Source organism: Cetorhinus maximus, chromosome 18 (assembly GCF_964194155.1).
Source record: "Cetorhinus maximus chromosome 18, sCetMax3.hap1.1, whole genome shotgun sequence".
NCBI lineage: Eukaryota > Metazoa > Chordata > Chondrichthyes > Lamniformes > Cetorhinidae > Cetorhinus > Cetorhinus maximus.
Window position 1 is genome coordinate 28,138,982 of NC_135896.1, and position 126,140 is coordinate 28,265,121.

A 126,140-nucleotide genomic window follows, 5' to 3' on the forward strand; every position below is an offset into this window, starting at 1 on the left:
GTGGATCCGGAAGACGTGGGTGTAGTCCTCAATAAATACTTTTCATTGGTCTTCACAATGCAAAAGGACAATGCAGATATAGACAACAGGGTGGACGACTGTGAAATATTATAGGAAATTAACATAGAGAGAGAGGAGGTACTAGCAGGTTTAGCAGCCTTAAAAGTGGATAAATCCACAGGCCCTGATGAGATGTACCCCAGGCTGTTGAGGGAGGCAAGGGAAGAGATAACAGGGGCCCTGGAAGTAATTTTCTAATCCTATCTGGCTACAGGTGAGGTGCCAGAGGACTGGAGGACTGCTAACATTGTCCCATTATTAAAAAAGGGAGGAAGGGATAGACAAGGAAATTACAGATCAGTCAGTCTAACCTCAGTGGTGGGAAAGTTACTAGAAAGAATTCTGAGGGACAGAATATATCTGCACTTGGAGAGACACAGATTAATCAGGCATAGTCAGCATGGATTTGTTAAGGGAAGGTCGTGTTTGACAAATTCAAATTTTTTGAGGAGGTAACCAGGAGTGTTGATGAGGGTAATGCACTTGATGTGGTCCACATGGATTTTAGCAAGGCTTTTGATAAGGTATCTCATGGCAGACTGGTCAAGAAAGTAAGAGTCCATGGGATCCAAGGCAAAGTGGCACGTTGGATCCAAAATTGGCTGGGAGGCAGGAAGCAGACAGTGATGGTAGATGGATGTTTTTGTGACTGGAAGTCTGTTTCCAGTGGGGTTTTGCTGGGCTCAGTGCTGGGGCCCTTGCTGTTTGTGATGTACATAAATGATTTGGACTTAAATATAGGAGGTATGATCAAGAAGTTAGTGGATGATATGAAAATTGGTAGGGTGGTAAATAGTGAGGAAGATAGCCGTAAACTGCAGAAGGATATCAATGGACTGGTCAGGTGGGCAGAGCAGTGGCAAATGGAATTCAACCAGGAAAAGTGTGAGGTAATGCACTTGAGGAGGGCTAACAAGGCAAGGGATTACACTATGAATGGTCGGAACCTGGAAAGTACTAAAGATCAGAGGGAGCTTGGTGTGCATATCCATAGGTCCCTGAAGGTAGCAGGGCAGGTAGATAAGGTGGTTAAGAAGGCATATGGGATACTTGCCTTTATTAGCCAAGGCATAGAATACAAGAGCAGGGAGGTTATGCTGGAACTGTATAGAACGCTGGTTAGGCCACAACTGGAGTACTGCGTGCAGTTCTGGTCACCACATTATAGGAAGGATGTGATTACACTGGAGAGGGTGCAGAGGAGATTTACCAGGATGCTGCCTGGACTGGAGGGTCTGAGCTATGAGGAAAGATTGGATAGGCTGGGGTTGTTTTCCTCGGAGCAATAAAGTTTGAGAGACGACCTGATAGAGGTGTATAAGATTATGAGGGGCATATACAGGGTGAATAGGAAGGCATTTTTGCCATTAGTAGAGGGATCAATGACCGGGGGCATAGATTTAAGGTAAGAGAAAGAAGGCTAAGAGAGGAGTTGAGGAGAAATATTTTCACCTAGAGGGTAGTGGGAGTCTGGAACTCACTGCCTGAAAGGGTGGTTGAGTCAGAAACTCTTGTGACATTTAAGAAGTATTTAGATATTCACTTGCATTTCCATAGCCTCCAGGGCTATGAGCCAAGCGCTGGAAAATGGGATTAGTGTAGTCAGACATTTGTTGACTGGCATGGACACAATGGGCCGAATGGCCTCCTTCTGTGCTGTTGAAACCTATGAGTCTATATTACATTTTATTGACCCGAAAATAGAGACAAAATAGCAACATTAACGATTTTATATTTGGAAAGATTTGAGTTTCAAATAGGTGTGAGAACAATGAAACCCGAGATAGAAGGGGAAAATTATATTTTAGAGTTATTTGGAGATCTTGGGGGTTGGCTGTTGGCTGTGTGAGGAAGATCTCCTGGAAACAGCTCTAGGCAGGGAGAAGATGCAGTTTGAATCAGCCATCCAGTCAAGCCAGAAAAGTCTTGGGCTGAAAAAAGCAGTCTTGTTCTGAAGTCTTGGATTTCCACAGCAGAGTGGGAGATAGTTTAAGAAGTCATGTGGTATGCTTTTAGTAAAGCTATAGCAGTTTGCCTTGGATAATATTACTGGATTTTTATAGTTAAATATCTATAAGGAAGTGTTGCCTGGAAGGTGTTTACTTATGGATCTGACCAAGTAGGGAGTCTTTTGGGGAAATATTTTGTGAGACTAATTTTAAGTGTAAACTTGTGTGCTTAAGTTTTCTCTTCTCCTTGTTAATAAAACCTTTACTTCTAATTTTTAAAATCCCAAAAGTGTCTCTGGACGACTTGCTGCTGAGATCAGTACATTTTCTCCTCGTTTTCAGAATACAGACAAAAAAGGTACGGCCCAGAAGCCAAGTTACCTTCTGGGGTTTGTTTTACTCAGCAATTAACATCTGCTGTGGTCATACTAAGGGAGTATGTAAAAGCAAAAAACTGCGGATGCTGGAAATCCAAAACAAAAATAAAAATACCTGGAAAAACTCAGCAGGTCTGGCAGCATCTGCGGAGAGGAACACAGTTAACGTTTCGAGTCCGTATGACTCTTCAACAGAACTAAGTAAAAATAGAAGAGAGGTTAAATATAAGCTGGTTTAAGCGGGGGCGGGACAAGTAGAGCTCGCTCTATCCAGCTCTACTTGTCCCACCCCCCCCCCTTAAACCAGCTTATATTTCACCTCTCTTCTATTTTTACTTAGTTCTGTTGAAGAGTCATACGGACTCGAAACGTTAACTGTGTTCCTCTCCGCAGGTGCTGCCAGACCTGCTGAGTTTTTCCAGGTATTTTTTAGTTTTGTTAAGGGAGTATGTATTTCCTTACAGGTGTGCAACAAAGGTTCACTAGAGTGATTCCTGGGATGATATGGTTGTCCTATGAGGAGAGTTTGTGTAGAATAGCCTCATATTCTTTTGAGATTAGAAGAATAAGAGGTAATCTCATTGAAACATGTATACATTTTTTAGAGGCCATGAAAGGATAGGTGCTGAGGGGTTGTTTCTCTGGTTGGAAAGTCTAGAACTGGGGATCATAGTCTCAGTATAAGGGATCAATAATTTAGGAGTAAAATGAGGAGAAATCTCTCCAATCAGAGGGGTTTTCTTTTAATTCTTACATGGGATATGAGCATCGCTGGCAAAGCCAGCATTGTTGCTCAGTGCTAACTGCCTTTGCAAAGGTTTCTTTGAGAATCCTTGAAATTTTCCACTCTAGAAACCTGTGGATGCTCAATCAATGAGTATATTCAAGACCGAGATTGATAGATATTTGGGCACTAAAGGAATCAAGAGTTATGGGGAAAAGGTCTGAAAATGGAGTGGAGATAGAAGATCAACCATGGTCTTTTTGAATGGAAGAGCAGGCTCAAGGGGCCATATGGCCTCCTCCTGCTCCAGTTTCTTATGTGAAAGAGAGGGATAACAATGTTGCTTTCTCTTCAGCTGTAGAAAAGCTTTGAGAGGTTTTGGGTTGAAGTAATTGGAAAAGTTTACATCAGTTAGATTTACTAACATATTCAGTGAAGTAGATCCGTTTAATAGTGACAGAAAAGCATCATAGAAATAACAAAAGGAGAAACTTTTTTCTCAAAGATATTAATCTCTTTAATTCTGTCACAAAAATTATTGAGAAAGAAAACAAATTTCACTCACTAAAATCATATCCCAGCTAAACTAAATTCAATGTTACATTTATTGCTCAGTTGGTTACCATATACTTGGAGAGGAGATGGTGCTCTCAATTCAAATACAAACATGCTGTGTAATTTGTTCCAATATGTCTGACTGTGCTGTAACCAGTTTCTTTAATTTAACAGAGAATTAATTATACAGCTCATTATCTCTGGTTACTGTTGTTGGGAATATTTATTATCCTGAGTTTCCAAATCATTAATTTTCCTCCAGAGTCTTTTGAAGAAAGGCTATGTAACTAATACTTTTGAAGAAAAAATGATAACACAAGCAATTTTCATAATTGATGAAGAAAGGGTTTTAAAAGCAACTGCGTAAAAACAGAACCTAATTATAGCCATAGGTTTGGCTCAAGTTATGAACCATTTATTTTCTACTTTACATGGAACTGGTCTAATGCTGATCTAAAATTACTGCAAATGTTATTTTCTGTTATTCATTTGTTTATTTACTTTTTAATAAACTTGCTTGGCATATTATTTTGAATGTAAAATAAATTTGAGTGTGTTAGTTTCTATACAGTCTTTCAAAAGTAGGCAGAATTTTCTGAATGCACCCAATAGAATCAGTAGTTGAAGTAATTTACAAAAATGGCCTTCTGTTCAACATCTTTGCTTCACTATGTTCTTCTAGGTATCAGGACAAGTGAAACCATTTAACTATTCAAAGAAGAAGAGAGCTTTGCTGGTGCCCCGGTAAACATTTCTCCCATAACCAACGCTACCAAATCATCACAGTCGCCTCTGTGGCGCAATCGATTGGCATGTTCGGCTGTTAACTGAAAGTTTGGTGGTTCGATCCCACCCAGGGACGTAGCTGACCAACATTTCACACCTTTGAATTCATCATGCTTTATAGTTTTGGGGAGGCAATGGCGTAGTGGTATTGTCGCTGGACTAGTAAACCAGAAACCCAGGGTAATGCTCTGGGGACCTGGGTTCAAATCCTGCTACGATAAAAATCTGGAATTAAAAGACTAATGATGACCATGAAGCCATTGTTGATTGTTGTAAAAACCCATCTGGTTCACTAATGTCCCTTAGGGAAGGAAATCTGCTGTCCTTACCTGGTCTGGCTTACATGTGAGTCCAGACCCACAACAATGTGGTTGACTCTTAAATGCCCTCTGAACAAGGGCAATTCGGAATGGTCAATAAATGCTTGCCTAGCCAGCGACGCCCATGTCCCATGAATGAATTTTAAAAAAAATTTAACGGGTCATTTATCTCATTACCGTTTGACACCGAAACTTATGTTATTTTTTTGAATGTCAAGCAAATTTATTAAAAGGTAAATGAATATAAATGTAAAAAGTAAATGAATAATAGCAGAAAATAATATATTCACAGTAGCTTCACACCAAACTAGCTCCATGTTTAGTAGAAAATAATTTGTTCGTAACTCTAGAGCTCAAACAATTTACTTGGCCTTTATCCCTTTGCTGTTTGTGTGACCTTGCTGCGCACAAATTGGCTGTTGCATTTAACTGTATTCCAACAGGGACAACACTTCAGAAGTACTATAATGGTTGTGAAAGGCACTATATAAGTGCAATATTTTTTCTTTCTTAATTTTCTTACATCTTATCATGACCTCTTTCCACCTTTGCAACATTACTCATCTTTACTCCGAGATCAGCCTTCCCATCACTGAAACCCTCAATCAAGCCTGTCATTTTTAAATTATTCCAATGATTTTCTTTCTGTATCCTCCTTTCCATAAATTCTAACCTGTCCACAGCTCCACTACCCATATCTTGTCCTACATTTGGTATCATTTATCATTTACATTTGTTCCCGCTGACTTACATTAGCTCCCTCTCACCCAATGCAGCAAGTTCTCATCTTACAATTTTTCCACAACATTCAAAGCTATTTGTATTTAAGTCACATTAAACTACAATAATTTATTTCTGTTGCAGATTTATTAGGCTGCAATACAAAGTTTCTTTCAAATTGCATATAAAAATTTACAAAGAGATTTTAATCCCGTCTCTGAGATTGCTGCCTTATGATTGCTCTAATGAATGAGAGTTATTTTCTTTTCATGGTCTTAAAGGCACCTTGACTGAACAAAATAAAAATAACCATTTCTTGTTCTGGGTAAAGAAAAAAGCCTGAAGAATTGTCTGTCACTTTAATAGTACCAATGTCAAACAATACCTTTCAATATGAAATTTTTAAGAGTAGATACAGAGAAACTATCCCCTCCCATGGAGGAATCCAGGACAAGGCATAATGTTAAGTTGAGAATTAAAGCAGAAAAGGCAATTTAAAGGCTGTGGATGCTGAGTTAATTGAAATTTTCGTAACTGAAATCAATAGGTTGGGGATATCAATATCTGAGGGATTTCACTCAAAGGTGGGGAAATGCAGTTGAGGTACACATCATCCATGATCTAATTGAATGGTGACCAGAGGCTCAAGAGGCTGCAGAGTCTTCTCCTGTACCAATGAGGCAAAGAGACCTGTGTGTTATAGAGTCTTTGGGCAGAATTGTCCATGCCTGCTGATGTTGGGCATGTTTGGTGGCGTGAGCGGACAATATGGTGAGAAGGCCAAAAATCGGTTTCATAATGTCATGAAACCAGTTTGCAATCGTCCACTCAGCTCGTCGATGGCGGGCCATCTTTCCGCCATTGGTCATCGGGAACCTTATTGTAATACAACAGCATTATGTTGTAAGGCTAGCCCATCAGACTCATTCTCCCCCCGCCCCCCAACCTGCTGGATCGTCCACCCATGCCGACGTGTTTCACAAAGGCCTGCACTTGGTGGACTGCACTTTGAGGGGAACTTGGTGGTGAGCGCTCAGTAACATTGGAGAGCGCTCACAGGGGACGCCTGTTGGACTTCAAAGTTGAGGTGCATTGTAGGGGGGGTTGCATAGGCTGCCCTGCGGTTGAGGCAACTTTGGGTGGAGTGGCAAAGGCTGCCCTGGGGTTGAAGGTAGCGCACAAGCATATGCAGGGTGGGGGTGTGGTGGGCGAGGGAAGCGGTCACGCATTAGGGACACCTTGTAAAAGTTGACCATTCCTCTGCAGTTGGGACAGTTCAGGCACAGCCACATTGATTGGAGTTGGGCTTCTAGCTTATTTGCCCACTCAAGCAATGCAGAGGCATTGAAGTGCCACCAAGTGCTACAGGGCTTTTCACCCCTTGGGCACAGACTGCAAACTAATGAGCGTTTTAGTGGACTGCAGAACCGTTGGCCAATTGGACACGTTGTACAATCAACTTGCTAAAGCTGGCCATGGAGCAGTCACTGGTGGAGGCGCTCACTACCCTTTACAATGTCATCATCCCATTTTGGACCAGTCTCCCCCATGGTTCAAGCTAACAGTGCAGCTTTGTAGCATGGGTTAGAAGAATGCCTGAGCTGAGAGCACAGCATGCAGTCCAATGGGCAAAGCTGCCGTCAATCGGTCAGGTGGAGTGGGGCGGTGGAAGGTGGGGTTTCTGGCAGCCATGTAACGATGGCCAGCACTTTCTGGAAGGTGTTAAGGGGGGCCTTCAGACTTAACCAAGACAGGTTCTTAGTACACTCATGCTAACCCACACGTCTCTCTCTCTTTCATCCTGCAGGAGGAGTACATCAGGATCATGGAGCCTGGTGAACTAGCTGTATGCCTCTTGGGGTACAGAGAGTGAAAACGATGGAGAAGAGAGTGACTGAGGCGCCTGGCTGCACAGAGGAGGAGCAGCACGCTCAGGAAGAAGGGGGCGGCTGGAGCTCCCACACATGTTGCTGAAGAGCCATAGTGAGCCGTTGCTGGTCAGCGCCTAGCTAGACCCAGAGTCTATAGACGCCACCTTTCATTCCTGCAAAAGACCGAGAACCAGTGTCGCCGAAGCATGTTTAGGGAACTGGTCGATCACATGTGCCAGCTACTGCAGGATTTGGCGCACCATGGATAAGGAGGGCATCCAGTGACAGTGGCCATGAAAGTGACAGCGGCACTCAATTTCTACACCAGTGGCTCCTTTCAGGGCTCCACACATGACCTCTGTGGGATATCACAAGCCTCCACACACAAATGCATCCATGAGGTCACAGATACCATCTTTGCAAGAGCACACAACTTTGTGCATTTCACCCGGGACCAGGAGAGCCAAGATGCAATTGCAATTGGATTCACCCAGATCTCAGGCTTCCCACAGGTACAGGATACCATTGACTGCACTCACGTGGTGCTCAGATCTCCGTTGCAACACGTGGTCAACTATGTCATCCGCAAGGGCTTCCACTGAATATGCAACTGGTGTGCAACACCACAAAAGCATCCATCTGGTCTGCACAGTTTACAGGGAGTGTGCACAACTCCTACATTCTCAGTTGGTTACAGATCCCCGACGTCTTCCAGGGTCCGCAGAGGCTGCAGGGATGGCTTCTCGGAGACAAGGGCTACCCACAGAGGACGTGGCTGATCACATCCGTGCGACGGCCTCAGGCTGCAGCAGAGCAAAGGTAAAATAAGGCTCATGTTGCAACTTGCAACTTGGCGGAGCAAACCATCAGGATGCTGAAAATGAGGTTCCGGTTCCTGGACTGCTCTGGTGGAGCCCTGCAATATAGTGCACAGAGGGTGTCGTGCATCGTCGTTGTCTGCTGCACCCTTTACAACCTGGTGCTGCAACGGGGAGAGGAGTTGGCTGAGGAGGAGATGCAGGAGCTGGAGGTCTCCTCCGATGAGGAGGTCGTTGACGGTGATGAAGGTGAGGAGGTCCTCGAAGGCAACGATGATGGTGATGAGGCCCTTGCACTGGCCAGATGAGGCAGACATACTTGGGAGGCCCTCATAGCAGCTAGATTTGTGGAGGATGATGACCACATGCAATGAAGACACTCCATTGATCTTCACATAGCCTCTGAGAATGTCTGACTCCTGTCTGGCTGAGGGCAGCTCGCTTGCGCTCTGTGATCAGGGTCATATCATACAGAAGCAGCCGTGAAACTTTAATAGCATCTGATCCTTTGTCCGTCTTCACCTGAGCCCTTCAGGAGCACAGCGTCACTGGTCACAGATGCTTAAAATATGGGGGCCAGCCCCACCTTAAAGGTGCTGAAAGCACACAGAGAAAATGACGAAACTCTGTGATGCATGCCCACAACATTCTGGCAGCAATGACAAGCACTGTCGAGGTGCAGGCATCAGTAATGTGTCCAGGGAGTTTGAGGCCGGACTGTCACTTTGGTCTGAAGACTGCACAAAACACAGGGAAGAGGCCCTGGACTGAGACACCTGCCTTTATTTTGTGCAGAAAGGTTTTACATCTGAGTGACATGAACACAGCTCATCAGAACAAGGAGTCATAGGCAGGAAGACATTCTTGGAAGTTTGTTGACAATAATGAACATTATGTACAAGTGATTAACACCCATGCCCAGGCTGTGAACTACATCTTCTTAACAACTGCCTTTTTCTTTGTCCCTAATTTTGTTAATTTAGTTTATTTGGTTGACTCAAAAGAGTTACCCTTTCTTAACTTTCCTAACCCTACCACCACGTCTTGGCGCTCCCCAGACATGCATAGCGGAGGTGAAGGCAGCCTGCTGACTGCTACACCCTGTCTGTGATGACCTTGACAGGCGTCCTCTGGAGGGCCGAGACCTGGAGGGCCCCGGCCTGCTTTCAGGGACCTGCTGTGTGGCATTGGCATCCTCCTCAAGCTGTGGATTGGAGCTGCTATGGAAATAGGAAGAAGGGATTCAAATAGGCTGGACACTCCCAGAGTCACGTGGGTGGATGACCCCAGGGCGTGTACCTGCTGATCATCCTCCCTATGGGTGCCCAAGGGCCTCTGGCTGACTCCTTGAGGAGAAGGGGCAGCCAGAGTGAGATAGAGCTGCCCTGCACCCCTCTCGCGTACACACTGTTGGAGGCCAACAATGGCGTCTGCGATGGAGTTCAGCCCGTGCAGGAGCGATGTCCTGGACCAAGGTCTACCAGTGTTGATCTCAGTGTGTTGGCATGCCGATGCTACCACCTCAGCTTGAAGACGGACAGACTCCTCCATCATGCCTTGCAATCTGAGGAGTGCAGTGGACATCCTTTCCTGATGTTCCCGAGCTTTCCTTTGCAGCTCCAGCAACTGTAACATGACCAAGTCCAGAGGCTCGTCATCTGACTCGGACTCAGCAAATTTCTGGCCTCCAGCAGTCCTCTGAGTGCCGGACACCTGGGAAGTCCCTGCCACCACCTGCTGTGGATCAGAGTGTGTGATGTGCTCACCAGATTGTGATCCCATGACAACACTAAAGCTAGGTCCCACTGAGATGTGTGTCTCTGCGCTGGTGGAAGGTGTGGGTGGGCACTGTAACAGGACTTCAAGGAGGCTGCCTTCAGATTCCCCTTCAGAGGCTTCTTCAGGGCTTGGTTGGAAGGCCTGGGTCATGGACTCCGTTGGCTGTTTGGCAGATGTGCCTGTGAAAGCAAGGAGAGATAATTAGTGCATGGCAGTGGCCTATGAAACAGGACACATCACTCACAGCATGGCTGTGGTATTTTGTGGCTGTCCTCTTTTGTAGGCCGTTGGTGTTGACCACTGCTGCCATCGCTTCCCAAGTGGGGTTAGTGAGGTTGCTGCCCATCTTGCGGTCAGAGAGGGGAAAGAAGACATCATGGCGAGCTGCCACTGCGTCCAAAAGGCGCTTGAGGGACGCATCATTGAACCTGGGTGCTGCAGTCTTTTTGCCTATCATGGCCATGTCTTCTTTGCAGCAGTTGTAGGCCGGAAGCGCTGGGAGGTGTGAGCACAGCTGCACTTTCACAAAGCGGCGAGATGATGGCATGGCCGGTGAATGAGAGCCCACCTGCCATGGAAGCAGCGTGTTCCCCAGGAACGCATAATTAATGCGGTGGGTTTGGGACAATACGGCGTGAAAAGCCACCATTGCGGCCAGTGGATAAAACATCGTTTTACCTGCCCGCTACTGCACTTAGTGCAAATCTGGGACAATTCCGCCCTGTAGTTCTTTGAGGATATAACAAGCAGAGTTGATAAAGGGGAACCGATAGAAGTATTGTATTTGGATTTCCAGAAGGCATTCGATAAGATGCCACAAAAAAGATTATTGCACAAGATATAGCTCACGGTATTGGGGGTAATGTATCAGCATGGATTGAGTATTGGTTAACATACAGAAGACAGAGAGTCGGGATTAATGGGTCTTTTTCAGGTTGGAAAGATGTAACTAGTGGAGTGCCACAAGGATCAGTCCTAGGACCTCAATTATTTACTATCTATATTAATGACTTGGAAGAGGGACAGAGTGTAATGTATCCAAATTTGCTGACGATGCAAAATTAGGTGGGAAGGCACGTTGTGATGATGAATCTGCAAGGGGATATAGATAGGTTGAGTGAATGGGCAAAAACTTGGCAGATGGAGTTTAATGTAGGAAAGTGTGAGGTCATGCACTTTGGTCGGAAGAATCAAATGGCAGACTAATATTTAAATGGAAAGAGACTCCAAAAAAGTGCAGCACAGAGGGATCTGGGTGTTTTTGTGCATGAAACACAAAAAGTTAGCATGCAGGTGCAGCAAGTAATTAAGAAGGCAAATGTAATTTTGGCATGTATTGCTAGGGGGTTGGAGTTTAAAAATAGGGAAGTTTTGTTACAACTGTATTGGTGAGGCCACACCTAGAATACTGTGTACTGTTTTGGTCCCCATATTTAAGAAAGGATATACTGGCATTGGAGGTTGTTTAAAAGAGATTCACTAGGCTGATTCCTGGGGTAAAGGGGTTGACTTATCAACAACAGCTGAACAGGTTAGACCTTTATTCATTAGAGTTTAGAAGAATGAGGGGTGATCTTATTGAAACATACAAGATTCTGAGGAGGCTTGACAGGGTAGATGTTGAGAAGATGTTTCCACTAGTGGGGGAATCTCGAACGAGGGGACATAATTACAGAATAAGGGGAAACTCATTTAAAACTAAGATGCAAAGAAATTTCTTCTGTCAGAGGGGCGTGAATGTCTGGAACTTTCTACCCCAGAGAGTTGTGGAGGCTAGATCACTGAAAGTGTTTAAAGGAGAGGTAGATAGACTTTTGAAATATCGGGGATTTGAGGGCTTTGAGGAGCTGACACGAAAGAGGAGTCGAGGCTTGGGGCACATCAGCCATGATCTTATTGAACGGTGGGGCAGGCTTGAGGGGCCGAATGGCCTACTCCTGCTCCTATTTCTTATATTCTTAAGCAAGCTTTCTGACCCTAAGAAACTATTTTTTTTAATTTGTGGAATGTCAAATTGCTCCACGATGATAAAAAAAGGATCTATATATTTTTTGAAAATAGTACTATTAATAGGTTGATACGATTCATTGGTTATGACACTTCAGCTTCTACCATAATCCCATATGTTCCAATTGTTGTGTTATTATTTGTTAAATTTAATTAAAATGAAAGAATAATCAGTACACTTTACTACAATAAAAACAGAAGATGCTGAAGAAACCCAGCAGATCTGGCAGGAATAAAAACAGAATGTACTGGAAAAACTCAGCAAGTATGGCAGCATCTGTGGAGAGAGAAAGAGTTAATTTCAGGCCAAAGACCTTTCCTAGTTTGCTGTCTGTGGGAACACTTCAATGTGATTAACTGCGTACCAGATTCGTGAATTGGTGCCAGATTCAAATTAAGGTCGAGAAAGGGAACATCCACTACACAGGGGTGGCCAGATCTTTTTGGACACCTTCTTGACTGTCACTTTGTCACTGACTGCAAAATTCAGGCTGAGATAATTAAATCCAAATGGGGGCTGCCAAATTGGTCATTGACTAAACAGTGCACGATTGACAGCTATCACAGAATACAAGTTGACCTGAGTGCTCTCTGGACCTTGTTAAAAGTGTATGTAGAATGGTGCCACTACACCGCTGTATTTGTGATGTCATTGGCAAAATTACCAAAGGTGATATGAGATGAATTTTTTGGCTGCAGTGACTGTTTAGGATTTGGAATGCTTATGCACTGCCTGAGAATGTGATGGAGACAGATTCAATTGGGCTTTCAAAAAGGGCACCTGAAGTGCAAAGAAAAATGCAGGGCTACGGTGGGGTGACCAGGTGAGTTGCTTTTGGGGAGAGTGGGTGCTGACAGGATCGAGGGGCACTGTCTGCTCCTGTGCTGTAACCATTCGGTGATCTGTGTGGCCAGGCACGAGCTGCTGGGAGGTTTGAACTTCCGGAACAAAAATAAAAATACCTGGAAAAACACAGTAGGTCTGGCAGCATCTGCGGAGAGGAGCACAGTTAACGTTTCGAGTCCGTATGACCCATCAACAGAACTAAGTAAAAATAGAAAAGAGGTGAAATATAAGCTGGTTTAAGGGGGTGGGGGGGTTGGGGGTTGGGGGGTGGGGGGGGGGGGGGGGGGTGCAGGTAGAGCTGGATAGAGGGCCAGTGATAGGTGGAGATAACCAAAAGATGTCATAGACAAAAGGACAAAGAGGTGTTGAAGGTGGTGATATTATCTAAGGAATGTGCTAATTAAGGGTAGAAAGCAGGATAAGCAAGGTACAGATAGCCCTAGTGGGGATGAGGTGAAGGGAAGGGATCGAAATAGGCTAAAAGGTAGAGATAAAACAATGGATGGAAATACATTTTTAAAAAATGGAAATAGGTGGGAAAAGAAAAATCTATATAAATTATTGGAAAAAAAAAAGGGGGGATTGGAAAGGGGGTGGAGTTGGAGGAGAGAGTTCATAATCTAAAATTGTTGAACTCAATATTCAGTCCGGAAGGCTGTAAAGTGCCTAGTCGGAAGATAAGGTGCTGTTCCTCCAGTTTGCGTTGAGCTTCACTGGAACAATGCAGCAGGCCAAGGACGGACATGTGGGCATGAGAGCAGGGTGGAGTGTTGAAATGGCAAGCGACAGGGAGGTCTGGGTCATGCTTGCGGACAGACCGAAGGTGTTCTGCAAAGCGGTCACCCAGTCTGCGTTTGGTCTCTCCAATGTAGAGGAAACTGCATTGGGAGCAACAAATGCAGTAGACTAAATGGAGGTAAGTGCAAGTGAAATGCTGCTTCACTTGAAAGGAGTGTTTGGGCCCTTGGACGGTGAGGAGAAGGGAAATAAAGGGGCAGGTTTGCACCTTCTGTGGTTGCATGGGAAGGTGCCGTGGGAGGGGGTTGAGTGTAGGGGGTGATGGAAGAGTGGACCAGGGTGTCCTGGAGGGAACGATCCATGCGGAATGCCGCCAGGGGGTTGAAGGGAAGATGTGTTTGGTGGTGGCATCATGCTGGAGTTGGCAGAAATGGCGGAGGATGATCCTTTGAATGCGGAGGCTGGTGGGGTGATAAGTGAGGACAAGGGGGACCCTATCATGGGTCTGGGAGGGAGAGGAAGGTGTGAGGGCCGGACACGGTTGAGGGCCCTGTCAACCACCGTGGGTGGAAAACCTCGGTTAAGGAAGAAGGAAGACATGTCAGAGGAACTGTTTTGGAAAGTGGCATCATCAGAACAGATGCGACGGAGGCGAAGGAACTGAGAGAATGGGATGGAGTCCTTACAGGATGCGGGGTGTGAGGAGCTGTAGTCAAGGTAGCTGTGGGAGTCGGTAGGCTTGTAATGAATATTGGTGGACAGTCTATCACCAGAAATTGAGACAGAGAGGTCAAGGAAGGGAAGTGTCATAGATGGACCATGTGAAAATGATGGAGGGGTGCAGATTGGAAGCAAAATTAATACATTTTTCCAGGTCCAGACGAGAGCATGAAGCAGCACCGAAGCAGTCATGGATGTACCAAAGAAAGACCCCCTTGTCCTCACTTATCACCCCACCAGCCTCCGCATTCAAAGGATCATCCTCCGCCATTTCCGCCAACTCCAGCATGATGCCACCATCAAACACATCTTCCCTTCACCCTCCCTGGCGGCATTCCGTAGGGATCGTTCCCTCCGGGACACCCTGGTCCACTCCTCCATCACCCCCTACTCCTCAACCCCCACCTATGGCACCTCCCCATGCCCACGCAGAAGATGCAACACCTGCCCCTTCACTTCCTCTCTCCTCACCGTCCAAGGGCCCAAACACTCCTTTCAAGTGAAGCAGCATTTCACTTGCATTTCCCCTAACTTAGTCAACTGCATTCGTTGCTCCCAATGCGGTCTCCTCTACATTGGAGAGACCAAACGCAAACTGGGCGACCGCTTTGCAGAACACCTGCGGTCTGTCCGCAAGAAAGACCCAAACCTCCCTGTCACTTGCCATTTTAACACTCCACCCTGTTCTCTTGCCCACATGTCTGTCCTTGGCTTGCTGCATTGTTCCAGTGAAGCCCAACGCAAACTAGAGGAACAGCACCTCATCTTCCGACTAGGCACTTTACAGCCTTCCGGGCTGAATATTGAATTCAACAACTTTAGATCTTAAACTCCCCCTCCCCCCATCCTTCCCCCTCCCCCCTTTTTTTTAAAAAAAAATTTATATAGATTCTTCTTTTCCCACCTATTTCCATTATTTTTAAATCTACAACTAATACCTTGTTAGTCTCTCCACCCCACCCCCACTAGAGCTGTACCTTGAGTGTCCTGCCATCCATTCTTAATTAGCACTTTTCTCAGATAATATCACCACCTTCAACACCTCTTTGATCCTTTTGTCTGTGACATCTTTTGATTATCTGCTCCTATCACTGCTTGCTTATCTCCACAATCACCACACCCTCAACTTCTCTCCCCCTCCCCCCCGCCCCCCACCTTAGACCAGCTTATATTTCACCTCTCTCCTAACTATACTCAGTTCTGCTGAAGGGTCATGAGGACTCGAAACGTCGACTCTTTTCTTCTCCGCCGATGCTGCCAGACCTGCTGAGTTTTTCCCAGGTAATTCTGTTTTTGTTTTGGATTTCCAGCATCCGCAGTAGCTTTTTGTTTTTATCATTAGTTTGAACTTCCGGGCTGGGATGATGTCATCTGCGGCCCCCGCATGCGCGGACCGTGCCGCGCGAGGCGGAGCTTTGGTTGAATTTGCTGAGAACTGGGTTCGCGCGACAAAAGACTTGGTCTCTGGGCGGGGATTGCCCGGTCCGGGGGGCGGGGGGCGGGGTGCCGAACGGCCACCGGAAAGCCCTCCGAGCTAATATTGCAGGGAGTCACTGAACCTGCCTCCTCTCCGGCCTCGTTAGCGAGGGACGCTGGCGGGGCTCGGTCACCCACACAGGACACGCTAAGCGCAAGACTGTCACCGCCATGGATGTGGCCAAGGGCGAACTCTTGTATGGGCTCAGAACTGTTAACAAAAACATCCCCGAGCTCAGAGATGCAAGTGGCCCCTTCCCATCCCGGCCAGCTCCTGGGAGACGGGACCGGCGTTTGACTCACCCGGCATTTTACACCCACTGTCAACCCTGAAGGACTAGTTTAATTTGGCCGGCTCGGTAACCTGTGTCCTGATAGTCTAACACCACGGCGCCTCCGCTTCCCTGCGATGTTTTTCCCTGAATGTAGTCGCTCACTGGCGGCGTGGAACAATTATAAAAAAAAAACCTCAATAGGTAGAGAAAGCCGACAGTTTTGTGTTTCGGATGCTATCTTTCAAAACTGGGAAAAAAAATATACAGACGGCAGTTTTTTTTTAATTAAAAAAAAGATAACTTCCTAAAAGTTAGAGTCGGACTCAGTAGAAGGTTACAAAGACAAAAATACCTGGAAAAACTCAGCAGGTCTGACAGCCTCTGCGGAGACTCTCCGCAGAGGCTGTCAGACCTGCTGAGTTTTTCCCAGGTATTTTTGTTTTTGTTTCGGATTTCCAGCATCCGCAGTTTTTTGGTATTGGTGGCCGTGCGTGCTTCAACTTATTGAGCCGTAAACCCTAGAAGTGTTCTCCCTAAACCCCACCTTCCTTTAAGACCCTCCTTAAACCTACCCCTTTGAACAAGCTTTAGGTCAGCTTTTCTGATGTCTCGTTCTCTGCCTTGGTGTCCGATTTTGCCCGATTACACTCTTGTGAGATTTTGGGAATTTTTTTGATAAACGAAGGTTATATATCGGTGCAAGTCGTTCTCTCCGTTTCCAATTTCTAGCATTGTAGTATTTTGCTTTTTATTTGAATTTCTCTATGCAACATTCATACGGGTGCGGGTAGTGAAAACATGCAAATTCAGTACAAAGTTTTACTACATTAAAAAAAATGCTTCTTGTAAAGTATTGGTTAAAGTTGGTCAAAATATAACATTTCACTTTCTCTGATTGGGTTGGACAAAATTATTAAAAAATCACGTGGGAAAGCTTAACGTCACGATGTCCAATGTAAGAAAAAAATCGTAGCAATAGTCATAATTCCTGAGTAGCAATGTGAACAGAACAAAATATGAATAATGCATAATCTAATTATATTTAGATATCTGGCATAACTGGACCATATAGTTTTAGTAATTCTACATCATTATAATTTTGAATTTACTGAGGCATGTTTTAGATATTGTGTTTTATGGACCTCACGAATGGAGAGACTGGAATTAAATTTAAATATTATCTTTTGATGATTAGTTCAATTCACCCCATTTTCTTTATTTTGTTAATATCAGGACAATGGATCTCTTGTCAGTGTTGTGTTACTGTTTGTTGATTTATGTGATTGTGCAGATGGTTCGATTTTTGAGGGCTGATGCAGATTTTACTTTATGGGCTGAATACTTGGGAAACAAGCCAGGTACAGAGACTCCAATTTATTTCTACATTCAATAAGTTAATATAATTTATAATATTGTAAAATGTAACCATTCTGCCAGTACAAAACTTATTTCAGATTTGAACGAACTGCACTTTTACTGATTAATTTCCATTTGTGCTTATCTTCATTAGCAAATTTTCACAATCTTGCAGCATTTAAATGAATGAAATTGACTCAGTTGGTAAATGTATTTTAGACTGTGATCTTGAGCTGTTAAAGTCATGAAAGTCCAAGTTTGATAGCTAGTTTGTATTGGTTAGCTGATTTCAGCTCGAATGGCATTAGGAATACCACAGTGAACCTCAGTTACCCTGGATCAAGAAGTGTGAAAAACAGGCAACCATTGCCATCCTGGAAGTAAATCTAGTAACTGCAGTAAATCTCTACGGACAGTTTCCAGTCATACTAGGCACAATATAGGCAGAAATGTCAATTTCATCTGGCAGTTCAGCAACATTAACTTCAAATTAATTTTTCACATCATTCAGAATCTTAGCATCTGTCTCGTCATTCTGATTAGCTGAGATCGACTCCCTTCCCCCAATCAAATAGCCTCCCAACAATTACTGTCAACTCATGGGTAAGTTTATTGGACGAATGTTACCTGTGGAACGATATGCTAACATGTGTTAGGATCATTTAGAGCAGGGAGAAAATAATAATTATGTAGAGAAAAAAATAATTATGTAATTGAATACAACACTGGCAGAAAATTTGGATTGCTAGATATTTTTGAATACCCAAGCACCTGATCTAAGATACAGATTCAAGAAGTCCCAAACTTCCTTTAGAAAAAACTAAAATGTGGTAATGTTGAATTGATAGACATTTAGCTACCGCAAAATGGGTTTATATATCTAGGGTACCAGAGATCATAAGAGAAGTTTTCTCCTATTTCCACTTTTGGAAGCAGTGTCATTTTTGTTCATCTCAAGACTAAACTGTCATGAGAGAATGGCCACTTTGATGCCAAAGGAGCCTACTGGTGCACTGAGAAAATATCCAGATGAAGCACCAGTTCACAAATTGACTTTCAAAGGATGTAATGTGAAGAAAACAATATATGTACACATACCCAAGATTATGAAAGTGATGCACTGCATTTGTTGTTTGTGTAGAGTGATCTTGGCAAGATTTGCAAATTTCATGACTTGGCAGATTTGAGAGTTTTGTTGGCAGATGTGGACAGGGCTGTTAATAAAATGTCAGATTTTCAGATTAAATGTGGCTTGCTAGGCCACCTTAGATGTTAAAACTTCTGACAGCTAATTGAAGAAGGAGACCAGTAGTCAATGTTCACTCAGTTTTAGATTTATTCACAAAGTGTCAATAAGTGTCTCTTTATATATGTTCAAGTGATTATCCAATGAATGCCCCCACTTGTATACAATTAACCTTAATTTATACATTTAACGTTAGACGACAGTTAATAGTCACTTGGTATGATACAGTACTCACAAATAGACCAGACTGACAGCTTTCCTTCCCAACAGTTTTTTTCCCCCTGAAAATTCAAAGCTTCATGGTCACATTTAGTAATAAGAACTAGGAGCAGGAGTAGGCAAATTCAGTCCCTCGAGCCTGCCCCACCATTCAATACAATCATGGCTGATCTCATTTTGGCCTCTACTCCAATTTCCCGCCCTCTCCCCATAACCTTTCAACCCGTTACTAATTAAAAATCTGTCTATCTCCTCCTTAAATTTATTCAGCGTCCCGGCGTCCACTGCACTCTGAGGTAGTGAATTCTACAGATTCATGACCCTTTGAGAAAAGTAATTCCTCCTCATTTCTGATTTAAATCTACCACCCCTTAGCCTAAAACTATGGTCTCTCATTCTAGAATGCCCCACAAGGAGAAACATCCACTCCACGGCTACTTTGTCTATCTCCTTTAGCATCTTATTTACCTCAGTTAGACCTCCTCTCATCCTTCTAAACTCTAGTGAGTATAGGCCTAACCTGCTCAATCTCTCCTCATAAGACAAGCCCCGCATCTCTGGAATCAATTTGTAAACCTCCTCTGAACCGCCTCCAATGCAACTACATCCTTCCTTAAGTAAGGGGACCAGAACTGTGCACAGTACTCCAGGTACGGTCTTAGCAATGCCTTGTACAGTTGCAACAACACTTCCCTATATTTATACTCTATTCCTTTAGCAATAAATGCCAAAATTCCATTTGCCTTCCTTATTACCTGCTGTACCTGCATACTAGCTTTTAGGGATTCATGCACGAGGACACCCAGATCCATCTGCACTGAGGCATTCTGAAGTTTCTCTCCATTTAAATAATAAGTCGCCTTTTTATTCTTCCGACCAAAATGGATAACCTCACACTTCTCCACGTTAAACTCCATCTGCCAAATTTTGGCCCATTCACTTAACCTGTCCATATCCATTTGTAAATTTATTATTTCTTCCTTGCAGCTTACTTTCCCACCTATTTTGGTGTCATCTGCAAATTTAGCTATAGTACCTTCCATCCCTGAATCCAAGTCATTAATATAGATTGTAAATAGTTGGGGCCCAAGGACAGAAACCTGTGGCACCCCACTAGTTACAGCTTGCCATTCAGAAAAAGACCCATTTATCCCGACTTTCTGTTGGTTAGTCAATTCTCTATCCAAGCTAATATATTACCCCTAACTCCGTGTGATCTTATCTTGTGTATTAACCTTTTATGTGGCACCTTATCAAAAGCCTTCTGGAAGTCCAGATATACTACATCTACAGGATCCCCATTATCCACTTTGCTTGTCACATCTTCAAAGAACTCAAGCAAATTAGTCAAACACGATTTACTCTTCATAAAACCATGCTGACTCAGATGGATTGCATTTTGACTTTCCAAATGCCCCATTACTATTTCCTTAATAATGGATTCCAACAATTTCCCAATGCCAGATGTTAAACTAACTGGTCTATAGTTTCCTACTTTCTGCCTCCCCCCTTTTTGAATAAGGGCGTTATATTAGCATTTTTCCAATCCACTGGAACCTTTCCAGAATCCAGGGAATTTTGGAATATTATAGCCAATGCATCCACTATCTCTGCTGCCACTTCCTTTAAGACCCTGGGATGTAGGTCATCAGGTCCTGGGGACTTGTCATCCTTTAATTCCAATAGTTTGCTCAGTACTTTTTCTCTAGTGATGGTGATTTTTCTAAGTTCCTCCTTCTCTATACCCTCTGCACTACCTGTTACTATTGGGGTGGTACTAGTGTCCTCCACCGTGAAAACTGAGGCAAAATATTGACTAAGCATCTCTGCCGTTTCTGCGTTCCCTACTATTAACTCCCCAGTCTCATCCTCCAAGGGACCAACATTCACTTCAGCTACTCGCTTTCCTTTTGCTATCAGTTTTTACATTTTGTGCTAGTTTTCTTTCATAATTTACCTTTGCTCTTTTTATTATTTTTTTAGTAACCCTTTGGGAAACTTTTAAAGATCAACAATCTTCCAGCCTGCCACTGACCTTTGCAATTTGGTATGCCATAGTTTCTTCCTTTATGTTATCTTTAACTTCCTTGCTTAGCCATGGATGCTTTTTCACCCTCTTAACATCTTTCTTCTTCTTTAGAATATATTTTACTTGGGAGGAATTGAATATCTCCTTAAACATCTGCCACTGTTCATCAACTGTCCTACCTTGTAGTCTTCCTGCCCAGTCCACTAGGGCCAAATCTGCCCTCATGCTGATGCAGCTACCTTTGTTTAACTCCAGAACACCAGTAGGGGACTCAAGTTTCTCGCTCTCAAATTGAACTTGAAATTCTAGCATGCTTTGATCACTCTTCCTTAGATGATCCTTTACTATGAGATTGTTAATTAATCCCATCTCATTACACAAAACCAAATCCAGAATAGCCTGCTCCCTGGTTGGTTCCACAGCATATTGCTCCAAGAAACAATCTCTAATACACTCTATGAACTCTCCCTCAAGGCTACTCTTGCCAATTTCCAATCTATATGTATATTAAAATCACCCATGATTATTGCCATGTCTTTCTTACATGCTCCCAGTGTTTCCTGGTTTATACTGTGCCCTACTACTGAACTACTGTTTGGGGACCTGTAGATCACTCCCACCAGGGACTTCTTTCCCTTGCTATTTCTTATTTCTCCCCAGACTGACTCTACGTCTTGCTCTCCAGTGCCTATATCATTCCTCACTATAGCACTGATCTCTTCCTTTACTAACAAATCAACACCACCTCCTTTTCCTTCCTTCCTATCCTTCTGAAACACTGAGTACCCTTGGATATTCAACTCCCAAACCTGTTCTCCCTGTAACCACGTCTCAGTAATCGCCACCCAATCATACCTATTTATCTCCATTTGCACTGTTAACTCATTAGTTTTATTCCGAATGCTATGCGCATTCAGATACAAAGCCTTTAAGTTTGCCCTATTGTCAATTTTCCCTACTCTTATATGATTCTTCGGTGCAATATGGCGTTCACACACTCTGCTCCTTCCTTTCGCTTTTTGATAGCGAGCAGCCTCGTCACTAACCTGCACTCTTACCCTCTCCTTAAACTTTGACTTTTTATATGCCCATGCAATTGAACCCTCCCCCGACTATTTAGTTTAAAGCCCTATCTACAACCCTAGTTATGCGATTCGCCAGGACACTGGTCCCAGTATTTTCAAGTGGAGCCCGGCTGAACGGAATAGCTTCCTCTTTCCCCTGGTGCCAATGTCCCATGAATTCGAACACATTTCTCCCACACCAACCCTTGAGCCACGTATTTACTTCTTTAATCTTATTGACCCAGTGCCAATTAGCGTGTGGCTCAGGTAATAATCCGGAGATTATTACCCTTTTGGTTCTGGTTTTCAATTTAGCCCCTAGCTGCTCATATTCCCTCAGCAGAACCTCTTTCCTCGTTCTACCTATATCATTGGTACCTACGTGGACCACGACAACTGGATCTTTCCCCTCCCACTCCCAAGTTCCTCTGCAGCCAGATGAGATATCCTTAACCCTGCCACCAGGTAGGCAACACAGCCTTCGGGACTCTTGATCCTGGCTACAGAGAACAGTATCTATTCCCTTAACTATATTATCCCTGATTACAACTACATTTCTCTTTTCTCCCCCCACTTGAATGGCTCCCTGTACCACGGTGCTATGGTCGGTTTGCTCATCCTCCCTACAGCCCCTGCTCTCGTGCACACAGGGATAAGGGCAAGGGCTGAGGCTCCTGCGGTGCTATTTCCTGGATCCCTCTACATGCCTCACTCATAGTCACACCCTCCTGTCCCTGACCACTGGCCGAATTTAAGGTAGTTAATCTAAGGGGTGTGACTGTCTCCTGAAACACCGCGTCCAGTTAACTCTCCCCCTCCCTGATGTGTCGCAGTGTCCGAAGCTCAGACTCCAGCTCATCAACTCTGAGCCGGAGTTCCTCGAGCAACTAACATTTGCTACTAGGATCCACAATGGGGTCCACCAGCTCCCACATCATGCAGCTACAACACATCACCTGGCCCTGATTCTCTACTTTATTTAATTATTTTAAATTTGTTTTTAAATTTCCTACTGGCCTTTAGTTTATCAATCTGTAAAATATTTCTCCTATTTACCTTTCATCTGAAAGCAAGTTAGAATAGAGATTCAAAATACACTTTTTAAAATCAACCGGAACTTGCTCTCTCTGCTGAATTGAAGCTGAAGTGTTAGGCCTCTGATCCTGGGCCCCACTAGTCACCTTTCATCTGAAATCAACTTAGAATAGGTAGTTCAAACTAGCAGTTACTTACCAACCAATGAACTTATGGTTTTCCTGTGATGTCACTCTTTGTTTTTTTTCACTCTGTGACGGTGACTGCAGAGGACGCACTTCCCAGACTGCTTCACGGTGACAGTGACTGCAGAGGACACTCTTCCCAGTCTGCTTCACGGTGACAGTGACTGCAGAGGACACTCTTCCCAGACTGCTTCACGGTGACAGTGACTGCAGAGGACACTCTTCCCAGTCTGCTTCACGGCGACTGCAGAGGACTCTTCCCAGTCTGCTTCACGGCGACGGCAACTGCAGAGGACCCTTCCCAGTCTGCTTCACAGCGACGGTGACTGCAGAGTACTCTTCCCAGTCTGCTTCACAGCGACAGCGACTGCAGAGGACTCTTCCCAGTCTGCTTCACGGCGACTGCAGAGGACACTCTTCCCAGACTGATGGCAGCTTTTTTTTAAATTTCCAGATTTATGAAACTGAATTCAAATTTTTATTCTCTGAATTATTTATTTCAGCATTGTTGATTAGTAAACAGGAAAAACACCTTTTATGTTGCTCCACTTGTTTTTGGAGGCCTCCCTCCTGCATCCTGGAGCCTTCCTCCTGTAATGCTTCCATGACAATGCCACTTTGAAGGGAAAAATTGTGTAATATTCAGCAACATTTTGGATCATACTGAAGGATACTCCCAGATCAGTCCAGGCAACTGAAATGCTGCTTCAGCATTCCAATAGTGTGCTTGCTAGTGAAGCTATACACTTCATTATATCTGTGTTCAGCTAGTATTTTTGAGAGGTGTCATAAACTACAGCTGTGGAGGTTAAACTTAAATTCCCCAGGAGCCACCCGGAGTTGTTTTACAGGACCATATATTGAAAGTACTCTGGACTGCTTTAAATGAAGGCATTGTGATGTGGGCTGGATAGGAAGGCTTTTATTTGCATTATGATGCTGATGGTTACAGCTGGGATGAATAGAGACATTGAAATCCTTTGTTCCTTCATATTGGTCGTGGTGTTGTCTGATGCAGCATACAGAGCCATATAGGTACAATCAGTAGCCCTCAGCATTTTCTGTCAAATTTAGGATCCCACTCATACCATAGGGAAGATGATGATGCTCAAGCGAATTATGATTTATATCCCAGACTTATGCAGTGCGGATATTCCAGAATGTTTGTCTGCAGTGGTAACTTAATAGGAAGCCAACACAAATTTTTTGAGTGTGATTGCCATTTCAAAGCTTCTAGCAGTGTGGCTATGATGAGGTTTGGCTGCTGCTCCAGTTATAGCATTTGGTATAACTCTATTTCCTTGGTGAATTGAAGCCTCCATATGAAATGCTATTTGGACTAGTGGAAATATATACACCTCTGCAATACAGGCAGGTAGGTGCCAATCTCTTCAATGCAGATTGACCTGCTTTGAATCCCCTGGCTCTTCCCCTTTCTTCAAGAAGAAACATATAAGGGGTCTGTTTGGCCCTGTTTAGCTCTGTTAGGCTCTGAATCACAGAATCACACAGTGCAGAAGAGGCCCTTCGGCCCATCGAGTCTGCATCGACATGTGAGAAACACCTCACCTACCTACCTAATCCCATTTACCAGCACTTGGCCCATAGCCTTGAATGTTATGACATGCCAAGTGCTCATCCAGGTACTTTTTAAAGGGTGTGAGGCAACCCGCCTCCACCACCCTCCCAGGCAGTGCATTCCAGACCGTCACCACCCTCTGGGTAAAAACGTTTTTCCACACATCCCCCTAAGCCTCCTGCTCCTTACCTTGAACTTATGCCCCCTTGTGACTGACCGTTCAACTAAGGGGAACAGCTGCTCCCCATCCACCCTGTCCATGCCCCTCATAATCTTGTACACCTCGATCAGATCGCCCCTCAGTCTTCTCTGCTCCAACGAAAACAACCCAAATCAATCCAACTTGTCTTCATAACTTAAACGTTTCATCCCAGGCAACATCCTGGTGAATCTCCTCTGCACCGCCTCCAGTGCAATCACATCCTTCCTATAATGTGGCGACCAGAACTGCACACAGCACTCTAGCTGTGGCCTCACCAAGATTCTATACAACCCCAACATAACCTCCCTACTTTTGTAATCTATGCCTCGATTGATAAAGGCAAGTGTCCCATATGCCTTTTTCACCACCCCACTAACGTGCCCCTCCACCTTCAGAGATCTATGGACACACACGCCAAGGTCCCTTTGTTCCTCAGAACTTCCTAGTGTCATGCCGTTCATTGAATACTTCCTTTTCAATTTACTCCTTCCAAAGTGTATCACCTCACACTTTTCAGGGTTAAATTCCATCTGCCACTCATCTGCCCATTTGACCATCCCGTCTATATTTTCCTGTAGCCCAAGACACTCAACCTCACTGTTATCCACCCGGCCAATCTTTGTGTCATCCGCAAACTTACTAATCCAACCCCCACATAGTCATCTATGTCGTTTATATAAATGACAACTAATAGGGGACCGAACACAGATCCCTGTGGTACGCCACTGGACACTGGCTTCCAGTCACTAAAGCATCCATCTGTTATCACCCTCTGCCTCCTACAACTAAGCCAGTTTTGAACCCACCTTATCAAATTACCCTGTATCCCATGTGCATTTGCCTTCTTTATAAGTCTCCCATGTGGGACCTTGTCAAAGGCTTTGCTGAAATCCATATAAACTACATCAACTGCACTACCCTCATCTACACACCTGGTCAGCTCCTCAAAAAATTCAATCAAATTTGTTCGGCATGACCTCCCTCTGACAAAGCCATGCTGACTATCCCTGATCAAACCTTGCCTCTCCAAGCGGAGATAGATACTCTCCTTCAGAACTTTCTCCAATAGTTTCCCTACTACTGACGTGAGACTTACTGGCCTGTAGTTCCCTGGCTTATCTCTACACCCTTCTTAAAAAGCAGAACCACATTAGCTGTTCTCCAGTCCTCTGGCACCTCCCCCGTGGCCAGAGAGGAATTAAAAATTTGGGTAAGAGCCCCTGCGATCTCCTCCCTAGCCTCCCTCAGCAGTCTGGGACACAAATCATCCGGACCTGGAGATTTGTCCACTTTTAAGCCTGCCAACACCTCCAATACCTTGTCACTCCCTGCATCAATTTGCTTGAGAACCTCGCAGTCTCTCTCCCCAAGCTCGATACCTTCATCCTCATTTTCTTGGATGGAGACGGATGTGAAGTATTCATTCAACACTCTAGCGATGTCCTCTGGTTCCACCCATAGATTGCCCCCTTGGACCCTTATGGACCCTACTCTTTCCCTGCTTATCCTCTTCCTATTGATATACTTATAGAACACCTTGGGATTTTCCCTACTTTTACCAGCCAGAGCTTTCTCATATCCCCTCTTTGCTCTCCTAATTGCTTTCTTAAGTGCCACCCTACAGTGTCTGTACTCCACTAATGCCTCTGCTCATTTGCTTCTCTTGTACCTGCTAAAAGCCTCTCTTTTCCTTCTCATCGTAACCTGAATGTCTCTGGTCATCCAAGGTTCTCTGGACTTGTTACTCCTTCCTATCACCCTAGAGGGAACATGTTGAGCCTGTACCCTCCCCATTTCCTTTTTGAACTCCCCCCACTGTTCCTCTGTAGATTTCCCCACAAGTAACTGTTCCCAGTCTACCTTGGCCAGATCCTGCCTTATTTTACTAAAATCCACTCTCCCCCAATCCAAAACATTTTTTTACAACTTGTCGATTTCTTTGCCTATAACAAACTTAAACTGTACCATGTTGTGGTCGATATTGCAAAAATGCTCGCCCACCACCACCTCAGCCACCTGTCTGGCTTCATTCCCCAGAATTATGTCCAGCAATGCACCGTCCCTTGTTGGACCCTCTACATATTGACCTAAAAAGTTCTCCTGTACACATTTCAAGAAATCTACTCCATTCAAGCCCTTAACACTATGTCTATCTCAATTAATGTTGGGAAAGTTGAAATCACCTAATATAATTACCCTATTGTTATTGTTTTTACACACCTCCACAAATTGTGCACATATTTTCTCCTCAATTTCCCACTGACTATCTGGGGTCTATAATAAACACCTAATAATGTGGTTGCCCCTTTTTTATTCCTAAGCTCTACCCACAAAGCTTCATTCGATGCCCCCTCCAAGATATCATCTCTCCTTACTGCAGTAATGGACTCCTTAACTAATAATGCAACACCTCTTCTTTTACCCCCCTCCCCTGTCTCGCCTGAAGATTCTATATCCCAGAATGTTGAGCTGCCAATCCTGCCCTTCCCTCAACCACATCTCAGTGATGGCTACTATATCACAATTCCATGTGTCAATCCTCACCCTTAACTCATCCGTTTTAGCTGTAATACTCCAGGCATTAAAGTAGAGGCCATCCAGCCTTGCCTTACTCCCTTGAAGCTTATTGCAGCTGTACTCCCTCTACAGTTTTACATTTAATTTTTCTTTTAATTTACAATCTAAACAGTATAGGAGATTGATAAAGATGTGATTTCATACAGATATTGTCAGATGCTTCATTCAAGACTCATGAATATTTCAAGCCTGCTGACTTGTGGAATTAGCTATCATGTCACACCTCTTGCCCTCAATATGGAGTGTTTTATTTAGTTTGTGTGTCAGCCATCTACAGTATTAATTTTGCACCCTCAAACTTTTAATTACAAATGTTCTAAAATTATACTGATTTGATGGCAACAGTGCCCACAATCCTGTGAATTATAGAATGATGCAGCACAGAAAAAGCCATTCGGCCCATTGCGCCTGTGAAAGTCCCCTTTCACCAGCTTTTTTCCCATAGCCACATAAAACCGTTTTTTTTTTACAAAGGTTTAATATAACTGCCTTGCTTTTGTACTCTTATGCTTCTGTAATAAAGCCAAGAATTCTATATACTTTTTTCATACAGTCTTCTCAACTTGTCCTGCCACTTTCAAAAGATATGTGTACATACATCTTTGGGTCTCTATGTTCTTGTATCCCCTTTAAAATTGTATCAGTTAATTTATATTGCAGCTCATTTGTGGCATGTTAACCCACAGGGAAAGGTATGACAAGAAAAATCATTTTACTCTGCATTTCAAAACATTATATTCTTTATTTAGCAGGTAAAGACTTTAAAGTGGGGTATTTCCGTGGCACAGTATCTTGTTGCTTAAAAAAATAATTTTAAATTTGTATAGATCTGGCAATGAAAACTAATGCCTGTTTTTCACCAGGAATGCTGCAAAATTTTCAAATACACTACTGACATTTTTTGTTACTTATGCCTTTATTCCATATTTCCAAGTTCAAGTTTGCCACACTTTGTTATAATTGTATTTTACCTAAATGTGTTAATGAACATGGTTTAGCTGAATTTTTCTTTAATAAGACATAGCGAAAATTAAAAACCAAAAGAAAGAAATAGATGGGCATGAGAAACAATTTATATTGCTTTAGTATTCCCTCTGTGACTGTGTATGGCTCGTTGTGCAGATCGTAACATGCTACAAGAAAAGGATATTCTTGTTCTGCTCCTTGACCTAAATGAAAACAGTTCCCATGAGGCTGCAACAAAGAGCGCTATCCAGCACTTTGGCAAAGTACGTTTCCTAATGATCATCAATTATTAAATGTAAAAAGCTATAAAGCTGTTGTACCTTATAAATAATTCATGAATAGAATGTAAATAAAACCCTTACATTTCAGTGATGAAACTGGCTTTTTTGTTAATGATAGTTAAAAGAATGGAAGAACAGTAAATTATTTTATTAGCAGTTCAAAAATATTCATGCATGCAAATGCTTCTTGTTTTGTTTGGTTTCACTTTCACTATTTTAAGGCTTCCTTTCAGTAGCATGCCCAATCTATTGATTTCTCACTCCTCCTTAGATGGCTCTGTATTCTGTCATTTCCTTTGAGTGTTGTTTATAGCACAAATGATATATGAGCTAATGGTTTCCAGTTTTTGTGAGATTTGTTGATTTTCTTTCTGGAAGGAAGGAGAAAGTAATACTTCAGTAATAGTAACTCATTTCAGCCTTTATCATGTTGGCATATTTACTTAATGTGTGATTGTTTACATCAGTGGCCTTGTCAAGTAAGCAAACACTTGTTTGGAACATTTTACATTCCATTGTTATTACTGTTTTACGTAGAGAAACCAAAAACTTGTGCTCAAGATTTTGGTTTTTTTTGAAAAAAAATTCTCTTCCCAGGAAGCTGCTCCAAGATCTAAAAGTGAATCCAATAAATCATACTAGGCTCTTTTTTTTAATAATCAGAGGTGAATTGCTGACCTGATTCTGGTGGAATCAAGACCCTTTGCAGGTTTGAATTTTCCCAGGTATTGGAACTCATTTTGTGATTTTTTTTTTCTTTTATCCTGGTTTATCCGGATTAGCTAGGTTAGTTTAAAAAGGTTTCCATATTTTTATGTGTTACATTTATATTCTACTTTGGTCCAGTGCCACCAGCACTTTGCGTCCCCTAAAAATAAGAGCATGCCTTACCTAGCTAATACCTGCAGTAAATAATTATCAAAACATGGGGGCCCATGTCACTGGACTCTGACTACAATGTACCACATGCTACCACATAATTCTCCTTTTCCTCAATAAGGGAATGATATATACTTTATCAACCTTTGCTTAGGCTTTAACCCAACAGGTTATTTAATCCACCCAACATATTTATAGTAGTTCACTAAGTTCAGTGTTCCCTTCAATGTCAAGCAACAGATACTCTTAAACTTTTTCAATATAAAATTGCCCCTTGAAGCCTAAAATATAGTTGCTGATATAGCTCATCTCTCTGCTAGCCAGAGACTGGCTGATATAATGTAAGCCAAATGTATGTCATTCAAAGTCAACATATGAACGTATGAATTTGGAGCAGGAGTAAGCCATTCGGCCTCTCTAGCCCGCCCTGCCATTCAATAAGATCATAGCTGATACGATTGTGGCCTCAATTCCACATTCCACTAACCCCCAATATCGTTTGAACATTATATAGCTGTAAGTATAATTACACTAGACCAACAGCCATTCATGGGTTATAAATTACCTAGAATGCTTCTCAACACAAATTCGTCTACCAAAGTTCAGAGACAACTCTTAGCCTGAATGTTTCTATCTGACAAATTGAATAGAATTACTGACTATTAAAAGGCAAAAAGTGGAAGCGCTGGAAATCTGAAACAAAGATAGATATGCCAAGCATTTTCTATCAGGTCAATCAGCAAGTATGGCGAAAACAGAAAAATTAACATTTCATGTGTTAACACTAACATTAACACTTCATGAAAACTGAAAAAAATGATAAGTGAACAAGTATTTAAACATACTCGTTCGTTTGTCATTTCAAATGAAAATGAAAATCAAATGATGATTTGCCTGTTCTCTCCACAACTAATGACTGAACCGCTGTTTGTTTTTTGACACCTAAGCAACAAGATATCAATAAATGCTTATGAGGAATAGTGCATCTGAAGTGATTCTTTTGTTCACAGATGTATGTAATGTATATATATCTGTAGCTTTCAGAAAACAGTCAACAATAAGTGGCCATAACCCTGAGCATTTACTGTGACTAGAAATAGACAAATAGTTGATCTGACATTTTTTGTCTGCATTAGATCATTGTTGATAATGACATTGTGGATTGAAATTTAAAAATAAGATAAAGATTTAATTCTGAGCCTAATACTAATAGTCAGTGGCTCTATGTATCAAGTGCAGTTACATCAAAATTTATTTTCATAACGTTAATAATTGAATCCACAATGTCTTTTGATATCTGAAAAATTAATTTTTGCATAATTGAAATGGGAATTATGAACAAATGATTTGATTCTTGGGATGTTTGGTTACATTACTTAAACATCGCTAAGTTTTACATTTTAATAAGACTGAAAAATGCTTCCTTAGATATGCAATATAATGTGAATTATTTGTGATGTTGGGTAATTTGCATTGCAAAAAATTGTGGCTTTGTTTTTTAAAATGATGTTCATATCCTTGATTATCTTCCATCATTCTGATTTGGAGACTATACATTGGCAAAAATTAGCCCTTGTAGGTTGACATTGTGCAAGTGTTGTGGCATAGATGAAAACCAAAATTCAGAAATTTTTCAGCTTACCCTCACAGGAAGCTCAACACCTCCTTTCCAAGTCTCCCTGCCATTTTCCATCTTCTTTGACCAGTAGAAATAAACAATGCTTGACATCGAGAAAAAAAAATTTATTTGTTAATCTAAATCAGTTACTGCTATCTGCTTGTATCTCAATGAACTGTTTGAATTAGCATAGTGCAGCAGTAGTGATCACAATTTATGCTTTTGTGCAGAAACAAATTTGAATACCCATGAAAACATAGTCAAAACTTTTCTAGTTTTAACATTTCTCGATTTTGTAGGTTTTCTTTTTGCAGATTGACATTTTGATCAACAATGCTGGGCGTTCCCAACGCTCCTTATTCCTGGACACAAACCTTGATGTTTACAAAGCTATAATGCAACTAAACTTCCTTGGGTCAGTCTCAGTGACCAAGTGTGTGTTCCCTTACATGATCAAGCAGGAGAAGGGACAAATAGTTACTGTCAGCAGCTTGGCAGGCCTTGGCTGCACATTTTTCTACAGGTTATGCAAGTAGTAAACATGCTCTTCAAGTAGGTGATTTAATTGCATTCAGCGATTATCTTAGCTGTCACAAACTTATTTAATTGACCTTTATTCTTCTATTGTGCATTTTCTGATAGCAGATTCTTTTCAAAATCCTGCACTATATTGAGTTGCATTTTTTTGAGTGTAGCCACTGATGTTAAATCCTAGACCTAAGACGAACAAAAGTAATGTGATTGTTATACTTTTGATATAGAAAACTGCAACATTGGGCAACATTTTCCCCCCCATCGGGCGGGGGGAGGGGATGTGCGGGCGTGGGCAAGCGGGTTCCTGATCGGCGCCCCCAATTGGGGGCGCACTGCCATTTTATGTGGGCGGGCCAATTAAGGCCCGCCCAGCATGACGTCTGCTTGGAAGCGCTGTGTGCTCGGGGGGTGTTCCTTGAGCCGGGAGTGTGCTCTTTCACGCATATGCATGAAAGGGCGCACAGATCTCCCTGAGGCAAAGTGCCGCCTCAAGGAAATCGCTGGAAGTTTCAAAAATTTTTAGAAGTGAGAAAAAAAAATTCCTGACATGTCCCCTCATGTGACGCTGTCACATGAACTGGGACATGTCAATTTCTTTTATTTCAACATTTTGTAAACATTTAAAATCCCACAGGAAACCTCATCCCGCCGGTGGATGAGGTTTCATGTTTTCCCAGAAGCCCGCCTGGGCTCACGGCCTGCCTGCCAACCTTAAGGTTGGACGGTCAGGTCCATTGATTACCTCAATTACTTTATTAATGGCCTTACGTGGCTGTTGACAGGTTAGTGGGCGTGTAGCCGACTCGGCCCCGCGCACGCCGACCTGAAAATGTAAATGATGCGGGGTGAGATCGGGATGCCCGCCTGATGTCACCGCATGTCATTTTATACGTTGGCGAGCAGGCCCCGCACCCCGCTCGCCGACCGGAAGATGCAGCCCATTGTGTTTTTAAGGATCCTTAAAACTGTTTAAAAAAAAACTAAGATTAAGTATAAATTCCTGGATTCTTTTCACATTGTGTAGTCTATTTTAAAAAAGAAACCTCTGATTATAACCTGAAAAGTGCTGAATTCTCTGTACTGGTTTCCATATGCTGTGCATAGCATTAATAACATAATCATGCATGTATCATGAACAGCAACAATACCAAAACCTGAGAGATTTTGGGATGTGATTTTTCAGTAGCAAATTCTCAGAATTTAAAGCAGATTTTTTTTTTAATTCATTCATGGGATGTGGGCTTCGCTGGCTGGGCCAGCATTTATTGCCCATCCCTAGTCGCCCTTGAAAAGGTGGTGGCTAGCTGCCTTCTTGAACCATTGCATTCCATGTGGTGTAGATACATCCACAGTGCTGTTAGGAAGGGAGTTCCAGGATTTTGACCCGGCGGCAGTGAAGGAATGGCGATATATTTCCAAATCAGGATGGTGCGTGACTTGGAGGGGAACTTCCAGGTGGTGGTGTTCCCATCTATCTGCTGCCCTCGTCCTTCTAGACAGTAGTCGTCGTGGGTTTGGCAGGTGCTGTCTCAGGAGCCTAAGGAGATTAGGGGTTTACTTAAATCATATTAAATCACAGACAGTTAATCTTGTTTTTTTTTGTTTAGAATTCATAGGAAAATTCTTATTGTTTGACTTAAGCATATCGGTTGTTTTGAATGTACTCCTAAGCATAACATCATGTGGAATAATATAAGTAAAAATAATAGAAATGGTTTCATGATAGTAACGCTACCACTTGTGTCATACACATCACACTTGTTGACTTGATACTTTATTCTATTTTCTAGGGATTTTTTAATTCCCTTCGACCAGAGCTAGCTAGTTGTCCAGGCATCATAGTCAGCACTGTTTGTCCAGGACTGGTGCACTCTGATATTGTGAAAAATGCTTTTACTGAAGAGATAAATAAGGTACAGGGATGTACTGATTAACAAAGTCACTAGTGTAGTTTATCCAAGATTGTTGTTTACACTGTACAATAATTTAATGTGAAAATAAAAATGCAATCAATGTTATCTGTCTTTTTAGTAAGACTCTCACAATGTTTAGAATAGTTACACTGCTGAAAATATTGAGAAAGTTCAACATATTAGGACTGACCAGTAAGTTTTTATCTTAGTGATTCAATGGAACAGTGAATTGAAATATATATTTTTATGGCGATATAAAGGATAACTAATTCAAATCGGAGAAAAACTACCCCAAGTTTTATCATCCTCTTTCCTTTGGGGCAGGATGCAAGCATGATTAATATGTTTAAATAATCTATAGGAGAGTTGGAAATCCCATTATTGCTTTGGTTTTACAGTTAGTATTGCTTTTCTTTAGACTGTGACTGAGACCTCTGTACAAACCTGCAAAATGTCCACAACTGCAAAGTGTCCAACTAATGCTACCAGAATCCCATCTAGGACCTATCTTTGCCCAATTTCTTCCACATCTGCATGCTGCCCTTTGGCAACATCAACATCAAGTGAGAGCTTCACATGCCTTAGTGACATCCTGCTCTACCTATTGTTATGGCACGGCTAATAGTAAATGCTGAGTTGCCCAAATCACAAGTGGAAACTTGAAACAACTGCCAAAACGGTTTTTGCAATTTGTATAGTATGAGGAGAGGTTCTGAAATCAGGAAAGGATGTCTCCGACTACTTGTGACAATTTTATAGTAGAGTAAACATTTATTAAAACAAATTAAAGCAAAAAAAACACAATTACACTTAAACGCAAGAATGGCTTCACACAGTAAACAGTACTTTAAAACAGTTCCACAAGATCTTAATTACCTTCAGATCTAACCTTCCCTTTTTCTGTTCAGCAACTATTCTTGTAGATTTTACAATCTATAGAATTCAATAATTTTTACCACACTGTGCCTTTCCTTTGGAGTGTCCTCTGAGGCTGACAGCAACTGGTTCTCCCAGTTTGGTCTTGTTCACACTTCACACTCTCTTCTCGGAGGTCTGGCCAGCTATCCTGCTGTCTTCTGGGAGATCTAAGCAACTACCCCCACCTAGGCTTCAGTATTTCCTTCCCTTTGATCTCTATTGTCTCAACCAGCCTCTTCAGAAATGCTTTCTTCCCAGAATTGATCAAACTTGTTTCTTTATCCTAGCTCTTAGACTGTTAAAAAACAAACTTAACCCTATCTTTACCTTACACCTTTTATAACCTCCATATATCCCCCTTTGAACTAAAAAAACTCAATTCAAAACTATTCCTCCCCGTCACTTGCCATTTCAGCACACCACCCTGCTCTCATGCCCACATGTCTGTCCTTGGCCTGCTGCAATGTTCCAGTGAAGCTCAATGCAAACTGGAGGAGCAGCACCTCATCTTCCAACTAGGCACTTTACAGTTTTCGGACTGAATATTGAGTTCAACAACTTTAGATCATGAACTCTCTCCTCCATCCCCACCCCCTTTTCGATCCCCCTTTTTCCAATAATTTATATATATTTTTCTTTTCCGACCTATTTCCATTATTTTTAAATAAGACCATAAGACATAGGAGCAGAAATTAGGTCATTCAGCCCATCGAGTCTGCTCCGCCATTCAATCATGGCTGATAAGTTTCTCAACCCCATTATCCCGCCTTCTCCCTGTAACCTTTGATCCCCTTACCAATCAAGAACCTATCTATCTCGGTCTTAAATACACTCAACGACCTGGCCTCCACAGCCTTCTGTGGCAATGAATTCCATAGATTCACCACTACCTGGCTAAAGAAGTTTCTCCTCATCTCTGTTACAAAAGGTCTTCCCTTTACTCTGAGGCTGTGCCCTCAGGTCCTAGTCTCTCCTACTAATGGAAACATCTTCCCCACGTCCACTCCTTCCAGGCCTTTCAGTATTCTGTAAGTTTCAATCAGATCTCCCCTCATCCTTCTAAACTCCATCGAGTATAGACCCAGAGTCCTCAAACGTTCCTCATATGTTAAGCCTTTCATTCCTGGGATCGTTCTCGTGAACCTCCTCTGGATCCTCTCCAGGGCCAGAACATCCTTCCTGAGATCCGAGGCCCAAAATTGTTCACAATATTCTAAATGTGGTCTGACCAGAGCCTTATAAAGCCTCAGCAGCAAATCCCTGCTTTTATATTCTAGTCCTCTCGAAAAAAATGCCAACATTGCATTTGCCTTCCTAACTACTGACTCAACCTGCAAGTTAACCTTAAGAGAATCCTGGACTAGGACTCCCAAGTCCCTTTGCACTCCAGATTTCTGAATTCTCTCCCCATTTAGAAAATAGTCTATGCCTCTATTCTTCCTCCCAAAGTGCATGACCTCACACTTCCCCACGTTGTATTCCATCTGCCACTTCTTTGCCCATTCTCCTAACCTGTCCAAATCCTTCTGCAGCCTCCCCGCCTCCTCAATACTACCTGTTCCTCCACCTATCTTTGTATCATCTGCAAACTTAGCCAGAATTCCCTCAGTTCCTTCATCTAGATCATTAATGTATAAAGTGAAAAGTTGTGGTCCCAACACTGACCCCTGCGGAACTCCACTAGTCACCGGCTGCCATCCTGAGAAGGACCCCACTCTCTGCCTCCTGCCAGACAGCCAATCTTCTATCCATGCTACTACCTTGCCTCTAACACCATGGGCTCTTATCTTACTGAACAGCCTCCTGTGCGGCACCTTGTCAAAGGCCTTCTGGAAGCCCAAGTAGATAACATCCATTGGCTCTCCTTTGTCTAACCTACTCGTTACCTCCTCAAAGAATTCTAACAGATTTGTCAGGCATGACCTCCCCTTGATGAAACCATGCTGACTTTGCCCAATTTACCATGCACTTCCAAGTATTCTGAAATCTCATCCTTAATAATGGACTCTAAAATCTTACCAACGACCAAGGTCAGGCTAATCAGCCTGTAACTTCCCGTCTTTTGCCTCACTCCCTTAAACAGGAGGGTTACATTAGCGATTTTCCAGTCCTCTGGGACCCTTCCTGACTCCAGTGATTCCTGAAAGATCACCACTAACGCCTCCACTATCTCTTCAGCTATCTCCTTCAGAACTCTGGGGTGAAATCCATCTGTCCAGGTGATTTATCCACCTTCAGACCTTTCAGTTCTCCTAGCATCTTCTCCTTGGTAATGGCCACCATACTCACCTCTGCCCCCCGACTCGTGTCTTCCACCGTGAAGACTGACGCAAAGTACCTATTCAGTTCCTCCGCCATTTCTTGGTTCCTCACTACTACTTCTCCAGCGTCATTTTCCAGTGGTCCAATGTCCACTTCTGCCTCTCTCTTACCCTTTATATATCTAAAAAACTCTTGCAATCTTCTTTTATATTACTGGCTAGTTTTCCCTCATATTTAATCTTCTCCCTCCTTATTTCTTTTTTAGTTGTCCTCTGTTGGTCTTTGTAGGCTTCTCAATCCCCTGGTTTCCCACTGCTCTTCGCCGCATTGTATGCTTTCTCTTTAGCTTTTATGCTGTCCCTGACTTCCCTTGTCAGCCATGGTTGCCTCGTCCTCCCTTTAGTATGCTTCTTCTTCCTAGGGGTGAATTTTTGCTGTGTCTCCCAAATTACTCCCAGAAACTCCTGTCACTGCTGTTCCACTGTCTTTCCTGCTAGGCTCATCTCCCAGTCAATTCTGGCCAGCTCCTCCCTCATGCCTCTGTAGTTGCCTTTATTCAACTGTAATACCGTTACATCTGATTCCAGCTTTTTCCTCTCAAATTGCAGGGTAAATTCTTTCATATTATGGTCACTTCCTCCTAAGTGTTCCTTCACCTTAAGCTCCCTTATCAAATCTGCCTCATTGCACATCATTAAATCTAGAATTGCCTGTTCCCTAGTGGGCTGCACCACAAGCTGCTCCAGAAAGCCATCTTGTAGACATTCCACAAATTCCTTTTCTTGGGATCCACTACCAACCTGATTTTCCCAGTCTACCTGCATATTGAAATCCCCCATAATCACTGTAACCTTGCCTTTCTTATACGCCTTTTCTATCTCCTGGTGTATCTTGTGCCCCACATCCTGACTACTGTTCGGAGGCCTGTACATACCTCCCATTATGGTTTTTTACCTTTGCAATTCCTCAACTCTACCCACACAGATTCTACATCACCTGACCCTACGTCGTTTCTTGCTTTCGATTTAATTTCATTTCTTACTAACAAAGCAACCCCACCCCCTCTGCCAACCTGCCTATCTTTTCGATAGGGTGTATATCCTTGGATATTTAGCTCCCAGTCCTGATCCCCTTGCAGCCATGTCTCCATGATGCCCACCACATCTTACCTGCCAATTTCAATCTGCGCCACAAGCTCATTTACCTTATTTCGTATACTGCGTGCATTCAGATACAACACCTTCAGTCCTGCATTTCCTGTCCCCTTTCTCATTGTCGTCCCTTTATCTGATGTGCTTAAAGTTAGATTCCTAGCCCTTTCCAAACACTGTCCTATTTTGTGTTCTGGAGAATTTAATAGCCTCTCCTGGGCTCTCCTTTCTTTTCAGTTTTTTCATAATTTTCCATGAAGTTGAATCCACCCCCCAACACACTAACCTGCTGCTTTGTTTCCCATTAGTCATACTTCTTGGAGTTTTACCCTTCCCTCCCACTTTCTAGTTTAAAGTCCTGTTGACCATCCTATTTACCCTTTTCGCTAGAACATTGGTCCCATATCGGTTCAGGTGGAGACCGTCCCAACGGTACAGATCCCTCCTGTTCCAATACTGATGCCAGTGCCCCACGAAATGGAACCCCTCTTTCCCGCACCACTCCTTTAGCCACGTGTTTACTTCCCTTATTCTCTCGTCCCTATGTCAATTTGCACGTGGCTCGGGTAGTAATCCAGAGAGTATAACCCTTGAGGACCTGTTCTTTAATTTAGTTCCTAGTTCCTGATAATCCCCAAACAGGTCCTCTTTCCTAGTCTTACCTATGTTATTTGTCCCGATGTGGACCACAACAACTGGATCCTTCCCCCTCCCTCTCCAATATCCTTTCAAGCCGGTCAGAGATGTCCCTCACCCTGGCACCGGGCAGGCAACATACCATGTGGGACTCTCGATCCTGCTTTCAAAGGATGCTATCAATTCCCTTAATTATAGAATCCCCTACAACTACCACTTGTCTTTTTGCTCCCCCCCCTTGAATGGCCTCCTGTGCCACGGTGCCGTGGTCTGCTGGCTCAGCCTCCCTACAGCCCTGTTCCTCATCCACCCAGGGAGTAAGTACCTCATACCTGTTGGACAAGGTCAAGAGCTGAGGCTCCTCTGTTCCTGAACACAGGATCCCTCTAACTGCCTCACTTGCAGTCACACCCTGCTGACCCTGACCAAATTTGAGGTACTTAATCTACCGGGTGTGACCGCCTCCTGAAACAAAGCATCCAGATAACTCTCCCCCTCCCGGATGTGCCGCAGCGTCCGGAGCTCAGAATCCAGCTCATCAATTCTGAGCCGGAGTTCCTCCAGCAACCAACACTTGCTGCAGATGTGGTCACTGCGGCTTGCAATGGGATCTGCCAGCTCCCACATCATACAGCTACGGCACATCACGTGCCCAGCCATCTCGACTTAGTTAATTAATTTATTAATTAGCTTGGCAGTGTTTTTTTTTAATTTGATGCAGATTTCCTACCAACCAATCAGGTCACAGCTTTCCTGTGATGTCACTTTTTCAGTTTTGGCTTCAGTTCCTCTGTGCCCCGAGGTCACCGCTCCGGTGCTCCTCTCTCCGAGCCTGCACCCTGGAGACAAGGCCGTGAATCCCCGAGGTAAGCTAGATTTATACTCACCACTCCGGTGCTCCTCCCTCCAAGTCTGCACCCAGGATTTACTCACCAATCAGCTGCTTTTTCTTTAAAATCCACTTTCAGAAGAGTGTCCCTCGCAGGTCTGGTGCACTCCTGAAGGCACTGCCTTTTCCTTTCTTTTTTTTAGGTTTGAGGAGGAGGGTGGGATGAAAACACTAATGTTTGGGGCTGTTCTGTTTGACAGTGGGTCCTCCTCGAATCCCTCCTGAGTCACGGCGTCTGCAGCGACTTCCCCCAGAATGCTTCAGTCACTTCTCACCAGCACCCTCTGTTGAATGCTCTTCCTCCTGTTGAGTGCAAGAGTCCTTCTCCTCGATTCCCTCCTGAGTTGCGGTGTCTGCAGTGACTTCTCCCAGAATGCTTCAGTCACTTCTCACCAGTGTCCTCTGTTGGATGCTCTTCCTCCTGTTGAGTGCAAGAGTCCTTCTCCTCGATTCCCTACTGAATCGTATGTATTTCTATTCATTGTTTTATCTTTACCTTTTAGCCTATTTCGATCCCTTCCCCCCACCCCACCCCCACTAGAGCTATCTGTCCCTTGCTCGTCCTGCTTTCTACCCTTAATGTCACCATTAGCACATTTCTTAGCTAATATCACCACCGTCAACACCTCTTTGTCCTTTTGTCTATGACATCTTTAGGCAATCTCCACCTATCACTGGCCCTCTATCCAGCTCTACCTGTCCCACCCAACCCCCATAAACCAGCTTATATTTCACCTCTTTTCTATTTTTCATAAGAGTCATATGGACTTGAAACATTAACTGTGTTCCTCTCCACAGATGCTGTCAGACCTGCTGAGTTTTTCCAGGTTTTTTTTGTTTTTGTTTCGGATTTCCAGCATCCACAGTTTTTTGCTTTTGTCAAAACTATTCCTGTTATGTAAAACTCTGATGGAAGTCCCCCTTGGTTCATTAACATATCAAAACCACTTCCCTATGTTGGTTTTAGACTCTTGCAATCACTCTGGCTCTTACTGCAATTACCATGTTTACAACCTCAAAAAGCCTGTCTTCCAGTGCATAAGAAATATGACAGTAATATCACAATCTCTTGTTTTCTTGATACTCTTCACAACCATGATCAATCCCACTGTCTCTTGCTGTTACATTACATCTTTAACATCCAATATTTGATGAGTCTTAACTCCCTCTAGCTAAACATTTGGAAGACCATCTTTGACCCCTGCTACAAATTCTTCTCTGGCCAGTGTATGGGGGCAGGTGTTTACTGCAATTCCAAGACCTATGAGTGTAGGTGGTAGATAACTGAAACTATTTTTCTCCAGAGTATTGGGAAAAGGAATTATAGCATGGTCATTGTTCATCAGTTCAGTATTCATCAATGACATGAAAGCAAAAAACTGCGGATGCTGGAAATCTGAAACAAAAACAAAAATACCAAGAAAAACTCAGCAGGTCTGACAGCATCTGCGGAGAGGAATACAGTTAACGTTTCGAGTCCGTATGACTCTTCATCAGAACTAAGGAAATGGAGAAATGAGGTTAAATATAAGCTGGTAGAGGGGGGTGGGACAAGTAGAGGTGGATAGGGGGCCAGTGATAGGTGGAGGCAAAGAAGAGGTGTCATAGACAAAAGGACAAAGGGGTGTTGCCGGTGGTGATATTATCTAAGGAATGTACTAATTAAGGGCAGCAAGCAGGACAAGCTAGTGGCAGATGGCCCTAGTGGGGGTGGGGGGAAGGGATCGAAATGGGCTAAAAGGTGGAGATAAAACAATAGATCGAAATAAATTTAAAAATAGGTGGGAAAAGAAAGATTTTTTTTTAAATTATAAATTATTGGAGAAAGGGTGATCGGAAAGGGGGTGGGTAAGGAGGAAAGAGTTCATGATCTGAAATTGTTGAACTCAATGTTAAGTCTGGAAGGCTGTAAAGTGCCTAGTCGGAAGATGAGGTGGTGTTCCTCCAGTTTGCGTTGAGCTTTACTGGAACATTGCAGCAGGCCAAGGACGGACATGTGGGCATGAGAGCAGGGTGGTGTGTCGAAATGGCAAGCGACAGGGAGGTCTGGGTCATGCTTGCGAACAGACCGAAGGTGTTCCGCAAAGCAGTCACCCAGTCTGCGTTTGGTTTCTCCAATATAGAGGAGACCACATTGGGAGCAGCGAATGCAATAGACTAAATTGAGGGAAGTGCAAGTGAAGCAGCGCTTCACTTGAAAGGAGTGTTTCAGCCCTTGGACGGTGAGGAGGTGGTAAAGTAAAGGGGCAGGTGTTGCACGTTCTGCGGTTGCATGGGAAGGTGCCGTGGGAGGGGGTTAAGGTGTAGGGGGTGATGGAGGAGTGGACCAGGGTGTCCTGGAGGGAATGATCCCTGCGGAAAGCTGCCGGGGGGGGGGTGAAGGGAAGATGTGTTTGGTGGTGCCATCATGCTGGAGTTGGCGGAGGATGATCCTTTGAACGCAGAGGCTGGTGGGGTATAAGTGAGGACAAGGGGGACCCTATCTTGTGACATGTTGGCTAACAGAATTGATAGTTTCTTTCTGAAAAAATCGCAGTATTGCTTTTCACAAACGATGCACTGTTGTTGGACTTGCCTGGGGACCTAGTGGGCTCTATTTTCCAATTGAGAAATGGGCTAGCTGGTGCAAAATATTGAGAGCATAGTGTAGTATTATGACCAATGTTTCAAAGAGAATCTCAAAAGGCATTGATTGGAGGATACAAGGAGCATAAGCTCCAGTGGTTGGGTTAAAATGGGTATCTTTAGGTTCTTGCTGAGAACAGATGTAAGGTTCTTTGGTCGGTCTTGGCTTTCTGTAATGGCCACAAAATCTCAATGCAAACCAATGGATTCAGCAAAATGTATAACTATTGTACTTACCAATAAGGAGCACTGCAACAAATGAATTCAAATGAGCATAGCCAAGCTAAGAAAATCCTAGCTTTTCCCATTTCCCAGTTCATTTAGCTAATTCTGTTAAAGTTGTTTGTATAAAATTGAATTTACTGTTTTATATCTATCCGAGTTGTGATAATATTTTATGTATATAAGTGGTCGAGTCTACCTGTGGCAAATGCAAAACGAGTGTTTGTAAAGATAAAGCTGCTAATTTCCTTCAAGTTTTCTGGGTTTTTTAATCTTGGAAAGAGTTCAGGGATCTACAACATTTGTGTGTCACTACCAACGTGTTAAATGGTATAAATTCAAAACAGACCTAGCAACTCAAAACTGGGCATCCATGAGTCAATATGGCCATCAGTAGCAGCAGAATTCCATCAATTTGTAATCTCAAGGCTCAACATATCCCTAAGTCTACCATTACCATTAAGCCAGCGGGTCAATCCTGGTTCAACAAGAAGTGCAGAAGAGCTTGTGCTTCTGCACAAGGAGCAGCATCAGGCATACTTAAAAATGATCTGCCAATTTGGTCAAGCTCCAACACAGGACTACTTGCACACTAAAGAGCAGAAGTAGCATGCAATAGAATAGACAGAGCAAAATGATACCACATCAACTGACCAAATCAAAGCTCTATAGTACTGCCACATTCAGTTGTGAATGGTGGTGGACAAATAAAAATGTAAAGGAGGAGGAGGGACCATGGACCCCCTCCCCCGCCCCCGGCTTAAATGATGGTGGAGCCCAGCATGAGTGCATAGACCAGGCCGAAGCATTTGCAACCATCTTCAGTCAGAAATGCTGAGTGGATGATCTTGGCCTCTGCTTCCCGAGGTCCCCACCATTACAGAAGGCAGCCTTCAGCCAATTCGATTTACCCCACAGGATATCAAAAATCAGCTGAATAAACTGGGTACAGCAAAGGCTATGGACCCCTACAACATCCCAGCTGAGGTGCTGAAGAATTGTGCTCCAGAAAAAGCTGCACCTCTAGTCAAGCTGTTCCAATACAGCTATAACACTGGCACCTACACACTAAAAGGGAAAATTGCCCAGATATGTTCTGCCCCCAAAGAAAAAAGACAAATCTAATCTGGCCAATTACCACCCTGTCAGTGTGCTCTCAATCATAAGCAAAGTGATGGAAAGTGTCATTGGCAGTGCTATCAAGTGGAACATACTTGTCAATAACCTGCACATCAGTGCTTAGTTTGGGTTTGACTAGAGTCATTTAGCTCCAGACCTCATTACAGCCTTGGTTTAAACATGGACAATAAGAGCTGAAGAGGCGAGGTGAGAGTGACTCCCCTTGACGTTGAGGCAGCATTTGACTGAGTGTGGCATCAAGGAGCCTCAGTAAAATTGAAGTCAGTGGGAATCTGGAGGAAAACTGTCCATTAAATGGAATGATACCTAGCACAAAAGGAAATTGGTTGAGGTTGTTGGAGGCCGATCATCTCAGTCCCAGGACATTACCACAGCAGTTCTGTGGAGTATGTCCTAGGCCCAGTTATCTTCAGTTACTTCATCAATGACCTTTTCTCCATCATAAGGTTAGAAATGGGGATGTTTGCTGATAGTGCAATGTTAAGTTCCATTTGCAATTCCTCAGATACTGAAGCGGTCTATGCCTAAATGCAGCAAGGCATGGACAATGTTTAGGCTTGGGCTGATCTGTGATAAGTAACATTCACCCCGTACAAGTGCCAGGCAATGAGAGAGTAACCACTTCCTCTTGACATTCAATGGCATTACCACTGTCAAACTCTTTCCACCATCAACATCATGAGGGTCACCATTGACAAACCTTGCTGGATCAGTCACACAAATTCTGTGGCTACAAGAACATCAGTGATTGGATATTCAATGGCAAGTGTCTTACCTCCCTACTGCCATTTCTACCATCAACAATGCACAAGTCAGGAATGTAATGGAATACCCACCACTTGCCTGGTTGAGTGCTGGTCCAACAACACTTGAGAAGCTGGACATCATCCAGGACAAAGCAGCTTGCTTGATCAGCATCCCATCCTCAAACTTAAATATTCATCCTCCTTGCTACCAGCGCATCATGACTGCAGTGTGTACCATGTACAAAATGCACTTCAACTCACCAAGGCTTCCTTGACCCACCACCTAAAACCTGCAACTTCTAGCACCTAGCAGGATGAGGGCAGCAAGTGAATGGGAGCATCACCATTACCTGCAGGCTCCCTTCCAAGTCATCACCCTGACTTGGGAACGTATTGCCATTTCCTCATCATTGTGTCATAGTCTTGGAACTCCCTATCTACAAGCACTGTGGGAATACTGACATCACACTGCAGTGGTTTGAGAAGGTAGCTAACAACCACCTTCAGTGAAAATTAATGATGGGCAAGAAATGCTGGCTTTGCCAGTGGCACCTACATCCCATGAATGAATTTTAAAAAAGGGATCTAAAGTAATATAATCACTCCTTAATTTACCTAATGTACTCAAGAACAATTATTCTCTATTTGCCATAATTAAGTAATTTCTTAGATTGTGACTGTAAAAGGATTCTGCTCCACTTCATCAGTATAATAATAGTGTAACATGATAATGCACATGAAATCATGCATCCTCAAATAATTAACCACCTGCCCACAACAATAGTAATTTGCTGTATATAGATAGTTCCATCTCAAACTTTTAGACGCATCACAATTGTATACAGGAGCATCTTTGTTTCCCAGCCTGCTGCTCCCTTTGCTAATCATTTTTTAAAAACATATTTCAGTTCGCTGATGTCTCTTATTTTGGAAAAATAAAGGTTAAAGCAGCTTGAAACTGTGACCATGATCCTGTGGCTAAAGCAGATAAAGTTTTAGCAATGATAGTTTTAATGAAAATATATATTGTTTACTAACCATCACAGTTGTTTTCATTCACAGTTTTGTTTAAATGTGAGCATGGTATGTTTAGGTATCAAAAAGAGAACTTGCATATCTATAGTGCATTTCACGTCTTTTAGCCACTGAGGATGTGAAAGACCCGATATAAATGTTATCTATTACCTCAATGTTCCAAGTCTCTGCTTTGTGCAATCAAGCTACCAACAATTTTTTTCCCCATTTCCCTTTTCGAGGAATGCCACTATAGTTTATGAAGACTTATAAAACAAATTTTAATTGGTTTGGTCAACAAGACCGATCTTGGGTTTCATGCAGCCTGGGTGAGGAGGGAAAAAAACAGCCACGAGTTATCGGATGACCAAACAATGCTGGCGTGACAACACCCTACTGAGATTCAGTCCACGCTCACATGAATGGCCACTGAGTATTAAAACAAAAGATTTGTTGCCATATTTAGAAGGGTAAGACAAGGAAAAAAGGTCATCCAATACTTTGAAAGATATTTTTTCCCTTCTATTCAGAATGCACTGACTAATGTCATATGGCTCATGGACGTTGGCAGTCTCCAGTACCCCTGCTCAGGTACTTATTCCTCAAAGTCCTAAATGTTGGCAAGCTATTTGACGATGGGGTAACATTTAGTCAAGTTTAATCTTCACCTTATGTTCGCACAATTTTCCATTGTTCTTGTAACAAGAAAGTAATTCCAAACAAGCTCACCTCTTCCTTTGCTGTCTTCAGACCAAATACTAACAGCATTCTCTTCCCATATGCTGGCACTTCCATAACCAACAAGATGTCCCATCACTCCTTCATGTTATAGTCCACAGAGCTTTACATTTATTTTCCATCGTCATTGCATCTTGCTGCTTCAGTTTTCAGCAGAAGCACTACATGAACCCCCTCTTCAGCAGCCTTCAGTTTCAACAAGTATTTGAAATTGGCTAAGTTGAAAGTTGTTGCTTTATAAGTCTTTGGGAGCTGCAGTGGCATTCCTTCTTATGGCAAAAAATAATCAATAATTCTATTTAATAGGGAAACAGGAAAAATATGGTAGGTAGGATTTTATTACTGAGTAATTTGATTGAAGTGTTGTTTCTGGTTTGTGGAAATGTTGAATTAACAATATTCAACCTGGTGGTCTTGAGGCACAATAGCATCCTACATTAGTCACTACACTTCAAAAGTACTTCATTGCTTTGGAACATCCTGGTTTCCTGAAAGGTGCTGGAGAAATGCAGTTTTTTTTCCCCCAAGTTCTATCTGTAGGCATTGTGGGACTATGAAGGGTTTTATCATGAGCCACTGGCAAACTGGGGATTTGGAATGACTTGCATGGTTTTCTGTTAAATTGGCAGAGACCCTAATTGTGTTATTGGCCTTGATTTGCATATAGTTATGAAGCCACTGCCTGTGTCTGTTGGGCCTCTCATCTGAGGTAAAGAAACTGCACATTTAAAACGGTAGTTAGCAGTAACCGGTATGGGTACATACTGGTTACGTTACTAGACTTTAAGTTTTCTTTGTATACTTTCAGGCTACAATCCAAGATACAGCTTTTGAAGGAATAATCTTCAGAAGTGAAGATATCCTCCCTCCTTTCCAATAGTGCTGTTAATTAATACAAACTACATGTGGCATTTCATTGCTCACGGATAGTCTAGACTCGAGGTTAATTGGACCAGAGTGCAGACATAATTCTGACTCTATTGTAAGTTAATTCAGTCTTATTTTCATATTTACATTCTAAATTCTTCTGTCCATATTTATAAACACCTAATACTGTGTTAAGTTCTCACTGCAATTATACCTTCCTACCAATAGTGGAACTGCAGCACCTGTACTGGCAAGAGCATGTAATTAGAGTGAATGTGGACATAGAAATTTATAATATAAGAAATTGGTGGGAATTATGCAGACTGAAGTGATTAATTTTATTATTGTAATTGTTTTAAACTAATTTGTCCATTTATTCTTTTGTACATTGTTTTTAAAAACAATTTTAAAAAGCCTCAGGTGGTTTAGTGATGAATATTAAAAGTGGGATGCGGATTCTGATGTTGTTTACAATAGTCATAATTTGTATAACCATTGTGTAAATGATGTGAAATTAATGGTGAATTCAATATGAAAACTTCAACAGTAATAAATTGACAATTTTAAAGGGGTTGATTTAATTCCTTCATCTGCTTTGCATCACTCAAATTTGTAAATATGCCATAATTTGAGCAATTTCATTAAACCTATACTACTATAGAAATAAACTACTATTCCAAATCATCCATACAATGAAGTAATCTCATGGGGGGGTATAGACTCAGTAATATTGATATCTATTTGTGCAAGTACCTGTACGGACGTTAGTGTTTTTGGTGGTCAAGTGTTAAGGCACTTCATTGCAGTACTGTGGAAGAGCTGCACTGTTGAAGTTGCTTTCTTTCAGAGATGATGCAAAAGCAAGGTCCTGTCTGTTTTCTAAGATGAATGTCAAAGGTCACAATATTATTCCAAGAGCAGCAAGAGTTTTCTTGATGTCCTGGCCAATATTTCTTCCCCCAGTCAATACTGCTAAATGATTAGCAATGAAATAAATACCAAGATACCTATTTATAGCATCTTGATGTGCACAAATTGGCTGTAGTATTTCCCTACATTACAACAATGACTACCTGTCAAAAAAGTAGTGTGCCTATAAAGTGCTTTGGGACTTCTTGTGGTTGGTATTACATAAATTCATGTGCTCTTCAACTTTCGGATTTCCTGAAGGTGGGCAATAGTACAGAATTGGTTGTATCTGTCAGCATGGGGTATGATTCCCTAAAAAAACTAAATGGAATGGAAAAAAATACTTAAATCACATTGATAAAATTTAAGTGTGTAGCACTTTTTGGTGAATGAGTTTTTTTCCATTTCAGTTTTTCTAATCATTTTAAATAAAACCATTCTATCAATGAGAGATCTCTTCAATATCATTTTATTTAACATTCTACATTTGTGATCCGTTGTAAGCAGACTTCTACAACCACATTCACCCCATATCATTTTAAACTTGTAAAATTAATAAATTAATCTACATTTTGCAGTGTTCCATTGATTCCCAAGTCACATATCTTGGCAGTTGGTTGTCAGAAAACTGACAAGCACAAATTTGAACTCTTGCTAGCTGAATAGAAGGAACTGAGATTGCCACACAAATGTTGTGGTGAGCAGTGTAACTGACCACAAGATGCGAATATGGTGACATCCACCATTTGGAGGTTATAAAACCCAATGTTACGCATGGAGCCTGGATATACAGAACTGCATATTTTCATACAGTTCTCAGATACTGCCTTCCAGCAGACATGATTCCAAGTTGGAGTTTTCTCAAACAACCAATACTCTGATGTCTGCTTTTAGCAAAATGGAAGGGCAAACAAAAGGCAGCGAATTTAAGTCCAGCACTAGGATTGGGCTTACTCATCAAATACTAATAAGAGACCAAGTGAACCTTCAGGAACTAAGTAACTGCACAGGTTCTTCCTCCTGTCACTTCTTGGACACAAATTGACTTTGGCTATATAATAATATAACCATATGAGAGATTCAGAATTAAGCCACAGTGTTTTAGTATGATTTTATAAATTAAAATGTATTCCAAGTTTACTTTGGACTGAATGTTTTCAAGTTTACAATATGGAACTGGGGTAAACAAACTATGGCCTATGGTCTACAACTAACCACCAAACTAGTAACATGACCACAAAACCCAGACATCTCGGTACTACAGTATTCCTGGTTTGTTTTAATTTTGTAAGTTTGGAGATTGGAAAGAGCTATTCTTTACATTAGTGAACACGTGCTAAATTAGAATACCATCATAACCTGTTACCATTAGCAATTTCATATATGAGTAATGGAAAGATGGATTTAAACTTAACAATAGCTTGTGAGGCTCCATGGCTTGCACCTAAGCGATTCACAAAAGACAAAATCATTCCTGATGTAGAAGTAAACTTTAATTTTATAGAGGTATACAAAACAGTTAAGGTTCTCCAATATATACAGATTTAAACCTGGAAAGTCATAAAAGTTATGAAATACAGCTGTACATGTTTTCATTGTAATTTCATATATGATAACCTATGCTTCTAATAAATTTGATTTGAAAATGTATTGCTCATCTGAAAAACAGGACTTGCCCATATATTTAAAAACTTATAATAAAATTGTGTTAAGGGATAATAAAATAATGAAGATTATACACACTTAAATGGTTCACACTATGCAGCACTAAAAATAAAAGGCACTTTTTTTGAGGTTTAATCACGTTCAATACAATTTATTGCATGGTTGCTTTAAAAATGTTTGCACACAGACATTTCAGAGAAGTATGCTTTCTGGCACCCTGCAAACTTGTAGATTCTTAATGAAAACAATCCTTTTAACAATGGCTAATCAATTACAAAGAAGAACTTGCTTTACTATTATTCCAAGTGTTGTGCAATTTATTTAAACATTATTTCCTTTATGTATGGGTTAATAGGTTGGTCAGTCAGACTACTAACAGTTGGTCACCAATGTTTTTTGTTGGCATATGCTAGTAGCCATTAAGGACTATATATACGCAACTCTGCTGATTTTCCTTTCCACGTGGCAAATTGTTACTACAGCCTATGCTCTGCACAGCTCATTGGTAAGTGGGCAGAAATAGTAACTGAACCTGAACTCTTATTCTGGGGCTCTAATACTCAGTGCTGGTTCATCATTTCAGGGTTTAAAGTTACAATTTATAAAACTAGCAAAAAGAAATACAATACTTCATTCCAAATTAGCTATCATAAACCCATTTGCACGGTTGCATAAGAAAACAGTTCAGAAAAAATATACATACACTATGTTTAAAATGAGCAGTTGCAATAGCAGTGTGCCAAGGACGGATTTTAGCATGAAATTTGAAAATTGATTTGCTAAGACTTTTCCACATCAAGCAAGTTCTGAGTTTAAATCAAAGATCTGTTAAATTGATGTTGAAGTTACTGTAACTTTAAAGCCAAATAAGAGGTATTTTATCAAAAATAATGAATAAGCATTTTCTTAGTACTGGTAATTCATGGCAATAATTTTTAGGATTTGAAGGGAAAAACTAGGTAAACATTTTACAGTAAATTCTTTTATTCCTTACAATTACATTCGTGTAGTGAAATGATATTTTAGAATGAAGGTTTTTAAAAATGCCTCATTCCACTTTTTTTCAATAAGCTGCCATACTTTTACAATTCAACACATATTAAACTTATGATGCAGAAAATAGTGTACAACACATACTCCTCTTCAAAGCTAGTGGCACATGCTTACATACAGGTTCACAGTTCTCAATCATCTTACCCCTAACCCAAGCTTTGGCATACTTTTAAAACATGGAGGATTCACATTTGAGACCGATTCCAGTTGATAGCACCCCACCTGACCTTTTGTTTCCAGGGATACAAAAAGACTGTAAAAATCCACTAATTAAAAATAATCAGGAAGATAAAAAAAATACCAAAAATTATCCTGGCAATAAATTCAATAATTTTTGCATAGTTGATACATGAAGTATCTAGCAAAGCATTGATTTGTACTAGTTCAAAGCAATAATTTCTACAAAGTGCCAAGCCTCAACTTTCAATAATGAGGGAAATATTTTACTTCCATTGTTCCCATAGTAATAATTCAGTGTTGAACACTGATTAGAACTTGTGATGAAATTCTTTAGAACAAAGGCATATGAATTGACGTAGATGAATAAACGGGATAGCCAAGGGGAGGGTCAGCTGCCTGCACTGTTAAGTTTCTCAGTAACACAGGATGTGCTTGTATACTGTATCGTTCTTCATCATCATTTGTGGCATAGAGAAGTTCCCAAGACAAATTGGCCCACTGGCCTCGTATTGCTTCTGCATTCAACCGTCCAACCTGCAATAACATTTCCTGCAGTGACAACACACGTCCTGTATATGTGCTCTGTAAAAACATTAAAAACAATTTTAACTCACCCAAAAAAAATGTTTCAATGTTGCCATAACAAAATTATATAGGCAATAATTAGGGAAAATGGTATGTTACAGGAAGTGATTTCTTATGCAAGTCCAGACATTTTCATTTATTCCAGGATTTTTACTGCAAAATTGTAGTGGTGGAAAATGACAGTGGTAGTTTGATTCAGTAGCACTCTTTCCTCGGAGTCAAATGGTTATGGGTTCAAGCTTCACTCATGGAGTTTTATATTGTTAAAAATGCCAGCATTTGAATGAGAGGAGAGAGCGAGAATAGGACTCTGGGACAGGCAGTCAGCAGCAGCTAGAGGAGATAGCGAGAGGAGTGTCCTCTGCAGTCACTGTCGCTGAGTGAAAAACAAAGAGTGACATCACAGGAAAACCGTAAGTTCATTGGTTGGTAAGTAACTGCTAGTTTGAACTACCTATTCTAAGTTGATTTCAGATTAAGGGTGACTAATGGGGCCTAGGATCGGAGGCCTAACACTTCAACTCAGCAGAGAGAGCGAGTTCCAATTGATTTTAAAAAGTGTATTTTGAATCTCTATTGTAACTTGCTTTCAGATTAAAGGTAAATAGGAGAAATATTTTACAGATTGATAAACTAATTAAATAAAATAGAGATGCAGGGCCAGACGATGTGTTGTAGCTGCATGATGTGGGAGTTGGTGGACCCCATTGTGATTCCTAGTAACCATGTCTGTAGCAAATGTTGGTTGCTCGAGGAACTCCGGCTCAGAGTTGATGAGCTTCGGATACTGCGACACTTCAGGGAGGGGGAGAGTTACCTGGACACTGTTTCAGGAGACAGTCACACCCCTTAAAATTAACTACCTTAAATTCGGCCAGTGGTCAGGGACAGGAGCATGTGACTATGAGTGAGGCAGGTAGAGGGATCCAGGAAGTAGCACCGCAGGAGCCTCAGCCCTTGCCCTTATCCGACAGGTTCAAGATTCTTGCTCCGTGTGTGGACGAGAGTGGGGACTGTAGGGAGGATGAGCAAACTGACCATAGCACCGTGGTACAGGGAGTCATTCTAGTGGGAGGAGAAAAGAGAAATGTAGTTGTAATTGGGGATAGTATAGTTAGGGAAATAGATACTGTTCTCTGTAGCCAGGATCGAGAGTCCCGAAGGCTGTGTTGCCTACCTGGTGCCAGGGTTAAGGATATCTCATCTGGGCTGCAGAGGAACTTGGAGTTGGAGGAGAAAGATCCAGTTGTCCTGGTCCACTTAGGTACCAATGATATAGGTAGGAGGAGGAAAGAGGTTCTGCTGAGGGAATATGAGCAGCTAGGGGCTAAATTAAAAAGCAGAACCGAAAAGGTAATAATCTCTGGATTACTACCTGAGCCACGAGTTAATTGGCACAGGGTCAATAAGGTTAAAGAGGTAAATGCGTGGCTCAAAGATTGGTGTGGGAGAAGTGGGTTTGAATTCATGGGACATTGGCACCAGTACAGGGGAAAGAGGGAGCTATTCCGTTCGGACGCGCTCCAGTTGAATCATACTGGGACCAGTGTCCTGGCGAACTGCATAACTAGGGTCGTAGCTAGGGCTTTAAACTAAATAGTGGGGGGAGGGGTCAGTTGTATGGGCATATAAAATGTCAAAGTTTAAGGAGAGGGTAAGAGTGCAGGTTAGTGACGAGGCTGCTTGCTATCAAAAAGTGAAAGGAAGGGACAGTGTGTGTGAACGCCATATTGCACCAAAGAATCATAAGAATAGGGAAAATTGACAACAGGGCAAACTTAAAAGCTTTGTATCTGAACGCACGTGGCATTCGGAATAAAACTAATGAGTTAACAGCGCAAAGATAGATAAATAGGTATCATTTGGTGGCGATTACTGAGACATGGTTGCAGGGAGGACAGGTGTGGGAGTTGAATATCCAAGGGTACTCAGTGTTTCAGAAGGATAGGCAGAAAAGAAAAGGAGGTGGTGTTGCTTTGTTAGTAAAGGAAGAGATCAGTGCTATAGTGAGGAATGATATAGGCACTGGAGAGCAAGATGTAGAGTCAGTCTGGATAGAAATAAGAAATAGCAAGGGAAAGAGGTCCTTGGTGGGAGTAATCTATAGGTCCCCAAACAGTAGTTCAGCAGTAGGGCACAGGAAATACTGGGAGCATGTAAGAAAGGCACGGCAATAATCATGGATGATTTTAATATGCATATAGACTGGACTAATCAAATTGGCAAGGGTAGCCTTGAGGGAGAGTTCAGAGTGTATTAGAGATTGGTTCCACAACACAATGCTCCAAGAAACAATCAGGGAGCAGGCTATTCTGGATTTGGTTTTGTGGCAATGAGATGGGATTAATTAACAATCTCATAGTAAAGGATCCTCTAGGGAAGAGTGATCATAGCATGCTAGAATTTCAAGTTCAATTTGAGAGCGAGAAACTTGAGTCCCATACTGGTGTTCTGGAGCTAAACAAAGGTAGCTACATAGGCATGAGGGCAGATTTGGCCCTAGTGGACTGGGCAGGAAGACTACAAGGTAGGACAGTTGATGAACAGTGGCAGATGTTTAAGGAGATATTCAATTCCTCCCAAGTAAAATATATCCCAATGAGGAAGAAAGATGGTAAGAGGGGGAAAAAGTATCCATGGCTAAGCAAGGAAGTTAAAGATAACTTAAAGGCAAAAACTAAGGCATACCAAATTGCAAAGGTTAGTGGCAGGCTGGAAGATTGGGAAACTTTTAAAGATCAACAAAGGGTTACTAAAAAAATAATAAAAAGAGCAAAGGTAAATTATGAAAGAAAACTAGCACAAAATGTAAAAACTGATAGCAAAAGGAAAGCGAGTAGCTGAAGTGAATGTTGGTCCCTTGGAGGATGAGACTGGAGAGTTATTAGTGGGGAACGCAGAAACGGCAGAGATGCTTAGTCAATATTTTGCCTCAGTTTTCATGGCGGAGGACACTAGTACCATTCCAATAGTAACAGGTAGTGCAGAGGATATAGAGAAGGAGGAACTTAGAACAAACACCATCACTAGAGAAAAAGTACTGAGCAAACTATTGGGATTAACGGGTGACAAGTCCCCAGGACCTGATGACCTACATCCCAGGGTCTTAAAAGGAGGTGGCAGCAGAGATAGTGGATGCATTAGCTATAATATTCCAAAATTCCCTGGATTCTGGAAAGGTTCCAGTGGATTGGAAAAATGCTAATATAACACCCTTATTCAAAAAGGGGGGAGGCAGAAAGTAGGAAACTATAGACCAGTTAGTTTAACATCTGTCATTGGGAAATTGTTGGAATCCATTATTAAGGAAATAGTAATGGGGCAATTGGAAAGTCAAAATGCAATCCATCAGAGTCAGCATGGTTTTATGAAGAGTAAATCGTGTTTGACTAATTTGCTAGAGTTCTTTGAAGATGTGACAAGCAAAGTGGATAATGGGGATCCTGCAGATGTAGTATATCTGGACTTCCAGAAGGTTTTTGATAAGGTGCCGCACAAAAGATTAATACACAAGATAAGATCACACGGAGTTAGGGGTAATATATTAGCTTGGATAGATGATTGGCTAACCAACAGAAAGCAGAGAGTCGGGATAAATGCGTCTTTTTCTGGATGGCAAGCTGTAACTAGTGGGGTGCCACAGGTTTCTGTCCTTGGGCCCCAACTATTTACAATCTATATTAATGACTTGGATTCAGGGATAGAAGACACTATACCTAAATTTGCAGATGACACCAAAATAGGTGGGAAAGTAAGTTGCAAGGAAGAAATAATAAATTTACAAATGGATATGGACAGGTTAGGTGAATGGGCCGAAATTTGGCAGATAGAGTTTAATGTGGAGAAGTGTGAGGTGATCCATTTTGGTCAGAAGAATAAAAAGGCGACTTATTATTTAAATGGAGAGAAACTCCAGAATGCTTCAGTGCAGAGGGATCTGGGTGTCCTCGTGCATGAATCCCTGAAATCTAGTAAACAGGTACAGCAGGTAATAAGGAAGGCAAATGGAATTTTGGCATTTATTGCTAAAGGAAGAGAGTATAAAAATAGGGAAGTGTTGTTGCAACTGTACAAGGCATTGGTGAGACCGCACCTGGAGTACTGTGCACAGTTTTGGTTTCCTTACTTGAAGAAGGATGTAGTTACACTGGAGGCGGTTCAGAGGAGGTTCACTAGATTGATTCCAGAGATGCGGGGCTTGTCTTATGAGGAGAGATTGAGCAGTTTAGGCCTATACTCGCTAGAGTTTAGAAGGATGAGGGGAGATCTAATTGAGGTATATAAGATGCTAAAGGGGATAGACAAAGTAGACGTGGAGCGGATGTTTCCCCTTCTGGGGCATTCTAGAAGAGGCCATAGTTTTAGACTAAGGGGTGGTAGATTTAAATCAGAGATGAGGAGGAATTACTTCTCTCAAAGGGTTATGAATCTGTGGAATTCACTACCTCAGAGTGCAGTAGATGCCGGGACGCTGAATAAATTTGATGAGATAGACAGATTTTTAATTAGTAACGGGATTGAAAGGTTATGGGGAGAGGCGGGAAATTGGAGTTGAGGCCAAAATGAGATCAGCCATAATCGTAATGAATGGTGGGGCAGGCTCGAGGGGCTGAATTGCCTACTCCTGCTCCTAGTTCTTATGTATCCATCTGCCTGTTCTGATGGACATAAAAAGGTCCCGTGCCACAATTTGAACCACAGTGGAATCTAGTCAATTTTTTCTCAAGGCAACACCACTTAAAAGAAAAATCAACTGGTCTTCATCTGATTTGCCAGATCTTGCTGCGTGCAAATTCTATACCTTTGTTATCTCCATAACAGCAACGGCAGTACTTCAAAAGTAATGGACATGATAAGGAACTACATAAGTGCAATTTGCAGAAATGTAATTGTAGAAACATACAATTGTCAATGGTCTTGTTAAAGTGTAGATCAATGGTCCCAAAGACAGATCAATAAGCCTATGAAAAATTAAACATTGAACTTGAAGGATCAAGTTGGCAAAAATAAACCTACCAGAAATTCGAGTAAGATGTCACCCTAAAAGTAAAGATCTAGACCACAAGAATTCATTGAATAAAGTGAACAAGGTTGAAGATGCAGGTTACTTAGCCTCCAAAAGAACTCAACATATTTCTTAATTTAAAAGGTTTTTTTTTCATTACCAAGAACTTTTGGCAGTAATGTTGACAAGAGTAGCAAACCAGTACTTTTTCAGAAATGCTAATATTTACTACAGTAATTTTCTTTGGATAAAATATAACTCAGCTGTTTTTTATATAAATTCCAGCTTCAAAATATATTCTCAAAATAAATATTTTCATTGATTTCTCAACACAGTTATCAGTGGTTTGGTTAGACAAAGATAATCGAATATAGTCAAATGCTTTTGTAAAAAAACTATTAATAAGATCATCTTGCATTTATACATCTTTCACAAGTGACAAAAGGCACGTTCAGAGAGGTTTTGAATATGATGGTTAATGGGGAGTAGTTGTTTAGGAATATAATCTGGGTATGTTGATTAAATAGTAGAATGTGGAATGGGAGAAAGATCACGCCATAAGTCAGGAGAGCATAGTGTGCATACTAGGGCACAGGCTAGAAAAGATTCTAGAGGTGTAAGAGGGAAGCCATGGAGAGATTTGAAAATGATTTTAAAGTTGATATGTTATGGAACAAGGGGTCAGTCAGTAATGATAAATGACAGCTTTGTGGGATTGAGATATGAGCTGGAGTTCTGGAAGAGTTGTAGATTGTGTCTGCTGGGATACCAGAAAGGAAAGCCTTATAAAAAAAATAATAATAAAGAACACTTTGAAGTGATAAAGGTTTGTTATAGTCATAACGAAGAAGAGGTAGAGGTGTGTATGTTCCTAAAGTAAAATTATGGAGTCTTTGCAATGAATTGCATATGAGGTTTGAAGCCCAAATCAGGATTTAGCAGGAGCTGGGATTTGTCCAGTTGAACATCTGGAAGAATCCTGGGCTTCTTTATTCCCTCCAAATCGCCTGCCATCTTCCATTTCTCTTGATATAGTACCTATCTTCTTTAGCCTCAAGTCAGAGGGCTGGAAACTCCAGTGTAACAAGCAGACATGTCGGTTAGTCTCTTCAGATCTGCCCTGACAATATTACAGATTACTATGTCTTTTCCTTCTTAGCCAAAACCACCAACTATTCCAGGATCATGCTGGAGGTCAAGGATAATCTAATTTATTCTTTCATGGGATGTGGGCATCTCTGGTAAGGCCAACATTTGTTGCCCATCCCCAACTGCCCTTGAACTGAGTGTCTTGTTAGGCCATTGCAGAGGGCAGTTAAGAGTCAATCATACTGCTGTAGGTCAGACCAGATAAGGATGGCAGATTTCCTTCCCTAGAAGGTACCAGTGAACCAGATGGGTTTATATGACAATCGATAATAGTTTCACAGTCCCCATTTCTAAATTTCAATTCCAGTTTTTATTAATTCAATTGAGATTCTACCAGCTGCCCTGCTGGGATTTGAACCCATGTCCCCAGAGGATTAGCCTGGCTCCTGGAATACAAGTCCAATGACATTACCACTACACCATTGTCTCCCCTAAAGTTTAAAGTACTTTTGAAGTGTGGTTACAATAGTAATGTAAGCAAACTGCAGTGTGATAATTTTTTTTAAATCAAATGTTCTTGTAATTTATGTTGGCTGAGGGATAAATATTGGTCAGGGAACCAAGTGAATCCCCCCTGTTCTTCCTTGAATTATGTCACTGGATCTTTTATGACCCAGATGGGCAGACAGTCTCAGATTAATAATTCAACTGACTAAATAATCAAGAGGCAAAAGAGGGGGGAGGAAATAAATACAACTAGCACTAAGGAAAAAGTACTAGGGAAACTAATGGGGCTGAAGGCTAATAAGTCCCCTGCACCTGATGGGTTGCATCCTAGGATATTAAAGGAAGTAGCTGCAGAGATAGTGGATGCACTGGTAGTAATCTTCCAAGAATCCTTAGATTTTGGAGAAGTCCCAGAGGATTGGAAAACTGCCAATGTAAAACCATTATTCAAAAAGGGAGACAAAAAACAGGTAACTATAGGAGAGTTAACTTAACATTTGTCGTTGGGAAAACGGTAGAGTATATTTTAAAGGATGTAATAGCAGAGCATTTAGAATTACATAATCTAATCAAGCAGAGTCAGCTTGGCTTCATGAAGGGGAAATCATGCCTGACAAATGTATTAGTATTCTTTGAGGTGGTAATTAGCAGGATAGATAAAGGGGAACCAGTAGATGTAATATACTTGGATTTCCAAAAGGCGTTCGGTGAGGTACCGCACGCAAGCCTACTTAATAAAAGAGCCCATGGTGTTTGGGGTAGTATATTAGCATGGATAGATTGGCTAACTAATAGAAGACAGAGTTGGGATAAGGGGGACATTTTCAGGATGGCAACCTGTAACTAGTGGAGTGCCACAGGGGTCAGTGCTGGGGTATCAATTATTTACAATATATAATGACTTAGATGAGGGAAATGAATGTATTATTGCCAAATTTGCGGATGATACAAAAATAGTTGGGAAGGCAAGTGGTGAGGATGACACAAGGAGTCTAAGGAGGGATATAGACATGTTAAGTGAGTGGGGAAAAAAGTGGCAGATGGAATATAATGTAGGAAAATGTGAGGTTATGCACTTTGGCAGGAAGAATAGAGGAGCTGAATATTATTTTAGGAGTCCTTGTGCATCAATCCCAAAAAGCTAACATACAATTTCAAGAGGTAATAAGGAAGGCAAATGGATTGTTGACTTTTATTTCAATGGGAATGGAGTATAAAAATAGGGAAGTCTTGCTAAAACTATACAAGGCACTAGTTAGACCATAGCTAGAATACTGTGAACAGTTTTGGTCCTCTTATCTAAGGAAAGATATACTGGCATTGGTGGCAGTCCAGAGAAGGTTCACTAGGTCGATTCCAGGTATGGAGGGATTTTCCTATGAGGAGAGGTTGAGTTAGTTGGGCCTGTACTCATTGGAGTTTAGAAGAATGAGAGGCGACCTTATTGAAACACAAAAGATTCTTAGGAGGCTTTGCAAGGTAGATTTTGAGAGGTTGTTTCCCCTTGTGGGAGAATTTAGGACCAGAGGGCATAATCTCAGAGTAAGGGGTTGCCCATTTAAAACAGATGAGGAGAAATTTCTTCTCTGAGGGTAGTGAATCTGTGGAATTCTTTACCCTGGAGCGCTGTAGAAGGTGGGTCGTTAAGTATATTCAAAGCGGAGATACAGATTTTTAATCAGTAAGGGAATCAAGGGTTATGGGGAAAAGGCAGGAAAGTGGAGTTGAGGATTATCAGGTAAGCCATGATCTCATTGGATGGCAGAGCATACTTGATGGGCTGAATGGCCTACCTCTGTTCCTACGTCTTATGAAAGATGGCACCTCCAGTAGTGCAGCACTCCTTCGGTACTGCACGTAAACATGAGCTTATCAAATCTCTGGACTGGGGTTTGAATCAGTAGAAACAAGTTTCACTTCCGAAAAAAAGGTGAAAACTTATATTTTGGGTTTCGTGACCTCAGGCCATCCCAACGTGTTTCACAGCCAACAAGGTACTTTTGAAATGTACTCACTGTTGTGCTCTGGGAAACACAGCCGTCAATTTACACAAACACCAATGCAACAACCTTCCGAGTCAGAGGCAAGAGTGCTACCCACCGAGCCACACCGGTACAAAAGGAACTACAAATGTTAATATGGTGGCTATTGATGCTTAAGGTTTTGGGAGAAAAAAAATTTAATTTTTTATTTTGTAAATAAATTGTTAGAATAAGAAAACAAAAAAAAAAAATTCTTCCTTCCCTTTATTAGTTAAAAGTACCTACCAGACTGGGGTCATATCCCAAGGAGAAGAGGTAAGGTTTTTCCTGCAGTACAGCCTGTTGCCACTGAGGCTCTGATACCATACCAATGAACCAGTCTCTCTCATATTCTTCCAAATAATTCACCAACTCGACAAAATTTTCAACTGGACCTAGACTGGCTTTGTCAAACATCAGCTTGAAGGTATACCTATGTGAAGAAATGTTTCACCATGATCACATTCTGCATTTCAATTAATTCAACTGCATCTAATTGCAGTTTTACCAATTAACCAAGGATTTTCAACAGCAACAGCTCTTCGAGAAAAGCATCACATTTTAATTACCTGAATGCCTTTAGAGCAAGTGTGAACAGCTCTGGCTTTTGAGTCAGCCAATCTAAACCCAAAGACCAGGGTATATCACCAGAATACACCTTGAAGACTTGATTGGGGCTTGGGACTGTAGAGTCTGTTCCTAACATTACACCATAACAAGTCATCACCACCTGGGCATACATATCTCTCAAAGTCTCATCTCCTTTCACTTCAAAGATAATGGAAGATTTTTCATCAGAGTGAACAACGTCCAAGAGAGTAAGAACAAATGAATACCAATCCTCAGGGAAGGATTTCAACAATTCTTGAAGCAGTAGAGAAGGGAAAGGTCCTGATCGCCAATTTTCTGGCACTTTTAGCTTACTTGAGTAAGGGGAACTGAAAACAACCACTGGGCCCATTTCACAGTTACCAGTTTCCATATGTCTTTCTCTTCCTTTGTCAGTAGCAGGAAGTCCATAGGTAGGAGTTCTTTTTAGTAATTTTTCATCATTCATATCAGGCGATAAGCTTTGTGTTTCAAGACTCCCTGGAATGGATGTTATTATAGGTTTTGTAGTCATTTGTTGCACATCTGTGGTGTTTTTAACTAAACTTATTCTAGTCTTTCTTCCAATGGACTCCAGTTCAAACATATCACCATCTGACCATTCATTAAATGTTTCTGAATTTATGCTGTAGGAATCTTTGGGACTTTTAGAAGATTCTGTTTGCACTGAAGTAATTGTATACTCATCTGACCAGGTTATATTTTGTTGTAATGGCTGGTTGTCCTGAACATTTTCAGAAGATTTTGACTTATTAGTATAATGTAGGAGTACCCAAATTAAAACTTTAGCAAAATCTTCTTTTAACTGTTTTAAATTTTCATGAGAGTCAATGATTCCTGTTAAAACATTCCGTGCATCAGAGTAAACTTCTACTGGTAGTACAGCACATGGAGTCAAGATGTTGTCAAGATGCTGATTTATAGGGCAAGCTTTTGCTTGGTCGTCTTGTTCAAAGGCTATTTCAAACACCTCATCCACTCGTCGAGCTTCAGCAGTGTGGCATGATGTCTCTTGTAGCTCTAAACCCTGACAATAAACAAAAGTCATTTCACATCAAATATAAAAATCAGTCTATCAAAATGGCAAACACTATTTGATTACAAGTATTGCACAATCATGAAATCAGAACTCCAGTGGACTGTTATATTTTTGAGTGGAAAATTATTTTGTTTCTCTCCTACTCGCATTCACATCATTCTTGGCTGACAGAAGAGACTGGATATTACACCCAAGCCTCCACCAACGCCATCCAGTATATAGTGAGAAATGAGATAAGCACAAGGTGACTATCCTTCACATTTTTCTTCCCTATGGACAGGCATATGACTACTGCTGAGAACTTCAATACACCAATGTCATGAACTCCACTTATGTGGACTTTAGGATTCAACTGGGCAGAAGAACTGGTGGCAAAAGTAGGCTACTCCACGCTCATTTTTGGGGCCTGGGTTGAAATTCACTTTGACAGACAAGGTTCTTGGGAATGAGGTGGGCCAAATAGATTAAGTGTCAGTAGGATAACATTTAGGGGACAAGAATCATTGTATCATAAAGTTTAGGATGACTATGGAAAAGGACAATGAACAACCCAGAGTGAGAACGCTTAACTGGGGGAATGCCAACGTCAGTGGGGTAAGAATAGATCTGGGTTGAATAAGTTAGAGCCAAAGGTCGGCAGGAAAAACAATAGCTAAACAATGGGTTACCTTCAAAGAAGAAATGGTATGGGAAAAGTCAAGGTATATTTCCTCAAAAGGGAAAGGTAAGGCAAACAAAGCCAGAGTTCCCTGATGACAAAGAAGGTGGAAATTAAGATAAAGAAGAAAAACTGTGCTTATGACCAATGTCAGGTAGAAAGTACAATTGAGAAGAACCAGGCTGAATACAGAGGTTCAGAGGGGATGCAAAAAAGCAAATAAGAGAAGCAAAGAGGGAGTATGAAAAGAGACTGTCAGCTAATATGAAAGGGAATCCCAAAGTCTTCTACAGGCATATAAATAGTGAAAGGAGGGGTAGGGCCGATTAGGGGATGTGCATGGAGGCGGGGTCATGGCTAAGGTATTAATAAATACTTTGCATCTGTCTTTATCAAGGATGAAGATGCTACCCAGGCCATGGCGAAAGAGGAGGTAATTCAGGCATTTGAAGTGTTTAAAATTGATAAGGAAGTGATATTGGATAGGTTATCTGTATTTAAGTGTTGATAAGGCACTGGGACTGGGTGAGATGCATCTAAGGATACTGAGGGAAGTGAGAACGGAAATTGCAGTGGCACTGCCATGATTCTTCAGTCTTCCTTAGACTCAGGGGATTGGAGAATTGCAAACGTTATGCCCTTGTTCAAAAAAAGGATGCAAGGATAAGCCCAGTAACTAACAGACTAGTTAGTTTAACTTCGGTGGTGGGGAAATAATTTGGGACAGAATAGTCACATGGACAAATGCGGGTTAATTAATGAGAGCCAGCATAGATTTCTTAAGGGAAAAATCATGTTTAACTAATCTACTGGAGTTTTTCAAAGAGACAACAGAGGATTGATGAGAGCAATGCTGTTGATGTGGTGTACAGGAACATCCAAAAAGCATTTGATACAGTGCCACACAACAGACTTATGAGAAAAGTTATAGTTCATGGAATGAAAGGGACAGTAGCAAAATAGATACAAAATTGGTTGAGTGACAGAAAACAGAGAATAATAGTTAATGGATGTCCTCAGGAAGATATAATAGATTCCAATAACATTATGAAAATTATTGTAGAGTAATAGTGAGGTCTGTGTCTATGGGTGTGTGTGGGATTTAATGATATTAAAGACAGCTGGTCTGAAGGCTTTGATGTAAGAAGAGAAGCTAGGTTTGAAATGCTAAATAGGTAAACATGGGCAAAGTTTTAGAGTGTGAGGTGTAAAGGAAACATTTGCATTTTTAAATAAACCAGAGTAGCCTGAATTCAAAAGAGGGGGTGAAATGTTACACCCAGCCAGAAGACGTAAAGAAACAGTCTGTTTATTTTTCCCAAAGATTACTGGTAAAATTGCTATGATAGAATTTTTATTATTAGAGAGGTAAAGTCCAAAGACATTGTGAAACAATGAGAATTTGCATTCAATGGGGAAAATATGTATAAAGGAGAAGGCTGTGTGTAAGGGCAGGCATTTTAAGATCTAACACAAGTGTGAAAAGCCTCCAGCATCTAAGCCTGAAGCTGCTGTCTACAAGGAAACAAAGCTGAGAAAAACTCACTTTGCATTTGACTGTCCAGGGTGTGTGCTTTGCCTGGGTCAGTTTAAATCTGTGTTTTTTAATGTTGCCTTAACTGAGGTGTAACTGGGAGTCAGATTCACTAGGGGATTTAGAAGTTATTATAGTAGTAATTTGTAAACCTATGTATGTGCTTAAAATCATTTTTTTTGGTTTAATAAAGGTTAATTTAGTTTTGTAAGAAACCTATAAGATTCGAATTCAGTAGTAATAAGACCATCAAGGCATGCATCTCGAAATAAATACAAATTTTAAAATAGCTGTGGCAATTGTTTCAAGTTTCCTTCTGCGATTTGAACAGCTCAGCATTTACCATTCGCTGTGCCATAACAAAATTGGGGGCTCTTTGCAGGATATATTTGAAATTCCTTGATTGGTTTGGAGTTGGTGAATCTTAAGGTTATGAGTACGAGAAGCACTTTGAATTCAGGAGTTGGTGTGAGGTATTTTTAAAAGTGGTGAGACTGCAAAAATGGCTGTATCCATGGCTAAAACTTTTCTGGAACATACTTATGAACATACATACAAAATAGGAGCAGAAGCCCCTTGAGCCTGCTCCACCATTCAATAAGATCATGGCTGATCTGTTTGTGTTTCAAGTTCTACATTCCCATCTACCCCCAATAACCTCTGATTCCCTTGCCTGACAAGAACCTATCTACCTCTGCCTTAAAAATATTCAGTGACCCTGCTTCCACTGGCACAGAGTTCCAAAGTTGCACAACTCTCAGAAAAATTTATCCTCATCTCTGTCCCATAAGGGCGACCCCTAATTTTAAAAGTGTCCCCTAGCTCTGGATTCACCCACACAAGAAATATCCTTTCCACATCCACCTTGTCAAGACCATTCAGGGTCTTGTATACTTAAATCAAGTCACCCCTCACTCTTCTAAACTCTTGGATACAAGTCTAGCCTGTCCAGCCTATCCTCATAAGACAACCTGCTCACTCCAGGTATCAACCTAGTAAACCTCCTCTGAACCGCCTCCAATGCATTTACATCCTTCCTTAAATAAGGAGACCAAAACTGCATACAGTATTCGAGATGTGGTTTTACCAATGCCCTGTATGACTGATGCATAACATCCTTACTTTTGTGTTCAATTCCTCTCATAACAAAAAGGATAGCATTCCATTAGCCTTCTTGATTACATTCCATACCTGCATGCTAACGTTTTGTGACTCATGCACGAGAACACCTAGATCCCTCTGTACTTCGGAATTCTGCAGTCACTCTCCACTTAAATAACACTCTGCCTTTTTATTCTTCTTACCAAAGTGAACAACTTCACATTTTCTCATGCTATACTCCATCTGCCAGATTTTTGCCCACTCACTCAACCTATTTATATCTGTCTACAAACTCCTTATGTATTCTTCACAACATACTTTCCTACCTATCTTTGTGTCATCTGCAAATTAGCTACCATGCGTTCACTCCCCTCATCTAAGTCATTGATGTAAATTGTAGAAGATATAACTCTGGGTTACAAAATGTATCTAAGGGTAAATTAACAGAATTGGCGGATAAGTTGCAGTTGGAGGTTACCTGTAGGGGCAAAGAAAGCAGACATAGTTGAAATGATAGCAAGCATTTAAAGTTGGAAGTGATACCTGACACTAGTGAATCACAGCTGGAGGTAGTGAGACTTCAGTTAGAAATGAAGAGGCTTGAATTTGAACAAGCAAAGGAACCGAGTAAACTTGAATTGGAGGCAAATGAAAAAGGAAAAACTAGAACTAGAGGCAGCAGAAAAAGAAAGGGAAAAGAGAGATTATTTCAAAAAGAAATGGAAATGCGAAAACTTGATCTCCAGAGGGAAAAGTTAGCAATGGAAGAGAGAATGAAGGAAAGAGACAGAGTACTGGCTTAAGAAGCTGGATTTTAAAAAGGAGACATCAGATGCTCAGGAAAGTTCTAATGATGAGAAAACCTTTAACCTAAAACCCAGTGGGGAGATGTTTAAATTTGTACAAGCTCTTCTGAAGTTTGAATCATTCTTTATTTCATTTGAGAAGATAGCCAAACGGATAAAATGACCACCGGAAAATTGGACATTGTTGTTACAATCCAGGTTGGTCTGTTGAGCACATGGGGTTTGTGCTTCACTGTCAGAAGAAATGTCGGTGAACTATAATGTGGTAAAAAAGTCTATTTGAATGCATACAAGTTGGTTCCCGAGGCATACAGGCAGAAATTTAGGAATATGAGAAAACAGCCTGTGCAAACTTATATTGAGTTTGAGAGAGTAAAACAAAGTAATTTTGACTGGTGGATACGGGCATTAAAGATAGAGATGACATATGCAGCTCATAGAGATGTAATTCTTTCGGAAAAATTTAAAGATTCAATTCCTTCGGTAGTGAGAACTCGTGGAGGAACAGAGGGTTAAAACGGTAAGACAAGCAGCAGAGATAGCTGGTGATTGAATTAGTTCGTAGAGCTAAACCTTTATTTCATCACCTTTTCAAATCAGAAAGGATAAAAAGTGGGAAGGTGAAAGGAAGGTGGGTAGTCAGGGAAGAGAAGTATGTGGAAACTCGCAGGAAGTTTTTTTTCATTAAAAAGGGAAGGTGTTGAGGGTAGAAGTGACATTCAAAAATTGAGGTGTCTTCATTGTAATAAAGTTGGACACACGAAGTCAATGTGTTGGAAATTGCAGGGAAAATCTGTTGGGATTACTGGGGTGCAGAAAAGTTCTGGAAGTAAAAGTACTGTGGGTTCTGAGGTTCAAGCACAGGAAAAAACAGTGGTTTGTTATGTATCAAACTTCAGAGAAAGATTGGACAGAGCCTGTGAGTTGGCTAGGGAACATTTAAAGATGTCACAGCAAGTGATGAAAGTGAGGGCAGACAGGAAAGCTAAGGCTTGTAGTTTTGTTGCTGGGTAAAAAGTGCTAGTCCTGTTACTAGTACCGGGTGACTTATTAAAGGCAAGGTTTAATGGGCCTTGAAAAGAAACTGAGTGGAGTAATTTATTTAATAAATACTCAAGATAGAAGAAAGAAGCAGAGGGTGTGTCATATAAATATGCTTAAAAAGTACCTTGACAGGGAAGAGGACCAAAAGGAGGTGTTAGTGGTGCTAGATAAAGAGAAACAGGTAGAAATGCAGGATTCTGAAATTGATTTTCCTCTAATCAAATTGGATAATGAGGGGATGCTTGAAAATTTAAATGCAATATTGAGTTACCTTCCAGACAAGTGTCAAAGTGATTTGGGAAGCTATTGCAGTCACACAAGGCTATTTGTAGGAATAAGCTGGGGAGGACAAATTTAGCTATACATGAAATATGTGTAGGAGTTTCATCTTCGATAAGGCAACATCCTTATACGTTAAAACCGGCAAAGTTATCGCGTAAACAGAAAGAAATTGAATTCATGCTTCAAAATGCTATCACTGATCGCTACCACTGAGCCTAGCTGCAGTAACTGGGATTCGCCTATTGTGCTGGTACTGAAACCGGATGGAATACAAAGGCTACGTGTGGACTATTGAAAGATGAATGCAGTGACAAAAGCGGATTCATATCCTATAACATGGTTGGAATATTGCATCGAGGTAATGGGACAATCAAAATTTATCACAAAGATTGACTTGCTAAGAGGATATTGGCAAATACCATTATCGGAGGGGGCAAAGGAGATATTAGCTTTTGTGACACCAGTCGGACTATATCAGTTTAAAGTCATGCCGTTTGGTATGAAAAATGCACCTGCAACATTTCAAAGACTGACAATTAAAGTAATTGCAGGACTGAGCAATTGTGCTGTTTATATTGATGACTTGATAGTTTTCAGTCAAACGTGGGAGGAGCATTTGCATCATTGGAAGAATTGTTTTGTCAATTACAAGAAACTAATTTAGTGATGAACTTGGCTAAAAGTGAATTTGCAAAAACTCAAGTTACGTATCTAAGCCGTACATTGGACATGGTAAGGTGGCTCCGAGAGATGTGAAAGTCAAGGCTATCATGGATTTCCCCATGCCTACAACAAAACGAGAAGTTTTGAGATTTCTGGGCACGAGTAGGTTTTATCGGAAATTTGTACCAAATTTTAGCAGTGTGGTTGCTCCATTGACTGAACTATTAAAAAAGAGCAACAAGTTTCAATGGACACAGAAGTGTCAGGAGGCATTTGACAGTTTGAAAACTGTATTAACACCACCACCAGCTTTGGCAGTACCCAATTATGGCAAGCAATTTAAGTTGGCTGTTGACATAAGCCATATAGGCATTGGGGCTGTATCGTTACAAGATGATGATACTGGAATTAAGAAACCGATAGGATATTTTTCACGGAAGTTGAATGTACAACACAGAATATCTTCAACGATCGAAAAGGAGACTTTTCAGTCTTATTACTACTGAATTCAAGGCACGCACCTCGAAATAAATACAAATTGTAAAATAGTTGTGGCAGTTGTTTCAAGTTTCCCTCTGGGATTTGAACAGCTCAGCATTTACCATCTATTGTGCCATAACAATGTTTTTCGGGCTGGAGGAAGGTTTGCAGTGGAGTTCCCTAGGAGTCAGTATTGGGACCCTTGCTTTTCCTGATGTATATTAATTATCTAAATCTTAGTGTACAGGGAACAATTTCAAAATTTGTGGACAACACAAAACTTGGTACCATTGTAAACTATGAGGAGGACAGTAGAACTTCAAAAGGACATAGACAAGTTGGTAGAATGGACGGATAGGTGACAGATGAAGTTCAATGTGGAGAAATACGAGCTGATACATTTTGGTAGGAAGAACCTGGAGAGACAGTATAAAATGAAGGGCACTACTCTAAAAGGGGTGCAGGAACAGAGGGACCTGGGTGTTTTGTGCATAAGTCATTAAAGATGGCAGGAGAAAGCAGTTAATAAACCATACGGTACCCTAGGCTTTATTAAAAGGGGGGCTTAGAATACAAGAGCAAGGAGGTTATGTTGAACTTGTAGAAGACACTAGTTAGACCTCAGCTGGAGTATTGCTTGTAGTTCTGGACACCACATTTTAGGAAGGATGTGAAGGCCATGGAGAGAGTGCAGTAGAGGTTTACGAGAAGGGGTCTAGGTTTGAGAAATTTCAGTTATGAAGATAGATTGGAGAAGTTGGGACTCTCTTCCTTGGAGAAAAGGCCGAGAGGAGATTTGATAGAAGTATTCAAAATCATGAGGGGCTTGGGTAGGTAGACAGGGGGAAACTTTCCCACTCATGAAAAGATAAGAGAATAAGAGGGTACAGATTTAAAGTAATTGACAAAATAAGCAAAAGCAATATGAGAAAAAACTTTCACACAGCAAGTTGTTAGGGTCTGGAATGCACTGCCTGAAAAAGTGTAGTGGAGGCAAGTTCAATCAAGGCATTCAAGAGGGAATTAGGTGATTATTTGAAAAGAAATAATCTGCAGGATTACAGGGAGAAGGCAGGAGAATGGCACGAGGCAATATGCTCATTCGGACAGCCGGTGCAGATACGATGGGCTGAATGGCCTCCTTCTCCACTGTAACAAATCTGTGATAGTGATTGCTATATACTTTGGACTGAAAGACAAAAAGCTCATCAATTTTCCAATGTTTGGCACCAGCACAATGAGTTGTTATCAGGCATCACAAATTGGATTTCTATGGGGCATCTGAAATGCTAGGTCAGCTGCTCAGTATATAAAGAAATGAGAGGCAACAATCTATACGATCAGTTTCAGGATATTTCAACCATAACAATCACAATTGTGATTTTTGCTTAAAAATGGTTACCAAATTGCCATTCTTTCTCTACCGTCCAAATAGAATAAAATTTGGTGGTAACAGTTTTGTAACTTTGTTGGACACAAAAATTAATTCAAAAGGACAGTTTGTAGTTGGTATGAATAACAAGACTGTTCAGATTATTTCTGCTCAAGACAAACAATTGTGGTTCAGCCCCAGTTTTGAACTGTTGGCATATTTGCTAGAACTTTAATTTGAAATTGCCCAAACTCATTCCACATAAAACCTTTGCACTACAGCCAGAGAAGAGACCTTGAATCCATTAGTTTTAGCTAGATATGAATCAAAATACAAGATTATATTTTAATTATTTAATGCACATCATCACCCAGCCCCACAATGTTTTTCACCGGGAGATGGAGCCATTTTACCTTAACGCTAATACAGCAATAACCAAAACCTCTTTCCAAAATCAAGACCCATATCAGTCTGTCCTGGAAGCGGCACAGGAAATGAGAGCCAGGTGAAGGGTTTCCTTAAAATAAAATGTCATAAAATTAGCATATATACCAGAATTTTATGCCAAGGTAAACATGATAAATATAAACATATACTTTGACAAATTCCATTATACATCGTTTGAAAAGGTAGTGAAGAACCAATTTAGTCTATTATACAATATACATATATGTATGAATATATGTATGTTTACATATGGATTCATTGTATTCTGTAAAAACTTAAAGCAAAAACTGTAGTAGTTAGAATCTGACCATGCAGCTCCAGCATTTGTGGTCTCTGGCATTAAATACTTTTCACAATGACAGCAGTAAAAGAATTAAACTATTTAAAATTCGCATTAAAAATGTTTGAATTTGAACCCCAGACCAACAAATTTGAGTTTACACACAGCACAAACTTCCACTCAGTAACACCGATTTCTTTTAATTTTTAAGCCACAATTAAAGGTTACCAAAGAAAGGTCATAGCCATTTGTAAATAAAAGTCTTGAAAAAATGAGTTAAAAAGATATCATTTTGATAAGCATTTTGATGTTAGAACATTAGATTTCTGGACATCTCAATGTCAAAGATCATCAATGAACTAATCCTCTCCATAGAATTAATTTGATTTACAAGTCTTCCTTCTGGTCATGAAGAGATTAATGTCTATAATGTTATCGGAAATTATTTTTTAAAATAGAGTTTAGTGGTGTCTGTGTGTCTTAACTGGATTAAAGACATCTGGTCTAGAGGCTTTGATGTATAGAAGGAAGAAGGTTTGAAATGGTAATTAGATAAACATGGGGAAGTTTAGAAACATGGGGAAGTTTAGAAACATAGGTGTCAAGGGGGCAATTTGCATTTTTATATAAACAACTCAAAAGAATGGGTGAAATATTGCACCTAGCTAGAAGATGTCAAGCAATGTGTTTTTTTTTAATTACTAATAAAATTGGTGGAATGAAAGGATGTTATTGTTAGAAGAGGTGAAATTAAAAGCCTAGTGATACAATGGAAAATTTATATTCGATGAGAAAGATATGTATAAAGGAGATTGTGTGTAAGGCAGAGGCATTTTTAAGATCCAACAAGTGTGAGAAGCCTCAAGCTGCTATCTGCAAGGACCCAGAGCTGAAACTCATTTTGAATGCAACTGTCCAGGTTGCACTTTTCCAGGTGTCTGTTTAAATCTAGGAGATTTACTGTTGCCTTACCGGGGGTCTAACTGAGTCAGATTAATTAGGAGATTTTTGTAGTTATTATAGTAGTAATTTTGTAGACGTATGTAATTTTACAGACGTATGTATGTGTTTATAATCTTTCTGTTCAATTTTGTTTTATAAAAAACCTCGAGACTCGGTAGTCTTATTACTACTGAATTCAAAGCCTGCATCTCAAAAGATACAAATTGCAAAAATGAGTTATGACAGTATTTTCAAGTTTCCCTCTGGGATTTGAATAACTCAGCCTTTACCATTGGCCATGTCATAATACTTCCAAATGAAGTGAATGGAATCATGAAAGCGCCCTGAGGCTATTGCAATATTGAAATTCTAATGTTTTCATCCCAAGCAGAGAGAACATATTGCAGTAAAGGGTATCCAACTTGGCACCTATTTTCACGTTTATAACTAGGCAATGGGCTAAACCGAACCTTTAATCTTCAGGTTGTCTGGACATTTGAGCACTTTGAAATATCAGTGTGAAACAAAAGTAGATCAACAGACCAACCTCCGTATATTAAAATAGTTCAAGAAATTCTGCTGAGTTTAGAAAAATTGAGCAAATACTCGCAGGTCATCAAGAGCAACAACATTCAAACATGGAATTATTCTTCACCTACCCAAACTGCCAGCAGAAAACGCTGTACAAAATGCAGCAGCCAGGTTGTGCATCATATGTTGGTAATATACAGAATCAGGACATATGCATGCAGCAGCACCCACCGATCCAGGCCAACTCTTATTAGGTCTTGGAAATCCCACTAAAAACACTGGAAGTGTGAACAGTGGAAGTAAAGGTGCCGAAAGTGCTGAAGCAAGAACGATGATCGTCAGCACAACTGGGAACAGAATAATATTTAAAATGATTATGATGCTAGAAGACTTTCGGCGCTGCTTCTTCTCTGTCCAGGAGGAAATGAGTACAGTCAAAGCAAATTTGAGCTTGGAAATTGCTTGAAAGAAACGATCTCGTATAATACCGACCTACAAAAGGAAATATAAAAGTGGGTTATAAAACTCTCCAAATTCTAAATAGAATGTCAATAAAGGGACTGTTTTTTAAAATATACATTTAAGTTGAAATTCATTATGAATATTTAACTTTTATTTTTGTAATTCATTTACTACAACCACTTTCATTCATTTGGAATTAATAACAAAAAATAAATTCCAAGGCACTTCATAGTAACTTCAACAAACAAAAGAACTGAAAGCGCTGAATCAGAGTAATGATTGTTGGCACAACTGGAAACAGTAATATTTAAAGCAATAATGGCACTGGAACATTTCCAGCGCTACTGTTTCTTCTCTGTCCAGGAGCAGATAAGTACAATCAAAGCAAATTTAAGCAACTTAATCTACAGTATGTTTATACCTCCTGAACACAATTAACATCAATACATCAATTTAAACAAAGAAAACTAGTGGCCTAAAATCTAATGTATTGTAAAAAGATAGGCCAAATACTTATAACAGTAAAAATTCCAATCTAATTTCCTCTCTAATAAACCAGAAAGATTCATAAAGCAGTTCTGCTCATATGGCCAATGCAGTAGTGTCAGGAAACCCATGTCCCTCTCTGACACCAATCCAGCACACTGAACCTCAGTCTAGCCCAGGCTTGTCCACCCATGTCGCTTGGAGGAGCCACAATTCCATTTTTCGCCTCACTCAAGGTGCCAATGAGCAAATTTCGGAAAGATAAGATTGGCTCAACACTAAACTGAATTTTTTAAAAAAGTTGAGGTATTAAGACACAATTGCTGAGCAAAAATAAAGCAACGTCATAGCATTAAATTGTTAAGTTAAAAAAAGAATAATTAATAAAAATAACCAAAGTATGAGAGGGTCAGTGCGTGTGTGACAGGCTCACTTCCAGTCTCAGGTTGCTCATTCACACACACCTACTCACAGTGGGTGAGGGTGAGTATGTGTTGGTGTATGGTGGTGAGATGAAGTGAGAAACCTGAGACTGGGAGTAAGGCAAACATTTACTCACTCCCCAACTCAATCTCTCACACGTCAACCAGCATCTTCCCCTCCTCTGCCCCCGGGCTCCAGAGTGTCTCACTCCGAGGCCTTACAGCCAGCCTCTTCGCCGCCAGGCCCTGGCACTCTGGTCCTGGTTCCCCCCTTTGCCCACCCCACCCAGGCTCTGGCACTCTGATCCTGCCCCACAACCCCCTTGCTGGGCCCTGGCACTCTGGTCCTGTTCCATCCTATTCCCAGCTCTCTGGTCCATCCACCCCAACCCCGGGCCCAGGCTCACTAGTGACAAGGGTGCCGATAAGCAGCAAACGTGGGAGAAGAATGGCCTGTGATTGGAGGAGCAGCTCTCTGCAGAATCTCTTCCACTTTTATTCCACTCTGACCGGCTTCAGGGGCCACAATCCGGCCCACGGGCTGCCAGTTGGACAAGACTGGTCTAGCCTACTATATTCTTCAGTTTAAATATTACATACACCCACTCGTGCCACTAGCTGGTCATAGACTGGGGCATGAATGCAAAATCTTTCTGGTCCATACAGTTTACCATCTCAATAAACCCACTAATTCCAAGTCAAAACTATCAATCTGAATTTCTAAAATGAGTCCTGGATCTGAGGCAGTAACTTGTAAAACAAAACTAATAAAAATCTGATATAGCCAGGTGATTGACAAAGGCTATGTGACAAAAATGCCAGAACAAATATTTTCCCTCATGTCTGTAGCAGTACAGAAAGTAGAAATAATAAAAAAAGGGGGGAAAAAAAGAAAATAACCAAATGTATTATACAAGAGCCATCATCTTTGAACTTCAGTTAAGATACTGTTTTAAAAATATATAATTCTTTTGGCAACAGTTCACAGATGGACAGAACCAGAACTTAACTATGCAGTGAAACTATAATCAAATATTTTATAATTAAAACATTATTTTCAGCTGCTGCATTTTATTACACATGCTATAACAATATTTCTAAATGCACACAGAGCATTTCGCTATTGCCTGTAAAATTCCATTAACATTTAAAATTATCTACATTATAGTTTACACAGTGTTCCCACTGGATTCAGAAAACAAACTGTACCCTGCTGGTAAAACATATACTGAGGGGCAAATAACTCAACAGGAGAATAGACAAAATAAAAACTGCAGTTACCATTAGGAGTTGGATTCCTGTACCTATACCGTTCCACCATACCAAACTTGAATGCAATGTGGAAAGACGCACAATTGCTATCACTACCACTTCCAATAGTGCATTCTCTGTATTCTGCCACACCTATTAAGACAACCAGATACTTGTTTTTCAAAATGAAAAATTTATCAAAATTAAAAATAATAAAAACATGTTCAGTTATACAAATATTGATTACAATTTTTCCTTAAATGTAGCCTAAATGTGGCAAATGATTTAAAAATAAATTCAGGATCTACCAAAAATGTTGGCGTCTCTTACCACCAAGACATTGACCCTAGATTTTGCAGTGTACAGCAAATGAACAGCACTCACTCATATTATGCTTATTGCCGCTCCCAGACTTCTCGCGGGCCCTCAAGTGGCAATTTATGGTCATTGGGAATTTGATACAACATAATGTCCTCCATAGGTGACCTGGGATCTGCATGAACAGGACAGGCAATAGCATCTCTCTTCAACCAATCAGATTGAAGAATCCTTACTGACATACACAAAGTCTGAACCAGCAAGTGTAACTGAGAATGTTGAATTCAATGTAAAAATCACATACAGAAAGTAAAATAGAGTGGAAAAGGAAAGAAGATGGAATTGAGAAGGAAATGAAAGAAGATAAAATATTTTTTAGATTGTTGCAGATCTTCAAAAATATTTAAAGTTTGAAGGAATCAGACTCCACTTGTAAAAGTAAATTTCAGTGCCAGATAGGTTGTTTGGTAGTCATTACAACATATCACACTGTTAAAAACGTACTTACACTTGAATGGACATTTCCTAACTTTCATTGGCATTTTTACTATGTATTTCTGCAATTTCTTATTTTAAGTGTTTAGAAGTCAAGTCTCTTGGTTAGGTACCAGTATGGCAAAGCGATACAGCAAAGCAGTGGAACAGCAATGCAAATCGGACAACTTCATGACTTCCACATTTAACTTAATTTGTGCGGTCTCCATTAGTTGCTGTCTGATTTATTCCTTAATAACATTGAGTGCTGATAACCTCAACATTGGCCAGGATCTTGCAGTCCCAATAGCGGCGAATGCTAAAAAGTTTGATACTGTTGAGGGCCACAATGCCACTGCAATTTCAGATGATCTCACTTATACCGAAATCTGGAAGTTGGGGTCCGCCTGAATGTGCTCTGGAGGAGCCCACACTGATGTCATTCGGGAACTTAGCTAATTGTCTAGCAGTTACATGACTTTCTACATTTGCAGAGTCTTCTAGAGCGCATCCCTTTAAACCAACAGGATTGTTAAAACATTGCCACAGCCCCAACTCCACTCCCCTGCTACACTCTCAGCTCCTTAGTCCCACCAGTCAAAAACAACACTTGGAGAGGAAAAACCCCTCCATCAAGGAGGCCAAGAAAATAGAAGGAATCAGAGTTTGGAGGAACAGCAAGGGTCAACGCATAAAAACAGAATTCTTCTAAGAACAAATATAATTTTGGATTTACTAGCAAAAATTGATCTAATCTTAATTCTATGGTCATTTGACCAACAACTTGAATTTATATAGTGCCTTTAATGTAATACAACATCCAAGGCGCTTCACAGAAGCATTATAAAACAAAATTTCACACTGAGCCACATAAAGAGGTATAGGGCAGATGACCAAAGGCTTCACCAAAGATGCAGATTTTAAAGGAGTATCTAAAAAGAGGAAAGAGAGGCAATTCCAGAGTTTATGGCCTTGGCAGTTGAAGGCATAATGTGTTTTAAAAAAATGTATTTTGACTTTTAAGATCAAATAAAAGGTGGAAAGAATTGTATAAATTTAAAGTGTTACAAATGTGAGGTTTTAAGACCGTCTCTTTAATTTAGGGTAAAAGGGAGGAATTGAGAGGGCCATGTGACCTGTTCTGAATTCTGTTGAGTGGCTTGGGTGTTAAGGCGGCGGGGGGGGTGGGGAGAGATGTTTTATTGGGAAGAAGGTGCAAGGTGTTCATTCCTGTAAACAATGACCAAAGCATCTGTGCTGATGGTGGATAGGCTTAAAGCTCCAAAGTCCCAGGAAGGTGTTAAGAGTGTCAGGTTTTGTAAATGGTTATACTTTAAACTGCCATGCTTTTTGTTTTTTTTTAAATGGGCTGTCTTATGAGGAAAGGTTAGACAGATTGGGCTTTTTTCCACTGGAGTTTAGAAGATTGAGTGGTGACTTGATTGAAGTATATAAGATTCTGAACAATCTTATTCTTTCATGGGATGTGAGCTTAACTGGCTGGGCCAGCATTTATTACCCATCCCTAGTTGCCCTTGAGAAGGTGGTGGTGAGCTGCCTTCTTGAACCGCTGTAGTCTATGTGGTGTAGGTACATCCACAGTGCTGTTAGAAAGGGAGTTCCAGGATTTTGACCAGCAACTGTGAAGGAATATTTCCAAGTCAGGATACTGAGCGACTTGGAGGGGAACTTCCAGGTGGTGGTATTCCCATCTATTTGCTGCCCTTGTCCTTCTAGATGGTAGTGGTTGTGGATATGGAAGGTGCTGTCTAAGGAGCCTTGATGAATTCCTGCAGTGCATCTTGTAGATAGTACACGCTGCTGCGACTGTGCATCGATGATGGAGAGAGTGAATGTTTGTGGATGGGGTGCCAATCAAGCAGGCTGCTTTGTCCTGGACAGTGTCAAATTTCTTCAGTGTTGTGGGAGCTGCACTCATCCAGGCAAGTGGAGAGTATTCCATCACAGTCCTGACTTGTGCCTTGTAGATGGTGGACAAGATTTGGTGAGTCAGGAGTTGAGTTACTTGTCGCACGATTCCTAGCCTCTGACCTGCTCTTGTAGCCACAGTATTTATATGTCTAGTTCAGATTAGTTTCTGGTCAATGGCAACCCCGAGGAGATTGATAGTGGGGGATTCAGTGATGGTAATGTCAGTGACGTCAAGGGGCAATGGTTAGGTTCTCTCTTGTTGGAGACAGTCATTGCCTGGCACTTGTGATGCAAATGTTACTTGCCACTTGTCAGCCCAAGCCTGGATGTTGTCCAGGTCTTGCTGCATTTGGACATGGACTGCTTCAGTATCCGAGGATATTGGGCCTGGATAAGGTAGTCTTAGGAAGGGTGTTTTCTCTTGTGGGTGAGTCCAGAACTAGGAGGCGTGGTTTTAAAATTAAGGGTCGCCTTTTTAGGACAGAGATGAGGAGAAATGTTTTCTCTCATGAGGTTATGCAACTTTGGAATACTCTGCTTCAGGTGGTGGAGGCAGGGTCATTGAGTATTTTTAAGACGGAGGTTGATTGATTCCCTTAGCTACAAGAATCTAAGGTTATCAGGAGTAGATGGGACTGTGGAATTTGAAACACATTCTGAGCAGCCATGATGTTATTGAACATATTTTGTATGTTTGTACATTTAGTTTCAAGATAGAATGAAGTTGGCAGTCTAGAGGATAGCTAATTAACATTCTACCGGGTATATAAGGTCCATGTGCTTCACGTTGCCATAGAGATGAGCTTTGTGAGAGGAATGGTCCATGGGAAACTATTGTAGGATCAGGTTACTGGTTTTCCTGAAAAAAAATCACTGAATTTCATTGACAGGTTCAGTCTCCAAAAATCCAAGAGAGCATCAAGAGACAGAAGCAGCAAATCTCTATGGTTCACCATGCAAGAACATGTGTGGGAGCTCGTGCTCAGGTTGAAGAGACCAAGGTCGTGAAGGTTTAAATGAAGCTGGAAGATTCGCTTAGCTGTAGCTAGAGGGAGGAATCTCCAGGGTAGGCCACACCATGAAAATCTGCTCAAGGAGAAATTCTCAAACTGGAAAAGGAAAGGGAGCTAAGAACCACTTTGGACTGGTTCCTGGAGAAAAATGTGTCCTCTTAAGGGACAGAGTAACTGTAGAGAGAGATTTTCAGTCATTTTAAATGTTTAATTGGGGGGGGGGGGGGGGGGGGATCTTTTCTGTAGTTTAGATTTAGTGTTTAATTAATGTTGCTTTTAGTTCGTATGCTACAATAAAAGTCTTAAAACTTGAAATATTGTCATGCAATTCCTTCAAGTTGGTCACTCGGAATTCAAATTCTTTCTTCAAAAATGTTATTGGTCTCTAAGGGAATCATAACAAAAGAGTAAAAAAAAAAATCATTGGACCAATATACAACAAAACTTACTATTCGGAATGCCCGTGTGAATCCAATACAAAGAGATGCAGTGTGGAGGTCCTGCAGTGAAGTATCAACAGAGAGAAAGGCTACCATGGCAAATGGAGAGACTAGAACAAACAGAATAGCTATTAGAACAATTTAACCCACAAAAGTCTCTAAAAATGTAAAGTACTTCACTATGTTTTAGCATTTTGAAAGGATAACATTGATCAAGCAAAAACAAAGATACTGTACCTTGTTGATTCCAATCCTGAAAAATTCTCCTTGAACACCATTGTACATTTATACTGCAGACAACTGGCAAGAACCATGACTTGAAAATGGGAAATGAAAACTAAAAAATCATTCCAACAAGTTTCAAGTGCTATGTTAATTAAAGTTCAAGTCAGTTCTTTTTGGTTAGGAAACAGAGTTGAACTTTGAATGACAAAGGTTTGAGGAAAAGAAAAAACTGTCTCACCACCCTGTAATATTGCATTGCATTCCAATGTGTAGTACCACTGTATCAATCAGGTTTTTAAACATTATGTTTACTTTCTAATATGATTTGTCCATTTTTCTTTTCCCCTCTTTCATTTCAGTACAATTGCACCTTCATCTGGAAGGGTGCAATGGCTCTCTGTACAAATGTACAGTACTGTACTGAATTAATCACTGTTAGCAGATAAAAATACACTCCCAAATACAAAAAGACAATGCCAAAAAGGAGCCCTCTCCATTTCATTGGATCTCTGTCCTGGATACCAAGACCTTTTCCACTCTCTCCCTATGCTAGGCCCAGTCATCCTTTTCCTCAGCATAGGCTCCAACAATTCCAGACACACCAGTCTTTGGTGACTTTCAACAGGAGCACTTTCAAGTCAGGAATGCAAGACAGCAGTCACTGCTTCTTCTTGCCACAGGCCCCAACCTCCAAGTTGTCATACAACCATGCATGTCACAGCACCACCCAGTGGTCTCTTCCCAATTTACCCAGTCACATATTGCTGCGTGTGTTAAAGACTTCTTTTTAAAAAATGAAAGATCAAAATTTAGTAAACACCCATTTAGAGTGAAAATAAAGAAAGATCAAAGAGGTTAAAAAGGGGAGAGAGAGAGAGAGAGAGAGAGATTAAGAAACAGACATCTTGCCAGAAATAAACTACACACAGCAATAACCACCCAGCCTATTATCATTTTAGGCAACTTACTGAGATTGAGAAGAATCCTTTGAATCAAGCCAGCCTTCATCAATATTGCTTGTTTGTGCTTAAAAACTTTCACAGTTCTAATGCCTTTAGGAAATAAAGGATTTCGAAAGAATCCAAACAGGACATATGCACTTTGAATTTCTTGGAAAATCTTCCATACTACCAGAGTTATTATTAAGATATAGCTTATTATAGTCTGAGGACTTATTCTAGATGTAGTTGATCTTCTTGCAAAGGAATGCAATAAACCAGCTTCTGCAAGTGTCATTGTGAGAAGACTAGTATAAATCAAGGTTTCTTTCCAGCCAAGCTGCCATCCAATTCGGTTCCTAAAACGTTTAGGATATTCCAATGAGGCACAAGCTGTCCTGCAGCAGAATCTGAATGAAGCCTCAACTTGGGTGAGATCGAGACTAAGTATAAATCCCATTCCAGTTGTGAACAGCACCACACCAAGTGTGTTGGGGATAAAGAATGTTGCAATCACCACTCCAACAGACACAATAAACATAAGCAACAGCCTGCAGAAATAAAAATCAGATGTAAAATTAAACACATCAGCCTAACACTATACCTGTATAGTAGAAATTTTTAATTAGCCACAAATTCTGTGACTGTGTCAAGTGCATGTTTGTGTTAATGATCATAAGGGTAAAGAAAACATTGTCAAACACCAGCTGATTTTCCAAGTGTTCTGCATAGGGAATCAAAATCAAATTAAAGGTAAAGCAGGGTTAGAGCACAGGGATAATTGAAGTAGGGTCAATGAAAACCACAAGGCGGCCGGGGGCAGTGGAACAACAACGTAGAAGCAGATCCAGAGCTTGGAAGAAGTTGAGTCAGTGTGGCAGAGAGGGGAATTTGGATCAATAAGGAATTTGATAAAATAGATGCAGAGAAACTGTTTCTTTTGGTGGGAGAATCGACAAGGCAGCAGCAGAATCTTAAAATTATAACTAAGCCATTTAGAAGTGAAATCAGGAAGCACGTTTTTTTCTCCCACACAAAGGGCAGTGGAAATTTGCAACTCTATCCCCAAAAGCACTGTTGGGTCAATTAAAATTTAAGACTAAAATCAATAGATTTTTGTTAGGTAAGGCTATGAAGGGAAAAGCTGGATATAATGGACTTTTAGTACAGATCAATCATGACATTATTAAATGGCAGAAAGGGTTCATTGACTGAAAGGCAAACTCCTGTTCCTATGTTCTAATTTAAAATGGTAACTATTTTTAAATAGAAACTTAAACATATTTAACCCTGAACAGGAGCAGGTTGCGTTGAAGATGTTATGGAGAGACCACAAATAAAACTTCAACTGTTGAAGCATTAAATATATTTGATGAATTGCATTATTATAATAGTGTCATAAACACATTTTAAAAACGCAAGTCCTGCTACATTACAATGTAATTTTCAAATGTAGTAATTCCAATGTTATGAAGTTATAGCACAAAAGTTTCACATCTAGAACATTGGTCAATTGCAGGTGTCAGTTAGGTTAAAAAAAACAGCAAGAATAATGACTGGTGGCTGAAATGCAATTAAACACATTGTGAGAAAATGTGCTAATTTGTTTTTAGACACCGGTTTTTGACTTCCTGTATTTAAGGAAAAAAAAATCGGAGCTGAAAACAAGTTGCACAAATCTCCTGCTGTATGAATAAAGTGTTTGTAACTAAGTTTACAGAGTATTACCTAGTAACTGACAATGGAAAGTTTTGTGCTGAGTCCACAGTCTCATTTTCAGGAAATGCACATACATAAAAATTAGACAATCAGACATTCTTCCAAATATTTCCTCCCTTCCCCCACTTATTTTCTTCAATTACTCAGTTCCTTTAATAATTGCTATATTGAATTAGACATACATTTTTCAAGATTGCACACTTGGCAGTGAAAATGCAGGATGTTGAAATACAGGGATCTTTCTTCCTAACGACATAAAATTAAATACAGCAAAGTATTTGTGTCACAGTTTGCAAAAATAATAGGCAGTCTAAGTTTTTGCATAACCTTTACAAAGCATAATTTACACTTTTTTAGAACCTGGTTAAATCAAATCAGTGAATCATAAATTTTAGAAAGATCCCACACTTTTATCACAACAAAAACAAAATTACCTGGAAAAACTCAGCAGGTCTGGCAGCATCGGCGGAGAAGAAAAGAGTTGACGTTTCGAGTCCTCGAAACGTCAACTCTTTTCTTCTCCGCCGATGCTGCCAGACCTGCTGAGTTTTTCCAGGTAATTCTGTTTTCGTTGTGGATTTCCAGCATCCGCAGTTTTTTGTTTTTACCCACATTTTTATGCCTGTTATTTGCCCAGTTAGTTGATGCAGAAGGTTACAACAATTAGCTTCAGTGCCTCTCAGTTTGGAAAGAGATTAGCAATGCTTCCCCCTTCTGACCATTGTCTAGTGACCCTTACTGCAAGCACACATGTACATCAGATGGGGACAAGATCAAAATTAGCTGTGATGTCATCTGAATAAATAGCACACTAACATTCACTGCCATGTCTCACACGAATGAATAAATGTAACTTTGGTAAAGCACTGAAGGGCCTCTGACACTTTCAACAGTACCTCAGAAAATCAATGCCTTCAGAAGAGGAGGGTAGGAAAGAACATTTATCAGAGGGGAAAAAAATTGCCTTTCTCGTGTAGACTTGAAAATGAAAAAACATTAGCGAAGGATTTAGAGCAATGTTGTGAACCAGGATCAATTTTATGCAGCATTTTAACACAATCACAACCCTTGCAGAAAACAAAATGCTCTGAAGAGCTTTCACAGCATCACCAAATGCTGTAATGAGGCCCTCAAAGAGTGGGATTCAGAAAGACCAACCAATATCAAATTGGCCATCATGAAATATACTATAGCTTATGAACTATTGGATGAGAAGTAAACGTATGTAAAATTTTAAGTTTATGGAGGAACGTGTCTTTTCTACTAAACCATCTCGTGCTTTCCACTGGGAAGACTTGAATCTTACCTTAAATTGGTTGCCATGGGTGAACCTCCAAACCCAAATTCTAAGACTTGCTCGAGAAGCCATAAGAAAAGTGCATCCACAGGAGGCAAAATACCAACTGCCCAGAGGACAGGCAGAAATACAAAAATAATGTGCAAAATCTGATTTATTTGAAGCAGGGTTGGGTTTACAGTAAATCTGAGGAAAGGAAAAGTCAAATATTAATTCCAAAAGCACCATTGTACAAAATGCACAACTATCAATCTCTCTATTCCAAATTCAATCTCCAGGTTCAGATAGCCTACTGTTAGTTAAATATTGTGAGCAACTAAAATTTGCTCAAACCAGAAGGCAATATAATATTGATAAATTTCTATCAGCAAGAGCGGAAAAAGAATCTTAAGATTATTAAACAAAATATGTAGCTGAAAAGAAATTCAGCTTTACACATTCTCCTTCTCGGTCCACAATATAAGCTTTCTAAATTAATGCCAATCTCCATGTTTCAGAGCTCTTAAAGGTTAGCTCTTCTTCTGGTACTGACTGGCTAATTTCCACTCCTGCAAAGTGAGTAGCATTGAGACAGGTTCAAATTGGAAACAAAACATTTCTCTAAAACTCAAATGTGTACAAACTTCCCTTGAACATAAAAATTAAGATGCTTTATTGAATTTTTTACATTTTAACCATGGTTCATTAAGGTTATTCCACTTCAAAAGCTCAAACCAATAATGTTCTCAAATACAGCCCTAAAATGTCAGAAGAACTAAAAGGCATTCCAGAATTTAAACTAGAGAAATTCCATAATTTTTAATTTTAAGTGTAATTTTAATTTTTCCAAATATTTCTAAGCTTGGACAATTTCAGATCTAAATGACACATCTAGTCATATGGGCAATAGTATCATTAAAATATCAAAAATCAGAATGGAAATCCACAACTGAAAATCAGGTCAAAATCTGAATCCAAATATAATCTTGACCAATTCATTCAGTTGTAATTCCACAACTAATTTCTCATCACATCAACATAAAGATTTAAAAAGTTGTATACCTGTAGGCAAGATCCACTGCAATGAAAGCAAAAATATATAGTGGTCTGGTAAGCGCATTGATTTCATATGTATCTTGTGGTTGGAATGTAGCAGTCTCCACAGCAGTATTTATTATCAATGAATATTCTCCAATGCACACAGTCACCCAACCAAAAACAAAGAGCACAACTGTTGCCCCTGTGTTGGCATATAGTATCATTAACCTGTTAGGTAGCAAATACCATGTTCCAAGGCCACATAATGCTCCAGCTAGAATGCAGTGAAAGACTGTATTGATTAAGTATTTTTTTCCAGGTATGATGAATTTTATTGTCTCCGGCCCAGCACAGCTGGAAAAATCAAATTCATCCTCATCTGCCAAGGTATTTTCAGATGGGAATGTTTCAACAGTCACATTCTTCTGTCTGACCCACAAGTTCATGCCTTGAATGATGAAGGCTGCGAGCAGCATCAATCCTGCAGCAAGGACTGATGCCCAATAATCTTCTAATGCATTTAGCTGATAAAGAACAGTCCCTACACCACCAAAAACCCATGGTATCAGGAACAAGATGATCTGGTTAACATAGATGTAAGGTGGAGCATAGTATCCAAGTTTGAATCGTGGTCCTCCTAGTGCCGTCTGTGGAAATCGTTTCCAAAAGAATTCCTGTTTGTAGTCATTTAGTAGTGGGACATCTGGACCCATCCTGATTTCGCACACTTTTTTACATCGTTAGTATTTCCACAGTGTGGTTTTGCCTGAGAATGTCAGAATTTAACAGTAAGACATCTAGATATTCAAGTTTAGGATTACAGCCATTATCTCCACTCTTATACCCAGTAGACAAGCACTTAAAATTTGGCATCGCAATTCAGTGCAGTTGAAATAGACCTACATGATGTTGAGGGAGGCAAACACAAGTTTGAAAGCATGTAATATAATTGCAGAACATTACCTACCAAGGGTAGTGACTCACTACTCAACTTACAAACTTTCTAAATAAGTAGTAAGATATCCCATTCCATGGATAGTTCAAGACCTGTATTGCAGATTCTATGTTTACTGTGATCCTGCTGCAACCCAAATGCAAAACTAACTTGCCCATGTAACACAGCAAATTTACCAAATCAATAGATCATACAACTGGCTCAAGGTAATTTACTTTACAGATGCTACCAGTGCTCAAAGATAAGTTTCACAGATAGATCTGTTCTCGTATTTAGGTACCACATTAAAGAACTTGCTTAAGATGCATCTGTTTGTTCTTCACTAAAACCTCTTGCTCCCAGATACCTGCATGAGAAGTTTTTTTAAGTACCTCCCACAGCATCTGCTTAAAATGAAGTATTTTATCAATTTATTAATTTTATTTCCTTGCCCCAAAAGGGATCATTTTTCCACTATTTTATCTCCTCCTTGCCGATGTAGATTTTTGGTTCTTGCTGTAAGGCTTATTGATACTCCTCATTCAGGATGTCTCCAACATTCAGGGATGAAATTATATAAAAACAGGGGATTATTTGCTCACTAAAGAAAGTTGCCGTAGTCCCAGAGGACCATAGGCTGCTCTCTCATTAGAGAGACACAACAGGTGGTGAGTTAACCCAAGGGTCATCACACCTCAGGCGAGGTTAAGAAGGCCTCATAGATGACCTCGCCAGAAAGGGAATTGAACCCATGCTGTTGGTGTCACTCTGCATCACAAACCAGTCATCCAGTTGGGGAAAATGTAAGCATCAACATGGACTGGTTGGGCTGAATGGTCTGTTTCCGTGGTGTACCTTTAGTAAATCCATTTACTAACATTTACTAACAGGCCCCCAGAACTTGTTCTGTCTTTCAGTGAGATCATTGCTGATATAAGCCTCATTTACCCACCTTGATTTTATATACCTTTCCCAACAAAATTCCATCTCAGTCTTGAAAGTTTCAACTAACCTGTAAGAAATTGGGGCCTTTAATAAGTGGATATCTTCTGCATTTTATAGGATTTTCTAAGCAGCACTGATTGCCTCTCTTTCTAAACACTTTTACCTCTGAACAGTTTTCAGAAACAGCAAGATCACTTCATTCAGGCTGCCTTTTTTACATTCCTGAATTGTTAGATGGCATCCTGTGCATCCCCTTATCTCCCAAGTGTTTAGAAAAGACCAAGATATGACCCTCAGCAAGATGTAAAAGAAAAAAACTGACCTCAAGCAGGGTGACACACGAGGTGGTGGGGAGGGCTGGGGTGTTAACCACTTTGACATTTTGAGCATCTGTCCTGTATCTATTGTCAGAATAGATAGATGATTGACACTGGGTAAGCTACCAGCCCCCAAAAACAGGTATATAGATTGGTGTCATACTGGTGGTAGTGGGCTGAGGTACGGGTGAGGTGGCAGTGCTCGTTCGGCAGCTGCCTTCTTCAGATGGAAGATGGATCGGAGGAGGAGGAAGATCGAGAGATCGAGGGAAGAGTTTCCTAACACTTCAACTAGAGTGTTGAATGTTGTTATCACAAGCTGTTATAGGTTGTGTACCTTTCTCTGTCTAATTACTTAATGTATCATACCTAAACTGTTTCTTATTAATAAACTATCTTAAAATTAAATACGAATAGTCAACCGCCTATTTAGGTATCTGTGGGCCTGAATCCAGAAACTTTACAAACCCAGTACTCATGTCATGGAGGGCAGGGCTCCTGATTTCTACTACCCTTTGTGTGAAAAGGTGCTTTATGTTTTCTCTCCTAAATGGTCCAGCTCTAATTTTATTTTGTCCCCTTGTATTATATTCCCTATGAGGGGAAATAGTTCCTCTGTAACTTCCTGATCAACTTATATGTATTTCTATAACATCCAGCACTTTAACAGGTGATCATCTGTCATACTTTGTACCTACTTGGCTGTCCTACTGTAGTCACAATGCCAAAGATAATCAAAATGCTTCAACCCTCTCCCTCTACCCCTGGCACAAACATCAATCCCTTTAAGAACACAAAAAAAATCTCATTTTAAACACAATTCATTCAAAATATTTAATTTTTTTCCTGCTTCCACACCGCCCACCAACTGCCTGTGCCCCACAATTATTACTTGTATGCTTTCTGTTCATTGTCACGAGACAGTCTAGGTACCCATGAGAAAGGTGAAAGCTACAATTTCCACGATGACTCTCTCTTTCAAACACAATGGGTGGAATTTTACGGCTCTGTCGCGGCAGGGGCGGGGCCATAAAATGCGGTGAGCCATTCAAAAGTCCATGGACTTTGGCAGGACCGTAAAATCCTGTCGGTGTAAAATTCCAAATTTTTTTCCTACGGCAGTTGAAAATCTTCAGCATCCAAACTTAAAAATATGTCCAACTAACGTCCCAGACTAAAAGGCAGCCTGTCAGAATAGAAAATTCTTGCATGCACTGCTAATAAACAACCAAATTTATGAAAATTGTATTAAGTATTAAGAAGTTTTGTTGGAAACTTCCCTCTATCTTTATCTGTAAATGTTCTCCCATCCCCTTTGTTTTGGTGATGCATAGTTCCACAGCATCTTCTCCAAGTGGGTATTCTTCACCCATGCATCAACATCTGTACCACACAAGGGGAAGGCGTTGGAAATATCATAGCCAAGAAAGATTTTTATTTTCATCTAATCTCCATCCGCATGCATTTCAGATGACTTCACTGAACTGTAATCAGGAGGCAGAATCTGATTTTGCTTTTCCCTCTCTTACCCAAGGGCACAGAGATCAATTTCAGCATCTCTACTTTTATCTTAGTTGAGATCAAATCACTTTAACATAAACCAAGGATCAAACCCAGAAGATTAATGTTCTGTAAATCTCGGCTACAAGCGTCCTAACCAGCTATTGAGGAGCCAGTTGAATATATTTGCATACCAACTGGAAGGCAGGTGGATTTGCCTTGTGATAAGTAATTTATTTAACTTTGCCAATTTTGCCCGATATATATGAAAATGCATCGTGTTTATACATCTCTAAACAACTGAGTTATCCAACTGAATTTCCATTTGCCTAATATGTAGTCTGATTTTCTCTCTCTGTAAGGAGACAATACTTACCAAAGTCCAAAGGGCTTAGGCACAAGTCAATGCTTTGGGTTACTAGTAAAGCTTAACTATGCTAAAGTTGTACAGCTCATTTTTAAGTATTTCACTGCTCTGGGACTGTTGAGAACAATAGCAATGTAGGCTTGAAAATAAAAATACCCAGCCCGCAGTTCGCATCAAGCTAGCTTGCAAACAATCAGTAATGCTGTTACAAGTTCAGGGTCTGCTGCACATACCTTGTTGGGTTCAATAAACTCTGTCGTTCCTGTAAGTGACACACGCTGCCTGGTTTCAATTCGTACAGCAGGAAACTCGGAGGGTGCATTATGTCTTCCATGTCATATAAAATGGATAACAATCTTCTGGATGTGCCCTCAAGTGTTTCTTCAGTGTTTTCAAAAGCAGGCAGAGAATACACTTGGTTAGACAAGGCCAGATATAAGCCATTAAGCTGCTATATTTCACAAATCACAAGTCAACATGCAGAGAAATGGTTATGCTCAGACTTAATTAAAAATCAGCAATACTTATGTTCATGTAGTTGCACAAAACAGAATGAATGCATTACATTTCACACATCAGTGGGTTAGCTTGTTTGACCACATCTCAAACTACCTTCCTGCAAGTGAGTGTTTCTGCCTCCATTTTTATCTAAATCTTGACAATTCAAAATGATGGTTTATGCCAGTTAATCCCTAGCAAATCCCCAGGGCCAGCAATCTCCAAACACAATGGGTGTAAATTGTCTACTGAGACAGGCTAATGAATTGCTTATTGTTTTCAGTCTTTTGGGAAACAACTTCAACACCTAGCTCATTAGAGGCCATCAAACTTCAAAAGTAAACTACTTTTGGCTTTGGTCTTCTGGGATCCAGGTTACACCAAATCACAATATGTTAAATTGCTAAAACAATGTCCCTAGCCAGAAATTACATTGAAGATAGTTTTCAGGATGCTAAAAGACATTTTGGGGGTTTCCACAGACATAATACAGAATATACATTAACTGTTGGTACATCAGATTTTTAAAAAAATATAGAATTAATACAAATTTCCGACAGTCATCCTAAAATTAAGACTGGTGATAGAGGGGGCTGCCTTTGTTTATGAAATTACAAAAGTCAAAATTGAATACTAAAAGCCACGATGCTAAGAAATGGAACAATTTTATACCGCATTTTATGAACGATAAATAGAAACATCAAACATATCACAAGAGAAAAAATTAAGTTTTCCACTTGGTTATGTGGATTCAGAGACGGTAATTCGGAGCCCAGTTTAAAGCCAAAGTCCGGCTCGGCGTATGATCAATTTGATTATGAAATTGTAAGAAAAATTATGCACCAAGGTTGGCAATTTCATTTTAGTCGGGAGAAAAGTCCGGTAATATGTTAATCGCACGACTCCGCCAGAATTGTATTTCACTAAGATCAAGCACCCCAGCTGCCCGTGATAACTAACAGACACTGGGTTTACGGTTCAATGCCCTCTTTAGATACCGTACCTGCCGTGAACGGACACCGACCCAGCAGCTCCTTCTCCTTGTCGCCGCTACTCGTTTCTATGGCACAACCGTAAACAGTCACCGCCCAACGCACAGGCGGCCCAAATACCTCCTCCTCCTTCTCCTGCTGCTGCTATCAGACCTGCGTCTCCCCCACTTCCTCCCGGGTTGACTCGCCAAGGCTCCCGACATCAAACGCCAGCCTCTGCATCACCCCTCGGCATGCCCGCTGCCGCTTGGCCATTCAGCCAGCAACGTCGCCGCCAACACGCATGCGCCTGACCTCTCAACCGCGGCCACGGTGACGTCGCAGAGAGCGAGGGCGCCTGCGCCAGCATCAGTCTGAGGAGGAATGCAAACAATTCCTGTTAATAACTAAAGGATATCAAAAGCAGCTGCACCTTTTCACCTGCAAGCGCACTTTTAGACTTCTCTTAATTTTATTCTTTCACGGGATGTGGGTGGCGGACATTTGTTGACCATCTCTAATTGCCCTTGATTTCAGTGGTTTGCTGGCCATTGCATTGGGCAGCTAAGAGTCAACCACATTGCTGTGGTTGGAGGCTAGAATCACATGTAGGGTAGACCAGGTAAGGACGGCAGATTTCCCTCTCTAAAGGACATTAGTGAACCGGATGGATTTTTATGACAATGTACAATGGTTTCAGAGTCACTGTCACTGAGACTAGTTTTTTATTCCAGATTTCATTAATTGAATTTAAATTCTACCAGCTGCCCAGAGCATTAGCCCACACCTCTGGATTACACACGGACTCGAAATGTTAACTGTATTCATCTCCACAGATGCTGTCAGACCTGCTGAGTTTTTCCAGGTATTTTTATTTTTGTTTTTGTTCCTCTGGATTACTAGTCCAGTGACATTACCATTATGCTACCGTCTCCCAATAGTAGACTAATCATGTTTTAACCGCTCTTACCACAAAGTAATTTCAGCTGCATGTCTCTTTTTCAAACTTCACCTGCAGGACTTTATGTGCACCCTGCAAAATTCTTCCTATTAATCTGCAGAGCAGTCTTCAGACCTGGTTTTGCTCAACTCTCACACTTCCCCTTTTATTAATACGGTTATTTGGAGTACCAGAAATAGTTACATGGTCACAACATTTAATTGTAGGGATCATCTTTTCAGTTATTTAGTGTATAAGGTGTACTATATTTATGCATAACAATGAAACTAATATTTTAAATCATAGAATGTTGCTGTGCAAAATTTCCACTCGGCTCATCTCATCTGCACATCTTTCAGATGCGGTTACGAATGACTATATCTGACATGATGTAGTATCACAGAATTGTTACAGTGTAGAAGGAGGCCATTCAGCTCAGCATGTCTGTGCCGGCTTTCCGAATGAGCAGTTTACTTAGTGCCATTCTACCGCCTTCTCCCCATAGTGCTACACATTGTTCCTTTTCAAATGACAATCTAGTTCCCTTTTGAATGCCTCAATTGAACCTGCCTTCATCATACTCTCATGAAGTACATTCCAGGCCTTAATGACTTGCTGTGTGAAAAAAGGTTTTCCTTATATAGCTTTTGCTTCTTTTGCAAATTACTTTAAATCTGTACCCTCTTTTTCTCGATCCTTTCACGAGTGGAAACAGTTTCTCCCTATCTACACTGTCCCGACACCTCATGATTTTGAATAACTACAGAATTCAGAACCGGTAGGTCTCTGTGCTGCTATTCCTTTAGGTCAACATAGAAAAAATATTTAGTGTCTATTTATACAAGTTAGTGATGTTCACAGATCCTCCCAGACCTATTTCCCTGACTCAGAACTAGAAATTGGCTAAACCAGTTATGTCGAACGTAAGTCAAATTTCTGCAATCTTTAACACAGGTCGTCGCACTTGAAGACGATACTGCCCACAAACACGCTATGCTGCCAATCAAAATGAGCATGGTGAATTTCTGCCAATTGTGTTGATTACAACAATTCAAAAAGGTTTTCAAAATTAAGCTTTTTAGATGCAAAGGCACTAGTAGGCACGTCTTAGAAGTCCTTGAACATTAAAAATATTTAATTTACTAAGAAACTGTGTACAGCAGTGAATGGTGTGATATACTTACCCGGTGCATTCTCCATAGCAACACCATGACCAATCAGAAGTGACTTGCCAACCAATCAGCACTCTTTTCTCATGCAGTATAAATTGTTGCTACATTTGAAATTTGGTATTCTTGCATCTGTCCTGATGAGTGTAAAATGAAAATCTTCGACAGCATGTCTTTTTTTCCAACAAAGTTAAATAATACTTCTGGGAAAGCATCTATTGCAACTACCTAATTAAAAAATTGTTATTCATAAAAATTGCCTACCTCAAGTTCTGACCGGTATTAGCATCAATAACAACAGCAACAACTTAAATTGTTCCAAGCCACTTCACAGGAGCACTGTCAAACAACATTTAACACCAATCAACAAAAGGAGATATTTGGGCAGATGGCCTGTCCCAAAATCTTGGTCAAAGTGGTAGGTTTTAAGGAGCGTCTTATAGGTGGAAAGCAAAGTAGAGAGGCGGAGAGAAAATTCCAGAGCTTAGTCCCTTGACAGCTGAAGGCATGGCCACATCAGCAGCACAGACAGTACGTTGGGCTGCCTGAGAGGCTAGAAAGTGAGAGACTTTAGGCCTGGAATTCCTTAGTGGTTTACAAGTGGGAGGGAGCAGGTCAGGAAATCAGAACTTTGCATGAGATAGAAATCAGCAGTGGAGCTACAAAAGGAAAAAAACCCACAATATTGAAGACAAGAACTTGTCATGATTGATATGGACTGCAGCCAGATGAGAGAAACCATTGCAATGTGTATGGTGCCAGCATCATTCAAGCTAGTATGGCTGTTTAGTCAAATCTGCATTTTAATTTCCAACTTCACAAAGATATGTGAACTTGCTACAGGAACTGTATTCCTGCAGGTATATATAGTGACATATTAGTATTGAAAATGATGCAAGATCTGATGAGAAGGTCAGGCCTGTGGAAGGAAATATTGCAAAGATATCAAACATAGAAAAAGGATACATAGAATTACATAAAATGTACAACACAGAAATAGGCCATTCAGCCCATAAGATGTAGGAGCAGAAGTAGACCATTTGGCCGATCGAGTCTGCTCCGCCATTCAATGAGATCATGGCTGATCTGATAATCCTCAACTCCACTTCCCTGCCTTTTCACCATAACCCTTGATTCCCTTACTGATTAAAAATCTGCCTATCTCAGCCCTGAATATATGACCCAGCCTCTACAGCCCTCTATGGTAGAGAGTTCCACAGATTCACTACCCTCTGAGAGAAGAAATTCCTCCTCATCTCTATCTTAAATGGGCAACTCCTTACTCTGAGATTATGCCCTCTGGTCCTAAACTCTCCCACAAGGGGAAACAACCTCTCAACGTTTACCTTGTTAAGCCCCCTAAGAATCTTATATGTTTCAATAAGGTCGCCTCATTCTTCTAAACTCCACTGAGTACAGGCCCAACCTACTCAACCTCCCCTCATAAGAACATCCCTCCATACCTGGGATCAACCCAGTGAACCTTCTCTGGACTGCCTCCAATGCCAGTATACCTTTCCTTAGATAAGGGGACCAAAGCTGTTCACAGTATTCTAGATGTGGTCGAACTAGTGCCTTGTATAGTTTTAGCAAGACTTCCCTATTTTTATACTCCATTCCCTTTGCAATAAAGGCCAACATTCCATTTGCCTTCCCTATCATCTGTTGAACTTGTATGTTAGCTTTTTGGGATTCATGCACAAGGACGCCCAAATCCCTCTGTGCTGTAGCCTTCTGCAGTCCTTCTCCATGTAAATAATATTCAGCTCCTCTATTCTTCCTGCCAAAATGCATAACCTCACATTTTCCCACATTATATTCCATCTGCCAAGTTTTTGCCCGCTCACTTAATTTGTCTATATCCCTCTATAGACTTTGCGTCATCCTCACCGCTTGCCTTCCCAACTATTTTTGTGTCATCCGCAAACTTGGCGATAGTACATTCACTTCCCTCATCTAAGTCATTAATATACATTGTAAATAATTGTGGCCTCAGCACTGATCCCTTTGGCACTCCACTAGTTCCAGGTTGCCACCCTAAAAATGCCCCTTTATCCCAACTCTCTGTCTTCTATTAGTTAGCCAATCCTCTATCCACGCTAATATACTACCCCCAACACCATGGACTCTTATCTTATTAAGTAGTCTTATGTGCGGTACCTTATCGAACGCCTTTTGGAAAGCCAAATATATTACATCTACTGGTTCCCCTTTAACCAACTGCTTGTTACTCCTCAAAGAATTCTAATAAATTTGTCAGGCAAAATTTCCCCTTCATGAAGACATGCTGATTCTGCTTGATTATATAATGCATTTCTAAATGCTCTGCTATTTCATCCTTTATAATAGATTCTAACATTTTCCCAATGACGGATGTTAAGCTAACTGGCTATAGTTACCTGTTTTTCGTCTCCCTCCTTTTTTGAATAACATTGGCAGTGTTCCAATCCTCTAGTACTTTTTCCAGAATCTAAGGATTCTTGGAAGATTACTACCAGTGCATCCACTATCTCTGTAACTACTTCCTTTAATAGCCTAGGATGCAACCCATCAGGTCCAGGGGACTTATCAGCCTTTAGCCCCATTAGTTTCCCTAGTAATTTTTCTGTAGTGATAGTTATTGTATTTATTTCCTCCCCCCGTTTTGTCTCTTGATTATTTAGTATGTTTGGAATGCTATTAGTGTCAATCAGAGTTAGGAAAAGGCGTTCAATGAGGTACCGCACATAGGCTGCAGCACAGAGAGATTTGGGGGTCCTTGTGCATGAATCCCAAAACCCTAACATACAAGTTCAGCAGGTAATAGGGAGGCAAATGGGATATTGGCCTTTATTTCAAAAGGAATGGAGTATAAAAATAGGGAAGTCTTGCTAAAACTATACAAGGTACCAGTTAGACCACACCTAGAATACTGTGAACAGTTTTGGTCCCCTTATCTAAGGAAAGATATACTGGTATTGGAGGCAGTCAAGGGAAGGTTCACCAGGTAGTTCCTGGATTCGGAGGAATTGGGAGCAGGTTGGGCCTCTACTCATTGCAGTTTAGAAGGATGAGAGGCAACCTTATTGATACATATAAGATTCTTATGGTCTTGACAGGGTAGGTGCTGAGAGGTTGTTTCCCGTTGTGGGAGAGTCTAGGACCAGAGGGCATAATCTCAGAGTAAGGGGTCACCCATTTAAGACAGAGATGAGGAGGAATTTCTTCTCAGAGGGTACTGAATCTGTGGAATTTTTTACTGCAGAGGGATGTAGAAGCTAGGTTTTTAAGTATATTCAAGGCTGAGATAGACAGATTTTAACTCAGTAAGGGAATCAAGGGTTATGGGGAAAAGGCAGGAAAGTGGAGTTAAGGATTATCAGATCAGCCATGATCTCATTGAATGGTGGAGCAGACTCAATGGGCCAAAAGGCCTACTTCTGTTCCTGTGCCTTATGGTCTTTTATCCCACTACTTCATTTAGATTCTTATTTTCCAAATATTGGGCAGAATTTTCTGCCCTGCAGAAAGTGAAGAAGGAGGCAGGAGGCCTGAAAATTAGGTGGGCTGGAGTCACCGGTAGTAAGTTCAGGGCGGAAAAGTCCATGGTCAACCTTCCCACCTTGCCTTCATTTGAGACCCTTAAGTGGCCATTAACGACCCCTTAAAGGCTTCTTCCTGCCTTTGCTGCAATTTTCTCAGTTCCAGCTGGGCCTACTGACATGCAGCCTGCATGACTGGTTAAACTGTGCGGGCTGCACATCAGCTGGAATGGGGCAAGGGTCCTGTCCTTGAGGCCAACCCCCATGGCTCCCCCTTTCACAATGACCCCCACCCCGCGAGACCTCCCCAGCCGCACGTAGCTTTTTCCTGGGTCGCTCCAGGGTCGGGCGGTGGGGTTGTTGTTCAGGCAACAGCTATGGTCTCACAGAATCACAGTGCAGAAGAGGCACTTCGGCCCATCAAGTCTGCACCGACACGTGAGAAACACCTGATCTACCTACCTAATCCCATTTACCAGCACTTGGCCCTTGAATGTTATGACGTGCCAAGTGCTCATCCAGGTACTTTTTAAAGGATGTGAGGCAATCCGCCTCCACCACCCTCCCAGGCAATGTATTCCAGACCGTCACCACCCTCTGGGTAAAAAAGTTTTTCCTCACATCCCCCTTAAACCTTCTGCCCCTCACCTTGAACTTATGCCCCCTTGTGACTGACCCTTCAACTAAGGGGAACAGCTGTTCCCTATCCACCCTGTCCATGCCCCTCATAATCTTGTACACCTCGATCAGGTCGCCCCTCAGTCTTCTCTGCTCCAACGAAAACAACCCAAGTCTATCCAACCTCTCTTCATAACTTAAATGTTTCATCCCAGGTAACATCCTGGTGAATCTCCTCTGCACCCCATCCAGTGCAATCACATCCTTCCTATAACGTGGCGACCAGAACTGCACACAGTACTACAGCTGTGGCCTCACCAAGGTTCTATACAACCCCAACATGACCTCCCTACTTTTGTAATCTATGCCTCGATTGATAAAGGCAAGTATCCCATATGCCTTTTTCACCACCCCACTAACATGTCCCACCGCCTTCAGAGATCTATGGACACACACGCCAAGGTCCCTTTGTTCCTCAGAACTTCCTAGTGCCATGCCGTTCATTGAATACTTCCTTGTCAAATTACTCCTTCCAAAGTATATCACCTCACACTTTTCAGGGTTAAATTCCATCTGCCACTTATCTGCCAATTTGACCACTCCGTCCATATCTTCCTGTACCCCAAGACATTCAACCTCACTGTTATCCACCCGGCCAATCTTTGTGTTATCCGCAAACTTACTAATCCAACCCCCACATAGTCATCTATGTCGTTTATATAAATGACAAATAATAGGGGACCGAGCACCGATCCCTGTGGTTCGCCACTGGACACTGGCTTCCAGTCATTAAAGCATCCTTCTGTCATCACCCTCTGCCTCCTACAACTAAGCCAATTTTGAATCCACCTTACCAAATTACCCTGTATACCATGTGCCTTTGCCTTCTTTAAAAGTCTCCCATGTGGGACCTTGTCAAAGGCTTTGCTGAAATCCATATAAACTACATCAACTGCACTACCCTCAACTACACACCTGGTCACCTCCTCAAAAAATTCAATCAAATTTGTTCGGCATGACCTCCCTCTGACAAAGCCATGCTGACTATCCCTGATCAAACCTTGCCTCTCCAAGTGGAGATAGATACTCTCCTTCAGAACTTTCTCCAATAGTTTCCCTACCACTGACATGAGATTCACTGGCCTGTAGTTCCCTGACTTATCTCTACAAGCCTTCTTAAATAGCGGAACCACTTTAGCTGCTCTCCAGTCCTCTGGCACCTCCCCCGTGGCCAGAGAGGAATTAAAAATTTGGGTCAGAGCCTCTGCGATCTCCTCCCTTGCCTCCCTCAGCAGTCTGGGACATAAATCATCCGGACCTGGAGATCTGTCCACTTTTAAGCCTGCCAACACCTCCAATACCTTGTCACTCCCTATATCAATTTGCTTAAGAACATCGCAGTCTCTCTCCCCAAGTTCAATACCTTCACCGTCATTCTCTTGGGTGAAGATGGACGTGATGTATTCATTCAACACTCTAGCGATGTCCTCTGGCTCCACCCATAGATTGCCCCCTTGGTCCCTTATGGGCCCTACTCATTCCCTGGTTATCCTCTTCCCATTGATATATTTATAGAATACCTTGGGATTTTCCCTACTTTTACCAGCCAGAGCTTTCTCATATCCCCTCTTTGCCCTCCTAATCGCTTTCTTAAGCTCCACCCTGCAGTGTCTGTACTCCACTAATGCCTCTGCTGATTTGCTTTTCTTGTACCTGCTAAAAGCCTCTCTTTTCCTTCTCATCGTAACCTGAATGTCTCTGGTCACCCAAGGTTCTCTGGACTTGTTACTCCTTCCCCAGAGGGAACATGTTGAGCCTGTACCCTCCCCATTTCCTTTTTGAAAACCCCCCACTGTTCCTCTGTAGATTTCCCCACAAGTAACTGTTCCCGGTCTACTTTGGCCAGATCCTGCCTTATTTTACTAAAATCCACTCTCCCACAATCCAAAACATTATTTTGCAACTTGTCGATTTCTTTGTCCATAACAAACTTAACCTATAAACCACCACCTCAGCCACCTGTCTGGCTTCATTCCCCAGAATTAGGTCCAGCAATGCACCGTCCCTTGTTGGACCCTCTACATATTGACCTAAAAAGTTCTCCTGTACACATTTCAAGAAATCCACTCCATCCAAGCCCTTAACACTATGTCTATCCCAATTAATGTTGGGAAAGTTGAAATCACCTAATATAATTACCCTATTGTTATTGTTTTTACACACCTCCACAAATTGTGCATATATTTACTCCTCAATTTCCCGCTGACTATCTGGGGGTCTATAATAAACACCTAATAATGTGGTTGATCCTTTTTTATTCCTAAACTCTACCCACAAAGCTTCATTCGATGCCCCCTCCTAGATATCATCTCTCCTTACTACAGTAACTGACTCCTTAACTAATAATGCAACACCTCCCCCTCTTTTACCCCCTCCCCTGTCTCACCTGAAGATTCTATATCCCGGAATGTTGAGCTGCCAATCCTGCCCTTCCCTCAACCACGTTTCAGTGATGGCTACTATATCACAATTCCATGTGTCAATCCTCACCCTTAACTCATCCATTTTACCTGTAATACTCCTGGCATTAAAGTAGAGGCCATCCAGCCTTGCCTTACTCCCTTGAATCTTATTGCCGCTGTACTTCCTCTGACTTGATTATTTTACTGTATTATGATGTGTCCCTATTGTGCTAACATTCTATGTCCCCTCCCCCTGCTGAATTAGTTTAAACTCCTCCCAACAGCATTATAAACACACCCGCAAGGATGTTAGTCCCGCTCTGGTTCAGATGTAGACCGTCCCGCTTGTACAGGTCCCACCTTCCCCAGAAACGGTCCCAGTGATCCAGGAATCTAAAACCCTCCCTCCTGCACCAGCTCTTAAGCCACATATTCATCTGTGCTATTCTCCTATTTCCAAGCTCGCTAGCACATGGCACTGGGAGTAATCCAGAGATTACAACCTGAGAAGTCTTGCTTTTTAGTCTACTGCCTAACTCCCTGAATTCTTGATGCAAGACCTCATCCCTCTTTCTACCTATGTCATTGGTACCAACATGTACCATGACCTCTGCCTTATCACCCTCCCCCTTCAGGATGCCCTGCAGCCGTTCAGTGACATCCTGGATCCTGGCACCAGGGAGGCAACATACCATCCTGGAGTCACGTTGATGGCCACAGTAGCGCCTATCTGTTCCCCTGACTATAGAATCCCCTATTACTATTGCACTTCCTCCCCTCCTGTACAGACAGGCTGCTTATGGTGCCAGAAGCTTGGCTCTATCCGCACTCCCTGGAGGAACCAGTGCCCTCATCAGTCTCCTCCATGGTGCTGCCGAGTGCAAGAGCTGCTGGCCAATCAGAGGCAGGCAGGACGTCGTACCCTGGCTCCTCTGTGGGAGCAAAGGCCTGCTGCTGTCCTCTTAAGGCCTGATGGGCAGAAGATATGGTGTGACTTCCTCCTAAGAGTCTGTGCCAGTGTCTCACCTGTTATGATCCTGGACCAGGCCCCCAAATTTTAGATACAATCTGGTTAGGAACCAATAACTTTTTGTTTAAAGTAGACAAAGTTTGAGATCCCAGGTACTTACTAAGAGAATAAAGCCACAAGATTCCACAGTCTTTGAACAAATAAAATAAACTTCACTATACAAAGTCAGAAAAGTAAAATAATTTACAATATCTATCTTATACTCTCACACTCAGAATTAACATAAGGCACATGTGAATTAACAGACAATGTGATCTAACACCCAGACTACACATTAAATAGCAAATGCGATCAAGACAAATCCCACGGAGTTCTCAGCAACTCTCCCAGATGTCAGTGTTCATTGTGAGTTATACAATGTTGTTAAAACTCTGCCTCCCTTATGAGGGATTGCAAGTCTTCACTCTTCCCTTTCAAAGATCTAACTGTAGAATTCCCTCCAGAAGTCACTCTGACTCGGACTGCCTCAAAAACAGCTCACCCCCCCAGTGTTTTAATCTTATCTCCCCGACATTCAGTTCCCCTGGATTTGCGTGCCTGTGCTCCAGTACCAACTCACAAGCCCAACACCAACTCCTCAGCCATTGCTCCAAAGAGTTACCTTTGCCCCAGCACGGAGCCACCAACTTTCTGCTGCTTTTCCAGTTCCCCAGGGCTCCTCCCAAGCCCTCACTACTTGGAGCCTGCCAACTGCAGTACTTTTACTGCTTGCAGTCTTTTTTATTGCTCCTCTCCCCAGCGGTTCCTACCAGAGGTTCCTCCTCCTGGTGGATCCCTCCCCAGTTCTCTGTCTCTGGTACCTCTCCCTGTCCCCTCTCCCAGTGTTCCCTCTATGGGTTGCCTCTTCGGGATCTCTCCCTGCCTCTCTCCCTGTTCCCTGTCCCAGGACACCTCTCTGCATGGTGCCCCACTTCTGGATCCCGTAATCGGGTTTTCACACCATTTTTTCCCCAGCAAGCACCCTGAGAACTTGTCCCTGGCCCAAAGAACTCTAAAACGCTGGTCTGTGCATGTGCAGCCTGCTCCCGATCCGCCCACATGAGGAAACTCCCAGAGCTAATTTACAAAAGATATTATAAATTGTAGTTCCCAGCCTCCGCTCAGGAGTCAAGCAAGTTGGGATTCCTAACGCCGCTTTTTTAGTGTGCGAGCTACTTGCTGAAAATGGAAGATTCCACCCATTATGTGATCTCCTTATATTTCTTACCAAAATTTAATACCTCACGCTTACCTATGTTGAAATTCATTTGCCAATTATATTGTCTTTCTACAAGTTTCTTCTTGTAATGTGTTGCAGTCCTCCTCATTATTGACTGACGCCCCCACACACAAATTTGCTGTCATTGTAAATTGAGAAATTTGATTCCAAAGCCTAAATCATTACTATAAATTGTGAACAACAGTGTTCCCAGCACTGATCCTGTGGAACCCCACTTTCCACCTTATGGTACTCTGAATAGCTACCTTTTACCCCTACTCTCTGTTTTCTGTCTTTTGGGCAGCTAGCTATCTATTCTGTTATTTGTACCATGACTACTCATGCTCTGAACTTATTTGTTAGCCTATTACATAGACCTTAGTGAAAACCTTTTGGAAATCTAGATAAATATATCTACTGCATTATTCTTGTCTACTTTCTCTGTTATCCATTCAAAGAACCCAGTGAGGTTGGTCAAGCAGGACATTCCCTTTTAAAATCCATACAGATTGGTTGTTATTGTATTTATGGTTCCTAACTTCTTTTCCATTTTTTCCTTGAGTGGGAATTCCATTATCTTTCCTACCACCGATGTCAAACTGACTAGTCTTTCGCTCTGCACATATTCTACCTCCCTTCTTAAATATAGGTCTAAAATTAGCTATCTGCCAGTCCTATGGCATCACACTTTTTTCTAACAAATTATTAAGTACGTGTAATAGTGCCACTGCCATCTCTTCTTTAGATTCTTTTAAAATGTGCAGATGCAATCCACCCAGACCTGGAATTTTTATCCCTTTTTGAATTTGATTAGCTTATTTAATATTTCTCCTGTTTTTATTTTAAAAGTGGTTATGTAATTTCTAATCTCATCTTCATCTGATCCATCTCCCTGGTAAATACTGAAACAAAATAATTATTTACTAGTTCTGCTGTTTTAATGTCGCCGCATGTGATTTTTATCCTATCCATCCCTTAGTGACCTTATACCCATCCTGTCTTTTTTTACTTCATTGCATTTTATGAATAATTCAATTTTTTATGTGCTCATAATGTTAGGTATACTTTCAGCACTTTATTCTCAGGCTACTGAGAAACCAAGATGACAGATTAAAACACTTAAAAGAAAATATTCTCAGCCATTTTATTGCCTTTCCGTTTGCCAATTGTTAATTGGTACTTTTTTTGTTACTTGCTAGTAATTACATCAGTGGTACCATGGCAGCCTTCACTAGGAACAGGGTGTAATTACAAAGAGACAAGTTTGCTGAGGCAGTTTTCATTATAAATGTGGACATGTGACTTTACAGGAATGGAAAAGAAGTGCACATGGATGTAACATTTTTAATATTTAATAGATAATGCAGTTCATATTCTGTGCCATTGCTCATGAAAAAAATTAAAACAAAATTATCTTCCTTCCTGTAATTGTCTCCCTTTCCTACTCACAAATGATTTCTGTGTCACTCACTGGGTCTTCCTGTTTGACATTTTTCTCTCTCTGTCTCTGACACTTTTCCTATTTTGTCTCCATGTCTCCAAATGTTGTTTTTATTTTTGACTATCTGTGCAAGGTTGTCCTTTGCTGTATATCCTTTTCCTTTCATATTTCTCAATTGGCATTTTTGGCTCACAAATACTGCTTTTTCTATGTACTCGATTTTTAACTTTTTAAAGCCTAAATGCACAGTAAGATGGTAGTAATTAGGATCAGGCAGAGAAAGGCTATCCAGAAGCATTAGAATACACACAAATTAAAAAAAAAATTGGGAGATGGAACTGAACTCAAGCTATTAGTCATCAGGAGTATGCAGCAATTGGTGGGGCCTAGGGCTGGTGTGTAATAGTCAATAGGCATGGAAGACTAGGGGCGGAATCGTCCATGCCCGCTGACATCAGGTGTGCTCGGTGGTGTGAGCGGACAATATGGCAAGAAAGCCAAAAGTTGTTTTCACGACGTCATGAAACCAGTTTGCGGTCATCTGCTCAGCCTGTCGATGGTGGGCCGTGTTTCCTGCCATCGGACGTCAAGAGCCTCATTGTAATACATCTGCATTTCATTATAAGGCTAGCCTACCGACTCATTCCACCACCCCCCGCTGGATCGTCTGCCCATGTCGGCATGATTGCACGCCAGCATCTTTCACAACAGCATATATAAGGTGTGCACTTGGCGGGTTGCACTTTGAGGGGAACTCGGAGGTGAGTGAACGGTAAAGTTGGACAGCGCTGGAGAGGGTCACCTGTTGGACTTCAAGGATGAGCCGCGGTGGGAGTGGGGCTAAGGGCTGCCCTGTGGTCAAAGCGACTTATGGAGGGGGTAAGGGCTGCCCTATGGTTGAAGCAATTTGTGAGGGGGTGGGGTAAGGGCTGTCCTGTGGTTGGAGGTAGTGTATAAGCACATGCAGGGTGGGGGGGGGAAGTGGCCACACATTATGGAAACCTTGTATAAAGTGACTATTCCTCTGCAGCTGAGACAGTTCAGGCGCAGCCACATTAACATGCATGGATTTGGGCCTCTAGCTTATCTGCCAATCAAGCAATGCAGAGGCATGAAAGTGCCACCAAGTGCTCCAGAGCTTTTCATCCCTCGGGCACAGACTGCAAACTAATGAGTGTTTTAGTGGACTGCAGAACAGTTGGACAACTGGGCATGTTGTACAATCTGTTTGCTAAAGCTGGTCATGGAGCAGTCACTGGTGGAGGCGCTCACAGCCCCTTGTAATGTCATCCTGGTTTGGACCAGTCTCCCCATGGTTCAAGCTAACAGTGCATCCTTGCAGTGCAGATTAGGAGAATGCCTGCACCTGAGCTGAGAGCACAGCATGGAGTCAAGTGGGCAAAGCTGCCGCCAATCGGACAGGTGGAGTGGAACGGAGGTGGGTGGGGTCTCGGGCAGCCATGCAGCACAATAATCTCTGGCCTTCCAAGTAATGGCCAGCATTCACTGGGATGCGTTAAGGGGCCTTCAGACTTAATCAAGAAAGTTTTTTATCACACCCAAGCTAACCCACACATCTCTCTCTTTCATCTTGCAGGAGGAGTAGATCAGGATCATGGAGCCTGGTGAACTAGCTGTTTGCCTCATGGCGTACAGAGAGTGGAGACGATGGAGAGAAGAGCGACTGAGGCACCTGGGTGTGCAGAAGGAGGAGCAGCACCCTCAGGAAGAAGGGACAGTTGGGGCTCCCGCACGTGCTGCCAAAGAGCCACAGCGAGCCATCGCTGGTTGGTGCCTAGCTAGACCCAGGGTCCATAGATGCCGCCTTTCATTCCTGCAGATGACCGAGAACCAGTGTCGCCAAAGACTGCGCATGTCTAGGGAACTAGTCGGTCACAACTGCCAGTTACTGCAGGAGTTGGCGCCAAGGGGACATGGAGGGTATCCACTGCCAGTGGCCATGAAAGTGCCGGCGATGCTCAATTTTGATACCAGTCCTTTTAGGGCTCCACAGGTGACCTGTGTGGGATATCACAAGCCTCCACCCACAAATGCATCCATGAGATGACAGATGCCATCTTCATCAGCGCGCACAACTTTGTGCATTTTGCCCGGGACCAAGAGAGGCAGGATGCAAGGGCGAATGGATTTGCCCAGATCTCGTGTTTCATACAGGTGCAGGGTGCAGATCCCGTCGCTTCAAGGGGTCAATTATGTCAACCACCAAGGCTTCCATTTGCTGAATGTGCAGCTGGTGTGCGACCACCACAAAGGCATCCTGCAGGTCTGCGCTCAGTTTCCAGGGAGCGTCCATCACTCCTACATTCTCAGTTGGTCACAGTTCCCTGACACCTTCCAGTGTCCACAGAGGCATCAGGGTTGGCTCCTAGGAACTCTGTGACGCCTGCCCACAACATTCTGGTAGTAATGACGAGCACTGTCGAGGTGCAGGCATCAGCAATGTGTCCAAGGAGTGTGAGGCTGGGCCATCACTTTGGTCTGAAGGTTACACACTGCACAGGGAAGAGGCCACTGGACTGAGACCCCTGCCTTTATCTTGTGCAGAAAGGCTTAACATCTGAGTGACAAGAACACTGCTCATCAGAACAAGGAGTTGTAACTCTTTCGAGTACATTCACAGTTCTTGACTTTTTTTTTTCCAGGAGTGGGACATGAACCCACAACCTTCTGTCTCAAAGGTGAAGGTGCTATGAACTGAGCCACAGCTGACACCTCAACAAGGAGTTGTGGGCAGGGAGACATTCTTGGGAGTTTATTGACAACAGTGAACATTATGTACAAACGATTAACACCTGTGCCCGGGCTGTGCAAAGACATCTTGACTTTCCTAACCCTGCCGCTATGTCTTCGTGCTCCCCGGACATCTACAGCGGAGGTGGAGGCAGCCTGCTGACTGCTACGCCCTGTCTGTGATGACCTTGGCAAGCGTCCTCAGGAGGGCCAAGACCTGGAGGACCCCAGTCTGCTTTGGGGTCCTGCTTGTGTGGCATTGGCACCCTCCTCAGCCTGTGGAGTTGGAGCTGCCAAGGTCAGAGAAAGGGGGGATTTGGATGGCCTGGACACTCCCAGAGTCGCCTCGATTGATGGCCCCGTTTTGGGGTGGGGTGTGCACCTGCTGATCCTCCTCCCTATGGGTGCCCAAGGGTCCCTAGCTGACTGCTTGAGGAGAAAGGGTAGCAGGATTGAGATCAGGCTGCCACGCACCACTCTCGTGTGCACACTATTGGAGGCTAACTATGGCATCGGTGATGGAGTTCAACCCACGCAGGAGTGCAGGAGCGACGTCCTGGACCAAGGTCTCCATCCTACTAGTGTTGACCTCAGTGCGTTGGCATGCCGGCGCTTTACCTCAGCCTGAAGTCGGACGGACTCCTCCATCGTGCCTTGCAATCTGAGGAGTGCAGCGGACATCCCTTCCTGATGTTCCCGAGCTTGCCTTTGCAACTCCAGCAACTGTGACATGACCGAGTCCAGAGGCTCATCACCTGACTCGGACTCAGCAAATTTCTGGCCTCTAGCAGTCCTCCACCTGCCGGAGAAATACATAAGATAGGATCTGAGACCACTTACTGGGCAGTACTAGAGGATACTAGTGTGTGGGTTTTGTCAACATTTTTACAGGGGTGGATGACATGGGAGCATTAGTGAATGCTGTGATTTATGAGAAGTCTAGAACCTGGTAACAGTTTGGGGAAATTTAGGACCGCTGGGGATGTTAGCAGCACTAGGAGTCCTAGAGTTTGGCAGTAGTGGGTGGAAGAGGGTATAGCGTGCTAATGAAGGAAGGGCAATAGTTTTGCAACAGTGGGATTTGTTCCTGTAGTTTGGCTACAGTATGGCCGCCATGGCACTAAGGAAATGGAAATATGGATTTTGAACCACTAATGGGTATTAATACGGTTTAGTTGCTTGGTGGAAGGGGTCCTAGGGCATTGCAACATCAGAGAATAAGCAGTTGACGCTCATGTAGGAATGGAATACAGGGTTTGCCAAATGGTTAGAGCACCTTGTTTTTACAGCTTTGGAGGAATGTTGTGCTTCATAACATTGGGGGATAGAATGCAGTGCGTAGAGTCTTGGAAAGAGAACATATTACAGTATGGTGAAGAAGGACCTCCTTTACTGGCCACAGCTACATAAGCCGGGAAAGAAAACCATCCACAGGAAAACCGACAGGAAAGAAGGGCTGGGGTTTTCTGGCCCCTCCATGGCGGGATCTGCCGCCAGGGATGCGGCGGCCCAGCCAAACGTCCATTAACTTTCAGCGGGACTGGACAATCATTGCAGCAGTTGGGGCCGGAAAATCTCCCTTAAAGAGACTTATCAGGCAACTTGGAAGATGTTAACTGCATTGTGTGTGCAAGCACCTTCATATCTCAAATTGCACATTCACTACAAGATCTATTTTGACCACAGTAAAGCCCAAATAAAATATTGTAACTCCAGACAGGGAGTCCAAATTGAGTCTTAGGCTATCAGCCCTATTGCAAAGATTTGTTCAAGGCACTTATCACCATATAGGCAACTTTTGAGTTAGTACAACTATGTATTCTGTGCAATATATGTTACTTTTATCAGGAAAATATTAGCTGGGGAAACGACCAAAATTGTGGCTGAACTCAACTTTACAAAAGTATTTTAGCAGTTTGATTGGTTGCTTTTTGTTATATGAAACTAGAGTGGTAGCTTCATGAACATTTGGAAATTTGATTACTCAGTTTTATGCTGCTTACTTGTTCCTCATTGTTACTCACTGACTGCTTTTGATTTGTTCATGAATAGTCAGTTGAATGTTTGATTGCCAGCAACAGGTATTACACACTTTAGCTACATAGATGGGAACACCGCCACCTGGAAGTTCCCCTCCAAGTCACGCACCATCCTGATTTGGAAATATAGCGCCGTTCCTTCACTGTCGCTGGGTCAAAATCCTGGAACTCCCTTCCCGACAGAACTGTGGGTATACTTACACCACATGGACTGCAGCGGTTCAAGAAGGCAGCTCACCATCACCACCTTCTCAAGGGCAGCTAGGGATGGGTAATAAATGCTGGCCCAGCCAGTGAAGCCCACATTCTGTGAATGAATAAAAAAAAAGCCAATCAGTTTCTTTTTTGTCATAGAGGTGTGAGGTCTGTTGTCTTCGAAAAGCATGACACAACAGACACAGGCTGGACATGACTTTTGGTTATATATATATATATTGCTGAAAAGATTACTATACCTCCCAAGCATAGATATCAGAGTTTTCTCATCTTTGGTTACTTTGACAACTTCTTTATTAAACATGGCTACTTTGTTACTATTTTATTAATATCGCAAATCTCTTTGAAGACATCCAACTTTTCAGAGCAATGTTGTTTCTTCCAGTTGAAAAAAATGGATTTAGAAGGAAATGGAAATGCACACCATAATTTTGACCAGTTTAACCTTTAAAGAAAGAGCGACTGTTTGGAGAACTGACTGGAACTCTGAGATACGTGAGGGTGCTTGAGCATAGTATTATAATTGAATTACATTTAGAAGACAAGTATTCTGGAAACAAAATAATTTACGATTCATAGTTACTGACAGAAACACTCTAAAAATAATCTTCTGGATAAACCATAATCACAATCAACATAAATCAGTCATTTTGAGGTGCAATCCTAGTTATTAATGAAATCTCCTTAACATCAATCAAATAAACAAGATTTCAATCTTGTAATGTGGTGACTTCCTTTGGTCTGTGGTTCAAATTCGGAGGACTATGTGCCCTGCTGCACATCTTGATTAATATTAGATGGCTCAGACCTTTCAAGATGGATTTCGAGATGTGAAAGTGGCTACAGAGCACAAATAGCAATCAAACACAATTAAGATGACACAGAAAAGTCCTTCATTTATCAGTAGACCGCACTGATTTTCAACGCTCTTCCATCCAAATTAAACCTCTCGTAGCCCAGACATTCTTGGTGTTTTTTTTGCTAATAACAGAACTTTAACCCATCACAGTTATACTTGAGCAACCATATCATGTAGCAATTTCCAAGTCGCCTCAACATATAAACAACAATATAGTTCAGGTGTTGGGTACAAATCTGATTGAGTACAAATCTTGGGGGGAGGCGATGGCATAGTGGTATAGTCGGTAGATTAGTAATCCAGAGACCCAGGGGAATGCTCTGGGGACCCAAGTTTGAGTCCCACCATGGCAGGTGGTAGAATTTGAATTCAATAAAAATCTTGAATTAAAAGTCTAACGATGACCATGAAACCATCAATTGTTGTGAAAACCCTCTGGTTCACTAATCTATAGCAATGTAGTTGGTTCTTAAATGCCCTCTGGGTAATAAATGCTGGCATAGCCAGTGATGCCCACATCCCAAGAATGAATAAAAAATTTTTAAAAAGATTCCTGAAAATACTGAATCTGGGAGGTGTGAGATCATGGGTAATGTTCAATTGACATCCTACTTATGAGTATATAGACTTGCTTATACATTTCAACAATATTAATAAATTAACTTATCCCTGGTGTCCAAAACTACATGATTTAGATTGACCTTCTCAATTAATCAAACAAGCTGGATTTCCTCCAATTGGCAGGTTTGTGGCAGGGTGAAATTTCTGTCTGTCAATATGACTCTGCTGCTTAGTTAAGTGGAGCGGAATTACGCATACAAGCCATGTCACTTTGAACCCTGTCTCACTCTGATTACTGATTGGAACAACAGAACTAATGACATCAGTGTCCCAGATTCTGTGGTCAGCAGTGAAGGTAGGGCATTCACCACCAACGTTGAAGAAAGCTGCCCATAAAGATCTAACAACCTCTGTGATGTTGACTTCCTCTATTCCAATTCAATTTCATTCTGGCATCATTTATGAGGTCTCTGGAGACCAGGATCAGTGAAGTCATCAAGCAGGCTGAATCAAATTGAAGAATTCTCAGACAGCAAACCAAGAATTAAAAAGCACAATTATCATTCACTTGTTAATCCTTTTACAGAAAGCAAAATACAGATTGGAACCTACACCTAATATTAAGGTAGAAGCTGCAATATCATAAATAAACTTTTTAAAAAATTGTTGTTTTAAAAATCTATGGATTTTTAAACTATGTAATGGAGGGAATTATACTCTTGGTTTTTCAAGGTTAAAGAGGTTGTTCTGTAGTAATTATGACTTAGTAGGCTGCGGATGTGTGGATAATCACTGACATTAACTTCAGGATTTCCGCATTTAGCTGCATGTGCAAAAGCCAGAAGTTGCTGTCAGTTTCACAGAGTAAAGATGGTGAATGCTGATAGTTTTGCTGTTGTTACAATCACAGAATATGGACCATTAATATTAGTGAACACCTGCATCATAGTCTTTCTAGACAATCACCAAGCCTGGAAGTAAGAGAAGTTGCTCCATTCTACCCTGGAACTCGGGTGTCTAAATTAGCAGTATGAGCACTCTAAAGAGAATTACTGCCTGGCTTAAAGATCTCTGACATGGTAAGGTATGCTGCAGATATGTTAGAGTTGAAGATTCTCCTTGAAGGACTGTAGTATTACAAAACCATTATACAAGATTTGTATACATAAAGCTAGCAGCAGTAGAATTCACACACATCCTTGCACTCATTCAGACCAAAGTAATTATTCAATTTAATATATAAGAGCCCTCAATTTTAATATGTTGATTAGCATGGTTCCCAGTGGTTACATATTATCATCTTTCTTTTGAATATGTGTCCACAAGCTCATCAGCCAAGGAGAAACATGAGGATGACACTCTGGATAGCAGATTCCTGCACTCTTTCTGCCACCATCAAACATGTTCTCTGCCTCACCAATTGCACCCCTTTCTATCTCTCTATTTGGAGATATCTCAGCTGGTGCTTTTGGAGGACGGATAGAGTGATAGTGTGCGGCATGAAGCACTTGTGGGCCAAATGTTACTTCAGTGTTTGGCTTGTTTCCTGCAAGTTAATGAGAGAATAGGATCATAAGAAAGAGGAGGAGGAAGTGGCTTAGCTCGGACCAATCATCCCAGTGCCCTATTATCAGTCTCCATCATGGATTTTGTCCACAGGATTTGTAGGGTTTTTTTCTCTTTACTCAATGAGAACATGAATATTATGAGGCCATTCTACTCTACACATTCTTTCTCTTTTGTTAGGGATGCCTTTAAAGCTAGAATAGAAGTGGAACATTGCAATTGTTATACTGATATAAAATGATTCCCAAATGTCAGCATACAGCCCATAGTGGGCAGGATTTTCATTCCCAGGTCCCAATCCCACCATCAGGATGAAATGTGGTGAAGAACCCACAAATGCTGGTGGCGGAACCTAGAGGGCAATTTTGGAGGAGGCAGCCAATTGAGTGACCACCTCTGGGAGTCCAATTAAGAATGACGGGCAGACTCCCGAATCTGGAGGACCATTAGGAGGCCATCCAGCAGTCATAAGTTGGCAGGCCCAACATCAGAGGTGGGTGCTAAAGTGCCTAGGGCGGAGTGAGGCACCTTCATTCCTGATTACCATCCACAAAAGAGGTAAATAAGAGTGCCAAAAGAGTTAGGGCTGTCAGAGAAAGTACCCCTTCACCACAGTAGCAGTTGTGGTTGATATTTGGAATAACATCTTCCGTATTGGCTCTGATGTCTACCCAACCTGCTGCTGGGAGGCCAACACCATTTCAGAGCCTCCTGACATGATGAGTAGCCTGTGTGCTGGCTGAAAAATCCAGTTGGTGTTGGTAAAGTGCCCTCAAAGGACTTGATCGGTTACCTGCTGTGGCGGGGCAGGTATCCAGTCCCACCATCACTCCAACTCCTGCCATGGAGACAGGAAGGTGTTGTGGAGCCAGCCCAACAGGATATCCTTCCCATTTTGGCACTCCCCCACACCCCTGCCTCCAGCAGTCATTGAAAATTTTGCCCAGTGCATTTGATGACATATATATATGTATGCAATAAATTGCTTTAACATGATGTAAGTATGTGAATGAATTAGCATTATGAAGGGAAGACGAAATGCAACCTTTGTGTACTGGACATTCATGGCTAGCATTAAAAGTAATTTAAGACAGTGTGATGAGAGGTCACTGTAAATTTCCTTGGTCATTTGTAAACTGAACTAGTGAGACATAACAGTAAGTTCTCTTACCTTGGCTGGCCTGGTAAGATCATTAATCTTCTTTCTACATTCCCTCCAGGCATGTAATATATTGCTCATGGCATCCCAAATGGTTGCTATGTCCTTATGTTCACGTTGGAGAACTTGATTAGGTGTTTCAAGCTGTTCTGTGTCGAAGAGATGGCCACTTGCTGTGATTCACAACAACCTTCAGAATTTCTGAAGCTCCATCAGAGAAATGGTGCACTCTGATTCCTGCTGAACTGCTTGCCAAAATGTAGCAAAAAGACTGCTGCTTGCAAACCAATGCCTGTCCTTTATATTGCGGCAGTTGTTTAGATCCTACACCAATACTCGACTTCCAAATCTAAGGCATTTTCTTCATTAGTAGCTCCCTGAAATTACGCAAATCAATACTTTGGGAATACATATGGAGTGAACGCACAATGAATTGGACGGGTGCTCTTTACACACTGCCCACATATAGTTTTGAAGTATCGTCAAAATACCATCTAAATGCAGGTTCATTCTTTCTTTACATGTTTGTAATTTTCCAATCCTTTTCCCATTAAAAATCTCCCCATGTCTTGTACTTTTTCTGGGGGAGAGGATTCGGCTTCCGTTTTGCTGCCAGGTCTCTCTCTTAATGCTGCACATTATTGATGTCAGTCATAAGGAGGTGCAGAAACAGTGACAGGGCCTCTGCCATTCCCTCTCTATGGGTGCCAGCTTCTCAGAATGATAAGGCTAGGATCAGAAACACATTATGTGAGGAAACAGTCCACTGATATGTAGCACTCAGCTTTGAAGTGAAATGTGCTGCATGCTGTGCTGCCCTTAATGATTTTCATTGTTTGACAATTATTCTATGGATTTCCTTTGAAAAATAAGATTTTAAGAATTTGTGTGTTTTTTCACCTTTAAATTAACAAGTTGTGAATTTAGATGCAGACTGTGTAAGAAGTTCTGGCTGTCTTTTGTGAACGGACAGCTGTATTATATAAAATAAATTATACATGGCATCATGGTGACCTAGATTTGCTCTGACAGAAATCTGTAGATATAGAATGGGATTTCTTTGGTTGAAATAAACAAAGACGAAACTACAATAAAATCAAAGCTGATGAGCAATGTAACTTGTGCTGGTTTAAGTATGCAATGCATTTACAAAATGATTTACCTTCAAAAACAATCTCACAGACTAACATGACAGGGTTGGGACAAAAAGGAGGCCACATAAAAGATTGATAGAGAATGTAAAACAAGCAGCAGAGGAAACAGGTGAAAGATTATAGTAAATAATAGAATATCAACCAGACATGCTTCAAAAGCTCTATTCAGTCAGAAGAGCAAACATTTGCATGTGGCAAATGGTCCTTCAGTTGATGATGTTAATCTTGAGAGATGCTCCCTGCCCCCACCAGCCACTTCGTTCACTTTCTGGCTCTCCATGTTAAACATAATTAGTTACAAAGAATAATATTGATTTGTCTTCCCTATTAGTTGGAAACACCTCTTCTGAATATGTTGGTTACTACTAAATATTTTATACCATGCATTTTATTAAGTCCATCTTTTTGCAGTAGTTCATTTGAGCTTGTTATAATGGAACCTCATCGAATGAAAACCTTCCATGTGTCAGCACTTCAATCAGTACCTGTATATACTAATTATTGGTTTATCAGTATGATTTGATATCAAAGCTTGCATGAATTTTCTTTCGAATTGCATATTTTTTCTATGATTTTCTTTCAATTAATTTAAGTGCAGGGTGTTTGTACTGTGAAATGGACCAAAAATAATAATTTTAGACTTCACTGTCAGCAACCTCTAGTAAAACTGGAGTCAATGGGAATCAGGGGGAAAACTCTCCGCTGGTTGGAGTCATACCTAGCACAAAAGAAAATGGTTGTGCTTGTTGGAGGTCAGTCATCTCAGCTCCAGGACACCACTTAAGGAGTTCCTCAGGGTAGTGTCCTGGGCCCAACCACCTTCAGCTGCTTCATCAATGACCTTCCTTCGATCATAAAGTCAGAAGTGGGAATGTTCGCTGATGATTGCACAATGTTCAGAACCATTCGTGACTCCTCAGATACTGAAGCAGTCCATGTCCAAATGCAGCAAGACCTGAACAATACCCAGTCTTGGGTTGACAAATGGCAAATAACATTCACGCCACACAAGTGCTAGGCAATGACCATCTCTGACAAGGGAGAATCTAACCATCACCCCTTGACATTCAATGGCATTACCATCGCTGAATCCCCCACTATCAACATCCTGGGGGTTACCATTGACCAGAAAATTAACTTGCCTAAACATTTATATACTGTGGCCACAAGAGCAGGTCAGAGGCTAGGAATCCTGTGACGAGTAACTCACCTCCTGACTCCCCAAATCCTGTCCACAATCTAGAAGACACAAGTCAGGAGTGTGATGGAATACTCCCCAATTGCCTGGATGAGTGCAGCTCCAACAACATTCAAGAAGCTTGACACCATCCAGGACAAAGCAGCCTGCTTGATTGACAACCCACACACAAACATTAACTCCCTCCACCACCGACACACAGTAGCAGCAGTGTGTACCATCCTCAAGATGCACTGCAGAAACTCACCAAAGTTCCTTCACCTTCCAAACCCACGACCACTACCATCTAGAAGGACAAGGGCAGCAGATACCTGGGAATATCACCACCTGGATGTTCCCCTCCAAGCCACCCACCATCCTGACTTGGGAATATATTGCCATTCCTTCACTGTCGCTGGGTCAAAATCCTGGAAATCCCTCCCTAACAGCACTGTGGGTGTACCATCACAGCGGGCCTCCACAGCATCCAAAAGGTGCTCAAGGGACGGTTCACTTAACCTGGGGGCCGCAGTCATCTTGCCTTTCAGGGCCATGTCTTATTTGCAGCAGTCGTGGGCTGGAAGCACTGAGAGGTGTGCATGCAGCTGTACTTTAAATGTGGCACACGGCGTGATGAGGCGGCGAGGTGATGGCGTGGCAGGCAAATCGAAGCCTGCCCACCATCGAAATGGCTGTTTCCCGGGAATGCATAATTAATGTGGTGGGTTTGGGACAATATGCGTGAGAAGCCGCCATTGCAGCTGGGAGGTAAAACATTGTTTTACCTGCCCACTACCACACTAATCTGGGATGATTCCGCCCTCTATGTCTCAGAGTTGCAGCTGCAGATTTGAGCACATAATCTATGGTGGCTCTTCAGTACAGCACTGAGGGGGCTGTTGCATTGTCAGAATTGTTAACTCTGGGATTAAACATTAAGCATTAAACTGGGCTGTGTTAGCCTGTTCATGTGACCATCGAAGACTGCATGGCATTTTTCGGCAGAAGAGTGGGATATTCTCCTGATATTCTGTTCAATATTCATTGTTCCAACATTACCACCAAGCTATTACTGGAACTGATCTTTTGTCTTATTGCTGTTTGTGGGAACTTACTGTGTACAAATTGACTGCTGTGTTTGCCTACTTAATAAGAATGATTATACTTCAAAAATAAGTAATTAATGGGCATGAAAGGCGATGTATAACTCTATGTTCTTTATAGCTGGCGAACATTGAAATAGAAACTGTTCAACATAGGAAAAATCAGCTGGGAGGGCGGGCAGGGGGTGGCGGTGGGGTGGAGTGGCATGTTGGTGGGGGTGTGTATGAGGGAGGAGGGACACCTAGTTACTATTCAGTGACCCTTGCTGGATAATACATTGTGTGGGTACTGGATGAAGACAGTGTTGGATTTGGCTATGATGGCCTCCATCATCAAATAGCCTGCTGATACTCATTGCCTAGACCAACACATGAAAAATGGCTATGAGGGTGATAACTAGAGGCTTGTTGGTGCTTATGGAACTGTATTCATGCAGAATCATCACCCTAGGAGAAGAGGGAAAAAAGAGATTTAAATAAAATAGGGTAAGCAGTAAATGAGATGAATTTAACAGTAACTCATTGATATTTGTTCAGAGTAACATGGATGTGTCCTCAGAGGTGTGGATCAGTATCAAAAATGTGATGAGGGCCAAAGTCAGTAGCAGCCTCGGAGCAGAGAGGAAATCACTCCGGAGAAATCGTTCTGCAGGTGTGGCCTTTCCTGACAAGGAGTTTCTGGCTCCAATGCAGCCCCTCCCCCAATGCCCCCCACCCACCCACCCATCCACCCCTGGCCTGCCACAGGGAGGCTGCCTGCAAACAGCTGGCATCCTCTGCACACAGTGGGGGTGATGGAGTGGGGGTGCTGGGGGTTCTCTCCCAGTGGCAAAATGCCTGCGAGGCTGCAAAGCTGCTTCTGATTGGAGCCTTGGATGTTAATGGACTTTTTGTCACATGGAGTGGGCAGCCGATCTTATTCCCATCCTGCCTCCCATCTATTTTCTTGGCCACCTACCGCCACCCACCCCCCACCACCTCGCCCCGCCACTGCGCTCCCCCTCCACCGCACCTCCCCCCTCCACCCCTGCCACCACAAAAATTTAGCCTTAAATTTCTTTTCTGAGTTCTAGTGATAAAACAAATTGCATAAATTACTGTTCCATTAGGAATTTTTAGGATGCAACGTTAAATTCTTTCTTTTTCATTGCTATGGTGTAATTTTTTGCGAATTAATATATAACTCACAGGAAACCCATGTTTACACAAACTATAAGGCAGCTGAAAGCCATGGTTCACTTTTTACATCTCTGTTACAACGTAAAGATTCCATTTCCACGAGACACAGTCCCTACAGGAAGCATAGTACTAAGACTTTCAGACTTTTAATTAATGGTTTCCTTTCTCTGGTTTATGGCATTTCTGAACTGTTCTTCGTCAATATATTACACCATTTAAGTTTAATGTATCCTGACAGAACTACTGATTTCTCAATTATACTTGCTTCAGAAGCGTGGTGGGGAGATGAAACTGAGCTTACTTCATTTTAGCAAATCTGCAGTTTTGGTATTCATTTGATACATAGTATTCATAAATATCTGAAATATTTAGTAGCAACTCTATTCTCCCTTCAACGGGGTTGTTATGAATTCTCACATTAAGTTTAGGCCACAGAAGCCTGGAAGAGTATGGGCTGAATTTTACGCCCCACAGGCGGGCGTGCGCTCGACCCAATCGGACATAAAATCACGCAAGAAGATGTCGGGCAAGCATCCCGACGTCATCTTGCACTTGCGCAATATTTCACTCGGCGGGCGCATGCAAAAGTCAAAAGCGCGCCCGCTAACAATTAAGAGGGCAATTAAACCCATTAACGGTACAGTTGTCTCCGATTTTTCATGGCCCGTCCAACCTTAGACGGGCGAATCAGCATTTTTCATCAAACCTCATCCAAGGGCGGGATGAAATTTCCACTTTGAAATAAAATAAAAACAAATATCTGTGGGCAGCATTTTTATCAGCTATATTTTCAGGTGATTGATTGTGATGCATGGACATTCTTTTTCACCTTTTAAAAACCTTTATTTGATGATTTTCAGGTATGGATCTCCCTGAGGCAGCTGTCTGCCTTCGGGGAGCTTTCTCGCAGTTCTCACCCATGCCTGTGGTGACCGTCATCGCCCACCTTCTTCCTGCCCCCACCCCAGTAGTGCTGAGCATTTCAGCGCGCGTTTCATGCTGACTGACTGTTAAATGGCCAGCCAGCGTGAAATCGCAGTTGTGGACTGATCGTGGTCCATTTCCCGACCACTCCCGGGCCCGCCGATCAGGCACACCCGCCAAAGGTAAAATTCAGGCCTATGTTCTGTCTATATTGTCTAACTAAGTAGGGATGCATTTTCACTTCAGGGGTCGTAAGAAGTTGGGTCCGTTTTCTGAGTCCCAAATCCACCTGCTTGATGAACAGTCTTTAGGATTTTGACCAGGGTAGCCCCTTATTGGACATGGAGATGGGTTCCCTGTCCAATTAAAGGCGTCAGCTAGGCTCTCGAAGCTGGAGGACCAATCAGATGCCTTCCAGCTTGAGAGGCGCAGCCAGCTGTGGTAAAAGGTAAGTAACTGAGAGGGCGCCAAGGTAGATGACAGCAATGCACTTGTGCAAATTTGTTTGCAGATGCAAATGACAAAAATAGATCCAGACGAACTCAAATAATTTGAATAATGTGCTCTATTTGCTGCTTGAGTATGGGCTTAATTATGTGTTCCATCTACCTTCCTTCTCGCACATATGAAAACCATATGTTTGTGCTCAGTTATGGCCACAAACAGGGGAAATATCGAAACTTAGGAAGGCAACTAAAATTAAATGGGTTCTTAGTTATCAGAACATCTTAAGGAGTTGGGGACATTTGCAGTAGAGAATTATAGGCTTAGGACAGACATGATTGAGGTTTCTAAAAATGATTCAGATATTAGACTCTATCCAGTTAGGTATATTATTTGAAATGGAGAAGGGCAGAGGAAGCAGGGAGCATCCATAAATACATGTACAAGATATGATTAGATGTTAGAAATAATTTATTTTCACAGTCATTGTGGATGGAACAGAATTCCAAAGCCTGCAATGAGTTGCATTCTCGGCAGTCCTTCAAAAGGAAACTGGACTCATCCCTGAGTGAGGAGGACCTTTCTGGCTCTAGAGGGTAAGATGCAGGGTTCTAGGATAAGAAAGATTTCAGAGTTTCTGATGTCTCCTAGATCTTTGTTTGATTGCTGCAGGGGATTGGAGAGTTATGGCTTTGGAATAATTTATCAGGTGCTTTCATCATTGAGAACATCAGAGAAGGAAGGCTGCAATCAATTTTAGAGCAGCATCAATGGAGGTGTTGAAGAAGGCTGTTTCCCCCCACACACACATACCCACGCCACACACACATACCACACACACCCACTCTTCCTCTCTCTCCTCTCTTACAGCATCACAAGGTAGCAGATTACACCCACCAACCCAACATGTTGTAATCATTCCAATTTCACATTTTGTTCTCCTTGTTATGCTTTATTAGAGCTTTCGCTAGTTTAATACTCCAAAGATGATATTTTCATGCAAGTTAAAACATTTTATTTTTGCAAAAAGTGAAGCATTATCTAACTGGAATATGAGCAAAACAAGATGAACGTGGAAGTAGTGAAGTTGAGAGATTAATGTAAGGAATATTTGTGTCAACTGTAACTTATTTGGTAGCATTCTCAACTCTGAGTCAGAAGGTTGTGGGTTCAAGTCCCACTCCAGCATGAAAATCATAGCTGACTCTCCAGTACAGTGCTGAGGGAGTGCTGCGCTGTTGGAGGTGCCATCTTTTAGGTAGGGCATCAAACCAAGGCCCCACTTGCCTACTCAGGTGGATGTAAACAATTCCATGGCACAGCTTTGAAGAAAAGCAGGGAGTTATCCCGGTGTCCTGGTCAATATTCTATCCTCAATCAACCTCACAAAAACAGACAATTTGGTTATTATCATTTTGTGGGAACTTGCGATGCACGAATTGGCTGCCGTGTTTCCTATGTTACAACAGTGACTACTCTTCAAAAAGTACTTCATTGCTTGTAAAGTGCTTTGGGACATCCTGTGGTTGTGATAGATACTATATAAATACAAGTTATTTTGTATCAGAAGGATTTCGTTGAGGATCAAGTAATCTCTTGTACCAGTTACAGCTTGGACAAATTCAACATATCATGTTCCAAATCCCCCTAAGAGTAGAGATAAGAAGAGTCTTTAAATCAAATTAATGCTCAGGAAAAATCTGCTGGAATAGCTTGGAAGGGAGCTACATGTCTTCAAATTAATCCGCTAGATATTCTTTTTAGGAATAGGATAACTTTTACTAATATCTATTTTGTTTCTTTTTCAGTGAAGGCTGCACAGGAATGTTCTCCAAGTCAAACATACATTTAGTTTTAAAATAAATTCCGTACATTTTTCTAAATAATATATGAGAACCACTGTAATTTCTCAAAGTTTTCACATGATAATGGTATCAATAATTTCTATAGTGTATTTTGAGCAACTTTTACTTCTTCACGGGCAGAATTTTACGTCCTGCAGGTGGGCACATGCCCGACCCGATCGGATGTAAAAAAGCGCGCGATGATGTCGGGTGAATTTCCCGAAGTCATTGCGCACTCGCGTGATATTTTGGTCAGCAGGCGTGAGCGGGTGCCGGAGCCACCATTAATTAAAAGGCCACTTAAGGCCATTAAAAAGCCAACTAATGCCAATTGTTCATTGCCTGTGCGATTTCATGCTCGTCGCATGGGAAAAACAGGCAGGCGCCCAGCCAACATTTTCAAAAGCTTCATCCATGGGCAGGATAAAAAGGGTGAGCAGCATTACCAGTGTCAGTAGCAGGGAGTTTGGTACATAGTTTGCTGCTGGTGACTTATTGGTACTCGGCAGCTTCATCTCTGTTTTGGGGCTTCAATCTTGGCATTTACAGGTTTCAGTTCGGGACTCCTTGGTGTCTCCAAGGCCCCTGGAGGATTCAGGCCACGTCGACCCTTCCAGGTATCAGACAGCCTTCTGTAACCCTGGTAATGGGGATTGTGGTCTCCGCTGGTGGCACCTCCTCTGAGGAGGAAGAGAGAGGCCGAAGGGAGAAGAGGCCAGGTGTCTCAATGCAGCTTCCAGGGAAGCGACCTGTGGAAGTCCAAGGCAGAAGGGGCGGCTGAAGACACCACTATTCTGCTGCCAGGGTTAACAGGCAGCAATGTAGCTACCTCAATATGTCTGAGGTGCAATGCTAAAGGAGGCTCCATCTCTCAAGGGAGACAGTGACCTCCATTTGGCAGATGATTGGGCCTGAGATCAGCTCCAACTCTATGGGTGGACACCCCATGCCAGTGGCTCTGAAGGTCACAGCGGCCCTCGACTTCTATGCCTCTGGCACTTTCCAGGGGTCAGTGGGGGATCTGTGTGGAGTCTCCCAATCAGCTGTCCACAGTTGCATCAAGCTGGTGACAGAAACTCTGTTCAGGCGGGTACTGACCTTTATTCTTTACCGTATGGATGAGGCCAGACAGGCTGAGCGAGCCAGAGGCTTTGCAGTGATTGCTGGATTCCCTTGCATTCAGGGTACAATTTACTGCACACATGTGGCCATCAAGGTGCCAGCGGCACAGCCAGGTGCGTTCGTTAACAGGAAGGGCTTCCACTCCATGAACATGCAGAAAGTGTGTGACCACAGGATGCAGATTCTGCAAGTCTGTGCAATGTACCCAGGCAGCTCCCATGACGCTTACATCCTGAGACACTCCCAGGTGCCGAGGCTCTTCACTGCTCCAACCCGACTGGATGGATGGCTGCTGGGTGTCAAGGGCTATCCGTTGAAGAGGTGGCTCAAGACACCTCTCCCCCACCCAAGAACAGAGGCAGAGCAGCATTACAATACAAGTCATGCCTCCACAAGGGCTGTGATAGAGAGGACCATATGTCTTCTCAAGATTCGCTTCCAATGCTTGGACCGTTCAGGGGGTGCACTACAATACCCCCAGAGCGGGTGTCACTGATAGTGGTTACATGCTGCACTCTCCACAACTTGGCACTGGCAAGGGGGGAACCCACTGGAGGAACAGGATCTTGATGCAACTGCAGAGGGCATAGATGACGAGTCCAGTAGTGAGTTAGAAGAGGAGCACGGTGAGGAGAACATTGAGGGCATGGAGGCAAACCTCAGTAACCTCCAGGGAGGCAGGAACAGTAGGGACGCCTTGATCCAACCCTCCTTCAGCTAGGCTACCAAGGATCAGCCACAACCACATGCCGAGGCTGCCAACTCCATCTCAGATGTCTGAAATGACCCTTTCATTTGAACCCAAAGTCCACTCAGTGCCTGTGCAATAAAGGTTAGAGCCACTCATGTCCAGCATTACATACTGGCGTACCCTGCACCAAGAAAATAAAAAGGTGAAGCATATTCAGGCCATTACGACAAAAACAAAATTTATCTCATTTTGACAATTCAAAAAAGTTTACATAACCTTCTCTGGTCTTCATTCCCAGACCAGTAAAGACAAACCTAACATAAATGAACAGAAAATCACCTGTGAACTGTCCATCTTGTGTTCATGGCGCCTTCAAATTACGTTTCCGAATGCTACGTCTTGGTGCCCCTGCAAGTCTTGTTGGCCTTGATGACCTTGGCGGTTGTCCCCTGGCCAGTGGAGCCTGAGCTGGATCCACCTGGGAGGGAGCGGCCAGTGGCATGGCTGGCATCTCCCCAGTCATCACAGCCTCATTAGATGTGACGGTCACTGGCAGAGGGGCAGAGGAGTTGCTGCGTTATCCAGAGCACCCTGAGAGGAGCCTGCAGAGATGACAAGCAGCCCGTGCGCCAACGTGAGGTCACTCTAGACCTACCTGCTCACGACTGATGGACGGGCACTTAGCTGGGGTACTGGGTGCCACATCCATCTCCCACACTGACACTGACCATCTGAGGTCAGTGCCTATGTGAGAGCTTGCAGGTCCGAGCGCAATTCCAGGAACCCTTCATCCTCTCCCTGGAGCTGCCTCTCCATGAGAGTTGCCACTCTCTCTTAGGAGGAGGCAGTGTGCTCGGTCATGAGGGTCAACGCAGTGCTCACGCTCTGCATGGACTCCTTCACAACGGATACCATGGCATGCATACCCTCATGGATCTCTGCTAGACCCTCCCACACATCTCGCTGGACATCCAGCATCTGTCACCTAATGGAAGACTCCAGAGGCTGATCATCTGCCTTCGACTGAGCATCGTCCTGGTCTCTAGCAGTCTTCTAACTGCAGGTGCCCTAGACACTCTCTGCCTCCACCTGCACCTTAAGCGAGTGTGAAGTGCCCTCACCAGCATGCACAAAGATACTAGCTGCTGATCTAATGCCCACCGAGGTGCTGGTATATGCGCTGGTGCCTGTTTCAGAGAGCAGGTGTGACGCAGGTGCAAGCGAAACCCTGTGGTCCTCTGGCGTCAGGGGTGGCCCTTTGGGGTCCACAGAGCAATTGCTTGCTGGCGAACATAAAAGGGAAAACAAGGACATGTCATTAGTTTAAGTCATCACACTGTCACTGTGCATGCCAGGCACCCTGGTGAGACAATGGAGATCTGTATCATGATGCCATCGTCCTTCAATGATTAATGTGGACTCCAGATTTGAGACTCCCATCAATGAAGGGACTACACTAGAAAGGTTGCACAATCCAAAACTCTCATCTCTGTGCACTGCGCTCTTACCATAGTCTGGCACCCCCGCCTCTCCACGCCCGGTTGCACGGGGAGCGAGCTGGCTCTCCAGCTCAAGGGCAGCTTGCTCGAACCTGCTGAGCAACAGGAGTTTTGGGGGCCTCCACCTGTAAGTGCCCTTTCTGCTTGGTTATGGCTCATCTTCTCCTGAAAGGGCAGAGCAGCATTGATTAGTCCACTGTCTACCCGCAGCTCCATTGTAGCCTGGCCAACCCCAGCAGAGAAACACCTTGCAGGGCACATCCGTGTCATGGCCCTCGAGCTGCAAGGCACTCAGTCCAAGCAGCCAGGGCTCACTCCCTTGGCCAGCTCCAGCGTCATTGACATTTGGCACTCAGACTGTAGCACCCCTGGGGTCCACAAAGGGATGGCCACACCTTAACATTTCTGCACACTGACCCTTCCTGAGCACAGTAGGTCATTGAACCACTTCCGGCACTGCCCCAATGTGCATCGCACCATGTCATGGCTGTTCACCAGTGCTGCCACCTCCTCCAATGCCCTCTTGGTGAGGTGCGGTGGCCTCCTCCTCCCATCTCTGGGGACAAGGGTTCCCCTCCTGGCAGCGACCCCCTCCAGCAAGATGGAAAGTGGGGGGCCAAGTGCCCACCTGACCCGCCCCCCTGCCTGGCATCTCCAGCCGCACTCGACTCCATCACTTGAGCTTGCGAACGCACAACAGATGTTCTTCTGTGGCAGCCTTCTAGGGCTGCCTGGGCCATTTTTAAACTGGCCGCCGGGTCATCATTGGACCCAGCAGCCGACAGGCACCCACCCAGCGTGGCCCTTCCCAACCAGTCGAGCAGCGTTTCACGCTGGGCGGGCCTTATTTGGCCAGCCAGCATGAAATCGCGATCAGGGGCCAATCGCGGGCAGTGGACTGTTTCCTGGCCATGCCCACTGCGTCCGCCTGCAACCTCATAATCCTATTCCATACGATGCACTCTAGTAATATAACATCCTTCTTGTCGTCTTTCACTAGTAGCACACCTATGCAAACATCTTCTCTAAAGCATAGCTGCTATATTACTGCATAAGGCTTTAAAATGCAACTTAAAATAAGTCTACTATTTGTTTTCATTGTGCAAAGTTACTTTACTATTAATTTTATTTAAATATCTTAATTTATGTCACTTCAACATTAAATTATATTTTTTATTAAATGTTTATGTAGATATAAATTCTAACTTCCAAAAATAATGATTGTTCAGCAAGGAGAACTATTTTCAAAGAGTGAATTGAGATGATGAGTGGAATTCAATGATGAGGTGAGAAAAGACAGATGCTTTCACATTCCTTACAATAGTTTATCTTATCACCCCTCTGTTGCATCAGTTGTTCTTAGTCACACAGCCAATCTCCTATATTTGGGTACTGTATCATGGTTTGGCAACAACATGGAACAGCACATATTAGACATAATTATAGAAGGTATCTGTTACACTACGTGGATGCCAAAATGAAGAAAAGGGACAAAGGTAAATAGAAAATATTAATAACTACAATAGCAACAACTTGTATTTATATAGTATTTTAAATTTAAAACATTCCAAAGCGCTTTAAAAGTGGATTATCAAACGAAGTTTGACACCGAGCCAATAGGAAAATATTAAAACAGGTGACCAGAAGACATTGATTCTCAGGGGCACCTTAAAGGAAGAGAAGTAGAGAGATGGAAAGGGTTGGGAAGGGAATTCCAGATCTTAGGTCTTGGCAACTGGAGGCACAGCTACTTAATATTTTCCTTAGATACATACTTATGCAAGTGTAAATCTCGAAAAGTCTGTTCACAAGTTTTAAATTTTAACTATTGCAAGGGTGTCAACCTTCTAAAATATACACTAAAATATTATGTTATTTAAATATTGTTTTTATAACCTGCATATTCACCATCATTGTTTTCCTACTTTAAATCATTTGTATTTATTAATTTTGCTGAAATTTGCCTTTCAAGAATATTCTTATTAGTTAACATTGATTTCTGGGAGTCAATCTTTTGTTTATTTTATTTAAAGATTAGCAATATTTTAATCAGGCTGTTTATATTTCTTTTGGCTTCTTGTTCTCTTTCACAACATTTTTCAGCAGATGCTCCTAGTCTCTAAGATGCACCATTTCAGGTCATTCTTTATAACCTGAACTCATCAAACATCTTCACTGACTGTTCTGCTTCTGTAACCCCAAGAATGCGCTATCAGGGCTGATTGAGATCTGCAGTATGCACACTTCACAAAACACAAAGCTCACAGTGAATTAACTTAACTGTGTTTGCAAACACTTACATTTCAGCAAAATGAAGGCAAAACATGGCAGGATTTTCAACACCTTAAATTGCCTCTGATATTTGAGTGATTTCTTGTTGTACCTGAGTAGTAATCAAGACTAAAATCAACTTCAGTGCCCTGAATAAAATGTACTCGTACAAGCCAGCACAATAACAAGCTTTCTAAGATTTTCACATGATGGTTTTAACTCTATTATGATGTTATTGTATTCTGATTCCATAAAATGCCATTGTTTTTCAATCTCTTTCTTGCTAAGTGTTAATAAATAAAATGGGTCAGGACAGAATTTACTGAAGGGATGGATGACAACAAAATTGTAACAAAGGACGTTAAAAGGCTGAAATAGGTTGAAAAGATTTTCCTCTGTATCTGCCATAATTACTGTGTCATTGTATATCTCAGATTATTTATATTCTGTTCACCTACTAAAATTCCTGGTAACTCTGATTGATGTCTTATAATCATTTCACTGTAAATATTGAAAAGACCTGGAGACAGATCACAACCTTGTCACACTCCTTTTTTTATAGCAATCCATTCATTGTATTCATTGTCTATTCTGCCTGCCCAGTGTAAGGTCTGAAGCAGTCTTAAATCTTTCCCTCCATGTCCAAGTTAGGTCACATTTCAAACATCTGTTCGTGCCTCACTCTTTAAAAAGCCTTGGTATAACCTATAAAACATAGGTATACATCTTTTTTGACTCCTATTGCTCTGTCCATTATAGTTCTTAGCACAAATGTGGCATTTCTTGTTCCTTTTCCTTCAATGAACCCATATTGTTCTTCTGGTTTATTTTTGCTTTGTGCTCTCATCATGATGATTCTTTGAATGATATTAATTATGTGACCAATGAGGCTAGTTGTTTTATAAAGCTCACAGAAGAAAATCTACAAAGACTCTTTGACACAATTGTAACAAACAGTAACAGATATGGATTATCATTAAACTGCAGTAAAACAGTATGCATGGTAATAGCAAAGAAAATAATTAAATCTAGATGTAACATAACAGTGCAATTGAAAGAAATAAAACAAATAGAATAATTTCCTAACCTGGGTAGCCTAACAACATCTGGTGGAAAAGTGATTAAGATATCAGAAAGTGCATAACACTTGCAAAACAAACCTTCACAAGAATGTCAGACTTCTTTAGAAATAAGAACGCCTCTATAGAAAGCAGAATGAGATAACTAAAATGCTACATCTGGTCAATGTTACTATATGGATGCGAAAATTGGAACATAAGCAATACAATGGAAGATAAATTTAAGGCAATAGAGATGTGACCGGAATTTTACTGCCACATCGCGCGGCAGGGACAGGGCTATAAAATGCAGAAAGCAATTCTAAACTCCATTGACTTCGGCGGGACTGTAAAATCCCGCTGTTTAAAATTCCTCCCGTGGTTTCTGAGACGTATGATGAGGGCTCGTTGGATGACACACACAACTAATATGGAAGTTTTGCAGAAAGCAGGCACACAAAGAATCTTGAGATGATCACCAAGAGACAACTTCAGTTCTTTGGGCACGTACTTAGGAAAAAGAAACTGGAATATCTGGTAGTAATTGGTAAAATTGTGGGTAGCAGAGCAGGAAGAAGACAAAGAAGACACCCTCAGTTTGAAAAGCAGAACAGGTATAAGATTTGACAATAACACCAAGATGTTTGCTGTTATCCAGGACTATGGAAGTTGGAGAATATGTAATATTGACAATACAGCCCTTATTTTAACCTCAGGTGGGCAGGGTGCAGGAAAACTCATGGCCTTTTGACATGAGGCTCAGGCTATTTTAACTCCTGAGCCTTATGTAAATTTTTCTGAAGTATCACCTGCCTGAAGCAGGGAGGAATGACTTTGGAACCAGTGGTGGGTGCGGGAGTGGGAAACCAGGCATGAGTCTGGCATCACCAGGAACCCAAGGTA

At 41.9% G+C, this 126,140-nt stretch overlaps 2 protein-coding genes across 2 annotated transcripts; one reads left to right on the forward strand and one right to left on the reverse strand.

Annotated features, from left to right (window-relative positions):
• The first annotated feature begins 28,644 nt into the window (after nt 1-28,644).
• dhrs7 (dehydrogenase/reductase (SDR family) member 7) lies at nt 28,645-34,327 on the forward strand. Its single transcript, XM_078563404.1, is given in 5 exon segments — nt 28,645-28,743; nt 31,573-31,760; nt 31,762-31,810; nt 33,583-33,705; nt 34,124-34,327. Coding segments are annotated over 5 exon segments (663 nt in total).
• Nucleotides 34,328-49,293: 14,966 nt separating this feature from the next.
• Nucleotides 49,294-84,471, reverse strand: pcnx4 (pecanex 4). The gene is made up of 10 exons (XM_078562274.1): nt 83,734-84,471; nt 82,702-82,878; nt 79,707-80,227; nt 78,523-78,623; nt 74,367-74,489; nt 71,844-72,207; nt 69,929-70,032; nt 60,497-61,563; nt 60,174-60,360; nt 49,294-51,302 (listed from the first exon to the last, which is right to left on the reverse strand). Exons 1-10 carry the CDS (start codon nt 84,420-84,422, stop codon nt 51,051-51,053), a joined length of 3,585 nt encoding a protein of 1,194 aa, XP_078418400.1. The 5' UTR covers nt 84,423-84,471; the 3' UTR covers nt 49,294-51,050.
• Between the last annotated feature and the right edge of the window lie 41,669 nt (nt 84,472-126,140).

Bases quoted from the DNA above. Each gene is read 5' to 3' on its own strand.
- pcnx4 (XM_078562274.1), bottom strand. From the start codon at position 84,422: ATGGGTCCAGATGTCCCACTACTAAATGACTACAAACAGGAATTCTTT. The intron at 70,033-71,843 runs GTAGGTGAAGAA...TTTTATTTTAAG, and splicing joins GTTTTCTGCTGGCAGTTTGG to GAAACCCTTCACCTGGCTCT. The intron at 61,564-69,928 runs GTAAAATGGCTC...GTTTATTGTCAG, and splicing joins ATTGCTGTATTAGCGTTAAG to GGTTTAGAGCTACAAGAGAC.